General features: G+C 41.4%; 3 protein-coding genes across 5 annotated transcripts; all 3 read right to left on the reverse strand.

Moving 5' to 3' along the window:
* Positions 1 to 5,413: 5,413 nt before the first annotated feature.
* Positions 5,414 to 63,836, reverse strand: crppa (CDP-L-ribitol pyrophosphorylase A). Of its 3 annotated transcripts, none has more exons than XM_047361997.1 (10): positions 63,440 to 63,834; positions 60,469 to 60,760; positions 58,865 to 59,014; positions 54,914 to 55,018; positions 53,027 to 53,072; positions 51,257 to 51,354; positions 43,434 to 43,511; positions 43,223 to 43,315; positions 38,285 to 38,416; positions 5,414 to 5,932 (listed from the first exon to the last, which is right to left on the reverse strand). In XM_047361997.1, the coding sequence occupies exons 1-10, from the start codon at positions 63,688 to 63,690 to the stop codon at positions 5,828 to 5,830; spliced, it is 1,350 nt and encodes a 449-aa protein (XP_047217953.1). In that variant the 5' UTR covers positions 63,691 to 63,834; the 3' UTR covers positions 5,414 to 5,827. The 3 variants fall into 3 exon arrangements, with proteins under 3 accessions (XP_047217953.1, XP_047217954.1, XP_047217955.1); XM_047361999.1 differs by lacking the exon at positions 5,414 to 5,932 and adding an exon at positions 24,535 to 24,948 and having other exon boundaries at positions 63,440 to 63,836; XM_047361998.1 differs by lacking the exon at positions 43,434 to 43,511 and having other exon boundaries at positions 63,440 to 63,835.
* A 2,531-nt stretch (positions 63,837 to 66,367) lies between these two features.
* Positions 66,368 to 69,197, reverse strand: sostdc1a (sclerostin domain containing 1a). Its single transcript, XM_047361612.1, has 2 exons — positions 68,857 to 69,197; positions 66,368 to 67,322 (listed from the first exon to the last, which is right to left on the reverse strand). Exons 1-2 carry the CDS (start codon positions 69,068 to 69,070, stop codon positions 66,877 to 66,879), a joined length of 660 nt encoding a protein of 219 aa, XP_047217568.1. The 5' UTR covers positions 69,071 to 69,197; the 3' UTR covers positions 66,368 to 66,876.
* Positions 69,198 to 82,390: 13,193 nt separating this feature from the next.
* ankmy2a (ankyrin repeat and MYND domain containing 2a) lies at positions 82,391 to 94,579 on the reverse strand. Its single transcript, XM_047361575.1, has 11 exons — positions 94,518 to 94,579; positions 94,161 to 94,242; positions 93,863 to 93,927; positions 90,936 to 91,074; positions 90,305 to 90,403; positions 89,726 to 89,886; positions 86,778 to 86,992; positions 85,599 to 85,734; positions 85,257 to 85,385; positions 84,936 to 85,065; positions 82,391 to 83,217 (listed from the first exon to the last, which is right to left on the reverse strand). The coding sequence occupies exons 2-11, from the start codon at positions 94,225 to 94,227 to the stop codon at positions 83,084 to 83,086; spliced, it is 1,275 nt and encodes a 424-aa protein (XP_047217531.1). The 5' UTR covers positions 94,228 to 94,242; positions 94,518 to 94,579; the 3' UTR covers positions 82,391 to 83,083.
* Between the last annotated feature and the right edge of the window lie 45,561 nt (positions 94,580 to 140,140).

Genomic DNA, 140,140 nt, shown 5'->3' on the forward strand with positions numbered 1-140,140 from the left:
GGTCAAACAATACATTGAATGTTGCAGCAGCAAAAAAGTAGAAAAGTTAAAAATATATGAATGCTTTGGCAAAACCAGTCAGCCCTTTAATCAGGGACCTTTTGCCTCCTAAAGTGATGATCACTTGTTTTTCATATTTTTACAACGTGCTTTGAGACTGTATTCCCACATGCAACCATTTTATGTCCATCTGTGCCAGAGAAATATCTCTGAACTACAATTCATGACAGTTCAATTAATTTCTGACACTGTGCTAGAAGCTGTAGGTCTCTACAAGTGGAGGAGAACCAGAAGTACACAAATCAGCATTTAAAGAGTTACATGTGTGTAAATGTGTCATAATCTGGGAAAGAGTGTGAGCTAAAAGATGAACTGTGGCAAGAAATCAGTCAACAAAATGTTGCAGAGCACTTCCACACCTCTATCAAAAGAGTAATAACAGAGTAATTAACAGGGGCTATTAACAAGCCCTGTAATCTGAAAAAGAGGGATGTAGGATAGTTTTAGGAACATTGCCTTCATGACTTCAAAGCGTTGCTTTGGCCTTTGGTTTAAAGATCTCAGCCTGATCAAGTGTCTTTGGTATGTGGTGGATAAACAGGTCTGAGCCTTGGAGGCCCCATCTCAGAACTTACAGGATTTGCTAAAAATACCTTAATCTGGTGGAGGTCTGCTAAGTCCAAGGCTCGGTGCCTCGCAGGTGTCTTGGCTGCTGATGGTGGTAGGTGGTTTTAATATTTCGGGTGATTACTGCAAACACGCAAGACGTTGGCTTATCCTCATTGGGATTGAATTGGATTTAAACAAGAACAAAATAGAGATGTGCAGAAATGTAGCACAATCCATGAGGACTTCTGGGTCCTCATGGATGTCAAGCTAAAGTCTCCTGTATATATAGAACACCTTAGAGGGCTTCTCTTCAGACAACCATTAGCCTTTTAATAAGTCTAAAACTCCAGCAGAACCAGGTTTAGTTTGGGCGACTATCTGACGCGGCAGGTTGGGGGTGGAGAGGACAGGAAGGAGACAGAGACAAACACAGAAGCTGCTAGCAACAAATACCTGCCAAAAGAAAGCAGAAACACACAGTAACAATAATGGTATGCCTTAACACCAAGAATAAAAGGGAAATGTGATGAAAAGGTGCTCAGTGCATCCGGCCCTACGGCAGTCTACGTCTAGAGCGGCATTTCTAAAGGCATGACTCACACAAGCCGCCTCTAACTGGAAGCTTTATCAATAAGGAAAGATTTAAGGCTGATCTTCAAAGTAGATAGTGTCTACCTCCCTAATTGAAACAGGGACCTGGTTCCAGAGAAGTGAAACCTGATAACTGCAAAACATTTTTTTTTATCTTTTCGGTTTTCTTTGTGTATGGTCTGCTTGATTCAGAGCTGTGTTCAGCAGTGCCTCTTTTCTGGACACAGCCAAAGATGGAGATAATGCTGCCTTTAACTTTATGTTGTTTCTTCTTTTTCAATAGAAAGCCACTCAGGCCCAGTACTTCTGTGTTTTTCTGTGTCTGCCTTCTCATGTGCCAAACCCAAGCCAGTCAGGGCTGCTCATACTGAGCTTGGTTCTGTTGGGAGTTTCTTCCTGTTAGAAGGTAGTGAATTACCTCTACTGTCACCACCTACTTACTCAAGGATGAGGGCTTTTTTAACCCCAGTTGTTTTCAGGGTACAAAACTTAATTTTTGTTCACATTATCTACTTTTTGTACCTGCAGTATATAATTTCCACCAGCAGGAGGTTGCTGATGGTTTTTTCAGTTTGATCAAGGATCATAATCTCTCAAGATTTCACATTATCCCTGCCAGGGATCAGAACCACAATAATTAAATAAGGTGTTATAAGCTTTAAATTGTTAATGCATCTGAATTAATGCTGTATTTAGGCGCAGCTTTATCCACAGGTAAATCAATGGTTCCTGCTGTAATGCAGCAGTGATTTGGACTGTTGAAGGGAGCCTGTCAAGGAGGGCCACTCCAAGCAGGTCCAGAACAAAAAAAAAAATAGAATAAAACAATGCCTCTGTTGCCAAAGCTGGACATATTTATCTGTCAGTACCACACTGTTCTGTTTCTTTCCAGAACTCATTAAAAACACATTAAAGAGCCACGTCACTGCATTGAGTGATAACTAGGGCCTTCATCACAAAGAACACGCTGCAGCTTGTTTTACCCTGGTCCATACACACCATTCTGCTGCAGTCAGTGCTAACACACAAACAGCTGCTGAGAATAATAATATACCCTGCATGAAGAGGCTGCATAATTTTCCTCGAGAGGTGTCACGCTCAAACGATCATGATCCTCAGCGTCTGATTTGCTCCGGGCTCTTAGTCTTTTAGCAACACTGAAGCTTAATTTTGCTGCTTACGTCTGTAACTCTTATTTCAAGGCATCTCAAAAGGTTCAAAATATGTTTTAGAACTCAGTTTAAAACAACTCATTTAATAGCTACAGGTACATCCCAAAAAAATTTGAATACTGCATAAAAGTGCAATATTTTTTGCCAGTCATCTCAGAAAGTGAAACTCATATATTATATAAAACACCTGCAAAGGTTTCCTGAGCCTTTAAGCAGTCTCACAGTTTGGGTCATAGGCTACACAAATCATGGGGAAGACAGCTGACTGGACAGATGTCCAGAAGACACTCATGGACACTCTCAACATGGAGGGTAAACTACAAAAGGTCAGTGCTGAAGAAGCTGGTTGTTCCCAGCATATGAACAAAAAATTGAGTGGAAGGAAGAAGTGTGGTAGCAAATGGTGTACCAGCAACAGGGAGAACTGCAGCCTTGAGAGGATTGTCAATCAATTCATTCAAGAATTTGGGGGAGCTTCACAAGGAGTGGACTGAGGACGGAGTCGGTGCATCAAGAGCCATCATGCACAGACGAATACTAGACTGGATGGGCTTCAAATGTTGTACAGAGACGTCAGAAATGTCTTACTTGGGCTACGGAGAAAAGGAACTGGACTGTTGCTCAATGGTCCAAAGTCCCTTTTTCTTTTGAAAGTAAATTATGTATCTTATTCAGTAGTCAAGGTCCCAGAGTGTGGAGGAAGAATGGAGGGGCACAGAACCTATGTTGCTTGAAGTCCAGTGTCCAGTCAGTGAAGGTTTAGGGTGCCATGTCATCTGCTGTTGTTGGTCTGTGATTTCTGAAGTCCACAGTCAACAGAGCCATCTATCAGGACATTCTAGAGCACTTCGTGCTTCCGTCTGCAGACAGCTTTTTTCCAGCGGGACTTGGTACCGACCCACACTGACAAGGGTACCAAAAGCTGGTTCAATGACCATGGTGTTCCTGTTCTTGATGGGCCAGCAAACTCCCCTGACCTGAGCCCCATTGGTCTAATATGATATTCAAATTTTCTGAGACACTGAATTTTGGGGTTTCATTACCTGTAAGCCATAATCATGAAAATTACAAGACACAAAGGCATGGAATAAATCATTCTCTGTGTCATGATTCTATATGGGTTTCACTTTTATGCAATATTATAATTTTGTGAGATGATTTTTCAAGTATATTTTAAGTGTTTATTTCTATTAATTTTGAGGAATATGGCTTTCAGTGATGAAAACCCAAATGTGGTTCCTCAGACAGTTTGAACAGAAAATAAGACCAAAAAACATTTTAAATGCAGAAATGTCAGCCTACCAAAAAGTCCATGTACATGAATTAGGGTATTAGCGTAGCATGGCATGGAGGGGATCAGCCTGTGGTTCTGTTGAGGTGTTCAGGAAGCCCAGGTTGCTTTAATGGTGGCATTCAGCTCGACTGCATGTTGGATCTGCTTTCTCTCACCTTCCTCTTGACAATACTCCATAGATTCTCTCTGAGGTTTAGGTCCGGTCAGTTTGCTGGCCAGTCAAGCACAATAGTCCTATGGTTGGTAACGCAGGTTTTGGTATTTTTGGCAGTGTAGTCAGGTGTTAATCCTTGCATGAAAATGAAGTTTTGACTTCAGCTGCAGTCCATGGGTTGTGAATGTCCCACTAACTCTCAAATAGGCCTAGCTTCACAACCCAATCCTGGGTTGTGTCTGTTTTCTGAATCACTCCTCAAACAGAGTCCCATTTGAGCTCCTGATTAGCCATACTCAAATCATGCTTTATAATAACTCAGACGGTACTAATTATAGTCTGGGTATTGAAAAACTTTTTTTTCTCCATTTGTGTCACCTTTCTGCAAAAAACCAACGGCAGAAATAAAAAAGAACTTCGACGTTTGACAACAGCAGGACAAATCATTGCCAGAAAGCTGAAAATTCAATGAAATAAACATGTCCTTGTGCAAACAGTTACGCATGACAGAACAAAATAAAAACAGATGTTAGTGTTGGTGGAGAGGATGGTGAGTAATGGGTTTAATGAGCCCCTAAATACAATTTTGCCCAGGCCCCCTCTAAAAACTTGGGCTGGCTTTTCTTTTAGTATTTGGTGTCTAAAAACAATATTTTATAATATATTGACAAGCTAAAGCCTGAAGACACTGAATATTAACACTTTTCTCAGACAGTAGCCTAGGCTATCATTGGCTACACCACAATCAAGTAACCATGCTTAAAAATGCCTTTGAATGTTGTTTTGTGAAGGTATTTTTGAATGTCATGGATTTAAAGCCTACAGTCATGATATTTTTAGGTAGAGCATAAAGATCCCTGTGAAGACCGAATATAACAATAAGTTGTTCTATTTATGATCCAACAACTAACTTCACACTCAAGGGAGCATGAAGGAGTGTTGCAGAAAAGCAAAATTACTTCACAATTTCCACAGTCTGATCTCTAAGAAAGTAGAAGATGAAGTACTGACCAGGTTGTAAAATTGTTTTAATGAATTTCTCCTCAGTCGGTTAATGGAACTAAGGAAGTATTTCAGAATGACAGTAAAATCTTTATGACATTTTTAATGACATTTTCTCCATTTATCATGTTTTGGACTCCTAAAAGTGGGTCCAAATGCATGAAATGACATTTCAGTAAAAACTGCAGTACATCAGAACAGAACATGCAACAGAGAAGGCAGCACCTGATCATCTAAAAACAGCTCTGAGAAGGATTGTGGGAAATGTAGGACTCATTTTATCACAGTTTGCTGTAAAAGACAAGACTTCTTAGCTTCTCTATCGGCTCAACATTAGACATTTTACAACCTTCATTAAACGCGATGCAGGATTAAAGATAAATACAGGTAAGATAAATAATCCAGTTTCAGGGCATGTTCACACAGAGTCGAAGACTGTGTCTGCCTGACAGGTCTGACCGTAAAGATGAAACCTATTGAAGCCGGAGGTACCTTATTAGGCTTTATGCCACACCAGTGATTGGAGCTAACGCAGCAAAAGAGATAAAAAAAAAAACAACGCATTAAGCATCAATTATATCTACTGATGCATTAAGCATCAGTAGATATAATTTTCCAATAAAGAAGCAAAAGATTTTGGTGTAAAACACACAACAGATAGAATAGATCTAATGTAACTGCAATTCAGAAGTCTGCCATTGTTGTTGGTGTCGTTTTGGCTAGTGTGCGCATGCATGTTGAGGGAGCGGGAGGGAAGCCCGCCAGTTTGTAGCCGGTTAAGCGGTTAGGGCTGTCCACACGGAGCCACCATGGGGGGTGGCCTCAAACATTCCCACTCTGGGAGGAGGTTTCAAATGTAGTCGGTCTTGCAGCCACTTCCTGTGGATGAGATTCCCTGTCTGACCAAGAAGTTTTGGGGATACTCTAAAACCCAGCTTCATTTGCACGGCGCCTCGGTCTAGCGGCTTTTAAGAGTGATGATTGTTTTGTTGATGACACCTCACTTCATGCCTGCAGGAGCTGTCCCACAAAGACAGGGTTCCTTTCCCGAATCAAGGCTGATGCGATCTCAGCCACCCGTGACGCCAACCTCTCCCACTGCTCTGAGTCCTGCAAAGACAGAAGGAAAGAAAGGGACAGAAGGGTCAAGACGCAAGCAGCAACCAGCTACCGTAATCCAGGAGTAACAATAAGTCTTCTTATTCAGAGGCTCTTTCCACTAAGTCTGGCCTCCATCCAAGTCTTTGAAGCAATAAGAAAAAGACATGTTACACAGGTAACGTTGAGATCTGAGGACTTTCCTGAACAAAAGTCAGATATTTTTATGTTTTGAGCCCGTATTCACAAAGAATCCTAAGACTAAAAGTAGCTCCTAGTGACGTCATTCTAAGAAAAATCTTAGAATTTGAGATTTTTCTTAGAATGTTCCCTCGGCAAGATAAAAGTTATTCAAAAAGCATCGCAGCCCTTCAGAGAGCTCCTAATGTGAGGAAATGTTAAGAGTAGTGAGGAGGACGTTTAGTGAGTCTAAGAGCGTCTTAAGTTGAGAAGATGGAGGAAAGACCGAGAAAAAGTGAGCTATTCTAATGAACAACAGTGTGTTAATAAAATGCTACCAGCTCGATCGCCCAGCCCCCACCCCCTTAATAGGCGAATAAATGAGCACATAAAGTTCTTTAACAATGATACAAATAATAATATAGAAATAAGGTTAACTTTATCATCTCCCTAGGGGGAAATTAAATAGTTTCAGCAGCAGGACAGGTTAAAGGTCAAGCTCTAGTAGGTAATATTAGGAAGAATAAATAAATAATGAAAAATAACCATGAATAAAAGGGAACAAAATTAAAAACAATACAGTACAGAATAATTTCAATATTTACAGACTGTAAAAAGGCTTTCAAATAATACATTTGGACAAAATTGGACGATACAGTACAATAATCTAAGCACTATATACATAGAAGGAAGATGTAAATGAGGTGAATCAGTATTTGCTGTACTGTACATGATGATGTCAGCAGCCTCAGCCTAAATGGTCATTTACAATCCCCGTCTGTGGAGAAGTTCTCTGGTGTGCTGCTATCTCCTCTCTAGCTTCTGACTGCAGCAGCTACCAGAGCTGCTCACATTCCAGGCTGGTGCTGAAAGCAAAGGGAAAGACGCATTGATCCCTGCTGGGGAATACCTTGATCCCAGGACCAAACCTACCTTTCAACACTCCTTACTTCTCCTCCACCACCAGGTTCTGCTTGTCTGCCCAGTTTGGTTTTCTCCACCTTTAGTTCTCCAGTTTGTTTTGGTAGTTTTACCAAATCAAACCTTTTTATACAAGAGGAAGATTACAGTAAAATGCTGACGGGCGAGATGGGCCTTGATCTTTAAGAATGTTCCCAGAGCTCCGTCATCCTGGAAAACACTCAAAACATAACCAGGCTTCTCCTGGATTGTTGGAAGAAGTTGCTCCTAGACGATGTTTTGATCCCGTATTTATCCGAGCCAGTGTTCGTGGGATTATATCCAGATGCTTCTCAGACTCATGGTAGCTCTCACTTTTTTGTCTCCACACAAATGCGTTTTCAAATGTCTCCAAAAATTAGAAAGAAGAAGAATTGGGCCAAAAACAACTTTGCAGGAGTCTTCGAGCCTCTGTGGTGCCTATTGTTCAAAAGCAGTAAAATAGAAGACTTGTTTGAGCACAACTGACAGATAACTTGATATTTTTTAGGTGCTTGCCCCCTAAGCCATGCCCCTAACCCCTGGGAGGTGAGCCAGATTTGTACATATCCAACCCACCACCGTCCAAAAGTCTCACTGTGGTGCAGATGCACTCTTAAACACTTGCTGCTGATGATGAGCAAGCTCTGCACTGGTGGCAATATAATTTTGCAGCTCACTCTTGGAGGTCCTGAAGCCTTCTTCACTGCAACTAAAACTCTCTTCTTAAAGTTCTTGAATGATCCAGGAAACTGTTCTTTCTGCTGCAACATTCTCAGCTGCAGTTTCCTGTATATGAAGCTAATTTAATGCAAAGTCACTCATGAAGATAAAAACAACATTTCATGGGCATCTGTCCCTCTTTTCTAACAATTTCAGCTGGAATCACATGGCTTCACCTGTGCTGGTGATATGATTATCCTGAAAGGTTACCTGATCATTTCGTGCAAAAACACTTTGGTAATTTGCTTTTGCTATAAAGAAAACGTATTCAGTTAATATAATATAGGTATTTGCAATAAATTAGCAGTCTGACCATTTTACAAAATATTCAGAAAACAGTTTGAATTGTCACTAAAAGAAACCTAAACTTGCAGTTTACAAAAACACATTTGTGTTCAGTAGCAAAAACACGACCAGCAGATCCCATTTTCTACAAGAGGTTCCGAATTTAGCAGTTTAAGAACAGAAATTTTTGTGAAGTTTCTCCTGCCTGCAGTGCCATCTTCCTCAATCAACACAAGGAAGTCATTTTCCATAAAAGAAACAAATGCCACAAAATAAAAAAAATTCAACTTTCCTTTTTTGCCCAAATTCCTCAGTGGCTTCTGAACTGGAACGGCCTACTTTGAAATTTATGGTGCATGATATTGGACAGATCTCCTGCAAATCACACATTAAGACAAACAAGAGCCCACATTTGATGGTCTTAGGGCTCCACTGTTGTGGTTGTTTTGCTTTTGTGATTCCTCTCTTCTGTAACTCTTTTTCTTCTCACTGAAGATTGGCTACATAATGCACTTTTAATAGTTTTCACTCTCCTGACTTCAATTCCTCCATCTGCAGCGACTCTCTGCTTTGATTTAGTGTTTTGATTAGGCCCTGGGGAGACGTGTGTTTTCCTTTTTTTAAGTAACCGCAGAAAAGAGTTTGGCTTCGTCTCCAGTTCTACAGACTTATGCTATATGATAAAACTGTGGACTTTAAAGAAGCTTTTGATGCAGCAAGCGGGAAAAAATGTAAACATGCCCGTGCTTTTCTTGTGCTGTTCTTTCTTTAAGATTGTGACGTCAAACCAGCCACTGAAAGAGAAACAGGCCCACATCATCACAGATACTCCACCAACTCCACCATCCCCCACAAACTCCAAACGGTTACATTTGTGACAGTAGGACAGTAAGGACCTTCTCCTGGTGTGCCTTAACAAAGCACAAATCAGAATGTAGATGGTATCTAAGGGCTGTTTGGGGGTTTGGGGACCCCAAGATGCCACTCTTGGCTGGTGCTCTCTTACAATGAGATTTGGAGAGTTTTTTTTTACCTCTCCTTCCTATCCTTGTCAAAATAAATATGGGTCCTCGATCAGCCTTATTGGTCACAGTTCCAGTTTTAACTGTTTTCATTATTTCTGTGTGTATATAAGCGAATTTTAGGCAAGTAGCTATTTTCATGCAGACATTTCCTGATCTGTCTTACTTGCTCTACTCACAATGCTGTGCAAAGAATTCATACCCCATAAACTGTTTCACATTTTATCACCTTCCAGCCACACTCTGAGCCTATGTGATAGACCACCACAAACTACTAATTAATTGTGAATGAGAAAAGAAAATTATACATGGGTTTCAATTTCTTTCACAAATAAAAATCTGAAAGGTTTGTCTGGCATTTGTATTCAGACCCCTTAACTCTGACACCTCTAAGTAAAGTCAGGTGCAAGTTTCATTTGCATGCAGGAGAAGTTTGAGTGCAGGGAGTAGGATTCAAATAGGAGGAGGGAATATTAACGTGAGCAGCAATATTCTGAGAACAAAAATATAGATCTGCGCACTCTTAAATGTTTGGAAGAAAATGTTCCCCATAAGTGGCAATTTGTATGATTGAGTTTGACAGAAGATGGTTTTCAGGTGTGTTTCCAAATATCAGTGTATTTTCTAGCTTTATGCTAAAAGCCACAAGGGTATGTCAGTGACGTCATGCAGCCTCAACCATCATCAATTTGTTTCTGCTGTGCTTACAATAAAGTTAGTGGACACACACACAGCCACATACACACAAGGTTCTATATATGTGTTTTAACATAATATCTACATTTAATTGTTTTGTATTCACCTACAGATCTTTACAGCAGGTATACCTGGTATACTAAGAAAGAGTATATGCATTGTTTTTTTACTAAAGCTAGACTAGAACTTTTGAGTTTTTGTCTGATAAAACTGGACAAAAACTATCACATATAAAAATGACAAAATATGACTATAACTAACAACCATTTTCATCCAAAAAGACTAAGACTAAAACTAAGATGTCCCCAAAAAACAACATTGCTAATTAATCAGGTTTACAGAGGTCATTTATTCACCATGCATGTTCTTGGATTGTGGGAATATACCAAAGTACCTGCAGGGAAGCTATGCATACATGTGGAGAACATGACATGCCGTAAAGGAACCACATGCTAAGAGAAACGGGCCTCTGTGTCAAACAAAAAGTCAGAGATTGGTAATTAACAGTTGCTAGGAACTCTGGTACATTACAAAAATGTAAGGACCTATCAAAATACTTTGCTTTTACTTTAAAGAAAGAAATAGATGTGATTTGGTTAATAAAAATGATCTCTCTGTGTGGTACATTTCTGCACTGAATCAATGCACATGAGTATAACATCTCTACCAGGGATGTTAATAATTGTGGAGGACACAGTACATTACATGTACATTTTACTCAAAGTTCAAACAAGGTTATGCAAAATTCATGAGCTGAAAGGGTGAAACATGAAGAAACAAAACACACAATAAGAGGCTGAGATTTGTGGGTTTTTTTCCCTTTCAAATATTTCAGTTTAGCAGCTTGGAAGGAAAATATAAAGAAATTGTGAAATGGTAATCTTTATAGTACTTAATAATTTATATTATTTATCCTAGCATGCATAACATAGTACAGTCACAACCTAAAAATAACAGAGAAATTTCTTTCCTGATCCAGAAATAACATTTTCTTTCATCCTTTATTGACATCATTGCTTATCTTAAAGGTTCAGTCTAGTTTGTGGACGGGTTAGATATTAGATAGGAGAGTGAGGAGATGTGAACAGGATCAGACCCAAACCAGGCCTGACTAAAGTTAGTAAAAGCAAAAGAAAACAGATCCTGAACTTCTGCAGCACCTCAGTCTGATCAGCACCAGAATTAATGGAATCAGATGTCATTAAACTTCCACATCAGCAGAGCAAAGGAAAGCTGAGGCATTCAACATCCGATTAGCAACTTCTACTTTGTTGAAAAAAAGAACACACAAGTTACAAAAGTGACTTAAATATAATTATGTATAAGAATGTCCTTTACATTATTTGAATTTATTTATACTGTATTTAATATAAGGATTTTTGAATCTAAGAATCAGCAGAAGTGCACTGAAAAATCTTGTCCTGTTCTTTATCATTTGCCCAGGTTACTGTTCTGTGGTTTAATCACTGCTACGAGAGAGATCTAAATCTGATTGAATCTTTTCATCATTTGTCAGATCAAAGCATTTTTTGAAGTGTTATCTAGAGCTGTCACATCTTCACACAGAATGTATTTAAGATGTCCTGTGTTTGGAGGAGCTATAAGGCTGCAGCGAAGATGAATGGGATGAGCGAGGTCATCAGACAACTACCACCCGGGCGCGCTGAAGACGACCATGGGAAAGCAAGAGGATTGTTCTGCTCTCGTCAGGCATATTGAAAACAGCTACAGCAATCAAACTACAGCTAATGCCTCTATTGCAGAGCTCTGTGTTCAGATATGAGAGGAAAAAACACTTAAAAATAAGCAAATCACAAAGACTGAGGAGGATCAAAGTTTAAGGCCTGTTATGTCTCCAGCATTGAATCATTCCCAGCTTCAGAAATGTGGGTTTTGAAATATGAATCTCGTTTCATAAACAGCGTATTAAATCAAGTAGTTGCTTGCACTCTAACTAAAATATGACTTAGTTCTTCATTGACTCAGGGCATAGCTTAAAGTAGAGACGGTTGCCACTCAGGCTTAAAATGCTGAGTAAAATAAAAAAAACAAATGAATAAAGTTACTTTAAAGCAACAGACTTTAAGTGCTCAAAGATCTATGCTCATCATGTCTTAGGCTGAAATCTATGTAACTTTAAAGTAATTAAGCTAGTTTTCTCATGACCTACTTTACCCTTGTTGTGCCCCCAGCCATCAATAAAAACATGGATGAAACATTGCCTGAACTGTGCAACAAAGATGCTGGTATGAACCTCTCTGCACCTTGAAATTGCACTAACAACTTCTAGATCAGCCAGGAAGGAGGAGTCACAGCTGGAATCCCCGTGATATCATTCAGTCTCAGGAACGAAAACACTTTGTTCCAAGATGTCTGTCTCTTCTATGCGACTCTCAACTGAGGGTCAGATAGGGGAGGCAACGCGCGTAAATGTCTCCTTGTTGGGAAGAAGGCATAACTCTTCAAACTTGGATCCAGATGGACTACAATCTTATGGCCGAATACCTGCCAATCGAAAACAACTACAAAGTTAAGTATGATCTGCTGCTTAAATACTTCAGCGTTCATACAAAACAGGACAATTAAGACAAGCATGGCCTGAACTTTCCTTTCTGAGGCCTACAGAGAGGCAACCAGAGATTTCCCAGCAGAGACCCTGTCTCTAACAACGTTGAGTGAGCTGGTTTTCCCCACGACCTGGAGAAGGTATCGGAACAACAGTTCTGTGCGCTGATGCAGCCCGACCCACTGATACTGAGCATAGCTGCGAGTTCCTTTGTTCTGTGCTCTTAAGACTCCCTGTTTCAGAACGGTTCACATAAGAGGTGGTATTTGAGCAGAGAAAATTAGTTTAGGATGAAATAATCGAAATACTGTTAATTTCATAATGTTTTGCTTTGTTTTTGTTAAGAAAGTTAAGCTATCTTAGTGCTAGCAGGGTACACATTGGCTGAACAGATCTTTCAGCCTTGAGGCCAGTTATTTGTTCTGTATTATGTTTTTAAGTTAAGACAAACTTTATTTAAAGGGTGGTTTTAAACACACATGGGCCACAACACTCTGTCAACACTCATATATCCTGGTATTAATGGTATTTTAAGGTACATGTCTGACTTTAAGTTGGTGAATAAGCCATAGGCTTTCCTTTGTTAGCTACAACTGCTAATGGCTAATGCTAGGCAGGCTGGATGCTAACATCCTACAAGTCGCCATCTTATGAGTCCATAGACGTTCCTCGTCAACATTTTATTAGTCCATTACCCCATGTGATGGCTAGTTTGTACATTAAAAACCAACTGTCCAGAAAGGTTATTAGTTTCCATTCTAGAAAATAATATTTCCTTAAATATTATTGTACTAAATAAAGATAGCTAATTAAACACCATTGGTTTTTATTTCACTATTCTTTTAAATTTTATTTTGTACAAATAATATTTTGTCTACTCTTCTGATCTTAGTAATGTTGCGTCATAATATTTCCTGACTGCATTTCCAACACCCTAAAGGCATGTATTGACTGTATCTGTCATGAACCTACATCTACTTACAATTTATTCCCAGGAATCTTTCAATTTAAATTCATCCCTTCTTGGCCACGTTTCCATTGAGGTTAGTGCTACATAACAACTATTTATTCTGCTGCCGTGAAGTGTACTACAGTCACTATAAATTGTTTGTAACCAAGCTCAGGAGATGGAGAAGCAGCTGCAGAATGGGATAAATAAAAGTGAATTTAACCTAATAAATCATTACCATCAGATTGTTTGAGGCAGATTGAGAAAAACATACTAGTTGCTGCAATGGAAGGACAACCGGAGACAAACACATTTCTCATGTCTCACTCATGCAAGATGTTATGGACACGTATGGGGTAATGTTTCTTTCTAAAAATAGAAGAAAAAAGAAAAAATTAAATCCACAAGCAAAGAGATCAGATGAGGATGTTTCTTTGAACGTTCAAGAGAGGTTCATGCTCCATAAATACACACCTGTTCTATCATTCGTCATGGAAACATTTTCAGATCATGTCACCATTTCTGTTCATGTCTTGTTTTTCGGATCATGCCTCCCTTTGTTCAGATCATGCCATGCTGTCTTGCCTGCCTGTTATTGTTTTGTTCCTGCCTCCTCTTTTGAGTGTGTTTTTGTTTTTTTTCTAAAGATGAACTCTTTTGCACTTACCATCATGCTGCCTCCTCATCTGCATTGTGGGGTCCTACGCTGCACTCAGCCTAACAGAATGTTTTTGCCAACGATGGACCTAGCGGATGAGCATCAGGTTGGCTCCATGGATCTCTTTACGTTCCTGTCTCGGGAGGCGGAAAAGACGTCTCCACAATGGTGCTGCAGCTCAGTCCACGTCAGGTCTCCAGGGAGCTGGTACTGAGCAGCCCACGTCAGGTCTTCAGAGCGCTGCTGCAGTCCAGCCTGCGTCAGGTCTTTAGAGCGTCACCATTGTGCCGCCCAAGTCTGCCTCAACCTCCTCCACACGCCGCAGAGGATGTCGGAAGAGGGACGCCTCGGCTCAAGTCATTGGGGGTCCCGGCGACGCCTCGGCTTCTGCGCACGCTACTGAGGGTCTCAGCGACGCCTCAGCTCCTGCTCACGCCACTGAGGGTCTCAGCGACGCCTCAGCCTCTGCGCACGCTACTGAGGGTCTCAGCGACGCCTCAGCCTCTGCTCACGCCACTGAGGGTCTCAGCGACGCCTCAGCCTCTGCTCACGCCACTGAGGGTCTCAGCGACGCCTCAGCTCCTGCTCACGCCACTGAGGGTCTCAGCGACGCCTCAGCCTCTGCGCACGCTACTGAGGGTCTCAGCGACGCCTCGGCTTCTGCGCACGCTACTGAGGGTCTCAGCAACGCCTCAGCTTCTGCTCACGCCACTGAGGGTCTTAGCAACGCCTCAGCTCCTGCTCACGCCACTGAGGGTCTCAGCGACGCCTCAGCTCCTGCTCACGCCACTGAGGGTCTCAGCGACGCCTCAGCCTCTGCGCACGCTACTGAGGGTCTCAGCAACGCCTCAGCTTCTGCTCACGCCACTGAGGGTCTTAGCAACGCCTCAGCTCCTGCTCACGCCACTGAGGGTCTCAGCCTAACAGTTTCAGCATTATGGTCAGAACTAAAACAGAAGAAAAGTATGTTTATGCGAGCAGGACTGCATCTGAAAGCAGAAGTAGGAGGACTTAAGCATATCTGCAACTAAGAACTACTTTAAGACTGAGAGCAGCACAACAATAAATGAGGAGCCTTGATTGTAAACCAAAAATGTTGGCTTTTAAAAACCCCGTCACGGTATTGGCTAGAACTGGTATGAGATGCCACTTCCAACCAAAAATGTGGAAGTTGAGAAGACATCTGAATGCATAAATTTATCTTGTCGGCACAGGACCAAAAACGTTTGTGTTAGCAGTGTTGCGCCTGAAATCAGAAAGACGAGGTGTAAAGAGCAGATTTTTCAAGCAAGCAGAAGTGTTGATTGTTCAGAGCTAGAAATGTTAGCTTTCTGTATGTAAAAGAAAATATCGCCTCTAAATAAACTACCATAATAGGGATTTCATGTGTCAAACAGCAAGCATTTAAAAGAACACACATACAGAGAGATGGCTTTCTACTGTCTGTCCCACCATAAGAACATGGAGATGCAGCATTGGGATAAAAGTGTACTGGTGAGGGACATTTGGACAAAAGTGAAATGAAAACCTCAAGGAAGCTTTTATGAAACACACAAGCAAATTAATCAGATTGATAGCCCCATTTTAAATAATTGGCTGGATTTAGTTGCTAACAATGTGGATTTAATTTTTACATGTTCCAAAAAAACCTTGTGTCCCAGAACCAAAGAACGATCTGCAGGAGAGAATTTTGTCTTTATTTTATTAGAGCCTGTTTTTACAAGATTCACTTTACCATTATTGGACATGAGGGAACCCCACTTTCCACTTCATAATGATTAACTGCCACAAATCCACACTTTAAAGCATTACCCAGCCAGATGGATCATAACTTATATGCATTAGCGAAAGAACTATCATTAGCAGTGAGGGTTGCATTAAATGGGAGAAAGTGACCAACTTTTTTCCCGAATTTATAGCACAGCAGCTGTTCATTCAATTACTGATTTAGCCAATCTCTTGGTGGCCTAGTGGAGTTTATGCATTTTCTCTTGCAGCAGAAAAGTCCTATCCCATAAATTAACGGATGGCATTGTTAGAACATATAAACAGTGCTGTATATAATCTGACTGAGCAGTAAGTAAAAGCAAAAATCACTCCCATGTGTTGGAATGCACAAACACATGCAAAGACCATGTTATAATGTGCTGTGGCCACAAACGTATGGAGAGGAATTTCAATTATCAACCTCTAGTTTTGCTAGCTGTTGAAAGGGAACGAGACTGACGAGACACGAGGCGACAGCCTTTTGAAACGAAAAACAGAGGGAGAACACAGGAGGAGCCCAACTGGGGGGACCACACAATGAGCAAGGAAAGTCTGTCACTCTCTACTCTTTAATGCCGCAGTTACGATCAACCGTTCCATCTAAGACTAGGGAGCAGCAGATCTTCTACCCCACGGGAAGGGGCCAACTTTGAAGCTGAAAAGTCCTAAATTTAGAATCTTTAAGAGTGACAATTTGCATGTCAACGCTCTTATGGAAAAACCTGGCATGACGTCTGATCCAGGCACACTGGAAAGAGCTGTTAGGCTCACACCAGCTACTATAACTAAAGCAGCCAAGAGCATTAGGAATTTTTACTGTCTCATTTCATCATCGTCATATTTTACTGTCAAAGAACTAATAGTTTTTTCATCCACATGAGGGCAGTATCATTGCCAGGACTGAAGCTGGACAGCGTTCTCCACTCAGGGAGTCTTAAACGAAAGAGAAGCCACATGCCTTGAAACCTACCGAACCATCTGTCCTTTAACAGATAGTCATTTCTCAGAAAAACTCTCCCCGAATGACCTGAGTGTTCCTGAAACCCAGTGATACAAACACCCATGCATTAGTCTGTGCAAAGATAGAGTTTCAGGGATTCTGACAGCTCATCCCTGAGTAGGTTTTGTGGCTGATGTACCCTCCCTCTTCTCTGTGTTTACCGAAGACAGCCAGTAGCTACAGGGCTAAACTGACAACAGAGATCCCAGGTTCAATTACTGGTCAGTATGAAAGTCTGAGAGCCCTGACCTTTACACGGCTGAGGTCCTGTTGAGGCTCAAATTACATATTGTAAACACTGTGTTTGTTAGGAAATATTGAAGGCAATTAAGACAAATTTGTGTGTAATTTAATGAGCAGTGTCCTGATTTATTCAGAACTGCATGATAAACTGATTTCTTGACAGAAAAATACTAAACGTACACTTGTGAGTTCAAATACTCCAACAATACATCCAGAAACCTAGACCACACAAATCATTGGGCTCAAAAAGACTAGATGAGATTTTACCAGTGTTTTAAGAAGAATGCAATTTTTTTGTTTTACAAAGAAAGTTTTTACAAATCACAACCCGTGTTTTAATAAAATCTGCAACCAGAGCAGAAAATCCCAGTCCAGGTTTGACTAGTCCATGTATTAGTGTTTTAAGCTTCTTTAACTTCAAGTTGCCCTAATGTCAAGAAACAATCCAAATGCTTCCTTTCTTTGTTTTCACTTTAGTAATTCATGTTAGGTGTGACCACCTGGTTCTGAATCCAGAGTGAGGAACATCCTTACATTCAAAAATTGGTGACATCAGAGACCAGTACAGATTGGCATATCAATGACCGGCATCAGAAGGAAAGCAGACTGTTACTTCTTCAACTCAGATAGCCAGGGCTGCAGGAACCCACAGACCAGAAACATAAGGTGGTTCTGAGAAGTTAACCAGTTGTGTCTGACTAGTAAGGTACTCTTTGAAGTTCTATCTCTGTTGGTTCTGGTAACTGAAGCAGACTGATTTTGTTTCCTGTAGGTTTTCGAATCCCAAATCTCTGGTTAAAGTACTGACAAAGTCAAGAGTAGAACTGGATGGATGGATGGATGGATGGATGGACGGATGGATGGACGGACGGATGGATGGAGCCTTTGGCTTTTAATGGTTTGTAGAGTAGAATTAGCGTTAACATCCTTTTTCCTTAGATTTGTGTCTTTTTTGTAAATTAAATAAGGAGTAACAACCTGTACTTATTAAAAATTGAATTAATCCTTCACCACCAGTTCCAGATGTTTTCTTATAATCAGTCCATTTTACTAAAAGCCATTACATTTATATAACTTTGATATATTTAGAAATCTCATTGCTTCTTTTAATTTGTGACAAATGGGAAGGAAATAATTCATCCTTTAGACTGATTTTCATACAGTTAAAGATTAGGGTGATGGTAAGGAGGCCTTCCAACCTTGACAACTTGAAGCTCATCATCACATATAAATCATCAAAATACCATTGGAAACATGCAAAAAGCTGGTTAATTACTATAAGAATGGTTTATTTTAATGCCAATAAAGATTCTTCCATTGATAATTAAGAAGGGTGTAAAAACGTTTTAACATGTCAATTTAATGATGTAAATAAATAAAATAGGATTTTTTTCTAAACTGATATTCCTTTTACGTAATTTTATTGTCTTTAGTGAGACGGCTGTCTCATTTTAATCAGAAACAAACTTTTTGGTTGTATGAAAATATTTGCACATTACATTTCTGCTAAGGGGTATGAATTATTTCAGCTTAACTGTATGTTATGAGACTGCATTATTTATGTACATTAATATAGCTAATATAGCTTATCAATACTAAACAGTGTCCGTGGGCATAATGCTGTCTGATCAGTATTGAAGAGCAGTCTGTAACACAATTAAACCTGGATTTCACAAGATACAAAAGGAAGGGGGCTAATAAAACATCATGTTTTGAGGTGTTACCTGTCTTCATCTGCAGATTACATATCAACATGAAGAGAGAAAAGCTCTTAGCACACAGTAAAAACATGTTACTGTTTACTCTATTTCTGGTCTACACAACTATCAGCACAATCAGAGCGCTGAGCTATAAACTCAAACTTGGTCTAAGCCAAGCTGAGAGACAGAGAGCTGAAGCTGACATGAGATGACAGAAACACAACTATGAAGTGTCTCGAAGGAATGTGTTTTACTGAATTTTGCCAAAGTATTTAGATCCGTTCCCTCAGAGTCTGTGCGCTTCATCTGAAGATGACTGTAAAGTAGGAAAATATTGCAGAATCCTTTTTGTGGAGCTTCCTTAGATTTTCCAAAAGGTCTGTGAGAGGCCAGCCGATTTAACGTATGCATTTATACCTGCTTTTTAAAGCCCTGAGAGAACAAATGCTATCGCACACCCCCGTTATGGTACAGTGATATAGCTCTTTCGGTACGGGTTTCCATAATATCCTGTCTGGATCGGACAAACAGTCACGTCTAATGGGTCTTCTCATTCTGTTTACCAGGCAGAGAACGGGACACTGAGGGGTTGTGTATTTCCACTGGATCCCCTCAGTGAGAATTTTTTAAACAAGCTCTGATGAGAGATGACTTTGTTTGAATTCACATCACTGAAAGACAAACCTCAAAACAGTGTGCAGAACAATGAGACCTTAGTTTCAGAGGTATGAAAGCATGAAGGCACGGGTTGTGTACCCAACCACACATAGTCCCTGCAGATGCCTCATTTACTTATCACACTTGTATCCCTTACAGAATCCCAGGGAAGCCAGAAACATGGCACCTCGCAGGGCATCGAGGGTCAGCTGCAGGTGCAGGAATATTTTTACAAAACAAGACATTTCTTGGGAGACGGATTTTTCATCGCCATGCATTCTGGCCAAGGATTAGTGTCCTCAGTTCCACCCCTGATGCAAGCACAAGATTGTCATCGCAGTACGCTGTGAGCTGAACACACAAACAGAGGTGCAACACTGTGTTTTGTACTGTTGTCAAAATACCAGGACGCCACAGACTAAACAACAGAGGGAGAACAGTCAGCCTTTTTTCCAGACATTGTGCACAATGTCAATATTCCAGAGCCTTGAAATCTACAAACTTAAATTAAGGTTTTCCACACATTTTTATTGCAAAACTTAAAACTTTAACAGACTCAAATTTTTTCTTAACTTTGTTTGTATTTTCGATTAAATTCTGAACATCTGAGTACAAAGAAAGTCCAAGCTTTGAGGACCTTAATGAACCAGCTGTATCATGAAGACCGAATGAGGTTTAAATCTGGGTTTGATTTTTCAACATCTCAAAGAGCAATGTTCAATGCGTCATGGCTGAACCCCTAAACTGGTTGGCCAGGCAAGGAGGGCATTACCAAGAGAAGCAGCCAAGAGGCTTATGGTAACTCTAAAGGAGCTGCAATGATCTCCAACTTAGGTAGGTTGACAGGATGATTATCAGCCGTGCACACCACACATTTTTTCAATCAGTCATATACACATTCACAGATTGAAAGTGGTAAGCTGTGGCTACCATGTGGGCTGCCATACAATCGGCGCCACCGGGCCCTCTGATGACCATCAACAGGCAAGGCGGGTGAAGTGTCTCTTCAAAAGAGACAATGACTGAGATAGACAAAACGAGAGTTCGAACCGGCAACCCAACGGTTACAGGATAAACCTTTACCAGCGTCGCCCCCATTATTAATGAACACCATAAACATGTGTAACAATGTGCTGTGGTCAGATGAAACAGAAATTAAACTCTTTTGCCAACATGCAGAATGCTGTGTGTCAGAAAATGCATACCCTGAACAAACAATCCCCACAGTGAAACAGGATGGTGGACGCATCATGCTGTGAGAATGCTCTTCTTCAGCAGGGACAGGAAAGATTGATGGGGCTAAAAACAGGGCAGGAGTTCCTGGGCCTTCATTTGGCTCTTTGTTATTTACTAATTATGCAAACGGGATTTTATTTAGGGAGTATAAAGCATGCTACACTTTCAGATTTCAGATTTTTATTTATAAAATTTATTCTGTACTTGACAATTACACATTACTTTAGGTTTGTCACTAAAAAAATCCCATGAAATACATCAAAGTTTTGTTTGAAACATGACAAAATGTTAAAAAGTCAAATATTAATAAAGTTTTTATTAGCACTGTTTATGATCACTCCAATGATTTCTGTGTCGAATCTCCTCCCAGTGAGAGGACCCTAGACAATCAACAAAGGTAGGAGTCCAGGTGAATCCAGTGGATGACCTCAGTTGACTCCTCCTGATGTGGAGGAGCAGCGGTGAAGCTCCTTATCTTATTTCTAAGGTTAACGCCATCCACCATATGGAGGAGGTTCTTTTCAAATGACTGCATCGGGTCAAGATCCTTATCTTATAATCATAGGTGAGGGACTGACAAGTAGGTGGGGGCAGTGACAATTAAGATGCTATGGATCACAGCATCTTAATCTCTCGATTAGAGCACCTCACCAGTATTCGAGGAACTGACCTTGACTGGTTCAGGTCCTACCTGTCTGAAAGGACTTTCTGTGTTAGCTTAGGAGATTTTAAATCGTCTTCTGCTTCCCTTTCTTGTGGGGTCCCACAAGGCTCAGTTCTTGGGCCTCTACTTTTTTCATTATATCTCCTTCCCCTGGGCTCTGTTTTCAGGAAGCAAAGTTATGCCTTTCATATTTATGCTGATGACTGCCAGGTTTATGTTCCCCTGAAACTTGAGGGAACCTACTCTAGACAATCACTATTTGAGTGCCTTGAGGAAGTAAGATCCTGGATGACTCTTAACTTCCTTAATTTTAATGACAAAAAGATAGAAGTTTTGTTTTTTAGTCCTGGGATTTTCGCTGGTTTGTCAACCGTCTGCCCTCAGCCCTCTGAACCAGTATATAAAACCCATTATCAACTATCTTGGGGTAAAAATTATAGTGTTTTTAATCTTGACTGGCAGATCAGCTAAAGATCATCTAAACGGTCTGGCCCAACCCTATCTCTCTGAGCTTCTGCAAGTGCATTGCTATTTCGGCTCACTCAGGTCAGCGGACCAGCTTCTCCTGGACGTGCCGAGGACGCGGCGAAAGCTCAGAGGGGACAGGGCTTTTTCTGTGGCAGCTCCAAGACTTTGAAACTTGCTACCTTTACACATCAGACAGGCCTCTTCACTGTCTATTTTTAAATCTGCTCTGAAAACCCACCTTTGCTCATCAGCTTTTGATGTAGCATGACAGGGCTCACCTTATTCATTTCATTCAAGTTTCTTATAACATCCTTTACATGTTTTATATTATGCTTTATTCAAGTTGCTTATCATATTTTTTACATTTTTATATTACTCTAGTTGTTTGTAACTTATTTTATGTGTTTATCATGTATGCTGTATATAATTGTTCATAACTCTGGTCAGCTGTGCTGTTTTTTAAAGCGCTTATAAATAAAGTTGGCTTGACTTGGCTAAACCGGGACTTCAGCTATTTCCTGGAGGAACCCCCTTATTACTCCACATGAAGCCTTGAACGTTCTCTGCAGGGAGCAGGAGATAGATGGAAAGTCTTACATGCAATTTAAACTGATAGCTGATTAACAGGCTTCTCCTAAACTTGATGACAGCAGGTGTGTCCACACAAAGAAACACCCAAAAAACACGGAGTTGTGGGTAACAAAATACCAGAACTGAAAAGCACTCTTTTTATCTCCCGTTATCTCCTCCATGAAGCTAAACTGTGCTTAAACTTGTAGCTTCTAAACATTTCTGAGATTTTGAGAGAACTTTGAACTATACAATAACTGTTTGCAAATGCAGAGTTGAAAGGTTAAAGCAAAGAGATTCACTGACCAGGCCTGTGGAGAAAAGCACCAGGCCTGCAGAGCTTTTTGACCTAAAGGAAACTTAAACCAGATCTCCTGTGGGTGGCCAAAAACCACTCAAAAATCAAGTGGAATAACAGATTTACTTGCATGCTCACCCACAGCCTCCATGATTGTCTGTTTACAAACTGATTGTTAAGAGCTGCGAGCATTAATCTTCCAAGAACTCATGCCATCTGGTTGAAATACAAATTCTCTCTTGGGAAGGCATCTCTCGGTTGTCTGGAAGAGCCTGAGTGAAATCTCCTCAGCCCAAACAGGGAGCGCCTCCTGGTCTTTTTAATCTAAGAGAGTAAAGCTGGGTAAACACTGCTTTGGTAGGTCTAATTCCTTGAAGCGAACTTCAGCGGTCAAGTTTCACACATACCAACACACATCTGGAGCCTCCTCTGCATGGAATAAAAAGTTTGATACCAAGCACATGTCATAGCAGTGAAGGCTTCTCCAAATTTCTGACTGTTCTGCAAATGCATCTACATGGAGGAGAAGGATGCCCGGGTTTCAGTCTGTGTGGAGAAGTAACGATTCCACAGCAATAGTCAAGGGTGCTTTTTCCAACTCCAGGGAGACATTTACAGAACCAAGACCAGAAATTCAGCAAACAAGTGGGAAAAACTGTGAAGAGGCAAAGATGAAAAAGATTATGTTGTCAGAGCATGAAGTAGTTTGGGACAAGTCAATAAAATTCCTATTTGTGCTGGGGTTTTTTAATCTTTTCTTTGACTTTTTAATTTTATTTAGGTTCATGCTTGTTGCATAAATGCAGACACAATGCTTGTTGTTTAAAAACTATCCTGTCAAAATTTCATGTTGATATTAACGTGGTTTTAGGAATTAAGATAAGGTCTGAGTACTTTAAAGATGTCAGTACTTATACATCATGGCAAATCTAACAACAGTAAATTGGTCTTCTAAGGGTATTTTTGAGAGAAATGTTGGGGTTGTAAATACATGAAAAAGAAGAGAGAGGCTTTAGGTCGTTGTGTTTTTATAGTCTGCCTTGTTCGATTTAAACAAGTTTAGATCAGATCTGGTGTAAGAGGTGATAAAAACAACCTCTCTAAAAAGGGCTTTCCAAAGGGCAATCCAAACTGAAAGTACTGCATGTGTAATCCTTCATGAGGGTATTACTACTTCAAAGATAAGCAAAAACTTCGAAATAAATCCAGAATATAGACCATGACAGACAAAGGGAAAATGGGTAATGTAGGGAAGGGTGTCCAGGGTTTATTGCAATATGTCCAACACTAAACCGTCGACCAAATATTCACATGATGCAATACAAATAGACAACTATATGACCCTTAAATTTACCCATAATTTGTCACAAATTCCAATGTATTTTATTTGGATTTCATGTGATAGGCTCACACAAAGTAGAGCAATATTGTGAAGTAGAAAGAAAATTATAATGTTAAAATGGCTGTAATCTGCAAAAAGTGATAAGCATGTGCATTTAGCCCTTTTTTGGCCACATTGCAAACAACTTCCTTCAGGAGCCATCTAATTAGTGAAAAGAGTTTACCTGCGTGTCATTTAATCTCAGTATATATCCAGCAGTAAATACAGCTGTTCTATGAAGGCTCAGAGGTTTGTTAGAGAACATTACAGAACCAACAGCAACATGAAGACCAAGGAACACTTCAGGTCAGGGAGAAAGCTGTGGAGAAGTCAGCATCTCATGGAGCACTGTTCAATCCCTTATCTGAAAATGGAGTATGGTAACTTCTAAATCTACCAAGCCATAAGCATCCAGTGGACAGGCCGAGCAAAGAGGACATTAATCAGAGAAGTAGCCATTAGGTCCACTGAAGCTGGAGGAGCTGAGATACAAAGCTCCACCACCACGTTTAAACTGCCTTCACTCTTCACACAAACATAACCTTTTGATCATCTGAGAAACACAATGGATCAATGTTTAGGGGGTTTGATTAAAAACAACAGCGAAAATGGTTGGTTTGGCTAAAAAAGTCTTTATTTCTCACATGAATCAATTAGTAAAATCAGAACTGTTTTTGCCTTTCTTCTGTTATTTATCTTCCTCACTTTTCCCCAGAAATTCAACCTCTGACGTGTTGATATGTGGCTAATTCAGTTAAATACAATTGCTGGATTTAGCTTGAGAAAACTCAGGAGTGTGTTAAAACCACAGAAACGGCAGTCATCCTCATTGAGTGTACATGTCCACAAGTGTCACAGCAGCATCTTCAACAGGACGTGTACGGTTTCACTCGTCTCCTTTCAGATCCAGACAGAGGAGAATAGGCCTTTAGAGCCCTCTCCTTTACCACCTCCCTCCTCTCCTTTCTCTCTCTCTCTTCCTTTCTTCGTAATCTCTTCTCAGGTTCAGAAGTCCCGGTCCAGGCTCTTTGAGGAGGAGGAAATATAGGGTTGGGTAAACATCAGGGCTCTCATTGCAGGGATTACAAGACCCATGTATCACGGTAACAAATGCCTTTTTAGCAGATGACAAGTCACCAAGACCCTGTGGAAGAACAGATCCTATGACACTTACTTCCTAACACAGCCACAGACACTGATAGTTTTTACCATTAGCGTTTTCACAACATCATCTCAGTATTTGAGGATCTGGTGTCTGAGTGTTCTCAGCCAACTTCTTTGGATTTTCAAGCATCTGATGTCTGGCTTGTGGGCATTTTCAGAGAGGTAATAACAAATGGAAAAAGGCTCTAGAGAAGGGCTTTGATCACAGCTGCTTTGAGAGAGAGTGCTGTTCATTGCCCATAACGCAATCATCACTTTCTCTTCTTAAAGACAGAAACTGGCATGCATAACCACTTCCTGCTGGACACTGGTGTTAGTGACTCAGTTCTTTCATAAAAAAAAAAAACAGAAACAAAAAACAACTCTCTTTCTTTATCAAAATGGTAGATACATTCAAAATTGTAATCAGTAGGATATAGAAGTGAATGGAAAGGCAACAAGACATGGACAAATAGGTGGTGTAATGGTGCGTTCACACCGAACGCGGATTCTGCGATAGGAGCGGCTGATTTACATGCTATCCCTATGTAGAGGTGCGTTCAGGAGCGTAGCGGCGCGAGGCGGTGCGGAAGAGACAAAGGACGCGGTGCGAAAGGCGCGCTGAGCGAAGCGAGAGCGTTGGACGAGTTGAAAAATCTGAACTTTTTTAAAAATTCGCATTGCGTCAACCAATCAGGGACTGAATGTGGCTGTGACGTAGGGTGAAGGACTGCAACGGAGAAGAAGCGATTGTCAGTGATGGAGGACAAGATTATAGTGGCGGTGTGCGGCAAGCCAGAGTTGTATGACTCAACTAATTACTTTTACCGAGACAAGTACAGAAAGGACCTGACCTGGTTATGTTTAGGCACAAATATCTTATATTTAGGAGATGTGGACATTAAAAATCGGCTGTTTTTTTATTGAGCTGAGATTTATTTACTCACTGAAAACAGATGGACAGGCGTTCAGCACCGGGTATACAGCGCCGGTAGACCGCAGTGAAGTTAGTTTGAAGTTGGATATTGGATATTCAAGCTCCGCGGAGTTAGCGGCATCTAGCTCACGGTTGATCTGATTCAGGCACACAGATTTTCCATGACTGTTTGGTTTGGAAACTTATTGACGGCCCATAGTGAACCACCGCGCGTCAGAAGAGAGCAACAGAGAGCAGCTAGCCAAAATCTGAGTGCCTGAATCGGATCAACCGTGAGCTAGATGCCGCTAACTCCTAGGAGCTTGAATATCCAATATCCAACTTCAAACTAACTTCACTGCGGTCGCCGGTAGTTGGTGTCCAGGAGGCCGATTCATCTCCCAACGCGGGGTGGCAGATCTTCGAACTGGGTCCTGGATAGACGTAAGTACTGCTGAAATCGACCTTCATCCAGACGCAGCTCCTGGAATAGGTGGTGGTATTCTCCGAACTGTTCCCATCCCTGAAGAATCTCGTGAACCCAGGGACGTCGACGTCGGCGGCGTTTTTCGGCTCTCCACAGGTAAAACACCGTAATTAGGTCCTTGAGATCCATGTCCGCCATGTTCAGTTGACGCGGCGAAGCGTTGCCGTTTGTTGCCATTTGGCAACGCGGCGTTCACGCGGAATGTCCAGCGAGCAACAGCACACATAATATTTGCAGAATCCATGTTCGGTTGAACGCACCATAAGACATAAGAAAGCAGCTGTACCTTCAACATCAGCAGGGGCTCCACAAGGATGTGTGCGCAGTCCACTACTCTACTCTATGTGCACCTACAACTGTGGAGCCACTCATGGCTTCAACACTTTTGTGACGTCAGAGGACATCATGGTTTTATCCCATACAACAATGAAAAAGCTTACATGGATCAGATGGAGAGCCTGGCATCATAAACCCATAAAAACAACGTCCTCTCTCACTGTGCACACATCTGAGCTTTTAAAAAACAAGCCAGGATCGTCTAACCAAAGGAGGCAGGTAGAAGAGCTCTGTGGAGTCAATACAGAGTCTAACTTATGATACAATTGTACATGAATACACTGAAATATGACTCAATTCAGTTTATTTAACTCAAACCCAAAGTTTTTACATGAGTTTGAGCTTTTATGCTTTAAACCCAAGCGATGACACTGAATCACATTTAGCGTCATACAATAACGCCACACATCTCAAAAAATGATGGAAACAAACTCAGTCGGATGTAAACTGTAAATATTTCTTTGTTTTTGTCACGTGTAGATGTCAATGTTTTAACTTTAATTTAACCTAAATCTGGCAGAACATCATTACAACAATATAAAACTTAGCAATATACCAAATGCTCATTGGTCTGTGCACTGAGGAACATGTGAATCATCTAAGGGGCGCTTTCATTCTCACTGAAAAACAAAATGGGGTCGCATCAGCAGATTAATCCCACACAAGTCAGCTGTGATGATTCCTAAGGTGGGCAAGCTGTAAACAATAACATGTCCATAAAAAGCTGCATTAAGTTGAGCGTAATTGTAGAACAATGGCAGGTTCGGCACAGCTGGAGGACATTCCCAACGGAGGAAGTCGGAGAGTGTTTTGTTTTTCAGAGATGCATTTGTGAATAGAAACCATTTTCATTCAATATACAGGGGTTTGACAATGAAACTGAAACACCTGTCATTTTAGTGTGGGAGGTCTCATGGCTAAATTGGACCAGCCTGGTAGCCAGTCTTTATTGATTGCACATTGCACCAGTAAGAGCAGAGTGTGAAGGTCCAATTAGCAGGGTAAGAGCACAGTTTTACTCAAAATATTGAAATGCACACAACGTTATGGGTGACGTACCAGAGTTCAAAAAAGGATAAATTGTTGGTGCACGTCTTGTTGGCGCATCTGTGACCAAGACAGCAAGTCTTTGTGATGTATCAAGAGCCACGGTATCCAGGGTAATGTCAGCATACCACCAAGAAGGACGAACCACATCCAACAGGATTAACTGTGGACGCAAGAGGAAACTGAAAGGGATGTTCAGGTGCTAACCTGGATTGTATCCAAAAAACATAAAACCATGGCTGCCCAAATCACGGCAGAATTAAATGTGCACCTCAACTCTCCTGTTTCCACCAGAACTGTCCGTCGGGAGCTCCACAGGGTCAATATACACGGCCGGGCTGCTATAGCCAAACCTTTGGTCACTCATGCCAATGCCAAACGTCGGTTTCAATGGTGCAAGGAGCGCAAATCTTGGGCTATGGACAATGTGAAACATGTATTGTTCTCTGATGAGTCCACCATTACTGTTTTCCCCACATCCGGAAGAGTTACGGTGTGGAGAAGCCCCAAAAAAGTGTACCACCCAGACTGTTGCATGCCCAGAGTGAAGCATGGGGGTGGATCAGTGATGGTTTGGGCTGCCATATCATGGCATTCCCTTGGCCCAATACTTGTGCTAGATGGGCGCATCACTGCCAAGGACTACCGAATCATTCTTGAGGACCATGTGCATCCAATGGTTCAAACACTGTATCCTGAAGGCGGTGCCGTGTATCAGGATGACAATGCACCAATACACACAGCAAGACTGGTGAAAGATTGATTTGATGAACATGAAAGTGAAGTTGAACATCTCCCATGGCCTGCACAGTCACCAGATCTAAATATTATTGAGCCACTTTGGGGTATTTTGGAGGAGCGAGTCAGGAAATGTTTTCCTCCACCAGTATCACGTAGTGACCTGGCCACTATCCTGCAAGAAGAATGGCTTAAAATCCCTCTGACCACTGTGCAGGACTTGTATATGTCATTCCCAAGATGAATTGACGCTGTATTGGCCACAAAAGGAGGCCCTACACCATACTAATAAATTATTGTGGTCTAAAACCAGGTGTTTCAGTTTCATTGTCCAACCCCTGTATGTGCAACCTATTTGTGATGTGCAAATGTGTCTCACAAATGCAATGGAGAATTGGCCTCCTCAACACATGCTTCCTTTATACTATATACTAATTATTATAGTTGTGTTGGGAACAAACCGCCTGAGTTGGCTTCTAGGTATTTTTGTTTATGTGACGTCCTGAGTCATTTTAAAGCTTTAAAGTACATAGTGTGTGTGATGACAGCCTTCCTAACAGAAATATAGGAGGCATGTTCACATCAAAACAATGATCAGCATTGAGCTCAGAGCAGCAGCTACATGGCGCCGTTTGGATTTGATACACACATTGTAGAACTAGACAGGTTCGAGCCAACAAACCTTTTATTTTCAGTCAGGTTTGAGTCGCTGATGTCATGAGGTAGTTGTTGGTTTGCTGTAATTGACTACAGATATCCCCCATGGTGTGTAGACAAAGTCTCTTTGTGACTGCCACGGCACTGTTGCCATGGTTATTTGGACACTACTGGGTATTTTTGCCAATTTGCATTTATGGGTGGGGACCGGGTGGTATAAGATACACGTGCAGCTGTGCCCAATTCCACGCAAAGTGGATGTGACATGTGTACATGCTAACACATCTGACCTTTTTTTAACCTGAAGTTCCATACTCTTTTATTCATGAGACCCCACATTACTAACACCTAACCTAATGCGACCATATCCAAGCTTAGACAAAGTAGGGAAAACAATACCTTTAGGGCAACATCGGTTTTGGGCTTTCCTTTATCGTGCCGTGAAAAGCATCCTCACATTGTCACATAATGGTTTATAAAACAACTGCATTCAGCACCAAAAAAGCCCTACAGAAGGTGATATGTGCCCAATGCTGCTGCAGGTCAGCTCTCCTTTCCCTGCAGAACATTTAAATCAAGAGATGCTGAATAAGAGCAACCAGAATTATTCTAGATTTCTCCTGTCCCAGCAACAATCAGTTTCAGATGCTGAAATCAGGTAAGAAGTATAGAAGTATCATATCCATGACTGATCAACTCAGGAAGAGTTCTTATCCTCAGGCCAAAAGGAAATCAGACACCACCACACTTTCACTATGAACATCTGAACAGGTAGACAGATGCCGGACACACCGACAGAATAGCCATACGCCTGACACAGAAATGCATCAGCAGATAAGCACAGAAGCAACAGTCTCCAGGACAGAGGCACGAGGAGAGACACAGAGCTCCTAGAACCCTAACCCAACACCAATAGCAGGTCCTCCAGTAAAGGCCGGGCCCAAAACCCAGCTGTGCCCGTGGCCAGGCACCCATTCAAGACCCCAGTAACAAGACTGCCCAGCACAGAGCAGGAAAACCCCTCAGAGCCCCCAACCAGGAATCCGCTATGCCGCGACGTGCCTGAAGCCCCCACAGAAACACCACGCCAACAGTGGTGGCCACACCACCAAGGCCTCCCCTACGATGTCACCAGAACCTCTAAGGCCATCCCCACATCACCAGTCAGTGCTGAACTATATCTCACTCTGATGAGTTCAGGTTGGTTTCATTTCTATATTCTACATTTTTAAAGGTAATATACTCCTGGTACACCTCTTACAATTTCAGGGGTTTTACACCTTTTGTAAGTATGTACAGGTTTTTCTAGGGAGTTATTTAAGTTTTTTTTTTCCATTTTGGAAATGACTAAATAATTCCAGTACTCAACCGGTGGTTTGTGTTTTGGTAGATGTGTGATTAGATGAAAATAGTTTTAGAACCTGGTAAAAAACAGATCATACACTGTGGTGGTCTAATAATAGAGCTTTGCAGACCAGTGCATTAAAGCTCCCAGACCAGAATGTGATGCAGTTTGCCAGAATAATCTCACTGGTGAACCAGAAGACGTTGGTGAAGTATAGGTCAAGCTCTGCGTGGCCACAGAAGTCAGTGCAAAGGGGAGTAGAGATTTAAACAGCTTGCTTCAGGTTTCTGTGGGATCCTTGATCAGAGCAGAAATATGTTACAGTTGTCTGTGAAGATGTAAGGCAGCTCACAGTTTTACAAGGCAATCTAGAAGCTCTCTAGACCAGGAGCTCTTGTATGTTAATTGTTCTTAGATTTTCACACACATCAGTCTAAGACAGTCGAGGTGGTTTTCAAAGCAAGCCCAGATGTTGTCCAGTACTGCTGGAAGACATGATTTCACCTCTTCCAGTCCTGGTGATGAGCCAGTACATTTCTCATAATTGATGTTTAATACACGTTTTGTAGTCAAACTTTAAATGTTGATACATTGCATCTCAGGATTGCAACTTTCATGACCTCAAAAATTATACTCAGCAAAACAAAATTTTGGTGGTACTAAACAATAACTTCAGCTTTAATTTTGTTTTAATTGGAGACGTGCTAAAGGGTCTCGTCATGCAACTGCAGTGACTTTCGTCTGTTTATTTCATGTTTGACAACTAAATAAACAGTAAAAACCAGAACACTGAATTTAAGAACTCACCATTAAAAAGGGTGAATGTTGAGCTGGTTTGTGCAGAATCAAAAATAGTCTTTAATGTCTGCCTTAAACTGCTACACACGTACAGTCATAAGGAAAAGAAAGTACACCCTCTTTTAGTTCTACTTTTATGCATCAGGACATAATAAAATGTTTTGGTTATGAAATAATCTAACCTCAACCATAAACACACAGAACAAATTCCACTGTCAATATTTTTCAAACTTTTTAAACAATGATGAAGTCACAATAGAAAAAGATTGTGTAAATTCACTCAAAAGCTTGTAGAACCATATTTAGCAGCAAAACTCATTTTCTGGTGGTCTCTCAGTTTGCTGTGGAGGGACTGTTGATGACCCCATTCAGTCTGAGCTTCAGAGAGATGGCCTTACATTTCACTCTAGAAGACTTTGGTATTTTGATTTCTATTCTACTCCAATCATAATACCTCCACCATCATGCTTTATAGTTGGCATGAGGTGTTAATGTGTTGTTTGGTTTTACCAAAACATGGTGCTTTCAAACATCACTGCTTCAGTCTCATCTGCCCAGGAAACATTATTTCAGAAGTCTTAGGTTTCATTCAGATGTAACTTTGTAAGTGGTGCTGTCATATTGTTTTTACAGGGAGAAGGCCTTCGTCCTTAACCTTTTGGAAGAAGCCAAACTTGTACAGTCTTTTTATAATTGAAATTATCATGAAAGCTTAGAATAAAACAGAATACATTTTAAACTGTGTCTGGAAGAATCTCTGTTCTGTGTAGAGACAGGGACGGTAATGTTCTCATCAAGGCCTTATTATGGGATATTAAACAGTAAAGTTAGAATATTTTACAGAATTTATGTTCTGAGATACAGATTAAAGAGCTCACATCTGCCCATGATTGTTGATCAATCACCGATTCTAAGTTTTAAAAGAGAAGATACTTCGCAACATCATTGTGTTCTGTTTTTATTTAAGTTTTACACATCGTCCCAACTTACTTGGAACTGGGGTTGTAAAACGTTTCGAGAAGTGAAGTTCTGGGAAAATTATTTAGGAACCCATAGTAGAAATGCTCCTTTAGTTCAGAGCTGCTAGGAAGTTATGGATCAGATGCCAAATTCAGTGTTAGCCAGCTGCAGTCTACAATGTCTTCTTACAGTGCTTACAAATCTTTGGTGTCATGTTTGTCATCCTGTCAGATTATTGTTTTCTTTCTGGGGAACCAAAATATTGTCATACAAACATTTTAAGTGATGGGAGCATCTCTTAAATGCCTATATAACTGATATTTGATAGCCAGTCCTACAAGTGGACACCATCCACACAACAAGGGAACTCAAGAACCTCTTAGATCCCTCACATTAAAATTACAAAATATAGATTCATACAGTTAAGCTTAAAGTACTTCCCTTTACAGTATATCTATGGGTCATAATAATAGACAATACATATTTCTCCAGCAGAAGTAGGGATGGGTACCTCTCACATCTGAATCGATACGGTACCTGGGAATCGATACCAGTACTCAACAGTACCAGTTTTTGGTACTTTTGTGTGTGTTTATGTGGTAATAAATGTTAATTCGTTTAACAAAATCTCAACAATTTTTAATTTAACATTTATTTCTCAATATATAAACTTTAAATAAATCAAACCAACATCTGGCTGTTTGTATTGTAACATCTCAGTTTTTTCAAACATTTCTTCTCCCATGTTACTGGCTGCAGAGGATGAGCCGCTAATGGATGCAGGTGTGGTAACGGTGCCTTGGGAAAAATCTTGTGCTTAACCAGGTACTTCCAGAGATTAGAAGTGTTCCCCCTGCTGGCCTTGGACTTCGCATCACAAATATTGCAGCGAGCATAATGTGCATCGCATTTTGAAATGTTTGCTTTCGAGCTCTTTCTATCAACCATGCTTTGTTGATTGTACCAGCGGCTACTAACGTCATTACGTTCTTGTGCGTGCAATGCTGTGTTCATGTCGGGCATGGAAAATCGCCAACTCTTCCACTCCATCAGTGTCACAATGACGTGTTTAGGTGCCGAAACATCGTACAGTTTGATTTTATGTGAATTGGTACTCGGGTACCTATAAGAGTACAGATTTTGGTACTCGAAGTAAGTCAAATAATAACAGAACTAGATAGTTCTTGAGATGGAGATGTTGTTTAATGATTAAATGAGTACCATACCAACTTTATCAAAATATGCTAATATTTTGAGAAGGACCTGTAAAGCACTTTATACACAGACAGGACCAAAGTGCTGTACACAGTTATAAAAATAATGCAAAATGGAAAAAGATTGAATATAAAATACATATTAATGTACAGACACAATAAAACAAGTAAAAACATCTCAGATTTTGCCAAACGCCAAAGAAAAAAGATGGGTCTTAAGGAGGGACTTAAAAACAGTGAGTGAAGAGGCCTGTCTTATGCCCAAAGGAAGATCATTCCAAAGCTTGGAATGATCTTCATTGTACAAAGTACATTGCTGTGACAAAAAGCACAGTTTGATCTTGGGGTGAATTAGCTGGGGGGTCCTTTCCTGGGAAGAATGGTCACAAAATAAGACAACCCTTCTCAGAATGAGGGGCAGCAACATGCAGCCATTGCTGATATCTTTCCACCCTGGCATTTTGTTAGCACCCATTTTTAAGCTCCAGACCAGCAAACATTAAAAACTCCGATTTAACAGAGGTTAAATCTCTGTTAAATCTTCCCTCTATGCCTGCACTTTATTTCTATACTGTCACCCATGTCACCTCTGACAGAACCTGACTAGTGGTCCTCCTTCTAAGTAGCTTACTGTTAGAGTTTATATTAAGTACATTGTCTTATGTTCATTTTTAAGTAGCTTAGGATAAAAGAGTTTGCCAAATACATAAACATAAAATGTCCTGGTCAGAGATTTTAGATCCACTCACAACACTTTCTCACTCTTCATTGGTGTCTCCATATTATAAATAATGCTGTTTGAAAAATAAAATCTAATCATTTTCTTCTCCTAATGGCTAATCAGTCCCTCATGACGTCTCCTCCCACAGACGTTGAGGCTGCTGAAGAACTGTGCAGAGATTGGACAGAACCAGTAAACCCAGGAAGAAACTCTGAGCAACCAGTCTTAGCCAGAATTGATAGGTCTCTCAAGATTTGGTTGTAATAAAATATTTGGCACAATTAAGACATCCAACAAACTTGGAAAGAAACATCAGCATTTCAGTCTGAATTAAAGACAAGGCAAGTTTTTTTGTGTAGCACATTTCACATTCCAGCAACAAGACATTTCAAAGTGCTTTATATGAGGAAAAAAGTACATTGCTGTGACAAAAAACATATATACATTGGAGTCGTATAATAAAGAAAAGTAAGAAAGCAAAAGTTGGACTACAAACTGAAATTAATGAATGCATTCAATGTTTTTAGGCCGATATTTATTTAACATAAAATCAAATAAACAGCTGTTTGTGCCTAGAACTCCCCTCAAGGGACGGGACAGTAGGAACAGCACTCCTGAAGTGATCCATTTGGGTTCTATAAGTGAGCCCAGATATGACTTTTGACCATGGTAACCAGGCTTTTCTCATTTTATCATTGGGATTCTGATGTTGACTTTGAATTCCTTCTCCTTGCTCTTTCCTTGCCCCTCTTAAATGAATATTAGGTATAATTACTCAAAACGCTAGGCCATAAAACACCTTCTTTCGGCCTCTGAGAGGCTGATGAACTTTTGATGAAAGTTAGATTTTAGTCAATTTAATTAGTATTTACAAAGTTTAATTCCAACACCATAAACCTCTCTTTTTAGCTATTAAATCTTTAATATGGATGTGGATCTTTTGTTTCTTTTTGCCAAATTAAATCTCTAGGAAATGAACATTAGTTTGATTAACAGTAATAACAATGATTGATTATACCTAATACCAGATCCTGTTGATTCTCAGTCTTTAATGTGTCATTAATTTCATTGATTTAAATAAATTCCCTTGCTTCTAATGTAATAGAGATTAGAGAATTTATCCTTCAGACTGATTTTTGACCAATTATGAGACATTATTATGGTTTAACATAGCCCAGTTACTATGTATTAAAAAAAAGTAACGTTCAGAGCATATGTCTGGACAACAGCATCATTAGGTATTTTCAGCTTGCTCTGACATCCCAAAAAAATGTGTTGACAGTTCCAACAGGAAAACTCGATCTGTTCTTGCCAAGAACAGAAAATGTAATCCAGATTTTGTTGTCAAGTGGAACTCACAACATATTAGTCCTCATGAGACCGAACTGAAGAGTAACTTTCTGGATCCCTTCAAGCTCAAACATCTAGGTAATGTCTAACTAATAAAACAACTCTAATACATATCTTGGGTGATTTTAAGAGATTACTGTTAGACATTAAAATCCAGAGAAATAAAACAAGCTTCATGAACAACATTTAACCAGGATGATATAAAGCCACCTGGGAAAAGTAACAAAAGCTTAACAGTGATTTATATCAGTCTTTACTCTGTTGTTCCACTATCTCAGAAGGCTAAAGCATTTTATCATGGTAAAACACACATCTTCTCTCTCCACTCCTTTTTTATCATGCTCTCTGTCCTGTCCGAGAAGTGCAATGGGTTGACAAATTAACAGCATTAGTCTCCGTAATTCTTAGGAAAACCACAAAGTCCAACATCCGACACCAGAATCAAACTCATATGTGGGACAGCAGCGTGTTGCACGCCCAACCACCAGGGAAAAACATCTCCTTTTGATTAAAACAATACACCTCACCTAACCTTCTTGCCAACCACAAACTAATAATTTAAAAGGCATATATTGTCATATTTTACAACCTAAAACCTTGAAAGCATGAAACATGTATTTATATATCAGGATACTCAATGTATGTCCACATTTTAAAACGCACACATCTAATATTCTTTAGTAGATCACAAGGATTTCTGTGGACACCAACTTTAATCAATAACAACAGGGTTAAATAAACATAAATCATACTCTGTCTTTCCATTGGTTTTTAGAGTCTATAAGCAATTTTTAAATGCACTTTTCTGAAACAATAGGAATCTTGCAATTGAGGGAAGGAGCAGTGCCAACCTGGGGGAAGAGGACACAATACTGTTTATGCCGTGAATACCTTTAGCAGGAAGTCAAGAGCCAGACCACTGAGGTGACCGCAGCTGTGTTTCTATGAGCAAAGTTTTCACTTTTTAAGTGTGCTCTGTCAGAAAATAAATGATTTACGTCTGTGGATCGTGTTGCTAAAAGAAAACCAATAACCGCTCTTTGCAAATGTTCCTCCTACCACATTTATCAATAACTAGACATTGAAAACTGCCTTCAGATGGGCTTAAAGGGACTTGGCTGGCGTATCAGACTGTGTCGTCGGAAAAATGTTTTCACAGCTACAACATTATAGTGCAGTAAAATAGTCAGGAAAAACAAGGACTGATTATGTAGAGATATGTGAGACTAGCGAAATCTCATCTACTCTATTATGTAGGGTACCTTGGTGACACGGTTGTTGGGAGAAATTGGAGTGCTATTGCCCATCGAAGTAACATAGCTGGTCAATGAGAAAAAAATAGCATCTATTTGAGTGCTGCCAGAATTTTAGTGTTTTGAATTACAGCTTTTGTCACAAGCGTTCATTCACCGCTTTGCTGAATAACAGACAGACTAAGTTCAACACAAAGTTCTTTTAAATCTCAGGGTAGAGTGCGGGTCTCTTAGGTATTCAAGCTAAAGGACTTCATCCCCCTCAGTGGAAAAAAAACCCAGATATGAACTCATATTTAAACAGAAAACTTTGTTCTCAATTGTTTTGTCTTAGGCTGCCATTGTGTTGTGCACTGATGCTGGTTATGTTTTGTTTTTCAAACATAACATTAACACTGCAGCATATTTCGGATATATTCTCAACTGCCCTGTCTCCCTTTTGTCTTTCATGCTTTTTCACACGTTACTCTATTTCAGACATGGAAATGATTATACGTATTTGAGCTGCAAGCCTAAAAATGAAATGAAAAGGGAAGGTTGTAAAAATGATTATATGTTCTTTAATGTTTTTTTTATTGTAAAGGAGGCCTGAGTAAATCCGACCCGCTAAAACATCTCCTCGCCGGAGGCTACGACGCTTTAACCACTGATTTGTAAAGTCACACAGCTGCCAAGAATGCCTCATTTGTCACAACACCACATTCAGCCTTGAACATAAATCTTGCTCAATGTCAAATGTATGGCCAATTAAGCCATGAATATTCAACATTTGTCTTGGGTTTGCTGCACAAATCTGGCTTTGAAAAGCTAATTTGTATTTGATAGCTTTGGTATCCTGAAACCAAACTCTTCTCCCAGTGCAAGATGAATATTTCAAATGTAGGTATTCCTGTAATTACTAAGCCGTAACTCATGGACTTTAGGTCAACCACATTCACTGTAGTGATCCCAATGCATGTGTGGCTGTCTTAGCAGAGGATTCCCATGACACACGGTTCAACTTCTGTAGCTTGGCCTATGCAAAGCTTCACACCGAAGGCACCTCTCCGCTCGTTTTATCCCTCTGGCTTTCAGTTCAGACATACAGCTTATCAATGTGTCGGAAAGGAAGAACGCTAATATCCTGTTCTTTTACTGACACAGGTTGGGAGATACCTTTTCCCACTTGCACACAAAAGATGGTGCGCACCACTTTGCTAATATGGGCGCTAAAGATAGCAACCTTGCCTGAAGCAAGATTGTCTGACAAGACATTTGAACAAAACACTTGACAGACATTTCCCATCTTGTTTTGTTTGGCCTCTCCCTAAATGTGCATTCTTCAGGAAGTCTGAGCTCTCCTAATGAAACAAAACAAAACAAAATACAAAGGAAGAGCGAAAAAGCAAAGTCCTTACCTGGGGCTGATGAAGCCAGATGCCGTAGAGAAGAATATTTCGGAGTTTGGCCTTTATGGCCAGGCCCGTCAGTGCACCAGACTCTGCTGCCAGCATGCTGGTAAACGGCTCTGCCGTGACGCTCAAATGCATCTTGAAAAAACAAAGTATTTTAAATAAACAGGGTCGGGTTATTGTGCTTTACTTAATTTCCAAAACAATCTCAGAGACAGATGCCTAAAATTAGAATTATTCACAGCAATTATTCTGTCATATCTCCTTAAAAACTGTAACAGTGAACCAATTTAAAGCAGTCAATTTATTTTCTCTAAACATGTAATTATTTCGATCTATTTGAATATAAATCTAGTATTCTAAGATGCGTGACTGAGCAGATGACAGTTATTAAATATGTAAGACAGGTTATGCAGGGCCAGGTCTGCATGCAAATCTGTCACAATATATAAACATTTAACCCGAAATTTATGGCAAACAAAAGATGGTATACCAACTGAAGATTTTGTGAGGACTAAAAAGAAAGGTAGTTTTCAGTAGTTCTCTGGCCATAATAAATGACCTAAGGATGCATCCAGAAATCAGGTAAAACAGATGATTCTCAGGGACCGATCATTCATTTAAATTTAGTTTTTTTTAAATGATTATTTTTTGTGGCACTAGTGGCCTTTGTTTCACAGTATATAGATAAGAAATGGGCAGAGTGAGTAGACTGTTACAGTTAGTTAGCCTAATCGCTATTCGCGGCAGCAGGTTTGTCATCTCTGACGAAATTATTTCCCCTCTGTTCATTTGCGCAGGGCGGCTCTGAGTGCATGATTGCACATGCCAAAGGCATGTTGCCCTGCGAGCAGATGCTTTATGTTTGTGGTCCGGACGGACCCAGCGAGGCAAAGACTACATCCTGCCTTGCCTTTAATCAGAATGATGGATTACAGGCCACTGAGCAGGAGGGCAGAGCTGTCTCCAGAGTGGCGCACGCCCTCCGCCATCGCGCCATCTGTGCGCACACAGGGCAACTGGTCTAGTCTTACAACACCACTGGAGCGCGCGCAACCTGTTAACTGTGTTACTTGACATAACTCGCGGTCGCACCTTAGAAATTGGCCAATCAATATTAACAATATAAAAGACAAACGTGTCAAAGAATTCATTAGAGGTTTGTCTCCAATGAACTTTTAAAATATATCGGAGACTCACTGTTCTCTTTTTTTTGAGAGTATTTGTTTGAGGAGTTCGGAGTTTATCATAAATAGCCACAATATATAAGCCTGAACATCATATTAGCATTATATATAACTTGTGGTAAGAGTTGGCTATCTGTATGATAATTTCAGAAACCTAACATCACATCACTGTCCAGCAATGAATGCAAATTGAACATTTATGTACATAAAAATAAAAGATTGTGCAATAATTTTACTGAATTCTTTTTGTTTGTTTTGCCAATAATTTAACGATGTACATGTTTGACTGTTTCAGTTGTTTTTTTGTGACAGTTTTTACTGTATAAACCCTCACCTGGCACATGTTCAGTTGCAAAAAAAACATTAAACTGATCCAGCTCCAATTGCTCTGCAATGACACAATGCTACTGATCACTAATGCAATGCGTTTTGTTTAGTGACAAGGTTAAAGCATATATACTGTGTTTTTCACCACATGTAATAGACTGCTTTAAAATTGTTATTTTCCGCCTGCTAAAAATTGATTTTAGCATCCAGTTTGCAACTTAAGGATTTAATCTCCCTTATAATGTCTTTTGGTTTCTTTCCTATTAATTATATTAAAAACCTCAAAGTACAGTGGGCCCTTTGTATGATGTGCAATTCCAGTTAGGCTGTGCGCGTTTCTCTGGGGGATGATAAAGTATGTGCACACTTCACCAGGATCAGGTTTGTGCTTCAGCAGCAGATGATCTTATTCACAGAGCTGGTGCGCAAGAAAAAAAGTGTCGCAAGGAGTTTTATCATAGGAGATATAGCATCTGTTTGTGATTGGCTCCGAATCAGATCGTAGATCATCCTACATAGAATTCTCTACTCGTACTCCTACTCATCGTCTTCTGCTTATCCGGGACTGGGTCGTGGGTGCAGCAGACTCAGCAGAGACACCCAGACATCCCTATCCCCAGACACCTCCTCCAGCTCCTCCGGGGGAAGCCCAAGGCGTTCCCAGGTCAGCCGAGAGACATAGTCCCTCCAGCGTGTCCTGGGCCGTCCCCTGGGCCTCCTCCCGGTGGGACATGCCTGGAACAACTCCTGAGGAACGCGTCCAGATGGCATCCAGAATAGATGCCTGAGCCACCTCAACTGGCTCCTCTCGATGTGGAGGAGCAGCGGCTCTACTCCGAGGCTCTCCCGGATGGCTGAGCTCCTCACCCTATATCTAAGGGTGTGCCTGGCAACCCTACGGAGGAAGCTCATTTCAGCAGCTTGTATCCGGGATCTCGTTCTTTCGGTCATGACCCAAAGTTCATGACCATAGGTGAGGGTAGGAACGTAGACAGACCGGTAAATCGAGAGCGTCGCTTTTCGGCTCAGCTCTCTCTTCACCACAACGGACCGGCACAGTGCCCCCATTACTGCGGCAGCCGCACCGATCCTTCTGTCAATCTCCAACTCCATTCTTCCCTCACTCGTGAACAAGACCTAAAGAGGACAAGCCACCCTTTTCCGGTCGAGTACCATGGTCTCTGACTTAGAGGAGCTGATCTTCATCCCAGGCGCTTCACACTCGGCTGCGAACCGCCCCAGCACATGCTGTAGGTCTTGGCTAGAGGGGGCCAGCTGGACTACGTCACCTGCAAAAAAAAGAGACAAAATCCACTGGTCCCCAAACCAGACCCCCTCCGGCCCTTGGCTGTGTCTAGAAATCCTGTCCATAAAAGTTATGAACAGGACAGGTGACAAAGGGCAGCCCTGCCAGAGTCCAACATGCACCGGGAGCCGGCCCGACTCAGTGCCGGCAATGCGGACCAACCTCCTGCTCCGCTTGTACAGGGACCGGATGGCCCCTAATAAAGGGCCCCCGATTCCATACTCTTGGAGCACCCCCCACAGGGCATCATGAGGGACACAGTCGAATGCCTTCTCCAGGTCCACAAAACACATGTGGACCGGTTGGACAAACTCCCATGAACCCTTAAGTACCCAGTAGAGGGTATAGAGCTGGTCCAGTGTTCCACAGCCGGGACCAAAACCATACTGGTCCTCCTGAAGCCGAGGTTCGACTATCGACCGGACTCTCCTCTCCAATACCCTGGCGTAGGCCTTACCAGGGAGGCTGAGGAGTCTGATCCCCCTGTAGTGGGAACACACCCTCCGGTCACCCTTCTTATGAAGGGAGACCACCACCAAAGTCTGCCAGTCCAGAGGCACTGTCCCCGACCGCCACGCAATGTTGAAGAGGCGTGTCAACCATGACAGCCCCACAACATCCAGAGACTTGAGGTACTCAGGGCGGATCTCATCCACCCCCGAAGCCCTGCCACAGAGGCGCTTTTTAACCACCTCTGTGACTTCATCCTGGGTGATGCGGAGAACATGGTCCACTCAGACTATGTCTCCAACATCCCCTAGAATCTGGTCAAAGCTCTCCCGGAGGTGGGAGTTGAATACATCCCTGGCCAAGGGCTCTGCCAGACGTTCCCAGCAGACCCTCACTATGCCCTTGGGCCTGCCAACTCTGTCCGGCTTTGTCCGCCTCCAGCGGATCCAACTCACCACCAGGTGGTGATCAGTGGACAGCTCAGCCCCTCTTTTCACCCGAGTGTTCAAAACATGCGGCCGAAGGTCTGATGATACGACAACAAAGTCGATCATTGACCTCCTGCCTAGGGTGTCCTGGTGCCAAGTGCACTGATGGACACCCTTACGCTTGAACATGGTGTTCATTATGGACATCCCGTAACTAGTACAGAAGTCCAATAACAAAGCACCACTCGGATTCAGATCGGGGAGCCCATTCCCACGTGGGCGTTAAAGTCCCCCAGCAGAATAATGGAGTCCCCGGGAGGGGCACTATCCAGCGCCCCCGACAGAGACACCAAGAAGTCCAGGTACTCCGCACTACTGCTCGGCCCGTAGGCAGAAACGACAGTCAGAGACCTATCCCCGACCCGAAGGCGAAGGGATGCGACCCTCTCATCCACTGGGGTAAACCCCAACACGAGATGGCTGAGCTGGGGGGCAACAAGCAAACCCACACCAGCCCGCTGCCTCTCCCCGTGGGCCACTCCAGAGTAGAAGAGAGTCCAGCCCCTCTCAAGGAGATGGGTTCCAGAGACCACGCTGTGCGTGGAGGTGAGCCCAACTATTTCTAGTCGATATCTATCGACCTCCCGCACAAGCTCAGGCTCCTCCCCCCCCCCCAGCGAGGTGACATTCCACGTCCCTAGAGCCAGCCTAAGCATCCGGGGATCGGGCCGCTGAGGTCTCCACCTTCATCCGCCGCCGAATTCACTATTCTTATGTAATTTTATTATTTTTATTTTGGCAATGCAAACCATCTACAGAAGACTCTCTCTGTCATCTCTAATTCTATCTATTCCTCCTTCTGGTCAAAGTGACAGCAGACATTTTTGTGTCCCCGTTAGATTTTACACATGCAATCTGATTAGCACTTCTTTGTAGATCAGCTTTGCAGAAGCAAACAGGTTTGCATGTTGTTTTGTACACGCAAACCTTTTGAACCTCAGGCCTATAGCTGGCAACAAAAAGCTTCTCTTTGAGCAACAGCAAACATAACTTACATAAACACACAATAACAGACTAAAAGTTCTGGGTAATTAGGTTCTGGGGGATAAAGGTTCAGGGTAGTATAAGGAAAATATGTCTAATTTAAATCGCAAAGATTGCTCACTCGCTTTTAAAACATATAAAAATACTTTAAAGCAGCTGACTGTCTGCCAACATGGATGTAGAGTCCCTGCTGTTAACTCACCCAAATAATGACTGCTGGGTTGAGAAGAACTCGATTTCCTGCCTCTAAAGCCACAAGTAAGGCCTCCACTTCTGAAAGGGAAGAAGGGTCGACCTGGAGATCAAGGAAAGCAATCATTAAATAAGATAATTCTCTGCTAGACGTATTTGTTTCTTGGACATGTTTTCACTAATCACTTCTATATTGTAAAGCTTCTAAAATGGGAACTCACAGAAACCTGGAAGAAGTTCCAGTCTTTTAACAGATACATGGCGTTGTCGCCCATCAGATCTGGTGTGACTTTCAGCTCCTGCAATGCCCAGAGATATTTCAAACTTTCAAATAATGAATGCCTTTTGACTTTGGTGTCATGGTCCTGGTGCATTCCAGGTTAAGTGAAAAAACTCACTCCAATATTTGAAGGTCAGGAACCTTCTGGTGTCTTGCTCTATTTTGGTTGTTTTCTAGTACAACCTCTTGCTTTCCTAACATTTATTATTATGTGATCAAAGAGGTTAAAAACCATAATGCTCCATAGGGCCTGTAAGTGTTCTTTTATTCAAGGGGCCAAGAACAAGAACACAGTTCTCTCTGGCAGGACATTTCATACTTCACAAGAACCCTAGTACAGAACTCTTGGAAGGTCTCATAGGTCCCTCTGCAGCATTTGTATTTAACAGTTTTCAGACATCTCACAAGAACAATGTTCTAGCCAGATGGTGCCTTAAAAACAAGCTGCAAGAACAGATTGATGTAATTTTGTTTTTGCAGCCCTGGAAGAGAGAAAAACTTCTGTTCTTCCATAGCATATATTGGCCTTTAGGAAATACAGGGGTTGGACAATGAAACTGAAACACCTGTCATTTTATTGTGGGAGGTTTCATGGCTAAATTGGACCAGCCTGGTAGCCAGTCTTCATTGATTGCATATTGCACCAGTAAGAGCACAGTTTTGCTCAAAATATTGAAATGCACACAACATTATGGGTGACATACCAGAGTTCAAAAGAGGTCAAATTGTTGGTGCACATCTTGCTGGTGCATCTGTGATCAAGATAGCAAGTCTTTGTGATGTATCAAGAGCCATGGTATCCAGGGTAATGTCAGCATACCACCAAGAAGGACGAACCACATCCAACAGGATTAACTGTGGACGCAAGAGGAAGCTGTCTGAAAGGGATGTTCGGGTGCTAACCCGGATTGTATCCAAAAAACATAAAACCAGGGCTGCCCAAATCACAGCAGAATTAAATGTGCACCTCAACTCTCCTGTTTCCACCAGAACTGTCCGTCGGGAGCTCCACAGGGTCAATATACACAGCCGGGCTGCTATAGCCAAACCATTGGGTCACTCATGCCAATGCCAAATGCCGGTTTCAATGGTACAAGGAGCACAAATCTTGGGCTGTGGACAATGTGAAACATGTATTGTTCTCTGATGAGTCCACCTTTACTGTTCCCCACATCCGGGAGAGTTACGGTGTGGAGAAGCCCCAAAGAAGCGTACCACCCAGACTGTTGCATGCCCAGAGTGAAGCATGGGGGTGGATCAGTGATGGTTTGGGCTGCCATATCAGGGCATTCCCTTGGCCCAATACTTGTGCTAGATGGGCGCATCACTGCCAAGGAGTACCAAACCATTCTTGAGGACCATGTGCATCCAATGGTTCAAACATTGTATCCTGAAGGCGGTGCCGTGTATCAGGATGACAATGCACTAATACACACAGCAAGACTGGTGAAAGATTGGTTTGATGAACATGAAAGTGAAGTTGAACATCTCCCATGGCCTGCACAGTCACCAGATCTAAATATTATTGAGCCACATTGGGGTGTTTTGGAGGAGCGAGTCAGGAAACGTTTTCCTCCACCAGTATCACGTAGTGACCTGGCCACTATCCTGCAAGAAGAATGGCTTAAAATCCCTCTGACCACTGTGCAGGACTTGCATATGTCATTCCCAAGACGAATTGACGCTGTATTGGCCGCAAAAGGAGGCCCTACACCATACTAATAAATTATTGTGGTTTAAAACCAGGTGTTTCAGTTTCATTGTCCAACCCCTGTATGTACAGTAATGGCAAAAAGATTTTGCAGTGAAACAAATGTTGTGTTTTGTAACATTTCACAAAGTTTTTAAATTATTCTGCCCAGTGGTTACACATATTTATTCAGTGCAAAGATAATAATTGACTTATGAAGTTTACTCAATAAAAAAACGGTGGTGCAGTTGGTAGCACTGTTGCCTTGCAGCAAGAAGGTCCTGGGTTCAATTCCCGGCCTGGGGTCTTTCTGCATGGAGTTTGCATGTTCTCCCTGTGCATGCGTGGGTTCTCACCGGGTACTCTGGCTTCCTCCCACAGTCCAAAGACATGCCTGTTAGGTTAATTGGTAACTCATTCATACACCCTTAGATGTATGAATGAGTGTGTGCATGGTTGTTTGTGTGTTGCCCTGCAATGGACTGGTGACCTGTCCAGGGTGTACCCTGCCTCTCGCCCATAGACTGCTGGAGATAGGCACCAGCTCCCCCTGTGACCCACTATGGAAATGACTGAGTGACTGACAAGAAACCTAAGGACTGTTGTATGATCAAACAGATATGCCCTGAGATTTTTTGGAAAACTAACAAAAATGTTGTTTCTTTACTTTCTACATCCCATCATAAAGTAAAATGCTCCAAGACCTTTCCTTGCTTTAACAGGTCAACTGTTAGTTCCCAGTGCAAACACTTCCCAGTGCAAACACCAGCTGGCCATATGAATTCCTGCTTACCTAGAGTATAAATAAAATGTAACACACAGGGCCATTTGTTTTAGCCACTCTTCAAAATTGCAAAGACAAAATGTGGCAAAATGGAATGAACGCCATTTGCCTAGTTCCGGCTAGTGATTTTACCACTTACCTGTGTTCAAGGAACTAAAGGAGGAGGTGCGGCCTAACTTCCTGTATTTGGAGGTTTCAGGGAAGTGATGTCATAGGAGGTACCAGGTGAAGAGGGGAGAAGAAACTGTTAAAGTATTAAGTTCATTTTAGGGTTTTGTTTGTTAGTTTTGATGTGTTAGAGTTAGGATATAATTGTTAAACCGTAAACACAGGGTTGTTGCTAGATAGAAGTAGCTTAAGTGATTTGAGATTATTTCTCATGTTGGAATATACCTGTAAGATGGAAGATTCCATTTGAGTTAATTGTGTTTGAAAGGGCATGAGGGTATTTAAGCAGATCAGGAAAGAAGTTAAGGAGAGAGGACCAGGTCAGTGTAGCTGTGTGCACGTGATGTTAATTTTGGTTGGTTTGAGTATAGTTATGTTTATTTTGTCACTTTCAAGTTTAAGTCATTTTTGTACGTATTTGTGGTTGTCTTTTGTAAATAAACCACCTGCTACACTGGAGAACATCAGTCTGCTGCCCTTCTTCAGCCACTTTGGCCACAATATACCACACAAAAGAACATGCCTTTCAAGCAAGGCCTATATGTGTTGATCCTCATAAGGTAAGAAATAACTACGGTACAAGAAAATAGCCACTAGCCCAACAGTGGCATTTTGGGGTTTAACAAGTCTACATAATAATAGTTAGAAGCCTTGGGCATGGCAACAGATTATTTAGGAGACATGTCAGAACAAATGTGTTTTATTGGAGACGACATGAGAAGCTGTGGGTCTTCAAATGGTGCTTTGAAGATTTCTAGAGCACATGGCAATCTGAACTCTGAAATATCTTGACGTATATTTCTCTTAAACCTAAAAAGAGGCTGTCATTAGGTCTTTCAGCTGATAATGATTGAAAACATATCCAAATCAACCCAGAATAGTTCCCTAGATGCCAAATCAACCACCTTTCAAGCCCGTCTCAGTCCCCAGACCTGATTCCAATAGAAAACCTATAGGGTGAGCTGAACAAAACATATTATAAGAGAGGGCCCAGGAGAGGAATGACCAAGTACAGTAACTCCAACCATTGGGGATGTTATTGAGGAAGAATGTGCTGTCCTATTGGCTAAAAGGGGTTGTACAAAATATTAGCAGCAGGGGTTCCACTATTTGTGGTACTTACAGTAGCATGGAAAAAACACAAAGGTGAGATTTTCTTCCTCACTAAATAAATGTACCTAAATTAAAAGTTTAATTTTACACATCTTTTACAGGTTACCAATATTTGCAGGGGACACTGCTAGTTGAACTTGTTCCTCAAACATCACTCATTCCAGACTTGGCCTTTCACTATAAAACCTTCACTAGAGGATGTTGTTCCACTCTTGAACACCTAAAAATCAACTATGGGCCAAAGAGTCCAAAACACAAATAATTTGTTGGGCCACCTCTTGCTCTGATTTAAACACAAATTCAATGTGGCATTGCTTCAAAATGCTTATGTAACTACGCATTTATTTTCTTTAGTTGTGTTCCCACCAAGATCCTGAGCTGACGATTATTGACTGCTGTGTCAATTCTTCTCCAGCACATTCCAAAGATTCTCAGTGGAGTTAAGGTCTAGACTCAAAATTTCTACATCCTGACAAACTGGTGACAGCCAACCAGACACTGTGACTGAAGATGAAGAAAACAGATATATAATTAATAATCCCAAATTACAGTAAGATCAACATGGATTACAAGAAACTTAAGAAATACCCACGATTGAAAAAGGATAAGAGGTTTAGAAAATTAAGTCCCATATTTTAGATTGATGCTTTCAGTGTTCCTCACACTAGGAAAGAGAATGATGCAGATAATAAAACATATTTGTGATTTTTGTTCCAAGAATCACCATTTTACCAGTGAACAGTTAAGATAGCACGAAGAACCTCTCAGTTTTCTGTTTTTCTAATGATATTATAAGAAATGAAAGAGGAATATCTGTTTCCCCATTTTTTTATTTCCTAATTTCGGCTCAAAATTTGGACATTTGCTACAAAACAAAGCATCACAATCTGTAAAATCAGATGTCACACTATTCTTTGGCCCCCATAATATTACAGTCCTTGATGTAATTTTTTAAAGCTTATTTGCATTTATGAAGCAAATAAACTTCTAAACAAGGTAAATTCATATTTCTCTCCTAAAACCTTTAACAAAAGTTATTCATGCATTTGTCACAAGTATAGACTATGGTAATGATTTGTATCAGGGGATTGGTCAGTCATCCCTCTATCAACTGCAGCCGGTGCAGAATGCTGCCACATGACTTTTAAACAGAATGAAGATGCAGGAGCATTTAACTCCACTGTTGGCTTTCCTCCTCTGGCCTCCTGTCAGTCACAGGATGGATCTTGAGATGTTATTGTTGAATTGTTTCTGAGGCAAAAACTCGAGCGTGGAAGGAGTTCGGTAAGGCCGAGAGAGGCTGTTGACCTCAACTCGGGACATTGTGGGTCGGTGGGCAGAGAACTTCGAAGGTCTCCTCAATCCCACCGGCACATCTTCCACTGAAGAGCCTGCGGACCTTGGGGCGGGCTCTCCAATCTCTGGTGCTGAGGTCACTGAGGTGATTAAAAAGCTCCTCGGTGGCAAGGCCCCAGGGTCAGATGAGATTCGCCCACAGTTCCTTAAGGCTCTGGATGTTGTAGGGTTGTGTTTGCTAACGCAACTCTGCAGCATCGTGTAGACATTGGGGAAAGTTCCACTGGATTGGCAGACCAGGGTGGTTGTCCCCCTATTTAAAAAGGGGGACTGTAGAGTGTGTTCCAACTATGGGGGAGTCACACTCTTAATCCTCTTTGGTAAGGTCTATTCAGGGGTTCTGGAGAACAGGGTCCGTCGGATAGTCGAACCTTGGATTCAGGAAGAGCAGTGTGGTTTTCGTCTTGGCCGTGGAACACTGGACCAGCTCTACACCCGCAGCAGGGTCCTGGAGGGTACATGGGAGTTCGCCCAACCAGTCTACATGTGCTTTGTGGACTTGGAGAAGGAGTTCGACCGTGTCCTTTGGGGAATCCTGTGGGGGGTACTCCGGGAGTATAGGGTTACCTGGCCCTTTGATACGGGCTGTTAGGTCCCTGTATGACCGGTGTAAGAGCTTGGTCCGCATTGCAGGCAGTAAGTCGGACTCGTTTCTGGTGAGAGTTGGACTCCGCCAAGGTTGCCCTTTGCCACTGATTCTGCTCATAACTTTTATGGACAGATATTCTAGGCACAGCCAAGGTGTTGAGGGGATCTGTTTTGGTGGCTTTAGGATTGAGTCTCTGCTTTTTGCGGATAATGTGTCTCTATTGGCTTCATCGGGTTGTGATCTACAGCTCTCGCTGGAGCAGTTTGCAGTCGAGTGTGACGCGGCCAGGATGAGAATCAGTGCCTCCAAGTCCGAGACCATAATCTTGAGCCAGAAAAGGGTAGCGTGCCTTCTCCGGATCGGTGGGGAGGTCCTGCCTCAAGTGGAGGAGTTCAAGTATCTTGGGGTCTTGTTCATGAATGAGGGAAAAATGGAGTGGGAGATAGATAGAGAAATTGGTGGTGCGTCAGCAGTGATGTGGGTGCTGTACCAGTCTGTCGTGTTGAAGAGAGAGTTGAGTTAAAAAGCAAAGCTCTGGATTTACCGGTCGATCTACGTTCCTACCATCATCTCTGGTCGTGAGCTTTGGGTTGTGACCGAAAGAAAGAGATCACGGATACAAGCGGTCGAAATGAGTTTCCTCCACAGGGTGTCTGGGCTCTCCCTTAGAGATAGGTTGAGAAGCTGCGTCATCCGGGAGGGACTCAGAGTAGAGCTGCTGCTTCTGCCAGTTGAGGTGGCTCGGGCATCTGGTTAGGATGCCTCATGGACGTCTCCCTGGTGAAGTGTTCCAAGGACGTCCCACCAGGAGAAGGCCCAGAGAAAGACCCAGGACATGCTGGAGGGACTATGTTTCTCGGCTGGCCTGGGAACGCCTTGGGATTCCCCCGGATGAGCTGGCCCAAGTGGCTGGGGAAGAGGGAAGTCTGGGTCTCTCTGCTTAGGATGCTGCCTAACGCGACCCGACCCCGGATAAGCAGAAGACAATGAATGGATGGATGGATGGATGGATGGACAGACGGACGGAGAGAACATAACTTTGGACCACTCAGCAGCAGCCCAGTCCTTTTTGTCTTTAGCCCAAGCAAGACGCTTTTGATGCCATCTCTTGTTCAAGAGTAGCTTGACACAAGGAATGTGACCCATGTCTTGCACATGTCTGTGCGTGGTGGTTCTTGAAGCACTGACTCCAGCTGCAGTCCACTCTTTGCAAATCTCCCCCACATTTTTTAATGGGTTTTGTTTCACAATCTTTTCCAGGGTGCGGTTATACCTATTGCTTGTAAACTTTTTTCTACCACATCTTTTCCTTCCCTTCGTCTCTGTTAATGTGCTTGGACACAGCTCTGTGAACAGCCAGCCTCTTTAGCTATGACCGTTTGTGTCAGTGGTCATCTTTTGGACAACTGTCAAGTCAGTAGTCTTCCCCATGATTGTGTAGCCAACAGAACTAGACTGAGAGACAATTTAAAGGCCTTTGCAGGTGTTTTGGGTTAAGTAGCTGATTAGAGTATGGCAGCAGGTGTCTTCAATATTGAACCTTATCACAATATTCTAATTTTTTGAGAAACTGAATTTGGGGTTTTCATTAGTGTCAGTTATAATTCAATATAATATAATCAAAATTAAAAAAAATTACTTTTGAAATATATCAGTCTGTGTGTAATGAATGAATATAATATACAAGTTTCACTTATTGAATGGGATTACTGAAATAAATAATTTTTTTCATGATATTCTAATTTTATTGCACCTGTATATGAGATGAGTTAAAGGGAAAAAATGGTTGTGTGTAAAATAAAAAGCACCTGTACTTTTTACAAATTTAGTTAACAGCCGTAGTGAAAGCTCTTAGAATAGCAGCAGATTTAAGACTTTAGGGAGAAACGACGGCACATTATAGTATCCTCCGTGTTCTAATAAAATAATACAACTTATTTTATCATGCGTGATCAATAAAAGTGACTGTTGTGAAATGCAGGGATTTCAAAGCAAATCAGTGAATAAAACATGAAACATAGTAACTGTAATAAGGGCAAATTGGCGTTCGTTAGCAGCACTCACCACATCCAGAGCTCCAAAGGCCTTTTGGAGAACATTGGCAAGAGTCACACCAGCTTCCAACCCCCCTGTTATCAGGCAAGCTGTCTGCGATAGAGTCTCTGAAAACAAACCGACCAAAGCTGTTAGATGCAGTTAGTCTTTTCTAGAGTAGAACAGTCATGTAGGGCTCTGTAATTGCTTCTGACAGCCTTTCTGATATCTACCACCCTGTCCTCTGCTTACTTAAAGTTGTCACAGTCTGGGTTTGGATCAGACCAAAGTGCAGATAAGAGTTTGGCAGCAGCATGTTTGTAAGTCTTCAAGTTTTATTCCAAAAAGGTTTTCAAAGCAAAACGAAGCACTGCAGGTATGAGATAATAAGTCGAGGTTCAAAACTTACACATACTAAACACTGCAGGAACATGGCATGACGAGGGTAGCGAGTGTGAGCGAGTTGTGAGACGAGGAACCAGCAAAGGACAATGAAACAAACCAACTAATAAGCACAGTGAGAACAAAGGCAGGTAATCAAGGAACTAAGGACAGGTGTGACAAGCAGGCAGGGAGGTGAACTTAATAAAACTAAAGCATGAGGACATAAACAGACTGCAAAAACCCGAACTAAATCAAAAGTTGATTTAGTAAAAGTTTTACCTCCATCCTGCATGCTAATGATTCACTGCCACAACTTTGATATTCTGTGTTTTATCTATTTTGTTTTTTATTCGTTTGTTTTATTAATTAATAAATGTTTTATTAATCTGTCAATCGCTCCCAAAGAAACATTATTACAGAATATTTTGTTTTGTGGCATATTATTTGCATTGCAATGAAATAACAACAGATAAAATAAAATGAAAACAGAAGTCTTTTGAAATAATTCCCAAAAAGAACCACACTTCCTAATCTTTTTAGGCCTAAAATTAACTAGTTAGAGCCGAGTAGCAGCTAGGATAATCGCTAATATGTCTCCGAGCTGCAACTCAAACTATCCAAGTTAGAGACTGAGTGCATTACACTGAGTGATCTGGCAGATTTAACAATAATTCACCAGAGCTGGCACACAGTCAAGCTTTAAGACATACCAAAAATACAATTAAATGTCTTCAGACAAAAACACAACAGATATCGAGGACAATCTACTCATCGCAGATTGCTGCTAACATAAAAATTTAGACCTCCTATGCAGATGTCTGGCTTGATAAAAGAACTCATCGGGTATGTCTACCTGAGCACTGCAAACGCATACCAACCGAAGCACTAAGCTTTAAGTAAAACTGACAGACGTGAGAACTTCCTTCCACATCTTTTCTTACAAAAAAAAAACACACACAATGAATTCATTCACTTGGGAGGCTCTGGGAATTATTGCCGTGCACCTTATGTCACCATCAAACAGGTACTTGTTGGTCCAGGTGCTGGCAGGGTGAAATATGGAGCTGTGTTTATTTCCTCTGCTCTGATTGTTAAGGTCTCCCTTGTCCTAACTTGCTCTCCCCAGTATTTACCATCTGCTTACACCCGCCCTCTTCATCTCAGGCCAAACAAAACTTAAATAGAATTTCCCCCGTCAGAGAATGGTGACAGGTCATTTTAGTTTATTGTCACCTATTGACTTCTAACTATAGACCACACAAAAACAGACAAAGCATTCCAGCTCGGCTCATTTTAGAGCATTTAATCTGTCTGAGAAGAGCTCTGGAAACAGTTCAAAAACAGGAAAAAAAAGATCTCTTTACAACACATATAACAGGCTGCGTAAAATGAAAAGTTATGTGGAAGGAAACTCACCTTTGATGATGGACTCTGCAGCAGCTAAATCCCGTTTATAGGTTACCTAGGGGGCAAAGACCACTTCAGATGAAGTAGAAACAAGTGATTCATTTCTGCAGATCCATGCAGACATATTTTTAGTTTATTTACTGAGAGTTGGAGATATTTGTCCAAGAACACTCACCAGGATGCAATGTTGCCTCTAAGCAACAGAAGCCTAAATCTAAACTGATAAAGGTGATAAATTAAAGACTCATAAATCATTAAAATTCCCTGTCACTGTCATGAATGATCCCACACACAGATTAGGATTCAGTGAAAACAAGTCAAGTGAGGTTCAGGTGTGTATAAAAGGAAAGATTTTTATATGATATATGATTTGTTTAAATATACAGTTGAAACCAGATCTTTACATGAACTGTATAAACAGACACATCACTATGTATTTGCTGTCTGGCATAAAATTAGACCAAACCTAACTTAGTCTTACCAAAATAATTTCTATTTCCCAAATGCCAGAATTATAAGAAAGGTCAGGTTACATATATTTCTCTAGTATTTGCAAAAGTTGCCTTTTAAACTGCATGACTTGGATCAAACATTGTAGATTTCCTTCCACATACCTTCTCACTATAGTTTGCTGGAACTTTGGCCCATTACTCCAGACAGAACGGGTGTTTATGTACTTCACCTCATGTTTAAATACCCCCCAGTATAATGACAATAAAGACTATTCTATTCTATTCTAAAAACCTGCAGCACCCCAGGTGGTATTGTTTTGAGTCCAAATACAAATTACGACCTTTTATTGGTTCTGGAAAACTAAGACAATTGTGAAGCTGGTTTTCCACTTGATCTTGTAAGACCTTTAAAAGCCTTCGGAAACTCAAAGAGTTTCTAGTTAGAATACAGCCTTAATGGCTGTTGAACGCTTTATTCTGCTGTTGACACGGCCACCAGCTCACTCCAGCGGTCAAGTTTCTGTTTGGGAGCGAACAGCTGCTGCTGACTGAGAGTTTTAGAACGTTTTAAGTGCTATGAAGAAGAAGGAAGTTGCAAAAGTAAGGATCTAGATGTTACAAGCACATTTATGTGTACGGTAGGTATTCTCTTTGGGAGGACTCGCCTTCCCGTCTTTAGTTTATGTTAAGTTGTACCTGCTTTTCCGGAATAAAGTTTTTGCTGCCTGATAATGAAAATGGAGGATATATCTTCTGTTTAACAAACAAAATCATCTGCAAAGATGTAGCTGAGTTTTTGGAATACTATATCTTTTCTGCCTCTATAAACTCAAATTAAAACAAAATTAGTTTGTGTGCCCTGAAAGATGACAGATATACTTAAAGTTTGTGTTGACATTGTTAACACAAATACAAAAAAAAAGTACTTTACATAGTTTAAAAATAATCCTGCATACTAATATGCTGACTCATTACGTTCCAACATGACTGTGCACCAATGTACAGAGCATTGTTGATAAGGAACATGACCTGTTTGCACGGAGTCCTCACCTCAACCTGATGGAAACCCTTTTGGGAAGTAAGAGAGTAGAGAATGTAAACCAGGCATCTCGCCCAACATCAGTGTCTGACCTAATAAATGCTCTGATGAATGATCAAATGCTCCAAAAAAACACACTTCAAAACCTTATAGACAGCCTTCCCAGAAGAGCTGAAGGTGTTGTAGCTGCAAAGGGTGGGCAAATGGGACGTCATTACAAGTTCATGTGTTGAATTATAAATAGAATAATCATAAGTCTTAAAGGTAAGCAATCATTAGTAAAATTAGTTTTAAAAAAAAGTTAATTTTTTTTTAAATTCATAAACTCTTTTCTGTCCATTAAACAGGCCAAAATCTCACTTACTGCACCAATACCAACCCAAAGCAAACCCTTCTTCTGCTTACCTTCCACAGGGTTGGCGGACCATCAATGAGTTTGGCATTGATGCCGCTGTACTGCAGAGCCAGATGGAGACACTCGGTACCAAACTCCAAGTCTGACTCGGTGCACTGCAGAAGGGGCACAAAAGAGCGAGGCAGCTGTGGCTGGTTGTAGACAACTGTGTAGTTCAGGACACTCAGAGAAATTCTTCATCAACAATAACTAACAAAAAGGTACTGGTATTACTTCTTTAAAAGTACCGGTTTATGGGGGTAATGGTTCAAAACCTCTGTATCATTCTGAATTTTAGCAGAGCATCTTTCCCATGAAGGCCTTTGATTTATTGGTCTGCAAAGTGATCAATGGCAGAGCTTAGAAAGAAAATGCTCAGAACATGACGCTGCTGTCACCTCATTTTTCACTACCCTTCAGAGAGCTCTATTTTCTTTGGCTGATTAAATGTTCTTGGCCATATAACAGTGCTCTTATCTTCCAGATTTAACATCGAATGTGTCTAAGACTGTATTAATCAAGGCGCAGGTTTAATTACCAGCATTTTCAACTCCTGCTCTGACAAATTCAGAGCTACAGAGGTTATTTATAAAAGGACATGCCTATTTGGATGCTTTAATACATGTTTAGGTTTCTAATATTGAAAGGTTTTAAGAAACCACTGATGGGACATAAAAATTACATAAGTTTTAACTAAACAGGATCCAGGACATATGAAGCAGCATTAGTCCACCAGTGTTTGTATCACTGCTCTTGACATTTATTAACAACATAAAAGGGACAGCAGCATTTAAGTATTTTCATGTACATAGTTTTACAGCAACATTGCAATAACAAAGGACTGCAATATTTAGTACAATATTATACTCCAAGCTCAACGCATGCAAATCCAGCATGCCAATATGACATCTCGTCTGTTGGATGGTCTTTCACTGCCCTTGATTCCCACACATAATGACATGTTTGTAGTGACTGTGATCCTAAAGCTAATAAAAGTGGTAGAGACATTGTGATGAAGGACAAGAAAGAAAAAGTCACAATAATCAGAAATTCCATGTTTTCCTGAAATGTGCAGCTCTGATAGTTTGCACCTTTCAAATTAGCTTCTCTGTAGATCTCCCAGATTTTTCATAAACTTCCCAGAACTCTTCGTTTGCACCCTTGATCATGGAATAATCTTCAGAGATACACTAAGTCTTAATGTCTGGTCTCTCTGGGAGATGTTAGGCTTGATTAAAGAGTCGTGTAACCAAAGAGTTAAACTGCTAATCTTACACTAGACATGTGCCAGTGAACCTACAGGTTAACTACACAGTAAATAAAAATAAATCAATAAAAAAGCCTTGAATCCAACTGAGAATCTGTGGCAAGACTAGAAAATGACTATTCAGCTTCTAGATGTGTAAATCTGGTAGAAACATACCCCAAAAGGGACACATTGTTTTGGTCTATCCCAGAAAAAAACACTAAAATACACCAAGGCTTGAAGTTTTAAAGTGAAATAATATGAAAACATTTAATGGGTATTAATACTTTTGCAAGCAACTGTATGTATGTATGAGTTATGCATTGTTTGCTTTTTACAGTTTTCTCATAAGGAGTGGGTGGGTTGGTAATTTGTTTAGTATAAATTGAATAATATTTGAGAAATTAAACAGAAAAGACGTTTTGCTTTAGTGTCCATGTAACTATAGCGAGAGAAAAAAACATGGCCTCTGTGTGGTGAGGTAATTTAACCTTTAGCATTTTCTCTAAACACAAAAGCCCTCCCTGAAGAGTGGATAAAGTGTCTCCCTTTTTGTCTTTTTACCCCTTAGTTCTTCATCTCTGAATGGATGTCAAGCTACAACTCTGATGCTCCCAGAGATTTTTCATGAGTATGTCCTACAGTCTTAACCTGACAGACACCTTAGACGTTCAAATCTTTTTAAGGTCGAAAAGGAGGAGAGGGGTACACAGTCTGAGCCGACCCAACCAGTGTGTCTCTCTGCAACGTGACTATCTGTGACACTGCAGCACAAGAGTGAGCTCATTTTCTTTGAAAAGTTGAAGCCAATGCAGCTTTCAAAGCAATCTGCAGATCTGTACGTGCCAGGAGTAAAAATAACTTCAGACAAAATGAGCTCCAATTAACGGCATACTTCAGCTCTGAGCTAAAATTTTGTTGCCTCTTTCAAAGAAGAAATCAAGGCTGAAATAGCAAACTCCAAGTGTCTGAAAAATAAATAAGGACGACTTCTGTGTCTTGAGTTTCAGTTCGTTTGCCACGTTTAAGGACAAAAAGCCCTGCACAGTAATGGATCACATCAATCTAAATTATTTCCTCTATGCAGGTACATATATTAAAATGCACTCAGCTGCTCAGAGGGTTCATCTGAGCCAACCTGAAAGTGAAGGGCAATTTAAGGGTTTATTATCTGTCAAAAAGGGATTTATGTTCAATTGTTATTCTGTTTATGTCCCATTTTTGTCCCGTAGACAAACCTACAGGTGTGCAGAATTTTCAACATGTCATTCTTTCCAAGATGCAGCGGAGACGAATTGGTCAGTGACACCAATCACACCACAAGCTCTTTTGGCCCCCTTTATACCGGACTAACACCGCACTGCGACATTCAAACTGAGCCAGAACGCGAATGATATCCGCAAGGTCTTGGAGAGGCCTTCTGAGGTGCATCAAGAGCGCACTGTGCTCCCCCCCGTTATGTATGATGGAGCATGAGAGCTCCCCTACCACTTTGAGTGTGCACAAAGCCTCTGTGATGAGATCATGGAGGATCGGTATTATGGTGGTGGTGGCGGCCCTGGGTACTGCGTTGAGAAAGAGCCTATAGCAGCAGTGGTAGCTCACAAATGACGTGTGACCTGCACCCAAGTGCATGGATTGGTCATCAAAGAATTTGAAGGACTGGCCGTCTGGCCCCATGCTAACCTACCCACACCCACACCTGGCTGGCAACGCTCTAATTTATTCTCAGGTTTCTGTAACCGCAGCTGCTATGCTCACAACCTCCTGCCACTGATCTGGATGCAACAAAAATGACCTTACCAGGCATCTGAAAGGATCAGTCTATGCTCTCCAAAAAACATTTGCTAAACTCAGGCCCATTGGTGTGCACTGGACTCCTCTCTGAAGCAGCTGTAGAGAAGTAGACACCTCCAAATTATTTATATGGGCAAGTTTCTGGGAGACTACAAGAACTTATTTACTTGGCCAGCAGTGCAAGTGTTAAATCTACTTTTCACACTATCAAAGAAAGGCCTTGGTATTGTATATAGTAACAAGGATGGAGCAGGGCGAGAGGGTGGAGGAGGAAAGGCCATGAGAAGTGGCTCATGGGGTTTATAATGGGGTTTATAATGACTCATAAAGAATGTCATGCTTCAGAACCAATACATCATGAAAGTATTGCACAAAATCGTAAGATTGGCACCTTGTGGCATTTAGCACAGAAAACCACCTGAAGAGCATTGCCAACTGCAGTCAATAAGCTGATGGAAGTCCTAATGGCAATCCTCCACTACAGTACGACTAAAACTGAAGGTGGAGGTGCAGAAACCTCAAATATTTATATGGAAACTGTTGGTGGGGATGGTCACCAAAGCAGCAATGAAAAACCACTGTGCTGAGCACTAAGAACAGTACAGTCTCGCTAACGTTCACACTTAAATTGGGGTTTTCAGATTTGCTGCAATCCAGCAATGTTTGAAATGTCGTCGAGGTCCTGGCGACCATGTGAAGGTTTTATTCCCTGGTAAAATTCGCCTTACACTGAAAGCATGCAGCTTTCAGCACACTGGATTGTGAATGAAAGATCTGTAGCGATGCGTGGAAATCAGAGAGACAGTCACTACGCAATTTTTAGTGCAGGTAAAACACCAGAGAGAACCAAACCCCTGATTACTTAAAATCCTTCCTGTAAAACTTGTGTGGTGCTGGTAACTTCAACAGCAGCCCTTACCCTCTGGTAGGCCTGATAGATGACATCGTATCTGAATCCCTGAGGCATTTCGCTGGCCCTGTACTTGGCTCGCTCTAAAGAATGATCCAGGTATCCCTCTGATGTTGTGGCGATCACTGTGGAAACAAGCGGTCGGATAGACCCAGCTGCCTGTGTGGAAAAAGTCAGGAGGATCTGGGATTTATTATAAAACATTAGGTCAAGAATGCATTTAGAGAGAAATAATGTTCCACAACATATTTGTAAGGGGCAACATAAGACTCATGCAAGTTTTCCCCCAACCTACAGCGCACAAAAAAGCTGTACTGTGTACATTTGGTTCGCTGACATTACTCACATATTTATCTGGGTAAATAACAATTTATAAGAAAAAAGCTAAATTGATTAAAAAACTGATGGTGGCATATTGTTTTACAGGGAACAATTCTCAGCAATCACATCTGTATTACTTGTTGCATGGCCTGCTAATATTAAAAACCTTATCCACATTTCTGATAAAGTATTTTCATCTCAAATACAGCATTGCAGGAGAAGGCAGTCGATGAGGATGTTTGGTGCAGGAGTTAAATGAACCTGCTGCTTTCCCCGAAGAAGGGCACATGAGGTAAGGTACTGCTGACATAAACCGTCCTGGTTCTTCTGCTGTGAGAGGTCAGACAAGCTATAAATGCTGGTCTCTGTGAATGCTCTTTTAATAACCTGCATGACCTCCATTCAACAGGATCGAGCTTTAACTCTAAATCATCTGAGTCCAAATATCTAAATGTTTTCTGTCTAACACTGATCGAGAGTGATGAAGCTGCCATCGTCATAAACACATGAAATGATGCATTAATGTAGTTAAAATGAGCCTCAATCATTTTTGTCTCCCTTGAAAACCCTGCTTGTGGTGTGTTTTTGGGATTGGTTTGTTTAGGTTAACAGAACCAGGTACAAGACAAAAGCTCAGGTCGCATAAATACCCCAGGCTTTTTGTGATCTGCTCTCCTACCGAGTATAATATTTGAATCTGGGATGGCTAATCATGGCGGATTTGTTTACACTTTGTTCTGTAATTGACCTTCTCTGGTTTTCAGCTCAAGGCTCAGGAGAAGATCAAGTCTGAGCCCCAGTCAAGATTTAATTTAGCTTACACTCCTCTCTCCAAGCATGAGGACAGAGTGGCTTCCATGGTTATTTCTTTATTTGAAGGGGGATTACAATCATTCGCTGCACAGCTTGTCCCTTGGAAAAAAGACAAGTCCTGACTTCACCAGTAAGTTTTTCCAGAAGATGACATTTGCTGAGCCTTAAACACAGAACAATCGTTTGACTAATAGTAATAAGTGCACGCTTCTGATGAACGCAGGTCCCTTTGCTCTTCATTGAAGTGAAATGTTTGGGTTTGTTTCCCAATCACAAGCTACAGAGTTGCTTAGTGTTTTGCATGACAAAATTCATACTGTTCTTGACTCAAATCAAGTGTATTTTGACCATTTTAAAGGAAAATGGATGGATGGATGGATGGATGCCCATTTTTCCATTTCTTAAAGATTTCTTAAAGATAAAAACTATGTTTGTTCCTAATTTAATCTGAATTTACTAAGTAAACTTATTGCACTCACTCCTTGCTTTTTGGCAGCCACTGCTATCTTGTGCAGAAAGTCCTCGTCCACAAAAGGGCGCACAGCATCGTGTATAATGACCACCTTTGGTCTGCTGCTGGCTGCTGGCTTCTCCTGCTCCCTGACCCCCTCCTCCCCCAGAGCCATGACTCCATTGCAGATAGACCTGTGGCGGGTTGATCCGCCGGGTACCACTCGGACCTTATTGTGCTGGAACTGCTGGACGATGTCCATCATGAAGCCAATGTTTTCCTTAGCAACAACAACCATGATGGTTTGGATCCATGACACCCTGCAAGATCGAAGCGAATAAAAAATGATACAACTATGCCAAGTCAGAACAAACCTATAGATGTATTTTTCAGCTAAACAGCAGCAGGCTCTGAATAACCTTTAATTACTGTGACAATGAGACACAAGTTCCACCACTAAAAAAATGTAATCACCAAAATCTTCCACAGCAGGCCATCCACTGAAGGCAGAATACAGTAACATGCATTTAAACCTCAGGTAATGTGACATGTATCAATAGATAGTAACCACCTGTTTATATACAATTTATGAGACCTATGTATATGTTTTATTGAGGGGTGCACCGATTGCAATTTTCTGGCCTATCACCAATCTTTAAAAAGCCTGACATGCCGATTCCGATTTTGGCCAATGCCGATTTTTTTGCATAACTGACAATGTCAGGTGTTATAAGGTCACACTACACCTTCGATGTCGCATTCTTATTTTATTGAAAAACAGTGAACACTACCAACGTTGAACATTGATCACCCAAAATTAAGGAAATCGGGGCTGATCGATTGGGCCACTAATCGGTGCACCCCCAGTTTTATTATCTAAGTGTCCAAACTTCATTTCACCACGACCCTGACTTTCCTCCTCAGGAACCCTCCCTGTGATCACTGAGCCAGTTTCCATCAGCTTTTTCCTCTAATCCACGTCCTGACGAGGAAACAACAACGACAAGCTAATAAGATTCATCTCTTCACCGCAGTCGTTTTAAAAACTTTTATCATCAACCAGGGATCGAGATTTAATGTAAACATCCTCTTTTTCATCTCCCAATCATGGAGCCCAAAATCTGTAGAAAACATGGCCGTCTGTCTCCCAAAGACAAAAACTCAAATATTCCAACAACAAACTGTGATTTAAAAATTGCAGTTGCAACACACAGGACCAGAACAGTTTTTAATGTTTTTTTTTCCAATGTGAGCCACCTTGGTTGTTTAATTCATGCTGTGGATGCCTCTTAAATTACTTTCAATTGAACTGCTTCAGTGGAATTTCCTTTAAACAACAAACATTTGCTTTTGTTTCATTTATATCACTATATTGTTCTGCTTTAGTCAAGTTTTTCCACCACAGCAGTTATGTGATTAAGAAGAGCCATCCTAAACAGGACACTTGAAAGCATCCTAAAATAGACAAAACAAACCACTTCACTTTCTTGTAAGAGATAATCCTTCAATAAAACACACTCCTTCCATGCAAGCACACACCCTGAGTACATCCTGGCATGCTTAACAATGCCAAGGTTAACCATGCCAGGATGTACGGAGGGCAAAAAACTTCAAAGTTCAGTCAGAAATAGTGGGAATTTTTCATAGTTTTAAACACAGTGTAGCCATGTTGGGATATTTAATGGTCAGGAAGTAACATCTGCAAATTTTGAAGTTGGGAGTAAAAAGTCAAATAAGGAAAAAAAAAAAGATTTATATTTATTTTAATATGTTGTTAATATGTTTTAAAATATAACAATATACCTCCAAAAAAGATTTTGTGGGTTTTTTTTATGTTTAGGCAGCATTTAAAAATGATTGACTCCAATTCTGTTTCTATAGGTTTGATCCAACTCATGGATTCAGCCAAATAAATGTAAATCTTCATTGTATTCTGATGTAACTGTAATCATTTTGTCCTGAAAACATGGAATATGTGAGCTGGTCAGCAACACATGCCTTTATTTTTAAACATATTTTTTTATTTTCAAGCCTTTTGAATAAATATCACTGCCATATGTAAATATGTAGTATTGGTATTGCTCATTTGAGAACGTTTCTCAGGACAGTTTGCTTTATACTTCGACAAAAAAATATGGAAGTTATAATTCCCAAAACATTGTGACAATTCATTAAAGAATTTCATATTTTTGAAAGGCCATTTTCAATGGTTTAACACAATCCACTGATCACAATTCTGTGGTTGATTTCAGTTTTTTTCCAGCCAATACTGATTATAGTCATTTTCAATTTCTCTTCAAGGACTATAATAGCATTAAAAAATATTTTTCTAGCCTTCCTACGTATTTATTCATAAGTTGTATCATGAATGAGGTTACGTCCTATATAATAATTATAATTAGAGAGTTGACCTTTATCGTAAACACCCCAATGATACTTAAAATAGCTAGGCTGGAACATTCTTCCCCTCTAACACACTAAAGATAGAGAGAGTTGATGTTAGCGGAACCGGGTAGCACATTTGGGGCATTTATAAATTGGAAAAAGATTGGAATTTTAAATTTCTAACACTGATCAGCAGCTGATGTCTCGGTGCACTAGTTTTCAGCTTTTATTTGTGCTCTTTAGACAAGGAAGGTAGAATGAAATAACCTATATTGGTCACAGGCATTTTTCCCCATGTCACTAGTAATTGTTTGGAAGAAAAAAAAAGTATTTTAATTTTGACATTGTCTTCAGAAACATAACAGAATTGTGTATGTGTTTTAAATAATTCTTGTAATTCCTTATGGATTATGTATAATTTTTGGATGATTGGGAGAAAATAATGAATTCTGGTGAAACTATCGGCAGGGTGGGGAAAGGGGGCAACACTTTATTTTGCCCCAGGGCTCTACATCCAGCAAAATCTTCCCTGTTAAAGACGGAACCATATTTCCATAATCTGTTTTCAAATTTTTTATAACTAAAGGGGGTTTATCATAGTTTTATTTTCCTACCTCTCAAAGGACTCTATAGTGTAGCTTATAAGCGGTCTACCCAGAAACGGACAGAACTGTTTTGGTGTCTGCAGACCGGTTCTCTCTCCGGTTCCCCCGGCAGGAAGTACCACCGACACCGGGAAGTCCACGCAGGGTCCCGCCCTAAGGTGGTCGCTCTTTTGGGCTTCGCCTGTTAGGAAAACCTGGGGATGAGCGGGCCTGTCCTGTTGACTGTCATCACTCTGCCTATAAACGGGACTGACTTCCATCTGGTCACGGTTAGAGGTGTCAAAGGAGGTTTTTCCAAAAAACTGTTCATTCCAGCCTGATACGCTGGACGTCTGTCTGAGGGAGCGTGGATGCAGAACCGGGGAATATCAGAGCGCTGTGAAGCTAACACTGCAACGGTAGTGCTTCCGCTCAAACGTTTCAAAATAAGACACCTTTCTTTTCAGCTTGAGGGACACCATGACGAAGCTAACATTAGCATAGAGGGTACCTCTTTCTTTCTTTCTTTCTTTCTTTCTTTCTTTATTCGTTAATGCATCATTTATAGTACATCATGTGACATGCTTTAGCAAAGGCAAATGCAAAAAAGCTATTGAAATAATAAAAAAGAATATTAGAAAACTGATGACAATTTATAATTTCTGAACTGTCTACCCATAATTAATTCAGAAAAGTTAAGACTAGGAAAAATCGTGCTCGTCTTTATTATTATTTTGGTCTTCAATAATTAAATAAATAAAGTCATTTGCGATTAAAGAGTATGATTAAATGACTATGATTGGAATATTTTGTTACCACAAGTTGCAAACTTGTATTTTTGAGGGAGAGAAATAAAACTTTTCTAAAGGCCACTCAAATGTAGTCTTAACAATATATTAAAATAAATACGAAAGTGTAAAGACGTCAGAACAAGTATCTATTGTCCACCTCAATGTTTCTTAGATTTTCTTATTTTTTTTTTGCTCAATAATTCCTTTTTATTTTTTTTACTTTACTTTACAGAGTGTTTGCAAGTATTTCGGAATTTATGTAATGCACCTTAAGAAATTCTAATGAATTGATTATAAAGTGTTGTTTGTATCAACATCCGATGATAGTATATTTCTATTGTCTTTGGGGAAAAAGTACATCTAGTACACTAGAAATAAAAAAGTGGAGCACATCACCCCGGTTCTAAAGTCCCTACACTGGCTCCCTGTAGCTCAGAGAATAGACTTTAAAATACTTCTGTTAGTCTATCAATCACTGAATAACTTAGCAACAAAATACATACATACATACAGACTTGTTGTCAGTGTATCAACCATCCAGACCTCTCAGGTCTTCTTGCTCAAATCTACTCTGCATACCCAGAACCAGAACCAAACATGGAGAAGCAGCTTTTAGTTCTTATGCTCCACTAATATGGAATAAACTCCCAGAAAACTGTAAAAGCGCCGAAACCCTAAGGTGCTTCAAATCAAGATTAAAAACCTATTTGTTTAGAGTGGCCTTTGAATGTGCCATCTACACATTATTAGTTACGTTTTCAGTCCAATTTTCCTTTCATTTTCTTATCCAACATTCTATTCTTTTTTTTTTTTTTTTTTACCTCTGTTGTTTAATTTTCTGTATCATTGTAATGTTTTTCCTTATGTACAGCGCCTTGAATACCTTGTTGCTGAAAAGCGCTGTATAAATAAACTTGACTTGACTTGACATCCTGCTTCAGCTTTTGGATTTCATATATCAGCACATATTAAAAATGATCAATCTCTACCAGATTCTAAAATTACCTAAATCTAATCTTAAGTGTTTCCACAAATACATGATTTAAATAAACAAAGACAAACCATGAAAAACTAAGTACACCCCATGGTTAAACAGCTCATAGAACCACCTTTGGTAGCAACAACTTCAAGTTGTCTCTTCTGTTTGACCAATCCTCTTCTGTGTGCCCCCACCACAGCTTTTCAGTCAGGTTAAATCAGGCCCATTACAACTCCCTGATTATCCTGATTCATTGTTGTTCAGTCATTTTGCTTCTTTGTGTGAAAACATCTTCTTGGTGACCCAGTATAGACCAAGCTTTGGCTGTGGGCCATATGGCTTCACATTTGACTCTGGAATATTTTGTTAAACAGAGGAGGGCATGGTTGACTCAATGACTGCAAGGCGTAAATTTCTTGTTGGCTGAACAAGAAGCCCATATCATCACCACTCTGTGTCGGGTCTAACAGTTGGTATCAGGTGTTTGTGTCGATATACTGTCTTTGATTTTCATTAAACATGTTGCTGTGCACTATGTCCAAATATCTTTGTCTCCAATGTTCCAGATATTTTGTGGTTCATTCAGATGCCACTGTGCTGTCATTTTCTTTCTCTAAGCATTCCTGTTCAGTCTTTTTGTAATTATACTGTCACAAACTTTAATATTTTACATGCTGAGGCAGTTCTGACATGAAGCATTTGGGGTTTCTTTGCCTTTTCAAGGAGTGAACAACCACTCCTGGAAAGATTGGCAACTGTCCTAAATATTTTCCACTTATGAATAATTATAGGAGGATAGATTTCTAGTTGTTTGGACATTATAACCCTTTTCAGACAGACAGGCAACGCCAGTTGCTCGGGCCATTGCAGATGTTTTTCCACCTTGGCATTGTGTCAACACACACTGTATGCTCAAGACCATTAAGCTTTCCAATCGGCTTTGTTCCTGTGTTATAAATAATGACAATGTGAGATTTCTTTGTGTATTTGGTCAACCAATTAAAGACAAGATCATTTTGTATTAAGGGTAAAACCTGGGAACTGAAAGAGGGGCTGCCTTTTTTCATCTGTAATTGTACAATCCCTTTCAAATGGATTTCCAGTTTATACAGCTGTGCTGATGTATTCTAGGCTGTAAGACCTCCTGTCAATATAATGCTTGAAATCTATTAACAATATGAAACAACATGTGATAAAATAGTTGGCTTTATTTAACGAAGTTATAACCAGAGTGACGTTTCTCCAGATGCTAAACAAATGAATTCATCGGGTATGTTACATAACATATATTACATCAAACATCGTATTTCTTACATAGTAAAATCTTATAAACACAGCCATATATCAAAATGTAAGTAGGAATTTTGCATTTGTACAACTATTTACAGTTGACGTTTTAAAGACGTTTAGGTGTTTTCCGCAAGTTAGCTGCAGATCTCCATAAGCACTCAGAATATGCGCAGCCCTTATAGGACAATGTGTTCTAGTAGCTCTCCAGACTGTACAATCCACTTCTGTTCACATTTTTAAAACACAAATCTTTGACAATCCTTTCTGGAGTCTCCATCTTAGTTAGGAAGCAGCTTTGCTTGAGTCAAGTAAAAGTCACTGAAAGATAATCCACAACCACAACTTCCAAATGTCAAAACAGGAAACCTCCCAAGGCTTTTACAGTCAATCTAAACATCTTGCCGATTTTAGGATTCAGTTTCGTGCCAGTTCTCCCTCAGCCGTGTCTTGCCCAGCCTCTTCTTGCTCTTGGATTTGTGTCTGTGGAGGGGTGATGGCTGCAGCTTGGCTGGATCTTCGAACTTGCCGCCGGACTCGTTGTGCTGCCTTGAGAACCTCTTGCACTTGCAGGAGGTGACCACGGTGATCTTGTACGTTCTTGTGCTGCCATCCTGGCACTGCAGCTGGATGCGCTGAGTGCGGGTTTTGTCATTGACACAGCGCCAGTCATGGGTGATGCTCCGGCGGGCCCAGAATTTCCTGCCACGGGTCCCACCGATCCAGTTCTCCAGCATCTGGGCTGGGAGGCACTCACCTGCGCACACAAGCTCCTTGATGGGGTTGACGCTGGTGCAGTGGCCGTCAGAGATGTATTTTGTGGACCTCAGCTCTCTGCAGCCAATCTGACTCCGATCTGTGGGCGAACAGAGAGGGGTGTGATCATTTTTAAAGTACCCAAACAGTCCTTCTCTAGGATTTCTGTCTCACATTTGCCTAAAACCTGAATGGAAAAAGAGATGTCTCCCTTTACATTGGTTGTGAGTCCATTTGAAGCTTCTGGCAAAGAACATGAAGACAAGCATGCAGAACAATAGCACCTGGAATTTTCTTCCTTCAAAAGTAATTACAGCATTGTGACAAAAAAAATAAATAAAATCAAGGATTAGCAAGAGGAATGCTTCTTTGTAGGCAGCTTTTAGTCCTGCAGGCTACGCACACCACCACCCCTCCTCTCCCCTCTGACTGTAACCCAAGACCTGCTCGATTCACACAGCTCCATACACCTCTGTGACAGCACTGGATGAATGGAGAGGCTCTGTCTTCCTATCTCTTGCTTACACCCCTCTCCCCCAACCCCATACATGTCCCCATCCATCAGGGTCTCATACTGGGAGAGCTGCAGGGCAACTACTGGGAAAAAAACTTCATCTGTCTGGACTGCAGCCAGTCAGGTGGGTGCAATGCGCTGCACAAAGGGGACATCTCTGTTTATTAATATGCTAATATACTTATTTTTGTTTGTCTTTTACTACCTTCTTATGAATGCATTTAAAGAATATTAAGTAGAAAAAGAAATATTAATACAATTTTTTGTCAATTTCTAGTTACTGTTCATGTTTGCAATGCATAATTTTATTTTACATTTACTTTAATTTTACCACTCATGTCTGATCTACATTTACATATTTAAACATCTGTTGGGACATTTTAACATCTTTTGCCATATGTTTGAACTATTTGGCATGTTTGTTTGCTTGTCTTTTTTTGTGCTGCACAAAATGACATGAGAGCTAGTCCAAAAATAAAGTTTGATTGATTGACTGTCATCGTATGATATCGGGGAGAGATTTATTTTAGTTTGCAATACTTTAGTTTTAGGCATACTTTTGACCTTTTAGTCTAACAAGACCATGTTTCTTCCATAGGAATGAAATACCACCAAATAGTTGGTTAGCTCAGAAATACAGCAAGTTTTTATTTTTAACATTGATATTACATCTAAATGCCACTGGTTGTTTTAAAGCTTCTGCAAATGTGATTATTTATCTTGAAATACTGTTTTTGAAACGTTTCCAGCATGCCTACATATAAAGCTTATTATATATATAGTGCAGTTCTATGACTGATTTTTGTTGCTTATATTTAAAGGTGTGAAAGTGACGCTAACTCCATGACTAAATTCAAATAAAAAAAAATATTTTTTAAGTAAACGTTTGTATTAAAACATGTAGCTGTTTGTAAAACCAGAGACTAGGAACTAATCATTGCTTTTTCAGATGCATAAGGTGGAAAAAACACTGATAGAGCTGTCATGTAGAGAGATGGACATTGTTCAGATTAACTAACATTATTACAGAAAGTATGATAAAGTTTTGCAGTAAAGCAGTCAAGCAGCAGAGCATCCTTCCTGCGGCTGCTCTGCTGCACGACGCATCCTTTCCACTCACCGACTCGCTCATGCGCCGTCGCGCCGCCGCCCTGTCCTCGACCTCCGCTGCGCGCGCGGTTCAGGGACGCGTTGCTCTGCAGCTCCGCAACCGGCGCGGGACTCACGTGTGAGAACATCCGCTCCGTGGCGTCATTTTTCACGGCCTGGCAGCTCCTCAGGAGGATGCAGAGCAGCAAGAGGGAGCGACACGACGCGTGTGCGCGGAGGTGCATGGCTGTGTTTTCGAAACGTTGATAAGCTTGAGCAAAGCAGACATGTGTCCTGATGCTGGATGAGCTGCTGGGTGTGAGGAGACGGGTTTTAAATGCGACCCGTCCCGCCCCTTGCTTTGGTAGCTGCTCAGGTATGTCTTAATGGGGAGGGTCTGATTGGCCGCTAATCGCTTTGCATCATCGCTGGATGCAAACCTCGTCCACTTGTTTTATTTTATTTTAAAAAGCATTCACCCTGTAGGCTATGTTGAAGAAGATGCCTCTGTCTTCCACCCTGAACAATAACATCCTTAGCTGCCTTGGTTGTCCACACCTTTGTTAAAATACCACTTTTTCATAACACTAATGTTTTCCAGAAATAATGTGGCAGTTAACAGAAAAAGAAGGAAAAAAAAAGCTATTAAATAGATAGAAAGTACCATAACCTGGGTGCATAATTGTAAATACTTAAAAGTTATACTTTTTTGAACCAAGGGTTGAGTCAATTTAAGCTTTCAGTCTTCTTTGGTAGTAGTCTATCAGCATCCCACATCATCACTTGCTAAAGTTCTCCAAATCTGTCAGCCTGTGAGGACATCTCACGTCAATAGCCCTTTTCAGGTGACCCCACAGATTTTGTTCTGGACTCTGGCACGGCCATTTCACAACTTTAAGAATCCCTTCTCATCTTTAGCTTTCACACACCTGAGGGTTTTGAACTAAAACTAACTGGTGTTTATAGCTGTACATAATTTAATCCACCTTCACAGATGACTTACTACCAGTTGAATAAAAGTAACCCCAGATCATGATGCTGCCTCCACCGCATTGCTGTTTATGTTGCTAATTTAACTCTTGGAATTGAGTTTTTAAGGGACTTTTAGGTAACTTTTACCCTAAAAAATATCAACTTCAGACTAGAAAATCTAAAAAAAATAAAATAAAAAAAGCAGACACTAATATTGTGATTTTATCATGATTAAATTATTTAAGTTAAGCTTTTATAATTTAAAGGTTTCTATGAGTACCAGGAACAGTAGACTACATAATGTTTGGAGATCCGCCCATTCATTTTCTATATCCGCTTAAAGCACATCTATGCATTGAGATCCGTGAACAAAGCAAAAAGGATTCTAGCTGATCAAAAGCGTCCATTTTTACTCCCTTTGAACTGTTACCCTCAGGTAGAATGTATCGCCACCCATCCCTTTTCAAAAAATAGGACAAAACAGTCTTTCAAAGGAAAAGCAATTGGTTTGTTAAACAAACATTTGCAAGAAGACAGGTTTTAAACTTCACTTTATTGTTTAACAGGCAGGGTTAACATTAAAAAACCTTTCATGTGTCTCTTATGATGTGTCTTTTTGAGCTTAATTTGTATTTATTGTTCTATTTTCTTGAAGAAATAATAAATGACTCCATTACTGGGTACTATACACAGAATTTTACAGGATCTTACTATTGATGCTTTCATACTGCCTACTGTTTTAGTTAACCACATAGCTTATGCTGTGTTTTTACTGGGTTTGTTCGGATATCATGGGTTTTATTTTGGCTCTGAGTTCATTTGCCACTTCTTCTTTTTGCGCCTTCATTTTTATACCAACGTGTGACTGTTTGGTACCTTCCTACTTTTATTTTGAGCCCGTAAGCCAACCATGTACATAACATAACTATTCAAATGAATGCAGAGAGATCTCAGAGGTTGTTTCAGTTTGGGGGTCATGGCCCCAAGTTCTCTGATGACCAGTGAAGCCAGTGTGGTCTTAGCTTTGTCTCCATTTCCTCATTGAGCCCCTAGCATCCCTGGTACAGTATAATTTCACAAATCTGAAATTGTTGTTTAACAATTTTTTTGCATGGTAGTCGGATCCAGTTCAGGTCTGATCAGTTCAAATATTTTAGGTTTAGGTCCATTCATTTTGCAATGAAAAGTAATATGTGCATGTCAGCATTATTAACCAGGGGGATTCCCACTTCTCACTGACTAGATAGGCAAATAAGCAATAGAATAATAACACTAATAGTATTAATGTGGCAAATAGAGAAGACGCGCCTGTCTTCTCCTTATGGGCAATGTTCCATGTTGTCCATGTAAAAACCATCACTTCTCTTCCTCTTTATATGTTGTTTTTTCTAGTTTTTCCTTTCTGTTGGAATTAACATAGTTGATGTCTCATACAACACAGCATCTGGTTGGTTAGTCATCATATACTTATTTCTCTCTTTTTCTTGTTTAGACAGTCCTATAACTCTATGTCATACAACAGGCAAAATACAGTGAGCTGGTGGATTGCAAGTTGACTTCACTTCCCTCTGAGCCACAGAGGTTTTAGCAAGCATAATGATCTGGATTAGATTAGGTCCACTGTGTTTTGATGCTGTATTTAGAGGAGTTAAATGCAGTAATTGTAACATTTCTGATGTGCAACAAGTCATTAAGATCAAACTGTTTTGCTCACAGGACAGCACTTTAAGTAAAGATTTATCTAATCTGGCTAATAAAAGCAAACAAATAAACCCTTTTATTAAAAAACAACAAGCAAAGATTTTGATATAGATCAAAACACATTTAAAAACTGTCCTAAATTAGATTTTTTTTGGCAGCTGCTATAACATTAATGTATTTCTTGGAAGAGATTTTTGTTGTCCTATTTAAAGTGATTTTCTTAAAGTCCGCAGCTGAGGTACTGATGTCATAAAAAACAACAACCAAAGAACCTATAAATACTTTAAATTTATTATTTGTCCTTAGTGGGTTCAAGTTGAATGATATTTTAATAGCTTGTTATGTGAATGTTATTCCAAGAAGCTCAATTCCACAACTTTTCTGGTCGTAAAAAAGACACTGTAAAATGCAGTTTAACTAAAAGTACTGTTGTTTTCCTGGAAAAGTTGTTTATTATTTAGAGTATAAACGAAACACAGTAATTACAGCACGACTCTTTCAGTCCATGAGAGTAACCAAATATTTAGGTTATTTGACATCCTGTGGTGGTTTCATGTTGTTGGTTAACCTAAAAGAGCAGTTTATAGAATCTAGAGCCACCTAGTGGTCATGTTTGGATCAACTGAAGTTTAAAGTTAGCAGAGAAATCAACAGATGTTCCTGAAAGACTTTTAATGGAAATTCAGAAGGGTTGAATTTAGAAAAAAGAACTTGTAGAGCCAAACACTGTTCAGTCTCAGGCTTTAATTTCTCGTTTGCCAGGACAATCCGATTATTACAAACACTGATTGACGTCAAAGGCTCATCTTTGATGGTGTCAGATAGTAAGATACTTTAACCAGTGTTTTACCTGCTCGGTTGTTCAAACACTGAATATTCCCCTCGCAGTAGCCTGCTTTTTTGTCTTTAAATTGAAAGTGAAGAGTCTTTTCTGGTGATCCCATAATCTCTCTTCCAAACCCTTAGTCGCTGTCAATTACATGTCTCAGTATGCAAAGGATCAGACTAACTATCTTTGTTTGTACAAACGAAGATGAAATATCATTACTTTTGTGAGAAACACTCAAAGTTGGCTTGTCTAACTGATAAGAAAAGTGCAGAGACTCAAATTGTTTCTTATTCTGATGAAAGGTCATATGTGAGATCCCCTGCTTATTTGCTTTTATTGTCATAGTGTGGTTTGCAGAAACCAAATGATTCAAAAGACAGATTTTTCTGTGACTGAAATACTAACATATAGCACACAGTGAGTAAGAAAGTTTAAATTTACATCCAAGCTTTAGTTTGCCAAAAGAAAAGTTGTATTGCACCCAGAGCCCTGCTGAAGGGAAAGAGGAAAGTTGGAATCATCTGAGGACTGTTGCACAAAAAAGGATAAAGGACAGAAGAGTAAAGGGGTTACAGGAAGGATGGAAAATGATGCCAAAATACAGAAAGAAGCTGACAGACTGGTAAAACATTAAAGGACAAAAGCAGTTCCAGTGAAGTATGTGAGGAAATGAAGAAGAAAAAAAGACAGGAAGAAAATAATTTAATAAAAGTGATCAAAGGAAGGTACCAGTTACAAAATAAAAGTAGTAATAATAAAATGTGGGAAAATGAAAAGGAGAATAACCAGAAGGTATAAAAATAAAGAGAACAATAAAGACCGTTGAGCTGTAATTGGCCACTTCCTAAGTCTTAGTTCCAATGACAATATTACTTCAGAATAGTTTTACTTAATATAGATCAAAAGGTCTTTCTCAACTTTGACCTGAAGCACAGACTGTGTGCCTGAAAAGAAGCTGTTTTACTGGGGAAAAGAACAAATTCTACCTGCAGGGTAGGTTCTGTCGATGGATGAACGGATGCATACATACATGCTAATTTCAGCACTATTCATCAGTCTACATATTGTCCGGTCTGCACAGTAGTGCAGTTGGTCTCACCGTTGCCTTGTAGTATTTCTGCATGCGTGGGCTCTTCCCGGATGCAAAAACATGACTGTTAGGTTAATACGTTTCTCTGCATAGTTCGCTATCCTGTGTGTGTTTGTGTTGCCCTGGCAACCTGTTAAGGCTGTTCCTCATCCAATGACCGCCGGAGATATGCACCAGACCCAGCATGGACAAGTGGGTATAGAAAATAGATGGCTACATATTGTCCCTCTCATCCTTATGTCATTCTTAGGTTCGTTCGTTCGTCGTCTTCCGCTTATCCAGGACCGGGTCACGGGGGCAGCAGACTCAGCAGAGACGCCCAGACGTCCCTCTCTCCAGACACCTCCTCCAGTTCCTCCAGGGGGAGCCCAATGCGTTCCCAGGCCAGCCGAGAGACATAGTCCCTCCAGCGTGTCCTGGGCCGTCCCCTGGGCCTCCTCCCGGTGGGACGTGCCTGGAACACCTCCCGAGGAAGGCGTCCAGGAGGCATCCGGTATAGATGCCCGAGCCACCTCAACTAGCTCCTCTCGATGTGGAGGAGCAGCGGCTCTACTCCGAGCTCCTCCCGGATGGCCGAGCTCCTCACCCTATCTCTAAGGGAGTGCCCGGCCACCCTACGGAGGAAGCTCATTTCAGCCGCTTGTATCCGGGATCTCGTTCTTTCGGTCATGACCCAAAGTTCATGGTCATAGGTGAGGGTAGGAACGTAGACCGACCAGTAAATTGAGAGCTTTGCTTTTCGGCTCAGCTCTCTCTTCACCACAATGGACCGGCACATCGCCCCCATTACTGTGGCAGCCGCACCAATCCGTCTGTCGATCTCCCGCTCCATTCTTCCCTCACTCGTGAACAAGACCCCGAGATACTTAAACTCCTCCACTTGAGGCAGGAACTCCCCTCCAACCTGAAGAGGACAAGCCACCCTTTTCCGGTCGAGTACCATGGCCTCGGACTTGGAGGAGCTGATCCTCATCCCAGCCGCTTCACACTCGGCTGCGAACCGCCACAGCGCATGCTGTAGGCCTTGGCTAGAGGGGGCCAGCAGGACCACGTCAACCGCAAAAAGAAGAGACGAAATCCACTGGTCCCCAAACCAGACCCCCTCCGGCCCTTGGCTGCGTCTAGAAATCCTGTCCATAAAAGAGAAGAGTTCGGTGAGGCCATGGAGAAGGACTACCGGTTGGCCTCGAAGCGATTCTGGCAAACCGTCCGGTGCCTCAGGAGGGGGAAGCAGTGCTTTGCCAACACTGTTTATAGTGGGGGCGGGAGACTGCTGACCTCGACTGAGGACATTATCGGGCGGTGGAAGGAGTACTTCGAGGATCTCCTCAATCCTGCCATCACGCATTCCGTGGTGGAAACAGAGGCTGGGGACTCGGGGTTGGACTCTTTCATCACCCAGGCTGAAGTCACCGAGGTGGTTAAAAAGCTCCGCGGTGGCAAGGCTTCGGGGGTGGATGAGATCCGCCCTGAGTACCTCAAGTCTCTGGATGTTGTAGGGCTGTCATGGTTGACACGCCTCTTCAACATTGCGTGGTGGACGGGGACAGTGCCTCTGGACTGGTAGACTGGGGTGGTGGTCCCCCTTCATAAGAAGGGGGACCGGAGGGTGTGTTCCAACTACATGGGGATCACACTCCTCAGCCTCCCTGGTAAGGCCTACGCCAGGGTATTGGAGAGGAGAGTCCGACCGATAGTCGAACCTCGGCTTCAGGAGGAACAGTGTGGTTTTCGTCCCAGCCGTGGAACACTGGACCAGCTCTATACCCTCTACTGGGTGCTCGAGAGTTCATGGGAGTTTGCCCAACCGGTTCACATGTGTTTTGTGGACCTGGAGAAGGCATTCGACTGTGTCCCTCGTGATGCCCTGTGGGGGGTGCTCCAGGAGTATGGAATCGGGGGCCCTTTACTAGGGGCCATCCGGTCCCTGTACGAGCGGAGCAGGAGTTTGGTCCGCATTGCCGGCACTAAGTCGGACCTGTTCCCAGTGCATGTTGGACTCCGGCAGGGCTGCCCTTTCATTCTTAGGTGAGTTAGTTTAAACATATTTATTATATAATAAAAAAATTTTTTTTTCAAATTTTGTGGCACAAGTTGCCTTTATTTTGTTAGTTAACTGACAGGAAATGGGGTGGAGAGAGAGGGGAAGACAAAGGTCAATGGACCAGGACTTGAACCATTGACTGTAGCCTCTTAAGTGTCGTGCATGTTATTCCTGCGCCACCGCCGTGCCTGAGGTTTAAGTATATTTACAGTAACACATTTATTTATTCCTTGTGGTGCCCCATCCTCAGGCCGCCCTGAGTAGAAAGCAAAACCACCGCTGTCTGTTCATGTTTTCTGAAATCTGAATTTATAATTTATTATATACATAACGCACCCACACTTGGAAATACGTCTGTGGTTCAATACTTACTTCATTTTGAAACCCCTCAGCCTGTTGTTAAACTTCACACCAGCCTCTCTTATTGTCTCCCATCTCTTTTATGCCTTCCCAAACAGAGGCACCACAGGCCCATTCAGTCCACTTCCGAGAGAAAATAAAGGGCGGCACGGCCACCGCTTCCCAGAGGAATATTTACTCTTCAACGCCCCATTGAGTTTCTTACGGGACGGGGTTACATGAATGCTGAAAGGTGAACATGATCAGCAGCAGCTTTTGTGCTTCTGACTGAGTAAAGAAAGAGAAGAGTGAGAGGTACCTCCCTGAGAGGGCTGAAACTCAGCTGCAGGAACCATATAGACCCAGACCCTCATAGGAAGTGGAAGGTGGCTGGGTTAACTGCACATTGACAAGCAGCATGGCAGCAGTGGGTTCATGATCAGGAAATACCCGCATGCTGTAATTAGAGGTGTGACAGACAGAGTGGAGGGGGACAAAAGGTATGCTCAACACCTTGAAAAGAGCCGAGAGGGAAGGGCCACCATGGGAACATGGTTTGGAAATGTTCCTAAAAGAAGACAGAATGGATGACAGGATGTGTCTAAATCACTTCTGTTATTTCCTGAGCTGATTCTTTGTCTTCTGTGGGATATTCATGCAGTTCATACTGTCACAAATCAATAAGCAGTTTTTTTTTCTTAACTTTCTGAACCTTTCAGGTGAACTGGGGGATTTTATTTTACAACCCCAATTTCATTGAAGTTGGAATGTTGATTAACTTTGTTGTTTTTTGCAAATATTTACTCATTTTGAATTTGATGCTTGCAACATGTTTCAGAAAAGCTGGGACAGGGGCCTGTTTATCACTATGTTACATCACCTTTCCTTTGAGCAACACTTATTAAGCGTTTGGGAACTCAGGTCACCAATTGTTGAAGCTTTGTAGGTGGAATTATTTCCCATTCTTGCTTGATGTACAACTTCAGTTGCTCAGCAGTCTGGGGTCTCTGTTGTCATGTCACATTTTCACTGGGAGACGCAGTCCAGTCTAGTACCTGCTCTCTTTTACTACGAAGCTACGCTGTTGGACCATGTGCAGAGTGTAGCTTGGCTTTGTCTTGCCGAAATAAGCAGGGACATCTCTGAAACAGTCATTGCTCTGATGGCAGCAGATGTTGCTCCAAAGCCTGCTTGTACATTTCAGCATTAATGGTGCCTTCATAGATGTGCAAGTTACCAATGTCATGGCCACTAACACACCCCCATACCGTCACAGATGCTGGCTTTTGAACTTTGTGCTGATAACAATCTGGATAGACCTTTTTTTTTTGGACATGAAGTTCTTTCTTTGTAGGACATGATGTCATGATTTCCAAAAACAATTTGAAATGTGGACTCATCAGACCACAGCACACTTTCCCACTTTGCATTAGTCCATGTCATCTTTGGGGGATGAATAATCTTGGCTCATTCATTCTGCAACATTGTAGAGATTCAAAAGACCAAGAGAGAAATTCAGCCTCAAGATTAACCAGGAAACCTAACAGAGATTATTAGGTTCATTTAGAACCCTTATTGAAACATTTTTGCGCAACAGCTACGGCAGACCTTTCAAGGGCATAAATCATAAATTTTAAGACAAAACAGATTTCACTTGTGTTTGAGCTCCTAGTTAATGACAAATATATTCATTTTCAGGTTTAAAGTCAAGAAATATATATATATATATAAATATATATGCCGAGTATTTAGCCATTGTTATTTTGATACATGGGGCGTGCGTTAGCAGGTCTGTCCCAACAACTCTATCATCAGGATCAATAATATAAGCAAGTGGTGCACTTTCAGTGTCAAAAACAGTCCTACTTTTCTATACATAATTATTCCATTTTCTACTCTTGATAGTATAACTCTACTAGATTAATAATTCAGTTCAGGTTGTTTATATAGAAATTATTTTGCCCAGTCTCTTTCTTATGGTTGCATCATGAATACTGACCTTGGAAAATGCAAGTGAACTTTGTGGTGCTTTAGATGTTGATCTGGGTTCTTTTTCGACCTCCTGAGTGAGTCATTGATGCGCTTTTGGAGTAATTTTGGAAGCTTGCCGTTTCTGGGAAGTCATCACTGTTCCATGCTTTCTCACTTTGTGTCTAGTTCTCGCTATGGTTCAGTGGAGTCCTAAAGTCTCAATAACATACTTTGTAACTCTTTCCAGACTGATAGATATCAATGTCTATTTTCATCTGTTGTTCATTTGTTTCTTTTTGAAATCTTTTCACCTAGTAATGTGTTGTCAGACAGGTTCTATATAAGTGATTTGATTCAATGGATGAAGCCGTAATCAGGCCTGGAAAGAATAATCCTGAAAAAGGTGGTCATTCACAGTTTGGTCAAGAGTTTTTGGGTTTTCAATTCTGGTGAAACACTGCCCCCCTGTGGTAATCCTCCTAACCCACAGATATAACGATAATATTAAGATTCCTGACAACTGACTTCATTATGAAAAAAACATCAAATCTGTGAAACGTTTGCCATCTTTTTGTACTCTCAATGTAAATATGAGGAAATTCCTTGGTTAGTATAAACTTTTGTCTTTAAAATTTTTTTTTATAATTTCCTTCAGATGTATTTTTATGAAACAATAATTTATTTTAATTTATAAGATATAAATTGTACTCGAATGCCTTCTGTTGAGATACTGAAAGAGGTATAACCCTGTTTGCTTTTGACATGAATATGCATCAACATGCTTAACTGCTGAGAAATAACACTTTTTAAGTAAAAGTACAAAGAGTTGAACAAGGTCAGATTTATATCTGAGGAACTGTTAATTGATTAATCAAGTAGGAAATGCAAAATCTACTAGGGCCTGTTAACACGTTTACTGCTTTTTAATCTACATAATGATAAAGGTGTATTGAAGCACAGCTTCAAAGAAATAGTCACAAAGAAGGAACACAAGTTTTGTTCCAATAAAGAAGTCCTCAGAAACATTTTTAAAAAACAGCGTTTTCTCTTAATTCAGTTTCAACTGATGAAATGTAACTTCTTCCAGTTCTGAGCTGTATTAAACTGTGTTCAGTGAAAGATTTAATGCAGAAAACAGCTACTTTCTGATGTAACTGACCAAAAGCTTTCAGAAGGAAATGTCTGATTTAGATGCAAGTACACATGCAGACCACAGATGGCAGTTTGTAACGAGGTGACATGACTAGAATGAACACCAGAGGGCAGCACGGGCAGAGGGATCTGATACAGGCAGAGATCCGAGTCATTTCAGTCATTCAAAGACCAACAGATGCGGAGAACCGAGTCATTTCAGTCATTCAAAGACCAACAGATGCAGAGAACCGAGTCATTTCAGTCATTCAAAGACCAACAGATGCGGAGAACCGAGTCATTTCAGTCATTCAAAGACCAACAGATGCAGAGAACCGAGTCATTTCAGTCATTCAAAGACCAACAGATGCAGAGAACCGAGTCATTTCAGTCATTCAAAGACCAACAGATGCAGAGAACCGAGTCATTTCAGTCATTCAAAGACCAACAGATGCAGAGAACCGAGTCATTTCAGTCATTCAAAGACCAACAGATGCAGAGAACCGAGTCATTTCAGTCATTCAAAGACAAACAGATGCAGAGAACCGAGTCATTTCAGTCATTCAAAGACCAACAGATGCAGAGATCCGAGTCATTTCAGTCATTCAAAGACCAACAGATGCAGAGATCCGAGTCATTTCAGTCATTCAAAGACCAACAGATGCAGAGAACCGAGTCATTTCAGTCATTCAAAGACCAACAGATGCAGAGAACCGAGTCATTTCAGTCATTCAAAGACCAACAGATGCAGAGAACCGAGTCATTTCTGTCATTCAAAGACCAACAGATGCAGAGAACCGAGTCATTTCAGTCATTCAAAGACCAACAGATGCAGAGAACCGAGTCATTTCAGTCATTCAAAGACCAACAGATGCAGAGAACCGAGTCATTTCAGTCATTCAAAGACAAACAGATGCAGAGAACCGAGTCATTTCAGTCATTCAAAGACCAACAGATGCAGAGATCTGAGTCATTTCAGTCATTCAAAGACCAACAGATGCAGAGAACCGAGTCATTTCAGTCATTCAAAGACCAACAGATGCAGAGAACCGAGTCATTTCAGTCATTCAAAGACCAACAGATGCAGAGAACCGAGTCATTTCAGTCATTCAAAGACCAACAGATGCAGAGAACCGAGTCATTTCAGTCATTCAAAGACCAACAGATGCAGAGAACCGAGTCATTTCAGTCATTCAAAGACCAACAGATGCAGAGATCCGAGTCATTTCAGTCATTCAAAGACAAACAGATGCAGAGAACCGAGTCATTTCAGTCATTCAAAGACCAACAGATGCAGAGAACCGAGTCATTTCAGTCATTCAAAGACCAACAGATGCAGAGAACCGAGTCATTTCAGTCATTCAAAGACCAACAGATGCAGAGATCCGAGTCATTTCAGTCATTCAAAGACCAACAGATGCAGAGATCCGAGTCATTTCAGTCATTCAAAGACCAACAGATGCAGAGAACCGAGTCATTTCAGTCATTCAAAGACCAACAGATGCAGAGAACCGAGTCATTTCAGTCATTCAAAGACCAACAGATGCAGAGAACCGAGTCATTTCAGTCATTCAAAGACCAACAGATGCAGAGAACCGAGTCATTTCAGTCATTCAAAGACCAACAGATGCAGAGATCCGAGTCATTTCAGTCATTCAAAGACAAACAGATGCAGAGAACCGAGTCATTTCAGTCATTCAAAGACCAACAGATGCAGAGAACCGAGTCATTTCAGTCATTCAAAGACCAACAGATGCAGAGATCCGAGTCATTTCAGTCATTCAAAGACCAACAGATGCAGAGAACCGAGTCATTTCAGTCATTCAAAGACCAACAGATGCAGAGAACCGAGTCATTTCAGTCATTCAAAGACAAACAGATGCAGAGAACCGAGTCATTTCAGTCATTCAAAGACCAACAGATGCAGAGATCCGAGTCATTTCAGTCATTCAAAGACCAACAGATGCAGAGAACCGAGTCATTTCAGTCATTCAAAGACCAACAGATGCAGAGAATCGAGTCATTTCAGTCATTCAAAGACCAACAGATGCAGAGATCCGAGTCATTTCAGTCATTCAAAGACCAACAGATGCAGAGAACCGAGTCATTTCAGTCATTCAAAGACCAACAGATGCAGAGATCCGAGTCATTTCAGTCATTCAAAGACCAACAGATGCAGAGATCCGAGTCATTTCAGTCATTCAAAGACAAACAGATGCAGAGAACCGAGTCATTTCAGTCATTCAAAGACAAACAGATGCAGAGAACCGAGTCATTTCAGTCATTCAAAGACCAACAGATGCAGAGATCCGAGTCATTTCAGTCATTCAAAGACCAACAGATGCAGAGAACCGAGTCATTTCAGTCATTCAAAGACCAACAGATGCAGAGAACCGAGTCATTTCAGTCATTCAAAGACCAACAGATGCAGAGAACCGAGTCATTTCAGTCATTCAAAGACCAACAGATGCAGAGATCCGAGTCATTTCAGTCATTCAAAGACCAACAGATGCAGAGAACCGAGTCATTTCAGTCATTCAAAGACCAACAGATGCAGAGAACCGAGTCATTTCAGTCATTCAAAGACCAACAGATGCAGAGAACCGAGTCATTTCAGTCATTCAAAGACCAACAGATGCAGAGAACCGAGTCATTTCAGTCATTCAAAACCAACAGATGCAGAGAACGCCTCAGGTTGGTACGGATTCTATTTCAGTGAAAAACAAACTACATCTTAAATGTTATAGTGGTTCAAGTTATCCTGAGCTACCCCTGTAGCTATGCTGTAATAATCTTAGGCTGCTGGAGGCCATGCTGACCACTTTGTCTTACTCTGCTTTTTCTCTCCACTTAAGGATTATCTGCAGTTATTGCTGCTATTAACTGTGTTGTATTTCTACAGACTTGGCCATGTCTCTCCCCGAAACATAGGAGCTATTGCTGCGCCTGTATTTCACCCCAGTTTTCACTACTAGCTTGGAGTTTATATGTTAAGGTGTTTCTCTCCTAGATGAATCTACTAAACAGACTTACTGGCGCCATAAACCCTTTACTTGTTCTTTACCACAGAAATAAGAAGCATACTCCTGGACCATTGCTTGTGTTTCTTGTTTCGGACTAGTCTGTCGCAGCACATGGCCGCTCACACTGGGCCAGATTCTGATGAAGGCTTCTTCCTGTTAAAAGGGAGTCTTTCCTTTCCACTGTCGCCACATGCATGCTCAGTACGGGGGTTTGCTGCAAAGTCATTTGATGTATTCAGCTTGGTGTCCCTGAAGATCAAACCTTTTTACCACTTGCTACATTATTTTACGCCAAGGATTTAATTAAACGTATGTAACTGACTTTTAAATCTGTCTATAAAATAGCACTGAACTGTCTATTTATTGCTGCGTATAAATTACAACTATTTGTTTCGTAAAGTTGTTTGAGAGATTTTAATTTTAGGTTCTTTGTCTCATCAGGAAGGGAAATAATTACCAGCGAGAAAATGAAGTACATTTTTAATGGACACATTTTTTTTGCAGTGTCCAACAATGCCTAAACATTTTATTTAATAGTTCACTAAAACATAGATTTTTGGTCAACTCTAAGCATCTTTGCCTCTCTCACACACACACACACAACGTAGTGACTTCCTATCCTTATAGGGACTTTGCATTGACTTCCATTCATTGCTATAGCCTAACATAAACTCAATTCATACTTTAAGCCTAAACCCAACCATTAACCCACATAACCCATGTTTCCTTGTGTGGACCAGGCAAACTGTCCACAAGATGTTGGTGTTCCAAGGTTAGGCAGACACAAACAAAGTAGGACTTTTAGTGCAAAAATAAATCAGACACAGTCACGTCTTTCTCACAGTTTGCTACAGATTCTTAAGGCAGATTAACGTTGCATCATCACTGTGAACCTGAACTCCATGTGTCCGTCCACATTTCTACAAACACACCAGAAAGTGTAGGATTTACATTCACAAATGACACAAAGGTGATGGGTGCGGTACTGTCTCTGGTGTCAGTCTATTAGATGTTGATAGATGTATTTTTGTATTTCTTCTCTTCCTGGACCAGTCGCTATCTGGTTTCCAGTCGATGTGCCTCTTTTCCTTGCTGTCTGCGCTGGGTGGATGTGCCCTGGGGAAGATGGTGCCTGGAATCAGGCTGTTAGGATGTTCCTCAGTTGTCAGTAGCTCTGATGGAAGTGGAGTCTGATGTTTCTGTAGCAAAGTCTGAGGGCATCTCCTCACTCTTGGTTTCTACTGAGAGCTCCTGCATGATGTCTGCAGCCTCCTGAGCAGCTTTACTCTCCTCTGAAAAAAAACAGTTCAGGTTACACCCGGCCATCACCATGTTCTGTCATGCTTAAATCTAGCTAGTTTAGTTAACATACACTACTCGCAAAAAGTTAGGGATACTACGCTTTCTGGTGAAATTTCAGGAGGAACCAAAGACGCTCCATAACCTTAGCTTTACAGGTGAACTTAATGTGACCTTCTCCAAACTGTCGACTGTACATGTCCAACTGCTCATTGTTTCAGTACTTTTTGCACAACTTGCTGTTCTCCAACAAGGAGCTTAACAGCAAAATTCACAACAGGTGTGCAATAAATCGACAATACATTTCCTGGTTGAGTCAGAATTGGAACTTAGACAGTCCTCCTCATTATGCTGTTCACATGTTGACATCATGAGACCAAGACGACACCTAACAATTGATCAACAGTACCTCGCCATAAACAGGATGTTCTCAGACGGAAGTGCTCGATGAGCTTAGAGGGTCAGAGTGTCATCAGCATGTTGCAGCAGAGATGCAGAGAAACTGGAAGAGTCACAGAAAGGCATTGAAGTGGACGTCCTTCAGACACATCCTTCACTGATGACCACTTCATTGTGAACAGTGCCCTTCAGAACCGGATGTAGTCAACTAAGGGAGGTGAGAAGCTCCCGAATGTCACGTCAGACCATTTGAAACCGTTCATATCAGCGCAGCGTGGTCTGTGTGCTAGATGACCTGCAAGGGTACCTGACCACACCACCAGGCACAGGCATCATGGTCCTGCATAGGTCGGGGAGCATTAATGCCGGACGAGGGACCATTTCTGATGAAAGTCTGTTTAGCAGAAATGAGAAGAGTGCTATGCATCATCCACTGCTGTCACCTGATGAGCCCTTTGGTGGTGTTAGTGTGGGCAGGTGTGTCTAGTCAATACAGAACTGCCCAACACACCCATACTACCTGAATAACGTCATTAATCCAGTCATTGTGCCCCTGCATGAACAACACAGGTCTAATTTCATCTTCATGGAGGACAACGCTCCAGGTCATCAAGGTGGCATCATTAGGGAATGGCTACTGGGGACTGGGGTACCTCAAATAGAGTGACCAGCTCTTTCTCCAGACCTGAATCCCTTAGAAAACCTCCGGGATCCGTTGAGTCGCCATCTAGAGGCTCGTAGCTCTCTACCCCAGAATCTCAATGACCTGAGGGTCACCCTTCAAGAAGAGTGGGATGCCATGCTTCAGCAGACATCAAGTTGACTTGTGAACATCATGAGACGTCACGCTGGAACTGATTTACAAGGGCACATGAGACAATACTGAGACAGTGAAATGTTTTGTTGTGGTAAAGCCACCACTGTTATTGGCGTTTGTTTCAATGAATTGTTTGAGACGAGGAAATCACCATAGCACACTTCTACTTTCATGACATATCACTCTAGCGTGAATTTTACACGTTTTCCATGAATTTCACCTGAAGGCCAAATATCCCTAACCTTTTGTGAGTGGTGTGTAACAGTAGTGTGGAATCCGCTCTGTGTTTTGGGACACTTCAGTAGAGATTTAAATAATTCCAAAACCTTCAAGGCCAGATAGTTTTCACTATGTCCTGATATGTTAGATCCCTGGAATTGACTTTTTCTCACCAAACTATAAAACCTATATACTAATAATGAACTTTGCTCCTACTGTATGAAACCCGCTGCTCTAGTGTGGTGTTTTTAGGTTTCTGGGTGTTACGTGAATGACCTTTGCTCTGCTTCATCCTCAGTTTGGTAGTTTCTGCCTCCTGCTTTTCTCGCTGCTCTTGGAGTTTCTTGCAAACTTTCTTGTGGGTGAACCAGTGCATTTTCTGGCACACTTGGCCACAGTAGATAACCTGTATAGTGGAAAAAAGGGACAACAGTCTTTGAACTGTAATTAACTTTAGGATAAGCTGTGAAACCAAAGTAGGCTATTTATGTTTGAGTTTAGCTTTCCTGATTGGTTCAGGGTGATCAGTTTTCACAATGGTCCAAAATCCTGCTCTTAAATGCCTCAGATAATGAATTCTGTGGTCTCGAAGCTCACCATTTTACAGATGGAGCATCTTTTCTCAGCTCCCTTTTCTCCACAGGCGGTGCAGAACTCGGTGTCCATGAAGCCAACCTGACCCGTGATGGCCTGAGTCAGCACTGACAGGGCTGTGGGGTCGTTGCCCTGGATTATCATCAAGAGGACAAGAAAACTGATCAGAAATCTCTAAAATCCAGCCATCAAAACACAGATGTGATTTCTGAATCCATTTTCTTAAGTCACTGAATTTGGGTGATTTTGTTCAAGCCAAAAAATGCTCCTCTTCAGCGACGAATCCCGTGTCCTGTAAGCAGTGAAATGTTTTGAATGGATGTGTAGTTTTGTTAGAAAACCTACAATGTCCACAGGAGCAATACTCCGCACCAGCTGCTGCAGCAGCGTGGCGTCGCAGTACGGGAACTTGCGGATGCACTCTCGGATGAACTTTTCCTGAAAGACTGGGAAACCGTCGCTGTCCCGACCCTTCAGCAAACTGGAGCACACAGGAAAGAAAACACCCAAAATCTAGTAAATAACAGGACATGTTTCAGATTTACGAAGTTCTGAGCGAAAGAAAATAAGCCTGAAATGTATTGTTCAGCAGAAAGAAACAGCCAGTCGACACTTTCAAGTTTTTGTTAGAAAATTAGGAAGAGACATTGATGAAAGCAATAACAAAGCTGAAACATGTTTACAAATAACCATTTATATTGATATAAAACACAAAACCCAGCCTGGTAAACACTGGAAAATATAGAAAACTTTAATTGGAAAAAATTAATAAAACTAGGAGAAAAAGAAATAATCAATGCTGATTGGCATCATTTTATCTAATATAAATTTAACTGAAGCATTTTTTACTTATACGTTTTAGAATTGATCAGAGAACCAACATACTTTTATTCAGAAATTCAGTTATTAAGTCACAACACAGCCTGAGCTGGATGTTAAGGAAGGTAAAATAATCTCCAGAGGTGACTGGTAGAGACCTGCAGGAAAGAGTGACATTTTGGGGTCACTAGGTCTCTGTAAAAACCATTAGATGGTATCTGCATGCCAACCAGGAAGAGCCTTTTCTGTCCTACCATCACAAACATGAACGGAAGCTTGTGAAGTTTGCTAGATTCTACTGGATCTTTAACTGGAACCGTTAGATGATGCTAAGATTGGACTTTTCTGCAAACAGAACTCCAGGTGGGTATAGCCTGAAACAAAGGAGGAAAACACCTGATACCTACTATTAGGTGAGGAGGACCTGTGATGCTGTGGGCCTGTTTCTTTACCAAAGGCCCGTTGCAGCCTTCTTGGGGTCCCTGGCATCAGCAAGTCTTAGGGTTATATAGAGTCTAACCCCTATAGGTCAGAAATATTTGGACACCAGTTTATTGTTTTTTATTTTATGTGCTGAATGAGTGAACAAAGTTAGATTTTCGAAATTGTATTTACTACATTAACAGATTGATTCATTTTAAGCCTTTTTCCACTTAATGTGGAGGTCGCTGTAAGTGAAAAAACATTTCCCTCACAATTTCCCACCTCTTTATGAGACCATCCAGCTTGTCCTCGCGGTCCTTCAGGAAGGAGGCACACTTTCCCAGCACACAGCTGATGTAGTGCATCTTCATCGCCAGAACCTCGTTCATGTCCTGCTGCTTGATGCACTTTTCACAGATGAGCTCCATCACTCTTCTACATTTGTCCAGAGCCTCCACCTCTGCAAGCAACGGGTTTTCCTTCACAAGCATCACCACCTGGAAAACACAAGAAACACCAGAGCAGATTATTTGCCAACTAATGCTTTTCTTTCACATAATGTGATGCCGTTTTATGAGGAATATTATTAAAATAGCAGAGCATAAACACAACATGAGGCCTCCCAATCATTTCTAATTATCTTGCTGGTTAAGATTGTTCACAAGTAAAACAGGTATAAAGAGGAAACATGGACTGCAAACTGACCTGAAAGCCGTCAAATCAACATTTTTGTTGTATGCTATTTATTCCATAATGAAATAAAAAATAAAACCATCTGTTTAAAATGTTTCTGATAAGGGAACGCATTGGGGTTTTTTGCTATAAGAACGTCCAAAAAAATTATTGAATAACAAATTCTACAAGCAAATCTTTTGATGTGCTGATCAGGATTTCTTCTGTCCAAAGAAGTAAAACTGAGTTGTTTAAGCAGCTCTCTGTGCATCTCTCTCACCTGACAAAAAGCTTCGGTTCTGAGCTGAAAATCCAAATCAGATCAACAAATAATCTGGAGGTTTACCAAGCAGTGCACATGGAAATAGGCCATGATCTTTAAAAGTTGGCTGTGAAAATTAAACCATTTTGTGGTTTCTTGCAGGCGGTGCAGCGGACATAATCAGATCTGGACCTAGGACAGGTATCAGGGGCCGGGTTGCTTCAGAGACGTCCCGATTATAAAAAAAAAAAAAAAAAAGAAGCCATGATCTGAAAGCGCGCAGGGAAGCACAGCGAGGACATACTAACTTCACACAGAAACACAGCGCTCCCTTGCTCTGAGGTCCCAGATGAAACTCCACTGTTTCAGCCCTAATACCTGACAAAATAAGTTAGATTTTCTGATTACTACAAATTTAAAGACAAAAATAAGAACTTACAATGACTCAAATTAGACAAATACAGAGTTTGTCTGGTGAGTAAATGTTTCACTGCATATGTTGCCTGGGTATTTCTGCTGCTGGCTGCGGTTTGACTGCTCAGTTTTTCCACACAGAAACTGTGACATCAGAACTGCTGGACAAAGATGTAAATTACCTGAGAAACAATGTGCTCTTCTTCGACTGTTTTAGTTTTGATATTTACTTGTATTAGCTAAACTGGTTGAGCTGCATTTCTCTTCCTGTCACGTATTATTATGAGGTTGCATTTTGAAGACACTAAAAATAATTATAATAGGGATTAAATCAAAAAAGGTTAAAAATAGTAAAAAGGCAGCTCGTATACGGGTATATATCAGAAAATTAGAATATCGTGATAAAATTTAATATTTTATGAAACTCATCTCAGTGAAACTCATTTATTATATAAATTCATTACACAGAGTGAAATGTTTCAAGGCTTTCTTGTAATTTTCATGATTCTGGTTAATAGAAAATGAAAACTCAAAATAAAATTCAGGGTCTCAGAACAGGAGAATATTGTAAAATATTAAAATATTAGAAACTCATGGTGTCATGGCAGAGGAGAAACAGAACTGGGCTGTTACTCAGTGGTCCAGACTCCTCCTTTCAGATAAAAGTAAAACTTCATTTGGAAATCAAGGTCCCGTAGTTTGGAAAGACACAAAATCCACGTTAGTTGAAGTCCAGTGAGAAGTTTCCATTGTCAGTGATGATTTGGGTCGCCATGTCATCTGCTGGTGTTGGTCCACTTGGTTTTCAATGCAGGCATCTACCAGGAACTTTTTTAATCTTTATGGTGATGCTGATTTCATTTTTCAGCAGGACTTGGTGCTGGCCCACACTGCCAAAAGTACCAAAAGCTGGTTCAATGACCATGGTGCTACTGTGCAAACTGACCTGAACCCCATAGAGAATCTGACACACCAGAACCAACAATGCAGATGACCTGAAAGCTGCTATTAAAGCAGCCTGAGCAGAACCACAGGCTGATCACCTCTATGCTACGGTGCACTGATGCAGTAATTCAGGAAAAAGGAGTCCCAACCAAGCATCAGGTGCATAGAAATGCCCTCTTTAAGAAGCCTGGCATTTCTGTTTAAAATATCCTTTTAATTGATCATATGTAATATTCAAATTTTCTGAGAACTTGAATTTTGGGTTTTCACTATCTGTAAGCCATAATCATTGAGAAATAAAAGGTTTGATATATTTCACCATGTGTAATGAATCTAAATATGAATTTTACTTTCTGAAATAAAAAGTTTTTTTTTTTTTTTTTACTTTCTGAAATATGGGCTGCACGGTGGCGCAGTTGGTAGCACTGTTGCCTTGCAGCAAGAAGGTCCTGGGTTCAATTCCCAACCAGGGGTCTTTCTGCATGGAGTTTGCATGTTCTCCCCGTGCATGCATGGGTTCTCACCGGGTACTCCGGCTTCCTCCCACAGTCCAAAGATATGCCTGTTAGGTTAATTGGTCACTATAAATTGCCCTTAGGTGTATGAATGAGTGTGTGCGTGGTTGTATGTGTGTTGCCCTGCGATGGACTGGCGACCTGTCCTGGGTGTACCCTGCCTCTTGCCCATAGACTGCTGGAGATAGGCACCAGCTCCCCTGCGACCCACTATGGAATAAGTGGTAGAAAATGACTGACTGACTGACTTTCTGAAATAAGTGACAAATAAAATTGAAAAATATTTTCCTAAAACTACCATGTTTCAGAAGCATGACCCAAAAAGAGAGAACATACTAAGGATATCTGAGGCTGCCTGAGTAAAGTTACTAAAAGATGTATTGTGTCTTTGAAGCCCACATGCTCCCTCAGTGAAGTCTTACTTTAACAGGGTTCAGGTTGGTGCTCATGATGATCTTGTGGAGGGGTCCAGCCAGTTTGGCTGGCAGCTTTGGTTCCTTCTCCAAACCCTGCAGCTTAGTGTAGTAATCCAGTCTGGCTCGAGAAAAGTAGTTGTTGATTACAGTGACGCAGTCATGCTGACCTAAGGATGAAAGTGGAGGGGTGGCATTGATACTGCAAATTTTAAGGCAAAAGATAGAAACCTATTTTAGCACAAGACTTAATTAAAAAACAAATCTTAAAAAAAAAAAAAAAGAACTACACATTTGCAAGTGTTTTATAATTTGTATAAAGAAACCATATTTAATGATAGAAACACACATTTTAGTTATGTTTTAAATGAATCAAATAACAGTCAATATGATGCATTAATTAGCATCAGTTATGCTAACACTTCATTCTATTGTGTTATTGTAAATCCTGGCTTTTATGTTATTAGTCAAAAAGGTTAAACCTTTATTTTTACCAGGCAAAAAGAAACTACTACCATTCCCAAATCTTTTTATAGGTTTTATAGATTTTAGAAAACTGGAATAAGAACAAATAATGTGGCAACATACCAACAAAAGCTGCCATCTGAGCGGCGGTCCGTCCAACAGAATTGGTCACATCAGTTTCTGCCCCAGCATCCAACATCATCCAGGTGATGTCAGTCTTTCCTACAATCATAATGGAAAAAAACTTCTGATATATTGTTTTATATTACTTTAATTATCAGAATCAGCTTTATTTGCCAAGTTTGTGTACACAAACAAGGAATCTGACCGCTTTGCTCTCATTGAAGACATTTTAAATATAAATATATAAGAAAAATAAAACTAAAAATGTTTATATACAGTGTTTTTACAAAAGAGAAAGACATGGTTGAAATAGTGCAAATATGTATGGGATTGATCTTGACACTCTGAGAGGCAGCCTGGGGAAACTGTCTCGGTGGCAGCTGGTTTTTGGAAACAGCGCCTGAGGCGGCGACCTGAGGGTAAAAGTCTAAACAGTTTGTGTCCACGATGTGTGGGGTCTTCAAAGATGTCAGCTGCCTTTTTCCTGACCCTAGAGCTGCACAAGTCCTGAATGGAGGGAAGATGAGCCCCGACGTTCTTCTCTGCAGACCTAATTGTTCTTTGTAGTTTTGACCCGTCCTGTTCTGTAGTGAGTCAAACCGCCCAGTGATGTACGAACACTGAAACTCACCTGACAAGCCAGCAAACATGAGCGCCGTGTATCCATGTTCATGTTGGTTACAGTTTACGTCTGCTCCGTGTTGGAGGAGCAACTTGCACATGTCTGCTTTCCCTTTGTAGGCAGCGTGCATGAGAGGTGTCATCCCGTACTGCAGATGAGACCAAAACAAATCTGTGATTAACGATCAAACTAATGATTACAAAATATTCTATTTCATTACGATCTCTACCTAAAACTACCTTTAATGCTCTATAGAGCGGGTAAATTAAAGCTGATAGAGTAAACTGGAAAAACTGGTATTGAGTTGAAAGAACTTCCATTAAGGGCAAACGGCAAATTATTTACATGATTATTTTCACTATTTTCTTGTTTAAAAGAGACATATTTAGATAATATGATCAGCCAATCTGAGGGAGTGGACAAATCCAGCAAAAAGCTTTTCCTAAAGCAAAAAATTCACTCAAAACTCCGTTATTGAGAAGGAAGACAACTTTCAAATTCTTATATTTATAGAACTATGAGAGAATGTCTTGCTAAAAAAAGCATGTTATTAAAAAAAAATTAATACGGACCTTAAATGCATCAAAGCTGATATACAAAAAAAGACAGAGTTAATGCTTTATACTGCATATTATTAGTGTAACCGAACATGTACTTGTTTTTGTTTTCCTTTTTGTTTATCTGATAACCTGTTCTATGATTGCTTGCTTTAAATTATTTTTTTTTTAAACCATTATGCATTTATCCAACTCAAAACTATAATCTGACAAGCATTCAAAGTGTGGAGCGGCAAATCTAAGATGAAGAGGATCATCTATACATACACTGCTCAAAAAAATAAAGGGAAACTTAAACAACACAATATAACTCCAAGTAAATCAAACTTCTGTGAAAACAAACTGTCCATTTAGTAAGCAACACTGATTGACAATTAATTTCACAGCTGTTGTGCAAATGGAATAGACAACAGGAGGTAATATTTGGCAATTATCAAAACACACTCAATAAAGGAGTGGTTCTGCAGGTGAGGACCACAGACCACTTCTCAGTACCTATGCTTTCTGGCTGATGTTTTGGTCACTTTTGAATTTTGGTGCTTTCACACTCGTGGTAGCATGAGACGGACTCTACAACCCACACAGATAGTGCAGCTCATCCAGGATGGCACATCAATGTGAGCTGTGGCAAGAAGGTTTGCTGTCTGTCAGCGTAGTGTCCAGAACCTGGAGGCGCTACCAGGAGACAGGCCAGTACACCAGGAGACATGGAGGAGGCCGTAGGAGGGCAACAACCCAGCAGCAGGACCGCTACCTCCACCTTTGTGCAAGGAGGAACAGGAGGAGCACTGCCAGAGCCCTGCAGAATGACTTCCAGCAGGCCACAAATGTGCATGTGTCTGCACAAACGGTTAGAAACCAACTCCATGAGGATGGTATGAGGGCCCGACGTCCACAAATGGGGGTTGTGCTCACAGCCCAATACCGTGCAGGACGCTTGGCATTTGCCAGAGAACACCAGGATTGGCAAATTCACCACTGGCGCCCTGTGCTCTTCACAGATGAAAGCAGGTTCACACTGAGCACATGTGACAGACGTGACAGAGTCTGGAGACACCGTGGAGAGCGATCTGCTGCCCACAACATCCTTCAGCATGACTGGTTTGGCAGTGGGTCAGTAATGGTGTGGGGTGGCATTTCTTTGGAGGGCCACACGTCCCTCCATGTGCTCGCCAGAGATAGCCTGACTGCCATTAGGTACCGAGATGAGATCCTCAGACCCCTTGTGAGACCATATGCTGGTGCGGTTGGCCCTGGGTTCCTCCTAATGCAGGACAGTGCTAGACCTCATGTGGCTGGAGTGTGTCAGCAGTTTCTGCAAGATGAAGACATTGAAGCTATGGACTGGCCCGCCCGTTCCCCAGACCTGAATCCGATTGAGCACATCTGGGACATCATGTCTCGCTCCATCCACCAACGTCACGTTGCACCACAGACTGTCCAGGAGTTGGGGGACGCTTTAGTCCACACACAATACTGAGCCTCATTTTGACTTGTTTTAAAGACATTACATCAAAGTTGGATCAGCCTGTAGTGTGTTTTTCCACTTTAATTTTGTGTGTGACTCCAAATCCAGGCCTCCATTGGTTAATACATTTGATTTCCATTGATGATTTTTGTCTGATTTTGTTGTCAGCACATTCAACTTTGTACAGAACAAAGTATTCAATGAGAATATTTCATTCATTCAGATCTAGGATGTGTTATTTTTTTGAGCAGTGTATATTCATGTAAAATGCTCTTTAATAATTTACATTAGAAATTAAGTTTTTTTTTTTTCAGATAATAGGCTAAGGAATACAGTAAAGAAACTCAAGCATTTATAAACTCAGTTGTTTTCTCCATTCCTTTCCATAGCTAGAACTTAAATGACGCAAATGAATTACAAAACATTTTTACAATTCATTCGATGGCTACTTGGAGGTAGAGCATTATGTTTAGCATAACCAATAGAATTGGGTCTCTTGGGGTGAGAAAAAACAGACAAAACTTTTAGCAAATGATAAAGTGGACCATTTCATGGCAATTAGGTATGAGTTCTGAAGACATTGTTTTATATCATCTTCTGTATTTTTATTGTATTTTGTAATACAATTGTATTGTATGGTATAAATTTTACTTTCCATTTAATTCAATTTAATTGTTAAAGGCCTTTCTAGGGACAGGTGTTGCTATTGAATATATATATATATATATATATATATATATATATATATATATATTAGATGCAACCTAAAAACAGGCATTTTCTTTAAGTAAAATTGCTGTCTAAATGCTACCACAAACACAATTTTTACTAAACTGGCTAGGGGAAAATAAAATAAATTATGAACATCGGGTTTAGTGAAAATCAGCTTGTGTTTTCTTCAGCTGAACTACCTCATCCAGACAGTTAACTCGAACATCCTTACAGCCCAGCAGCCTGGAAGCTTCCTGAACGTTCCCTAGACAGATGAAAAGTTATTTCTATTATTACTTTTGTACATCTTCACATCCAGGTTTTACATGAATACACCAAGCAAATTCACATACCCATCTAACACTTACACATAGTTACAAATGGAGCATTCTCAAATAGATGTTTACAATGGTTAAAATGGGTAGACGTGGAGCAGCAAACATTGTCTGTATCCTAGAAGCTAACCAGCTGGGATTAGTGTTAGCCGAGGAGGCTTACCTGCAGAAATAACCTGAAACAACTCCTTTTCGCTCGGAGACAAGTCTCCCTTCGTTGGAGCAGACATAATGATGGTTTACAGCTTCAAATACAACAGAAGCGACATAAATATTGAAACAAGTTTTCACACAAACAGCGTAGTTCTTATCTCTGACAGTGTGATGCTCGGGTATCGGCGCTAACTCTGGGCTAGCTGTCACACGGAATGTACCACTGGTAGCCAAAATACGGGGTATGCAGCGCAGCGACAAAACACTAAAAAAGTCAGTTTATTTAGGAATAATGACCTTATTTTCATAAATATATGATTTATTAACGATAATAAAAATAAAAATAAAATCTTAATTTAGTAGCTACCTTTATAACCCATTAAAACTACGACCTTCTTCTTGTGTTGTTTATTGGCGGTTGGCAAACAACTCAATGGTGCATTACCGCCACCTACTGGTAAAGAGACTGGATCGGGATGTTAATAAAAAAAAAATACAACAAAAAACTAAATAAATTAATAATTGAATAAGTTAAACCCTCTCACTTGAGCCAGTATTCCGAAGAAACAGTAATATTAATGGGTATCATTTCTTGTTTCCTTATTAGTTTGTATCTTGTTTTAATCTTTTCATGGTTTCAGATTAGAATTCATCCTTCTTAACCATATTTTCTACAATATTGCACAATATGTTCTACAGTCTCCTCTTGATCACAAAAGTCACAATTTCCTGTTTGATGTTTCCCTATTCTAACGAGTGAGCTTTTCAGTTCAGTGAGACCAAATCTGAGTCTTGATATTGTATTCTCTCTTAGGCTCCCCCCCACCTCTAATCTTCCTTACTTTCCTCTGTATCTTATAAAACCATAGTCATTTTCACTCTTCTTCCCATTTTTTCTGCCATATTCTTTTCAATTTCTGTTTGATGATGGTTTTAATTTCTACTCTACTTATATTAATTTCTATATCAATATTACAATGCTTTATAGCTTCCTTTGCTGTTTTGTCTTTCATCTTATTTCCATGTATGCCAATATGTGCTGGTATCCATAAAAACATTACAAAATTTTTTTGTATTCAATATAATGTCTGCTGTGTTTGCCAGCATTTCCCCTCTGTACACTGATAGTCCATCACTAATCCTTTAACCATTTGAAATATTGAATTCAGGTATAATAAATGCTACTCCCATCTTGCCATCTGTATCTTTTTATGCATATGTGTCAATCTGAATATAACTATGATAACTATCAATATTAAATTGTATACTTAGAGCCTCTAAAATAAATTCTTTATGTTTCTTCCTTTTAAGGACTGAAAAATCAATTTTAGTAACAGGGAGGATCCATCGATGTATTGCTGGTAATGGAACGGTTGATCCACTTCTAGTTCTGCAGCTCTCTGTTCCACTAAGCATCCAAAGCTTTTTACTGTCTTCTTCTCCTTCTCTCAGCAGCGTTTTAGAGTGTTTCGTGTTGGATGACATTTATTATGGCCCTGTAAAGTTGCCCAGTAGGATATTATCAATTGTACAATTCTCACTCCCAGTGGCATTTCACCCATTTCTACTTGTAAAGCTGCCACAGATGTTGTTCTGAAAGCTCCTGAACTAAGTCGTAATGCCTGACACTGAATGTGATCTAGTTTTTTAGGAATTGTGTCTGCTGCTGGACCAAACACCACACACCCATAGTCTAGAACTGACCTTATCAATCCAATATAAAAAGCACCCCATGCACTCCCTGTTAAGCACCTCTATATATTTAGAATTTTTTTACATTTATCTGGAACTTTATGGACGTTGATTTTTTCATCCAACCACATTCCCAAAAATGTTAAACATTTTACTGATTCCTGATTATCTAGTTTGAGGTTAAACTCACATTCACGTATTTTCCTTGTAAAAAACTCACCTTTGTTTTACCAACAGAAAATTTAACACCCCGTTTATACGACCATTCATCTACTTTTGTAATAGACTTCTGAAGTTTATCTACTAAAAAGTTCTTTCCTCTTTTCCAAATTGCCCCATCATCCACAAAAAGAGAAAGCCCCATCCCACTTTCTACTTCACAAAATATATCATTTATCATTATAGAAACTAATAATGGACTTACTATACTTCCTTGAGGTGTACCATACTCAACAAAGTAATTGTGAGAATAATGGTCTGAACATAAAGATGGATCCAATGTATTTCTTCCGTCCTCCTGACATTAGTTGGTAATGTTTTATACACTGTTAGATTCTAAAAGTAATGATTTATTTTTTTTAAAAGCTTTGTCTTGAGATTTAATAACTTTGTCACATTCTTGCGTCCACCGTGGCACAACCTTTTTCCTATTTCCACTGTGTGATTTTGGAATAGCCTCCTTTGCTGCTTTCATCATTGCTTCACAAATACAACTATTTATATTATCGACATCATGATTAATATTTAGTTTCCTCATTTCTTGGTCACTAATATGTGTAAACATATCCCAGTTTGCCTTATTAAATAACCATCTATGTATTCCTTCTCTTTTGTAACTTCCCAATGTTAAATTCATTGTAGTAGTTATCCGATAATGATCACTTCCTACTGTTGCATCTGAAATAATCTCCCTCATGCATTTGGCTGCTAATGTGTCAGATACCAAAGTTAGATCAATAGAAATGCCATATTATAATAGTTTGATGTATAGTCGGATATTATATGCTGAATATACATAATTAGTAATATGCAATGAAAAAATATCTCTTTTACTGTCATATAGATTTTTATTATATAGAAATATTTATTTATATATTAACTTTATAATACAACAAGCAACAAGGCTTGTTGTGCCCCAGCTCAGCCGTCTTGTGTTGGGGTTTACCCCAGTGGATGAGAGGGTCGTATCCCTGCACCTTCGGGTTGGGGACAGGTCTCTGACTGTCGTTTCGGCCTACGGGGCGGGCAGTAGTGCAGAGTACCCGGTCTTCTTGGCGTCCCTGTCGGGGGTGCTGGATAGTGCCCCTCCCGGGGTCTCCATTATTCTGCTGGGGGACTTCAATGCCCACGTGGGAAATGACAGTGACACCTGGAGAGGTGTGATTGGGAGGAATGGCCTCCCCGATCTGAATCCGAGTGGTGTTTCGTTATTGGACCTCTGTGCTAGTCACGGATTGTCCATAATGAACACCATGTTCAAGCGTAAGGGTGTCCATCAGTACACCTGGCACCAGGACACCCTAGACAGGAGGTCAATGATCGACTTTGTTGTTGTATCATCAGACCTTCGACCGCATAATTTGGACACTCGGGTGAAGAGAGGGGCTGAGTTCTCCACTGATCACCACCTTGTGGTGAGTTGGATCCCCTGGAGGAGGAGAAAGCCGGACAGACTTGGCAGGCCCAAGCGTATAGTGAGGGTCTGGACCAGCTCTATACCCTCTACAGGGTACTCGAGGGTTCATGGGAGTTTGCCCAACCGGTCCACATGTGTTTTGTGGACCTGGAGAAGGCATTCGTCTGTGTCCATCGTGGTGCCCTGTCTGGGGTGCTCCAGGAGTATGGAATCTCGGGCCCTTTACTAGGGGCCATCCGGTCTCTGTATAAGCAGAGCAGGAGTTTGGTCCGCATTGCCGGCACTAAGTCGGGCCTGTTCCCGGTGCATGTTGGACTCCGGCAGGGTTGCCCTTTATCACCGGTCCTATTTATAACTTTTATGGACAGGATTTCTAGGTATAGCCAAGGGCCAGAGGGCGTCTGGTTTGGTGACCAGTGGATTTTGTCTTTTTTTTTTGCAGGTGACGTGGTCCTGCTGGCCCCCTCTAGCCAAAACTTACAGCATGCGCTCCTCCATGTCCGAAGCCATGGTTCTCGACCGGAAAAGGGTGGCTCGTCCTCTTCATGTTGGTGGGGAGTTCCTGCCTCAAGTGGAGGAGTTCAAGTATCTCGGGGTCTTGTTCACGAGTGAGGAAAGAATGGAGCAGGAGATCGACAGACGGTGCGGCTGCCGCAGTAATGGGGGACCTGTGCCGGTCCGTTGTGGTGAAGAGAAAGCTGAGCCGAAAAGTGAAGCTCTCGATTTACCGGTCGGTCTACGTTCCTGCCTTCACCTATGGGCATGAACTTTGGGTCATGACTGAAAGAACGAGATCCCGGATACAAGCTGCTGAAATGAGCTTCCTCCATAGGGTTGCCAGGCACTCCCTTAGATATAGGGTGAGGAGCTCAGCCATCCGGGAGGGCCTTAGAGTAGAGCCGCTGCTCCTCCACATCGAGAGGAGCCAGTTGAGGTGGCTCAGGCATCTATATCGGATACCTCCTGGACCTTCTTCCTCAGGAGGTGAACGTCCCACCGGGAGGAGGCCCAGGGGACGGCCCAGGGGATGCTGGAGGGACTTTGTCTCTTGGCTGGCCTGGGAACGCCTTGGGCTCCCCCGGGAAGAGCTGGAGGAAGTGAAGTCCTCTACCACTAAAGAAGCACTGTGTCCGCATATCCAAGTGTCTATTTGCCTTGTGTGTTTTCAGTGTGCATTAGTCAGGGCTCCTCAGTTTGTGTCCACACGGTCATTGGTTACCTCTGAAGTTTCCTCCCGGCGAGGCTGATTGGTCAAGTTTTGAGGGGCTTTCCTCTTCTCTGTGCTGATAGAGGAGCACGTAGGCTCTGGTAGCATTACCCCAAATTCATTTACATCTACGTATATGGTGACGAACGGATGCTACGGCTATGTCCCTCTCATCCGCGGGAAACAAAGGAGGTTGGTAACCCATGGATACCTCAAAGGGTGAGAGACCAGTAGCTGATGAGACTTGGGAATTGATAGCGTATTCAACCCAGGGGAGATAAATACACCAGTCCAGAGGTTCAGTAACGGTCATGCATCTGATTATGGACTCCATCTGTTGGTTCATGCGTTTGGTCTGACCATTAGATTGGGGAGGGTAACCAGACGTCAAAGAGACTTTGGCTCCAAGAGCCAAACAAAACTGTTTCCAAACACAAGATTTGAATTGGGGACCACGATTTGACAAAATGTCCAGAGGTATGCCATGGAGGCGAAAAACACGCTGAACTAACAACTGGGCCGTTTGGAAGGCAGATGGAAGTTTCTTTAATGGGACGAGGTGGCAGGACTTAGAAAAACAATCTACAATCGTGAGAATGACCGTATTTCCCTTTGATATGGGTAACCCAGTTACAAAATCTAAAGCAATGTGAGACCACGGGCGTTTGGGAGTGCTGAGAGGCTGGAGTAACCCATAAGAAGGCTGATTGCTCGATTTTTGCCTGGCACAGATTGAGCAAGCCTGTACATACTCCTTAACATCCCTGTGAAGGGATGGCCACCAAAATCGCCTGGAGATGAGTGAGATGGTTCTGCTAACTCCTGGGTGACCTGAGAATTTTGCTGTATGAAACCAACGGATTAACCTAAACCTAACAGATGTGGGAACATAAATCCTGTTGGTAGGGCCAGTGCCGGGGTCTGGTTCGTTACGTTGGGCTTGGTTTACCAGTTCCTCCACCTCCCAAACTACAGCTCCAAAAGTCCAGTGGGATGGTACGATGGGTTCTGCTTCTTTCTCGGTGGTGTCTGGTGAGTAAAGAGCGTCTGGTTTGAGGTTCTTTGAGCCAGGCCTGTAGGAGATGGTGAGATCAAAACAAGAGAAAAACTGTGACCAACGTGATTGGCGTGAGTTAAGTCTTTTGGCTAATTGCAAGTAAGCCAGATTCTTATGATCGGTCCATACTAAGATGGGGTGTTTAGCACCCTCTAGCCAATGTCTCCATTCTTCGAGAGCTAACTTGATTGCAAGTAGCTCTCCATCTCCCACATCGAAATTCTGTTCAGTGTTTGTTAGGCGACGAGAAAAGAAGGCACATGGGTGGAGTTTTTCATCAGAGGAAGAGTGCCTAGAAAGTACAGCTCCAACCCCTCTATCTGAGGCGTCAACCTCCAAAATAAACTGTCTGGAGGAGTCGGGGTGAACCAGTATGGGAGCCTGAGAAAACCTCTCTTTTAAGGTCCGAAAAGCCTTATCTGTCTCTGGTGTCCAGGAAAATCCTATTTTAGTGGAGGTCAGTGCAGTGAGAGGGGCAGTTATTAAGCTGAAGTTCTTGATGAACCTTCTATAAAAGTTCGCAAATCCATGGAACAGTTGTAACTGTTTGCGGGAGTCCGGGACAGGCCACACCAGTACTGCCTTGATCTTCTCGGGGTCCGAGCGAACCTGTCCACCCTCCAGGATGTAGCCTAAAAATGTGACAGATGTCTTATGAAATTCACACTTTTCAGCTTTCACAAACAGTCTATTTTCCAAAAGTCTCTGGAGGACTAGACGGACGTGACGAATGTGTTCTTTAATGTCCTTAGAATAAATCAGGATGTTGTCAAGGTAGACGAAAACAAAAACATTCAAAATGTCTCTAAGGACATCATTAATTAGTGATTGAAACACTGCTGATGCATTACACACTCCAAAAGGCATAACCAAGAATTCAAAATTTCCCAACGGGGTCTTGAAGGCGATCTTCCATTCGTCCCCCTGGCGGATTCTAACTAAGTGATAGGCATTACGGAGATCTAACTTAGAAAAGATGGTTGAGCCATGAACTGGTTCAAAAGCCGAGGAAAGGAGTGGGAAAGGGTACTTATTTATTACAGTGATTTGATTTAATCCCCTATAGTCGATACATGGGCGGAGTGAACCATCCTTCTTTTCTACAAAGAAAAACCCTGCTCCGAGTGGAGATGAGGAGGGGCGAATTAACCCAGTTACCAGTGACTCATTAATATAATCCTCCATAACCTTTCTCTCAGGTCCTGAGATATTATAAAACCTACTGGAAGGCAGGGGGGCTCTGGAAAGCAAGTCTATGGCACAGTCATATGGTCTATGTGGAGGCAATGATAAAGCCTTGGATTTGCTAAACACTAACCTCAGATCATGGTACTCAGGAGGGACGTTTGAGAGATCGGAAATCTCATTTTCTGCAGGAGCTGAATCAGAGGGGAGTGAGGCGACTGCTGTCTGTAGGCAAGAGTAATGACAGTTAGTGGACCAGGATTCAATTCGGTTCTCTGCCCAGTTAATGTGAGGATTGGGTTTTTTTTAGCCAAGGAAAACCTAAAACAATGGAATTTAAAGCAATGGGAAACACAAAAAAATAAATCTCCTCCCTATGATTTCCAAAAAGGATTAATATCAAAGGTTTGGTACGATGAGTGATTCGTGGTAAATTTTGTCCGTCTAATGAGGACACTAACTGGGGTGCAGAAAGTGGCTCAGTCTCGATCTGTGCTTTATTAACTAACCTCTGATCAATAAGGTTCTGATCACTACCCGAGTCAATAAGGGTAGATATGTTCTGAAAAGGGCGGTGTGAAATTATTGTGGCCGATATACAGAGACTAGGGGTAAGTGGTCTTTTGGTCCCGTGGGACGAATAGAGCAGTCAGCCAGGAGATGCTCAGATGAGCCACAGTAGAAACACTGATTAGTCTGGCGGCGTCTCAATCTTTCCTCTGGGGAAAGTCAAGTCTGCCCTATCTGCATGGGTTCTATTTCTGTAATGTGTGAAACTGAGGTGGGGCGAGATGTTTCAGTGATTTGACTAGGAGGACAGATCTTGATGGTGCTCTGTTCAAGTCGGGATCTTTTTCTCTCTCTCATTCGATTATCGAGTCTGACAGCTAACTTGATTAGTCCATTCAAAGTCTTGGGCTCGTCGATTAATGCAAACTCATCCTTTAACGGATCGTTTAAAGACTGGAAGAAGGCTACTCTGAGTGCACAGTCATTCCAACCAGAGGCTGCTGTGAGGGTGCAAAAATCAATGGAGAACTCTGCCACTGACTGGTTTCTCTGTTTAATTGACCATAATTTACATGCAGTGGCAGTTAGATCAATCTCACAGGAAAAGACCTGTCGAAACTCCTCCTCAAAGTCAGAGAATGTACAACCAAAATCTAAACAGAAAAACGCGCCTCCGCCCATCTCAGGGCTTTACCGGTGGGAAACCCCAGAACATAAGAAATCTTTACTGAGTCAAATGGAAAAGTCTGTGGGGAGCGATTAAACACAAGAATACATTGGAGGAGGAAACCCTTACAATCACCTTTCTCCCCGGAGAATTTTTCAGGGTTTGGGAAAGTGACATCACGTGAGTGCGGAAGTTGCTGGGAGACCGGAGAGGCTGCAGCGCCCTCTGAAGCCGGGGCGGTGAGATTGCTCAGAGTGTGCTGAATCAGGGAGGTTAGTTGTTTGATCTGCTGGTTAGTTTGTTTCTGCTGTTCAAAAAGAGAACGGAGGGAAGTCATGAGTTGTGATTTGATGATGTTGTTCTGACAGAGTTCTCCTGAATGCTTCTGCTGGGTTGGGTTGGCCAGAGTGTTCTGTCATAGTGTTTCGAACAGATTTGACCCACATGCAGAAAGCAATTCAGGAGACAGAGTTTAACAGTAAGGAGTTTATTAACAGTATGTTGAAATGTGCATGAGACTGGAACCAGGATACCAACTGTAAAATAAACAGAACCGTAAGTAAGAAGAAACTCTGGACCTATATTCTCAAATGATAATTTTGCCTTACAGATTTGAAGGAGAGATCCGCCAGAGGGGGGTGGAGAGACCAGGAGGTTGTTTACCCGTGGGACTGGAGACAGTGAACACTGGTGTGCCAGGATGACAGATGGTCCTAGAGTTTCTGTAGTTGGTGCAATGGAAGAAGGAGGGTGGACAGGGTTCGCAGAGGGAGATCCACGGAACGAAGGAATCAGGAGGCTGCCAGCCGGTATGATCCAATGAGGTAACTGGAGGCTTGAGTCTTGGTTCATGGAGCTGGATAGTTTCTTTCCAGAAGACGGTAATCCAGGCAGTGTTCGATGCTGAAGGCAAGGTCAGGTTTAGGTAACCTGCAAGGCAACAAACCCAAAATTACAAAAAGCAAAGTAAGATCAAGGCAAAGGAAAAGGCAACGGTAATGTGGCTTGAGTTGTACCACAAAGGGCAACACTCTGGCAGTGAGTTCTTCTTCTTCTTCTTCTGTGTTATTTTTTGGCAGTTGGCAAATAACTTGAAGATGTGCATTACCGCCACCGACTGGTATGGAGTGTGGTTCTTCATGGTTTTAAATCTTATTTACTATTACAACAATCAAATTCTATTTATTAATTTAGTGCTTTTGAAAAATCTAATTATAATTTGAATATGTTTGCTACCTAAACTTCTTTGCAAAGTATCTCTCAATATAAAATTTTCTTTAATACCTACAAATTCTCTCCTTAAAATTGTTCTTTCTTGTTCATATTTCTGACACTTCAATATTACATGTTCTATTGTTTCCTCCTCTCCACAATAATCACATTTTCCTGTATTATGTTTCTTTATCTTGAACAATGTAGAATTAAGTCCTGTATGTCCTAGTCTTAATCTTGTAATTAATCTTTCCTCTTTTCTACTCCTTCTTCCTGTTCTTACTTCTCCTACTATCTTGTTGATTCTGTAAAACCATCTTCCTTTCTTTTCTTCATCCCACCTTTTTTGCCACTCTTTCCTGATTCTCTGTTTAATTATATTTCTTGCCTCTGACCTACTAATATTTATTATAAAGCTAATGTTTTGTGTTGCCTTCTTTGCCATCCTGTCCGCCTTCTCATTCCCTCCAACTCCTACATGTGCTGGTACCCATAAAAACACTAATATTAATCCCATTCTTTGTATTCTAAATAAAGTATGTTTTATTTCCAACAAAATGTCTGGTCTACCCTCTGAATGATTATGTTTTAAACTTAATAATGCTGAACTTGAATCTGAACAAACGATTGTTTTTAATGGTTTTATATCCTCCACCCACTGCACTGCTAACAATATGGCTAATAATTCTCCTGAATATACTGATAATCCATCTGTAATTCTTTTTCCTACTTTTATTTTAAATTCTGGTATTACAAATGCTACTTCTATTTTTTCATCTGTTTTTGATGCATCTGTGTAAATCTGGACATAATGATAGTAATTGTTTATATATTCCTGTATTATACTTGAATCTAATCTACATTTTGGATCCTTTTTCTTTTCCATCAACGCCATATCCACCACTGCTTCTGGTAACAGCCACGGTGGCACTACTGGCAAAGGCAACATTAAACTTATTTCTTTTTCATATATTTGAAATTTTTCTGCTATATTATTGATAATCCAACCAAAACTCTTAGCTTGTTTTTTTTCTTTTTCCCAGCATGGTTTTAAAATATCACATGTAGGATGATCCGGATTATTGCCTTGTAAATTTATCCAGTAATTTAATGCTAACTGTTTCCTTCTTAAATGTAATGGCATCTCTCCCATCTCTACCTGAAGTGCTGCTATTGGACTGGTTCTGATTGCTCCTGTACAAATTCTTAAAGCTTGATGTTGTATATTGTCTAATTTTATAAGATGAGTGTTTGCTGCTGATCCATAAATTATACTTCCATAATCAATATTTGATCTAATTAATCCTGTATAAATTCTTTTTAATGATGTTCGACCTGCTCCCCAATCAATACCAGCCATACATCTCATAATGTTTAATATTGTTTTGCATTTATCTATGATTTTTTCTATATGTACTTTCCATATAATGTTTTCATCAAACCATATACCTAAAAATTTTATATTTTTTACTTGTTCTAAAACTTGATTGTATAATTTTAGTTTTATATTTTCTCTTTTCCTTTTCTGTGTAAACACCATTACTTTTGTTTTTTCCACTGAGAATTTAAATCCCCATTGATTTGCCCATTGTTCTATTCTAATAATCTCATCCTGTATTTTCTTTTCAATAAATTTGATATTACGACCCCTTTTCCATATAGCTCCATCATCTGCAAATAGTGAACAACCGACGTCCTTACCAATATTTTTAAATACATCATTTATCATTATAGAAAACAATAACGGACTTATAATACTTCCTTGAGGAGTACCATTATCTATTATATATTTATCTGACAATTCTTGACCAATTCTTACTTGTATTGTTCTATTTGATAAAAAATCTTTAATCCAGTTAAACATTTTTCCAGTAATACCCATTTTATGTAATTTAATTAATAATCCTTCAACCCACATCATGTCATATGCTTTTTCTATATCAAAAAATACAGCTACTACATTTTCTTTGTTTATTTGTGCTCTCCTAATTTCATATTCTAAACATAATGCAGAGTCATTTGTGCTTCTCCCTTTTCTAAACCCATTTTGATTTCTAGATATATATCCATTAATATTTAAATAATATGTTAATCTATTATTAATCATTTTTTCCATTATTTTACAAATATTTGATGTTAATGCGATCGGTCTATAATTTCCTGGTTTTGTGTTATCTTTTCCTGGTTTAGCTATTGGAATAATTATTGCTTCCTTCCAGCTCTGTGGCAGCTCTCCCTCCTCCCAGACTTTATTGTATAATTCTAATATTTTGTCTTTTGCTTTGTCATTAAGATGTTCTATCATCGTATAGTACATTTGATCTTTTCCAGGTGATGTATTTTTTGTTTTCCTGGTTACAAAGTTCAATTCTCCTTGTGTAAATGGTTCATTTATTAATTTATTTGTATCTACATTATTTTGCATTAATTCTTTATATTTCATCTTTGTGATTTCCCTACCTTTCTTTCCCTCTTCACTAATATTATTTGAACTATGAATTTTACTAAATGTTTTAGCTAATATTTCTGCTTTTTCTTTATCTTCCGTTATAGTTGTATTATCTATTTTTAATATAGGATATCCATATTCTTTTCTAATACCCTTCATTCTTTTAATCGTTTTCCAAATTTGATCAATTTTTGTTTCTCTCCCTACGGTATTACAAAAGTTTCTCCAATATTCTCTTTTTGCATGTTTAATGATCTTTCTTACCTTTGCCTGCTTTCTTTTGTACTCAATTAGATTCTGATAAATTGGGTTACTTTTTAACATTTTAAATGCTTTATTTCTTAATTTTATTACTTCACTACAATCTTTTGTCCACCATGGCACAATTTGTTTATCGTTCTTTCTTCCTCCTTTTTTTATTGATTCTTCTGCAGCCTGTAAAATGTTTTTACAGATATTTATATTTAAACTATTTATATCAATTGACTCATCTATTTCTTCCAATTTCTTTTGACTTAAATATTTAAATTTTTCCCAATCAGCCTTATTAAAGTTCCATCTTTTATATAATCCTGTATTCCTGTTATTTATTAATATTCCTGTTATGATTTTAATGGGGTAATGATCACTGCCTACTGTTGTATCTTTGTCAATGTCCCACTCACAGTTATTAGCTAAACAATTTGATACTATTGTTAAATCAATCACAGACTCTGTACCTGTTTTTACATTAATTCTTGTTCCTTTTCCATCATTTATACATACCAAATTTTTTATTTCCATTATTTCTTCAATAACTTGTCCATTTTTATCATTACATTTTCCCCATAATGTGCTGTTAGCATTAAATCTCCACACCAGATTACTTTTCCTTCTAAGTATCCCATTAATTCATCCATCAACTCAAATGATAATATTTTACATGGATTATAAAAATGTATTATTTTACATTTTTCTTTTTTATTGTAAATTTCAACTACTATATATTCTAACTCTTTGCCTTTTCCTAATATCTGATATTGTATCCCTTCTTTTATAAATATTCCACATCCTCCTCCACTTCCTTCTATTCTATCCCTTCTGATACTATTATACCCTTTAAACACAAAATCTAGGTTTGGTTTTAACCACGTCTCCTGTATACATATAATTTCTGGTTTTTCTTCAATTCCATCTATATACCCTTTAAATTCCTGTCCATTAGCTATTAAACTTCTTGCATTCCATTGTAATATTATCATATATTTCTATCAGCTGGGGTTCCTCCTTGCCTTCCATCTGTTTCCAACTTTTTATTAATGTTTTCCCAAGATCCTTCTTTAAACCCTAAGAACTTTTCTGCTCCTCTGACTATTATTTTAATCTTTTCTGTTTTGTGTTTAGCCTGTTCAATGCAGTTAATGACATAAGCTATGAATAATATCAGTTTTTCCACAGACATTGTAACATTTTCCTCTGATTCTACTTTTCTTTGTTGATAATCTTGAATCCTAATTTGACCTTCATCCCTTGATCTTTCTTTCTGTACATTTTTGACTGCTTTGGCATAGCTTATGTTTTTAGTCATTTTAATTTGTTGGATTTCTTTTGCTTTCTTCCTTACCTCACATCCCCCGAATGTGACTCTATGTTGCCCTCCACAATTGCAACATTTTTCCTGCACTTCTTCCCCACAATCTTCAATTCTGTGATCTTCTCCACACTTTGGACATCTTTGTTTTCCTTTACAGACAGCTGCTATATGACCATATCTCTGACATTTAAAACATCTTAGTGGTGGAGGAATGAAAGGCCTCACAGAAAAACTCAGATATCCTATTTTAACATTTTGTGGCAACACCTTTTCTTCAAAGTCTATTAAAATTGATAGGCTTCCTACTCTTTCTCCATTTACATTTTTTGTCAGTCTTTTGAGATTTTTTACCTTTGCACCAACAATGCTTTTTTTTAACTTGTCTATATCTTCCTCCAGAGGAATGCCATAAATTACCACCCGAATGATTTTATCTTCTCCTATAATCTTCCTCTCTGTCACCGTTTTCTTGCAAATGTTTTCAACTTGTAAAGCCTTTCTTCTTTGTTCTTCGGTTTTACACAACACCAGTATATTTCCATCTCTCAAGACCTTCACCATTTCAACATCTCCTATCTTTTTTTTTATTTCTCTAGATAGTGAAATAGGACTCAGGTTCTCTTTTTCTTCTTCATTTTTTATCTTTAATATTATTTTACATTCTTCCCTTCCGATTTTCCTCCTAACTACTCTCTCTTCTTCAGAACTGTTTTCTTCCAGCTCTCTTTTACTCCTTTGGCTGTCTAACAATTTCCCTTCTTCTGCTTTACCTCTTCCGCGTCCTCTCCCTCTACTTACTGGCGTCCATTCATCAAAGTCCATATTGTCCTCCTGTGTATCCATTCTGAACCATTCACATACCAGTTTATGCCTTTTACCGCCACTTCCAAAAGTAAATAATTTCTACCACTGTGGGGTTCTAAGTAGACCAGCTTTTTCAGATCGAAGTTTTGCGCTCCGCCAACCGGTTCCCCAGCCGGTTAGCAGTGTCAGTGCTAGCTTCTGATAAACTGGATCAGGATCGACCTTGACCCTGGCAGTGAGTTGCTGGCAGCCTCCTCCTTAAATACTCCTCAGCAGATCATCAAGGAGATAGAGAACACCTGTCATCTCTCCTCCGGTTCCAACGCCATCTAGAGGCTAAGAGCAGAAACAGCACCAAACAGACAGACATGGCACAGATCCTGACAATTCTTCAGTTTGCTTTTACTTTCTTGATTCCTGTGTTAGATGAGTTAGTTTGTATTTCTTTAGAGATCTTATAAGGTTCATGTTATTTTGGTGGCCACATTGTTTACTTGTTTCTGTTCACTTATATGTTTTCTGTTACCTCTCTGCAGTTCTTGCTCATTTGTGAAATTAGCCAGTCTCCCTCAGTTTTCTTCAGTCTCCCTTCCACCAGCTGCTTCTGATTCATGTCTGATTAGCTCCCTTGGTTCATTGGTACATTCTCCACTCTCCCTCAGTACTTATTCTCTATAGTTGTCATTAATCTTCACTGGCTCCTCTATCACTACCCTGTTGGCTGCCTGCTCCATGGCCATTGTCCCATGAGCCTGTCTAAGGGTTTGTAAGCCTTATTATCATTATAATTAACCACTATGTCACTTACCTTGTGGCTCCCTCATAGTTGTTTGCAGTTTGGTCCAACAACTGCTGTCTGATATTTGTAGCTAATTGTGTGTGTAAACATTTTAAGGTTTGTGTTAGGAAACCGATCGAATACCTTTTTTGTGATATTTTTGACATACAGTTGAAACCTGACATTTACATATGTAAAAATATACAGCCATTTTTTTTTTTATGTTGCCATAATTTTGACTCACTCCTCCTAGCATAAATGGTAAATCAGGTTTGTAGGCCAGTTTACACACCTTTCTAACTTTGCCCACATGTTTTGAGATCGGGGCATTATAACTCAGAAACATTTACCATATTTTCCTTAAGCCACTTTGAAATAAATGTGGTGGTATGTTCAGGGTCATTGTCCATTTGGAATACCTATTTGAGCCAAAGCTTCAGCTTCCTGATGTTTTGAGAAACTGCTTTAACATTCTCTGTAGATTTTATGACTCTTACTAGCTTCACAGGGAATCTTCGCCATGTGTTTTCCTTCTGTTATGGGGTTTATACTAGGTTTTTACAACTAAACATGCTCATTTGTGTTGTCTCTTTCCTGAAGGGAATGATAGCTGGACATTCCCACAATGTTTATTCTTCTACTTTAATTTAATTGTCTTGTTTGGTTGTATTTATTCATTCCTATTGATTTCACCTGATGTGTTTTACGGTCTCTAGAGATTGTTTTTCCCTTTCTCTGTTTGCTTTAGTTTCCTTTGCGCAGTTCTATGGTTTGTCGGAGTTGTCCTTCTAAACTCCTGCGTGTTCGTTTATTTGGTCAAAACATCTTAATTCTGCTCGAGAAAAAACTAAACTTAAATGTCTAAGAAAGCAAAATACGGGCTAGAGGTTGAAGCTGATTCACCCGGCCAGGGAGAGTGCTGTCTCTCCCCTGCACCATTCATTTATTGAACACACACATACCAGGGTCACATTTGTTGTGCAGCGCCTTATCAGTTTCTCATACATTATTTTGCTGAAGGTCATTTCTGAGGCATCTTCTATTGATGAAACTGGCACATGCAGTCCCTAATACACTGCCAGCTTCTCACGATACAGACAGAAAACACATGCAAGCTTTAACCTTGAATAATAAACACTCATTGTGTGACCACACTAGAAGCTACTGTTTAAGGATTTTTCTAACTCTCAAAAGCATAACTAAAAACTCCTAATAATAATCAATCTATAAGCAGCAAATCCCAAATATATCTTAGCTTTAGCTACTAATGAATGATAAGGCATTTATACTTTCACAATTCCCCCTTTTGAAGTCTGTTAAGACTTCACTAAAAGAATACAAAAAGTAAATGTCTATACCAGAAGCCTAAGCACAGCGGACTCGAATTAAATTCTCAACACCCCTTCAGGCTCCTCGTCGTCATCAGGGATAGCCAACAAAGGCATCATATGAGGGGGTGTGGTTGCCTTGCCTTCAATAGTTGCAGTAATAAAGCGCACAATCAAAGATCTAATACATGGTACACAACAACATCCACACGTCACCATAATAGCAACAAATACTGCTATGGAAATAAACAAAGACATGATTAAACCTGACCACTGTCCAAACACCAATCATCCAATCCTCAAATGGGTTATCAATACCTGAATGTTCATGCATGGTGACGGATAGCGTTTTGAGGCCTGCTAAGGCTTTTGACACTGATCTGTCTGGTGCTGTATTGTTTGGAATAAATGTGCAACACATATCACCAAACATTGCACATACGCCCCCCTTTTCTGCTAGAAGCATATCCAGCACCATTCTATTTTGTACTGACATAAGGGAAGTAGGTCCTGTTTGATCAGCAAGTCCCTCAACTGCATCTCGAGTTAAGTTCGCGAGGCGTAGGATATTGTAATGAATATAATTGTTACGGTTGACATTCTTGTTAGGGGTCACAGGGAAAAGGGCAACAATAATTGGTATATTCTCAAATCCTGCAGAAATTTGGTCAGCCAATTTATATTCATTTGGTACTCCCCTAGGGACACCTACAGCATCTATATAGGTGGAGGAGCCCTGACTTAAATCAAATCCAGCAGTGCTTCGTTTCATAATATGCCGTCGCCTTCTGCGGGTGAGAGCTGTTTGTTGGGCATGTTTAGTGGGTAGACGTTTAAGGTCCTAACCTAAAAGAATAAGGGGAGCCTGGAATCTCACCATTGCACACACCCCTATGGTATTCTTAGGAATGTTGGTAAGTAATCTATGTCCACCACAGTAATAATAGAGTCCAGATCTGGCCCAAGGACCAATAACACTACCTGGTGTAGTAATATTACACCAATCTGACGGGATCTGTCCTACATTAATTTTGGGCGAGATTGATGTAAAGTTAAAACATGTATACGTGCCCTTACCTTTATTGGGTGAGAATGGTCCTGTTTTGGTATTGTTAGGGATAGGAGGGAAGATGCTGGCTAAGGTGGTGCAGTTAGCTGGAGATGCCTCGGTGGTCAGCTTAAGCATGCAATTATAACCCCAAGTGTCCTCTGGGTACAGAGCAGCAAGGTCGGTAGTTAAATGTGGTCTTGCTGCTGCGCATGCCACACAATCTGATTTACTTTGTTCTTTGGCAGTCTGAGCGATCCATTGGAAACAGAGGTTATCTTCAGCATATCTTGTCGCCATTTGAATGATTTCAAAGACTTTTAAAGTGGAATAATCTATTTTAACTACTCTCGGGTCGGTTGGAGGTTCCACAGTGGGTTTACTTCCAGCAGAGGACTGTGTGGAAGAGCTGCCCGGGGTGGATTGCATGGTTTGCGTTTTCCAATTGATTTTGATCATTCCTTGTGCATCTGGCCCTGATTGCCAAACCCCTAGTGTCAGATAGTCATTGCTTGGGGTCCCGTATCGGCGATTAATACCTTTTAGAGAGAGAAGGAGAGGATTTACTCCCTTCCCTCCTTTCGTGGATCCTAATGCGTTCTGTTGGATACCAACCTTTCCTTGGATGTCAAAAGGGACATATTCTTCAGTGGGGTTCCATCCTGGCCCAGACCAGCCGGCCACATAACCCCTACTGCTGCATAGAGTTCCCGTCCCGTCGGGGTTACTCATTTTGCACTGGTTCGACGCCTGTTGGTTCATGCATACATAAACCTCATACCCTCTCCAGGCTATTTGGTTGCCCCCGCATTTAATGACGTCGCACAGGTCAAATTGAAACGTGGTGGTATCCCCATACGTGTAGTTTAATTCCAACCCCCATAATATTTGAGACACGCGTCTGGATGCGGAGAGGGGCTGCGTTTCGACACCTTATTTTCAGGATGACTGGAGCATGTCTGGAAAGGAAGTTCACACAACAATCCAAAAATCAATGTAACAATCGAAAAGGAAATAATGCATGAACCTTCCAAAATTCAACCCATTTGGGGTAGGGTTTTTGCCTTTTGGCTCATACTTTCATCAAAGTACTTAATACAAATCCTGGAATATACAATGAACAAACAAACCTTGTAAATAGAAAGATGGAAAGTTTTTTTTTTTTTAGTTCAGTTCTGTTCTGGGTGGGAGAGCAGCTACAACCACCCTGTGAGAGGGAAGCTCAATCACTTCTGCCTCTTCTGCTGTATGCTGTCCTGGTCTTCAACTCACAGGTGTAGACTGACCTGGAGCCTGAGATTCATACCAGGGGATTATTCTGCCCCTATGTGGGTATGAATACTTTTGCAGATTGTTGAACCCAAGGTGTAGACTAACCTATGGGTATGATGACTTCTCCTCACCCCTAGGGGATTATTCTGCCCCTTCTGTAGGGTGAGGAGGTGGCTCTTCTGTTGTTGTGTTCTCTCTCAAGTTTTCCTGGACGTCCGTGAGAGACCTCTGTGGATTCTCGGCTGCGGTGCACTGACTCCAATGGTACCAGGTGTCTCCTTTACCTTTGAGCCTCACCGCGTGTGAAGTCCTCTCGGTGACCTGGAATGGACCGGTCCACCTTGTTTCAGACCACTTCCGTTTGATGACCTTCAGAAGGACCTACTCTGCTTCCGACGTGGAGTTCTGGTCCCCAGACGGTTGGGATGGGACCTGTTTGGAGAATGCTGCAACAAGACTGTGGATCTATAATAATCACGGTGAGACATGGACAGTTCACATTTATTTAGGAAAGGTAGTCTGGTTTGGGGACCTGGAAATGGTCTCCATGTCTGTAGTTCATGTGGAGTTAGACCATGCCTCTGATTTACAGAGCTTCTTACTGACATTAAGGCCAATGGTAAGGCTGTGACCCAATTCATTTTGGTCTGTGCACAGATTTTAGCCAATTTGTTTTGAGTGTTTGATTCATCCTCTCCACCTTACCCTGGGACTGTGGATGGTACACTGTCCCAAAAGAATGTTTGAGCCCCAAAAACCTTTCCACCTCTTTCAGCTCTTCATTTTTAAAGTGTGTGCCATTGTCTGATCTGATTTTGGCTGGGAAACCGTGTCTGGGGATGTAATGGTTGATCAGACACTTTACCACTGTTTTGCTGTCCTCCTTTTTTGTAGGCCATGCTTCTGGCCATCCTGTGAATGCATCCACACATACCAACAGATATCTGAACCCATTCACTCTCTCAATCATATCTGTATAGTCGATGATGATTTCTTTTCCTGCAATAGGATCCACTGGGAATTTCCCTGGTGCTGGCTCCAATGTAGTTTTGACATTGAACTGTCTGCAAATTTCACATGAGTTTATCCAATGCACTGCCATTGGTTTTAAATAAGGATGCCACCAATGTTCGAGATTTTTCAGCATCCGTGTGGTTCCTACATGCCCCATACCATGGGCTTCCTCCAGGGCTGCTGTAGTGAGCCCTGGTGGCAGGATTGGACGTCCGTCTGGACTCCTCCAAAGTCCATTTTGGTCTTCACTGCCTCCTCTCGCCTTCCACATCGACTTTTCTTCTGGTGAGGCCCCCTTTTGTAGTTTCACTACTTCCTCCAGAGTGGGCTCTGGTGTCCACCCTACCTCTGAACACAACAATATATTTTTTGGTTGATACCCAGCACACTGCTTCGCTGCTTAATCTGCTGCCTGGTTACCCTGTGCTACTCTGGTATTTCTGCTGTCATGTCCTTTGCACTTGATAACTGCCACCTCCTGTGGTAATAGCAATGCTTCAGCCAACCTTCTCATTTCCTGTTCATGCTTGATGGGTTTCTGTCCTGCTGTCCTAAACCCTGTTCTCAACCATTGCTTTAGTTCAACATGCACTGCACCTGTGGCATATGCTGAGTCTGTGTAAATGTTTATTTTTTGTCCTTCTCCTAATTCTAGGGCCGCGATCACTACCAAACCTTCTGCTCTTTGTGCTGATTGTGTGTCTGTCAGCCTTTCCGCTTTCATTGTTACAAAGTCTGTCCCTGTGTCCTCCACAACTGCATACGCTGCTTTCAGTCCTCCTGTGTCATGTCTGAAACAGCAACCAGCTGTATACAGGTTTCTTGCCTCTGTTAAGGATGTGCTTTGTAAATCTGGTCTGATTTTTTCATTAAACTCCACTTTTTCTGCACAGACATGTGGTTCTCCTGATGTCATTCTGTCTGCCATGTTTATGCCTTCATGTGTGTATGTGATGTTGGGAGCTTCCAGCACCTTGCTCAGTTTCTGTTGTCTCAGTGGTGATAGTGTGAATGTCTTTGAGTTCACAAAAGCCACTACTCCATGTGATGTGAGAATGTGGAGGGAGTGTCCCATAACTACATGGGCTGTTTTCTGGATTATTTTAGCCATCCCTGCTGCATGTCTGGTGCATTCATGATGTCTTTGTTCCATGTTGTCCAACATGACACTTATGTACATAAGGACAGTTCTAGTACCCCCTTTTTTCTGAAACAGCACGCTATTGGCTGTGTGTGCTGTTACATAAACATCTAAATAGAACAGCAATGTGTAGTCGGGGTGTGCCAAGTGTGCAGCTTGGGATAGGCTGGTTTTCAAAGCTATAAAAGCTTCCTCAGCTTCTCGAGTCCATTCCAGTGGGGCAGTGAGATTTCTCATGCCCTGTTCTTTGACCAGGTCCCTAAGTGGAGCAGTGAGATCAGTGTATCCTGGAACAAAAGATCTACTGTATCCAGTGAGACCCAAGAAGGAAAGCATGTCTTTCACAAAAACGGGTTTGGGATGGGAAAGAACAGCTGACTGATGAGTAGGGGACATCCCAGTGCCCGGTTGGGAGATAACTCTACCTAAAAAGTCAACCTGTTTTCCGCAAGTTTGCAGTTTGGCTTTGCTGACCTTGTACCCGGCTTTAGCAAGGTGTGAGAGGACCACAGCCGTGGCCTCCAAGCATTCTGAAACAGTTGGCGTTGCCAAAAGGATGTCATCCACATATTGAATCAATGTGGTGCGTGGTGGAAGGGGGCAGTCCTGTAGACAGTCTTTAAGAACTTGGTTAAAGATTCCTGGAGACAGAGCAAAACCCTGTGGCAAACAAGTGTATCGATACCTATGTGATCTATAGGTAAAAGCAAAAGCGTCCCTGCATTCCTCAGCACAATGATCACCTGCACTGTTGTATTGCTCTTGCATCTTATACTGCTCTATATTTACTCTCATTCACTTAAAACTGTGCACATATATTTATATTATTTTGTAGATATGTTTATACTGTTTAATTTGTATTGTATTGCACTGACTACGCCAAAACAAATTCCTTGTATGTCCAAAAACGTACTTGGCAATAAAGGTTTTCTGATTCTGATTCTGATTCTAAAGGCAGGCAAAAGAAAGCATTGGCCAGGTCAATGCATGTGAATCATGCATGTTCCGGATTAAGGTTAGTGAGAGCAACATAAGGATTTGGAACTGGGACAGTGGGAGTGGACAGCGCTGCATTAATAGCTCTTAAATCATGTGCCATCCTCCATTTTCCTGTCCCTTTTTTCTCTACTGGCAAGATAGGTGTATTCCACGAGGAGTCAGCCGACTCCAACACACCTGCATTCCACAGCCCCTCTATTGTGCTCTCAATGCCCAGTTCAGCAGCGGGTTTATGAGGGTATTGAGATCTCCAGATTGGTTGATCAGAAGTAAGCTGAAAGGTAATAGGAGTACAGTGTATGAGACCTACGTCTGTAGGACCTTCAGCCCAAAGTGTGGAGGGCATGCTCTGTACAACAGCAGCTGCCAGTGGGTGATCTGATTTTTCTCTGCCATGATGTCTGTCTAACTGTACATGTTCCAGGGTGCCTACATCTGTGGAATGATTAAGAATGCGATAAGTGTTCCCTGAAGGTGAATAGGAGAGGTTAGGAGTGGAAGAGAGATGCCAATCCTGTAGGGAGAGGGAGCGTTTTAACACACCCCCTAACTCACATGCTTCATGTCCTGGATAGAGGCTAAAGAAACGTGGGGAACGCCATCAGACCACATTTTAAACCACTCTTCCTGTTCTTTTGATAACTGTACAGAGGCGACAACGCCCTCTGGAATTACATAAATATCAGTGGTGACAATGTCCCATGTCGTACCCTCCAGCTCTTCAGCAAAGCTTTCCTGGTAGCATTCACAGTTATTTCTGTCATAAAACAGTGTGACATGTGGTGGGTCAGGGTGTTGTAAATATGAATCTGAAAATATTATTTAATATTTAATATTAATATTTTAATATTTTATCAAATAATATTTCTGTCTGTTAAGGGTTGTCCTGTGAATACCAGCCCAATAAGGTGATGGTATTAGGACAGAATATGTGAGACGAGCTCTGGCATTATTGAACAGCATAAACTCTGCACATACATGGAATGAATTCACACAATTTCTTAAAATACAAGAATTTATTAACAAAAATAAGTCAACTGAAAGTCAAACATATTTCAATCAACAAACTCTTTACTATGCTAAAACAATTCAACTAAACTACCAAGCAGAATGAAAGAATAATGAAGACTAATGGGCTATGTACAATATAAACAAGTTGATTAAAGATGATTGGAAATCATGACCAAAAGAGTGATGCAACATTACCATGCAATGTTATTTATGTTTGAGAACCAAGGGTTATCTTGAAGAATCTGGAAGTTAAGTTAAGTTAGTCTTGGAACCAACTTAGGCAATAATCAGCAAACGTTTAGACAACCCTTCACAATGCAAGATCAGATAAAATATTATTTTAATAAAATAATGTTTTAAATAATGATCTACTGAATAAAACCAACCTTCTGGATGACCATTTCACAACGGTGTCTAATTAGCTGCCTTTAGTTATTGAAATAATATTCGAAGAAAGATTATAAAAGGGCCCCTCCTTGAACCGTCACCTTAACGTGGTGGAGGGGTTTGAGTGCTCAAATGATCCTAGAGGCTATGTTGTCTGGGGCCTAAATGCCCCTGGTAGGGTCTCCCATGGCAAACAGGTTCTAGGTGATGGGTCAGACAAAGAATGGTTCAAGAACCCCTCATGAAGAACACAATATCGAGGCACGTGACGTCGCCCGGTACGGCAGAGCCGGGGTCCCACCCTGGAGCCAGGCCTGGGGTCGGGACTCGTCGGAGAGCGCCTGGTGGCCGGGTTGCTCCTCGCGGGACCCGGCCGGGCCAAGCCCGAACGAGAGATGCGAGGCCATCCCCCAGTGGGCCCACCACCTGCAGGGGGAACCGTGAGGGACCGGTGCAAAGAGGATTGGGTGGCGGACGAAGGTGGAGACCTCAACGGCCCGATCCCCGGATGCTTAGGCTGGCTCTAGGGACGTGGAATGTCACCTCGCTGGGGGGGAAGGAGCCTGAGCTTGTGTGGGAGGTCGAGAGATATCGACTAGAAATAGTCGGGCTCGCCTCCACGCACAGCGTGGGCTCTGGAACCCATCTCCTTGAGAGGGGTTGGACTCTCTTCTACTCTGGAGTGGCCCACGGGGAGAGGCGGCGGGCTGGTGTGGGTTTGCTTGTTGCCCCCCAGCTCAGCCGTCTCGTGTTGGGGTTTACCCCAGTGGATGAGAGGGTTGTATCCCTGCGCCTTCGGGTTGGGGAGAGGTCTCTGACTATCATTTCAGCCTACGGGCCGAGTGGTAGTGCAGAGTACCCTGCCTTCTTGGCGTCCCTGTCGGGGGTGCTGGATAGTGCCCCTCCCGGGGACTCCATTATTCTGCTGGGGACTTCAACGCCCACGTGGGGAACGACAGTGACACCTGGAGAGGCGTGATCGGGAGGAATGGCCTCCCCGATCTGAATCCGAGTGGTGTTTTGTTATTGGACTTCTGTGCTAGTCACGGATTGTCCATAACGAACACCATGTTCAAACATAAGGGTGTCCATCAGTGCACTTGGCACCAGGACACCCTAGGCAGGAGGTCGATAATCGACTTTGTTGTCGTATCATCAGACCTTCGGCCGCATGTTTTGGACACTCGGGTGAAGAGAGGGGCTGAGCTGTCCACTGATCATCACCTGGTGGTGAGTTGGATCCGCTGGAGGAGGAGAAAGCCGGACAGACTCGGCAGGCCAAAGCGCATAGTGAGGGTCTGCTGGGAACGCCTGGCGGAGCCCTCGGCCAGGGATGTATTCAACTCCCACCTCCGGGAGAGCTTCGACCAGATCCCGGGGGATGTTGGAGACATAGAGTCCGAGTGGACCATGTTCTCTGCATCTATTGTCGATGCTGCTGCCCATAGCTGCGGCCGTAAGGTCTGCGGTGCCTGTCGCGGCGGCAATCCCAGAACCCGGTGGTGGACACCGGCAGTAAGGGATGCTGTTAAGCTGAAGAAGGAGTCCTATCGGCTGTGGTTGGCTTGTGGGACTCCTGAGGCGGCTGACGGGTACCGTGAAGCCAAGCGTGCTGCGGCCTGGGCTGTGGCAGAGGCAAAAACTCGGGCCTGGGAAGAGTTCGGTGAGGCCATGGAGAAGGACTACCGGTTGGCCTCGAAGCGATTCTGGCAAACCGTCCGGCGCCTCAGGAGGGGGAAGCAGTGCTTTGCCAACACTGTTTATAGTGGGGGCGGGAGACTGCTGACCTCGACTGAGGACATTATCGGGCGGTGGAAGGAGTACTTCGAGGATCTCCTCAATCCTGCCATCACGCATTCCGTGGTGGAAACAGAGGCTGGGGACTCGGGGTTGGACTCTTTCATCACCCAGGCTGAAGTCACCGAGGTGGTTAAAAAGCTCCGCGGTGGCAAGGCTTCGGGGGTGGATGAGATCCGCCCTGAGTACCTCAAGTCTCTGGATGTTGTAGGGCTGTCATGGTTGACACGCCTCTTCAACATTGCGTGGCGGTCGGGGACAGTGCCTCTGGACTGGCAGACTGGGGTGGTGGTCCCCCTTTAGAAGAAGGGGGACCGGAGGGTGTGTTCCAACTACAGGGGGATCACACTCCTCAGCCTCCCTGGTAAGGCCTACGCCAGGGTATTGGAGAGGAGAGTCCGACCGATAGTCGAACCTCGGCTTCAGGAGGAACAGTGTGGTTTTCGTCCCAGCCGTGGAACACTGGACCAGCTCTATACCCTCTACAGGGTGCTCAAGGGTTCATGGGAGTTTGCCCAACCGGTTCACATGTGTTTTGTGGACCTGGAGAAGGCATTCGACTGTGTCCCTCGTGATGCCCTGTGGGGGGTGCTCCAGGAGTATGGAATCAGGGGCCCTTTATTAGGGGCCATCCAGTCCCTGTACGAGCGGAGCAGGAGTTTGGTCCGCATTGCCGGCACTAAGTCGGACCTGTTCCCAGTGCATGTTGGACTCCGGCAGGGCTGCCCTTTATCACCGGTCCTATTTATAACTTTTATGGACAGGATTTCTAGGTATAGCCAAGGGCCAGAGGGCGTCTGGTTTGGTGACCAGTGGATTTTGTCTTTTTTTTTTGCAGGTGACGTGGTCCTGCTGGCCCCCTCTAGCCAAGACCTACAGCATGCGCCGTGGCAGTTCGCAGCCGAGTGTGAAGCGGCTGGGATGGGGATCAGCTCCTCCAAGTCCGAGGCCATGGTACTCGACCGGAAAAGGGTGGCTTGTCCTCTTCAGGTTGGAGGGGAGTTCCTGCCTCAAGTGGAGGAGTTTAAGTATCTCGGGGTCTTGTTCACGAGTGAGGGAAGAATGGAGCGGGAGATCGACAGACGGATCGGTGCAGCTGCCACAGTAATGGGGACGCTGTGCCGGTCCATTGTGGTGAAGAGAGAGCTGAGCCGAAAAGCAAAGCTCTCAATTTACTGGTCGGTCTACGTTCCTACCCTCACCTATGGCCATGAACTTTGGGTCATGACCGAAAGAACAAGATCACGGATACAAGCGGCTGAAATGAGCTTCCTCCGTACGGTGGCCGGGCACTCCCTTAGAGATAGGGTGAGGAGCTCGGCCATCCGGGAGGAGCTCGGAGTAGAGCCGCTGCTCCTCCACATCGAGAGGAGCTAGTTGAGGTGGCTCGGGCATCTATACCGGATGCCTCCTGGACGCCTTCCTCGGGAGGTGTTCCAGGCACGTCCCACCGGGAGGAGGCCCAGGGGACGGCCCAGGACACGCTGGAGGGACTATGTCTCTCGGCTGGCCTGGGAACGCCTTGGGCTCCCCCTGGAGGAGCTGGAGGAGGTGTCTGGAGAGAGGGACGTCTGGGCGTCTCTGCTGAGTCTGCTGCCCCCGCGACCCGGTCCTGGATAAGACGACGAACGAACGAACGAACGAACGAACGATTATAAAAGGGGTATTTTGGAAAAGAGCCAAATCTTTCTGGAGAAATGGGGCTTAATGGTGCTTACTTAGTTATCACATCTAGTAAATGATGTTCAGGGATGACTATTCACTAGCTTGAAAACCAACCACCTTTCTGTTTAATAGTCTTAGTGCTACCACGTGTCCATACCGGCTAGCCGTTGAGCTAACAAAGAAGCGGAGAGCTTAGCACCAGAATTAACACATACCTTTAAAATACCAGGGTTAATAAAAGGGTTAAAATGCATAAGCGCGGACGGCGCGTTATGAGCAATGTTCTGGTTAAAGCCACCCTTTAAATAAAGTTTATCTTAACTTTAAAACATACAAAGAACACAGAACCCGCGTGTGCCGTAGCTAGCCTACTAGCACTAAAGATAGCCAGGTTCCACAAAACAAAACTTCATAACATGAAAACGTTTAGATCATTTCATCCTAAACCTATCTGTTAATCTGCCCAAACCTAACCTCTGACCATGTTGAGGGTATGTTGTCCAAAGGCGAAGTTTGAAGAATGTATCCAGTCAACAAGCGGTTGGCTCGGTAGCTAACCTCTGCGTTCGCTCTGTGAACAAAGAGTTAGCTCCGGAGGGCTGGCGGCTCGGCCTGTCCGCTGTGGTTTCTGCCGTCTTCCTTCAGGCTGAGAGACTGCGTCCTTGCCGGGGTCTCTCTCGAACACCGTTTGTGTCTGCGGGGCCTCGGAGAGACAGTCAGCAATGCTTGTACCTTAATTATCCCCGTTCATGAATGAAAATACCGGATACACAGACAGTATTTCATTCTACTTAACTTTGCATATGATCGATGATCGTATGGCTTTGGATCCAGTTGAATTTTATGTCTTTTTGCCAGCAAAAGACATCAGCGCGCTTTCCTCTCCTATCCGGTCCCTCTGGAAGGCCGCGTGGAAGAGAGCGATATGTGGGAATGGTGAGGGTCTTATACGGGCAGTGGCATCACTGGGAAGTCCTCTGCTACCCCCCTTCCCCCTTCGGAGTTGTGCTTTATTTTGGGTGATGGCGCCACAGGAAGTCTGCAGTTATCCCCTTTCCTGGCTGTGCTGGAAGAAGGTTAATGCACTTTATTTTGAAAAGTTCCAGAAAAGTATGTACCGGAGTTTTAATGTGGAAATCCATGGCTGTAGGTCCCTACAAGGGGGAGGAACATAGGGTGCCAGAGTGGAGATCCAGGATTTCCACCGAAGGAAGGAAGAGAGAACACCTCTGAATGCCGTGGTTTCTGGGTGTAGCAAGATCCAGTAAATGTCAGCCATAGGATCGGGCAAGGGCTGGATTAAATATTGTCCATGTGAAAAGTGCATGTTGCTGCCACATGAAAGTTGGGTGCCATTAGGAAGATGCACCTGTAGTCCGTGTGACCCACACAGAATGGTTGCGCCCATTTTGATCAACATGTCTCTGCCCAGTAAATTTACTGGTGTGTCTGCGGACACTAAGTAGCTGTGGTTCAAAATTTGCCCTCCTATTTCAGTTCTTAGGGTCTTGGTGTAAGGTAGGACCCGTTTAGCCCCAGAAAACCCCATGACAGTGGTAGTCCCCTTTGTGGGCGTCTCGCAGGCCCTCCCATAGGTCCATGCCATCCATATTCCACATGTGGACCGCGTTTGTAGGGACAATTCCTGCTCCAATGACGAGGCTCTTCACAGTAATAGCACACATCAGCATTCTCCCACCTCCGTGGAGGTCCTTGCTGGAATCCCCTTCCCCCGGGCCCACGCCGCCCCCTGAAACAACCAGCCTGCGCCTTATAAGGACCAGGGGCCATGGGCTCCTGTGCAAACGTGTCCTGGTGGCCAGGAAAGGGAGGAGCTTGTGGTGGGTGAGACACAGCACCTTCATACATTATTTTAGTGGTTTTATTCTCTTTTTTCTTGTCTGCCGCTTTTTGTTTTGCTTCGGCTAACTGCATTTTTAGTAACTGAGTTTGCAAAGCTTTAAGTTCTTCCTCATCCTTCTTGTTTTCCTCTCTTATTTTAGATAAATGGTGAATTAAATGGCGGTCCCATATTCCAGTATCAGCCCCTGCCAAATCAGGATTGTCCTCCATGTTGGTTTTAACCTGTATGGGTAAACCTCTTAACACAGATCTCTGAACCAATCCCTCCGTGGGCCCTCATTGGCTGGATTAGTACCGGTTTGTGTTTGCCACATGGATTTACACTGGTCCAAATATTCTCTTGGATTGGTATTTGGATTCCATTCAAATTTAGGGATAGTGCGCCCCCTGGTTACAGGGTATAACTCCCTCAACGTGTCCCCTATGTCTTGGGCATGGAGAGAGAAATGAGCTGTGTCTGGGAAGAGAAGGGAGCGAGCATTCACTTCAACCTCTCTACAGCTGTGTGGTTTCATGCAACGTGCTGCAATTGCACGGTAGTCCCCTAGAGCTAGAGTGGTGCCTGCGGTAAGAGAATCTAATGTTTGTAACCAAATAGAAGCCCCCTCAGTTACGGGTGGGAGCTTGTTGCAGAGTGTGGTAAGATCCCCCAGGGAAAAAGGCTTATATTTGCGCTGACCCCCGGACCCAGGTTGATGATGGAGGGGCAACTGTTTTCTATAGAACCCCGACTCCCCACTTGATGCCACCTGGCGGAGGACGCGTGGTTGCATGGTTTGAATTTCTGGTTGGGGGGCACTGCGCTCAGGTGTGTCTTCTAGTGGTTCATGCAGGGTTGAGACGACTTCATCATTTTCCTTGGCCTCACCTTCCACACTAGGAGTGTGTGAAGCCCAAGGAGTAGATGTCCTTGGTGGAAATAATCTATGAGGAAGTGTGACATCAGGCCACAAGTCACCATACACAGCAACAGTCACTGAGCCTACTTGCTTAGATGGGGCAGGTGTTGCCATGGTCATGCTTTGGGGTGAGAGATGGTGCTGAGATGGAGTTAAAGTTGGGATGGGAATTGTTGCACCATCCAAGATTTCTCGCATTTGTCTTAGCTTAAACCCATCTGGGCTTACTTGAGTATATGAGCCAACAGAGAGTGCTTCAGAACAAGCTGGATCAGGTACAGACAGAGAGTCTTGTGATTCAGATGAGAAAGAAATTAAGTCCTGTTGTTCGTTTTGTGGAGCAGTAGGGGCGGTACAGTAAGTGAGAGCAGTCTGTGGGCTGGGCAAGCCACGAACAGTTACATGCCCTTCTTTGACGTCAAGTACAGGGTACAGCCCTGTGGGAGGAGATGTAGGAGAGGAAGGAGACTGGGCAGAGCTAGAGGGAGGTGCATATGGTGGTGGCTTGTATGTTACTTCCTTATTCCTGTCAGTGTGTGGTTCTGTATGTGTGGTGTCAGATTTATCAAACATTGCATATTTACCGCCCTGCCATATTAACACCATCTGAGACCAGAATGTCTCATCTTTTGCTGCCTTGTCCTTTGTCTCTTTAAACTTGCCTTTAAACCATCCACTGTCTTTGCATTTTTCCTCAGCCAACTCTCTTTCTTTCTTAGCCTTCTTCATATTCAGCCAAAACCATCTTCCAACACTTTTTCTGCTCTTTTCATCAGTTCCATCCTTTTCAACTTCATTCTGTATTTTCTGATCCATTTTTTAATCAACCTTTCAGCCTGTTTTACATCCTGAGTCTGCTGTACCAGTTGTCTCACAACATACACCTGTTCCTTAAATGTTTTCCACACCGGTGCCTCTGCACTTGACTCTGAGTCATCCGTTTCCCTATCAAATTCTCCGTCCATGTTTAGTAGAAAAGTTTTTGCACCCTTCTGTAAAACGTTTTCGCACCCTAGAAAAGTATTAGCACCCTGAAAAGTATTCCCACCTTTCTTCACTCCACTCTGTTCATTCACTGGTCAACTGAGGCCGTCCAGAAAATATGGCACGCTATGTCCCTGGTATCTGGACTATTTTGAGAGTGACATACACACGTCTCAAGACACCTCAATTTTACCCCTACCAAGCAGCTTATCAGCACTCTGTCATTGTTGACACCAGTTAGGTTTCCATACAAGAATGCTGCATTCATTCACCTGCAATGAGAGTCTGGCGAACCGCTGCGCCTCTCTCCAGTCACACCGTATTTTTCACACACAGTCCCCTAACAAGTCTATCTCACAGATTATCCCTTCTGTGAACAGCTCATCGATTTTATGTGTTTGTGTATTATGTACTTCTCTCTGGAGTCCACTAGATGTCCTCCAAGTCTAACTATTCTTGCTGAATTATTCTATTCCAGCTCATAGTTTTCTCATGCTGGTCTTGTTACAAATGTCATTTATAACTCACAGTCATGCACTCACTTTTACTGGTCTTACTCGTTCATACAAACTGTTCACAGTAACTTATAGCTTTACGGGACTTCAGACTATGTGCTTTATGAATTACCACATCTGTAATCTGGTTTTATTGAGACAGAACTCGAATAAAACACAGCATTCAAACCTTTGTGTTTTTGCCCGGTCTTAGCTTTCTGACTCCAGAATACAATGGACAACCTAGGGACTTTAACCCTTATCCAGAGGGACTCTAACCCTCAAATTCCAGGGGACTCGAACCCCGTTTTTTGAGGGACTCTAACCCTTAATTCCAGGTGACTCGAACCCCGTTTTTGAAGGACTCAAATCTTAAGAAAACTGTTTACACTTCGGAGGTTCCCACCCTCCGGGACTTCAACCCAGCAAAATCATGAATTCTCGTCAGAAACCATGTAGAGTTGCCAACTCAGGAAACACACAGGCCTCAAACCCTATTTCTCACTTTACTTTACTTGACCTCTTTTATATTATATTATCTTAACACACCGGTCTACACATTTTAAATTTAGCAGAACATTTAACTTACTCAGACATCTGACACCAAGAATTTAGGCCTATCGACAATGCCAAAAGAGCAGAGTTCGTTTAAACAGGTTCTGCCTTACCTTTGTTAGAAGTGAGGAGGGTACCCTGGTGTCAAGATGTCTTTTGGTGAAGTTTTTGATTTAGCCGAAAGTCCTCGCTTTTCCCAAATGGGAAACGTCGGGGTCACCAAGTTGTCGGAGTTGTCCTTCTAAACTCCTGCGTGTTCGTTTATTTGGTCAAAGCATCTTAATTCTGCTCGAGAAAAAACTAAACTTAAATGTCTAAGAAAGCAAAATACGGACTAGAGGTTGAAGCTGATTCACCCGGCCGGGGAGAGTGCTGTCTCTGTATAGTCAGGAACACATCTGCTCTTCTCTCCCCTGCACCGTTCTTTTATTGAACACACACATACCAGGGTCACATTTGTTGTGCAGCGCCTTATCAGTTTCTCACACATTCTTTTGCTGCAGACAGTTTCTCATACATTCTTTTGCTGAAGGTCATTTCTGAGGCATCTTCTATTGATGAAACTGACACATGCACTCCCTAATACACTGCCAGCTTCTCACGATACAGACAGAAAACAAATGCAAGCTTTAACCTTGAATAATAAACACTCATTGTGTGACCACACTAGAAGCTACTGTTTAAGGATTTTTCTAACTCTCAAAAGCATAACTAAAAACTCCTAATAATAATCAATCTATAAGCAGCAAATCCCAAATATATCTTAGCTTTAGCTACTAATGATAAGGCATTTATATTTTCACAGGTTCAGTGGATGTTTTAAATTTGACTTTCGCAATGCCTCTTTGCATTAATGGAGGAACACTGAGGAAGTGTTGCAGGCAAGCCGATATCAAGGTGCCCTTTTAAGATGTTGCAAAATCTTCTAAATACTATTTACCTCGTATATGGTTTTAGTGACTTAATCAATTTTGGATAAATCGTGTACAGTTCAAATGAACTACGTGAAGAGGTGGAAATTTAAATTTCCAACATTATAATGAATTAGGACATGATGAGCAGTTCTTTGACAGTGGACCTCCTGGTCTTTCTGTGCTGTGGAGCATTCAGGTTTGTACTAAAACACCAAGGAAGAGGAAGAGTGTTTCCATCATTTTTCAGTCAGAAAGATCACTCACAGGCAGAGATGTTGGAAGGATCCTGAAACACTGGGGGCTTCACCCAGTCCCAAAATAGTTTAATTGAATAAGACAGCACCACAGTTTGGAGTAATTTAAAATTAAAATATGACATGTTGTACCGGTTCTGTCTTGGCTGGGTTTTGATTGAATGTAAATGATTGTAAATCAAACAAAAAAGGTTTACAATAATTTTACTTGGTTTTCATTATTTGTTAGCAGTAGAAAAAAGTTTTAGGAAAATATTTTCTTGAAGCAGATAAGAAACTTTTTGTGATATTTAAAAAAAAAAAACATTCTTAAACGTCTGTCAGAAAATGTTTTCTATGGGTCGGATAAATGGACTTTATGTACTATGATAATAACCTTTTTTAAATTTTACATTCATTAAAGTATTCTACTCCTGAGGCTCTGTGGTCATAACTTCATACATTTCGGAAAAGGAAACTGGTGGATGTTACAGCCCCCAGTCAGATGGGGCCTCTTGCAGTGCCAGCTCTAGTAATGGTAGCAACCACTCAAGGACCTGCAATGAAGCTAATGGGCTGTACAATGGTGAAGAGGAGGCCGTTGCCTTGTGATGTAAATGTCCTTAAACGTAACCCACATTCTACTGTAGCGATCGACTTGGACATGGAGTCAAAGAAACTGTTCTGTGATGAGCAGGAAGCAGAGGCATATGAGAGCATGCTGCAACCTCAAAAAACAAAACTGTGGCTGTGAAGAAATGCATCGAGCTTTTTACTACAATGGAGACTCTGGGAGAGCACAACCCTTGGTACTGTCCAACATGTAAAAAAAACATCAACAGGCAACAAAAAAGTTCGACTTCTGGCCGTCCACCTGAAGCGTTTCTCCTACAACCGATGCTGGAGGGACAAGCTTGAAACACTGGACTTTCCCCTCAGGGATCTAAACATTTCAGAGTTTGTTTGTGACCCGAAAGCTAGCCCTTACGTCTACGACCTCATTGCTGTTTCAAACCACAAAGGAGGAATGGCAGGTGGTCACTACACGGCTTATGGCAAGGATAAAATCGATGGAAAGTGGCATTACTTTTATGACAGCAGTGTCTCGTCTGCCTCAGAAGATCAGATTGTGACTGAAGCAGCCTACGTGCTCTTCTATCAGCACAGAGAAGAGGAAAGTCCCTCAAAACCTGACCAATCACCCTCGCCGGGAGGAAACTTCAGAGGCAGCCGATGACCGCATGGACACAAACTGAGTAGCCCTGACTAATGCACACTGAAAACATACAAGGCAAATAGACACTTGGATATGCAGACACAGTGCTTCTTTAGTGGTAGAGGACTTCACAGACATGTTGACCCCTCCTTCCTCGTGTTTATTTGATGTCCGTCTCAACTATTTTCGTCTTCAACCAACGATCCTGTCAGAAGAGTGAACTGAGAGACTTCCTTCCTGCAGCAAGTGATTGTAGCATACAGTTTTGGGACGTAAGAGGAACACACAAATACAGAGCTCTCACCGGGTGAGCAGAATGTTAGTGCCCGCAAATCCTTCTGTCGCCCACATAAACATTCAGAATTATTTAAAAGAAAGGAGAGCCAAATGCTCATTGTTTCAACCAAAGTGATTTTAGGTATTTATGAAGAGATGATGCTTAGCACAGTACTGGCTTTGTTCCTAAATTCATTGTTGAAATTCTCGCCGTGTTGACGTAAATGCAAGTTTTATGGTGTGATGTGCGCACCGAATAATACATGCCACCTTTGCTGCGTCCTGATTGGTGGATTCATGGATGCACGGCAGCTATGGCAAAGCTAGAGCAGCTCTGTGATGCATCAAGGTTTTTGACATTGGACTTGACAAGTTGGATCTAGTTGGCTTTGCTTTTTATTTTATTTTATTTTCTTGTTTGTTTTTTTTTTTCAGCTTTAACAGGAAACAACGGTGTAATTTTTATTTCTTCCTAAATCTTTGTCAGATGGTAGGATCCAAAACAAAAAACACTTTATTTTAATTATGCGGAGAGCTTCCCAAACATTTGATTACAAATGATTCTGTAAATATGTATTTCTGCTATCCAATCAGCCAAGCTTCTTCTGCACCGCATGTTGTTCAGATTATCCACTTCTATGTAAAAGTTTTAAATCATATTGTTGTCAATATCTCAAGGAGTCAGTCTATTGTAATATTTTTAATTAAAAGTGTGATTTGTGTTATTCATCCTTTCATTCACTTATTGTATTTTGATATTTTTGTCAGTTCAGCCACATTGTTTAAAGACATTGATTAAAAATAAATGCAGCCAAAGTCTAGAGAAAAACTTGGCAAATGTTGCAAAAAAAAATCTGACTCTTCAGAAGAAAAACGTAGTCAGACGTGTTGGAAATTTACACATTTTATTTATCAAAGCAGGACCTGATTAAATCACTGGTCACCTGTGTCCTGGTACATACTGGAAACTTTCTTCTGGATTGCCCACTACCCAGATGCTTACTAACAGCTACCAATAGGGTTGTTCTGACACCTGCGTATTAACATTATACCTTTTCATATCCATAGGAAGAAGTGTCTAAACACACCCTCTGCATGTTCTTTCTTTTGCGAACCTGTTCTGATTTACTGCCATCTTTCCAGACCTTCATACTACTTACGAAGAAACTATTTCCATTTGGACTGCCAAAACAAAAACATTTTACAGCACGGTCTGGTTTCCACTGAGCATGTGAGCCATTAGTTCAGTTTTTATTATTTGATTTGCATACATGGTGTTTGCATGTGTGCAAATCACAATTTTTTTCCCTTTCTTTTAACTCATTGTCAGGGTAGGAGCCAGCAGTGAATACATGGAATACAAAACAAATCTGAGTGTTTTTAAATAAAAATGTGAAATCTAATATGATTTGGGGGCTAAATGCATCTTTTTAACAGAAATGTACTTCTAAATGTTGTCTTTTGTGAGATTAGGGGCTTTAAAGAAAACATTTGGGGCCTCAGGCCCAGAGGCCCAGGTTTAACTACACCTACAGGTAATAAAAATCAAGACCTCAATTTCAGATTCAAAAGATTAGTTGGCATATATACACTCACTGGCCACTTTATTAGATACTCCTGTCCAACTGCTCGTTAACGCAAATTTCCAATCAGCCAATCACATGGCAGCAACTCAATGCATTTAGGCATGTAGACATGGTCAAGACGATCTGCTGCAGTTCAAACTGAGCATCAGAATGGGGAAGAAAGGTGATTTAAGTGACTTTGAATGCGTGATGACCCAGCATAAGCTAGCTACTGATAGCAGCCCCCTCTGCTCCTTTGATTGTCGCCCACCACATGGCCAGACCGGGCCACTTCACCACATAACCCAACGTCTGGACAATTTCAGTGCTAGCTGGCTTTTTGCTGAGCTAATGTGAACAGATCTCTAAGCTTTGAGGCTAGTTTATTTGTTCTAAGTTGTGTTTTGAGGTTATGACAAACTTTATTTCAATTGGTGGTTTAAAACACAGATCGGCCATAATGCTCTTTTAAATCCTCATATTTGCACTAATAGTATTTCAAACACATGTAAAACTAAAAGGGTTGCTACATAAGCTAGTTTCATTTGTTCGCCAAAACCGCTAACTGCTAATACTAGCACCAGGCAGATCAAATATTTACCTTTTGACTCGTTGCTGTCTTGTGTGAGTCCACAGATTTTCCTCTCCATCATTTTAATAGTCCATTAATCCATGTGATGGCTACTTAAAATGATAAGATCAACTGTAAAAAAGATTATTTATTTCTGATCCAGCAAATAATATTTCCTTAAATACTATATTACTAAAGGATGGCAAATTAAACAACATTAAGAATCAATTATTCGACAGAGTGATTTCTACTTTGGCAAATCATTCTTTAAAATATTATTTTATTAAAATAATGTTTTACTTACCTTCTGATTTTGCGTTGTGATTGGTTGTTTGAAGACATACCAACTGTAACCCTTAATTAGTTTTAAGACTAATTTGACAATTTCAAAATTTCTCCAGATAAATTTTGGTTCTTAAATGTAAATAACCACATTGAACTTATCATATCATTGCATATCATTGCATCATTTTATTAGATCCCTGGTTCCTTTATTTGTATATACACTCACCGGCCACTTTATTAGGTACACATGTCCAACTGCATGTTAACGCAAATTTCTAATCAGCCAATCACATGGCAGGAACTCAATGCATTTAGGCATGTAGACATGTTCAAGACGATCTGCTGCAGTTCAAACCGAGCATCAGAATGGGGAAGAAAGGTGATTTAAGTGACTTTGAACGTGGCATGGTTGTTGGTGCCAGACGGGCTGGTCTGAGTATTTCAGAAACTGCTGATCTACTGGAATTTTCATGCACTACCATCTCTAGAGTTTACAGAGAATGGTACGAAAAAGAGAAAATATCCAGTGAGCGGTAGTTCTGTTGGCGCAAACGCCTTGTTTATGCCAGAGGTCAGAGGAGAATGGCCAGACTGGTCCGAGCTGATAGAAAGGCAACAATAACTTAAATAACCACTTGTTACAACCAAGGCATGCAGAAGAGCACTGAACGCACAACACGTTGAACTTTGAGGCAGATGGGCTACAGCAGCAGAAGACCACATCGAGTGCCACTCCTGTCAGCTAAGAACAGGAAACTGAGGCCACAATTTGCACAGGCTCACCAAAATTGGACAATAGAAGACTGGAAAAACGTTGCCTGGTCTGCTGAGTCTCGATTTCTGCTCCAACATTCGGATGGTAGGGTCAGAATTTGGTGTCAACAACATGAAAGCATGTATCCATCCTGCCTTGTATCAATGGTTCAGGCTGATGGTGGTGGTGTAATGGTGTGGGGGATATTTTCTTGGCACACTTTGGGCCCCTTAGTACCAATTGAGCATCGTGTCAACGCCACAGCCTACCTGAGTATTGTTGCTGACCATGTCCATCTCTTTATGACCACAGTGTACCCGTCTTCTGATGGTTACTTCTAGTAGGATAACGCACCATGTCATAAAGCACGAATCATCTCAGACTGGTTTCTTGAACGTGACAATGAGTTCACTGTACTCAAATGGCCTCCACAGTCACCAGATCTCAATCCAATAGAGCACCTTTGGGATGTTGTGGAACGGGAGATTCGCATCATGGATGTGCAGCCGACAAATCTGCAGCATCTGTGTGATGCTATCATGTCAATATGGACCAAACTCTTTGAGGAATGTTTCCAATACCTTGTTAAATCTATGCCACAAAGGATTAAGGCAGTTCTGAAGGCAAAAGGGGGTCCAACCCAGTACTAGCAAGTTGTACCTAATGAAGTGGCCAGTGAGTGTATTCTTAAAAAGATTACAAAAAAGGCTAAAACAAGGTATTGTTTTAATCAGCTTAATTACCTCTATATAAACTACAAGACTTCTTTAGCAATGTCCAATAACCCTGGTGACCCTTGCTGCGAGGCAAACTGGGCCATTCTGCTTCAGTCCAATTCAATGTATTTGTGGAGTGCCAATTCATAACAGACCTCATCACTGGACACAGGTCAATTTAATCTGATTTACACAATATATCTGTACAATTTCATCAGATTTATACAATATGTCAGTACAAATTTAGCCACTTCAGTCCAAGCCACACATCTTTTACATTGTGTCTGTAGCTCCATCCGTTCAGCTGCACTTGAAAATCTGTTGCAGTTAGCATTAAAGTTCACTGCATTTGCTAAATAAATTAGAACAATTTTTATTTGTGACATGGTTAAAAATGCACGACTGACACTAATATTGATTAAAAGGTGACAAAAAAAATCAAAAATTGTTATGATCCTGGTGTTGGTCTGTGTTTTTGCGTACGTGTGAGTCTCTTTTTCTCTTAGAGGATCTCTGCTGGAGAGACCATGCCATGGTTGCCCACTGCAGCTCGTACCCTGGATGTCTCTCTGCCTGTCTGCTCTCCAACCCTCAGCCCAGCCCATCAGGTCTCATTTTGGCCTGGCCTAACTGCTCATCTCCCTTTGCAAACACAGCCCTGTTCCAGTCCCTGCGCCCCCACTCTTTTAGTGAATTAAGATCCCAGTTCTCTTGAAAATAAACTCATTTTCCTTTAATCCTCTGTGACTGGTGCTTGATTCTGCATGTGGATCAGGATGTTACTGGTTTAACCAAATTAATTGAATAAATTACTTGTTCAATGAGGGGAAAATGACACTCCGGTGACTCAAGTTGTTAGGATTAAGAATCTGTCTTTGCTCTTCCTGCCAATAGATTTCTATAATTTGCATCTTATGGAAAGGTTTTCATCTACTTTACATACAAAGGAGAAGAAATGTGACACAACATACCTGAAACAACCCTCTCTAAATCACCTGTTTGCTCCAAGATATCAGTCCTTAAAGCCCACACACACCTGTGCATTTAACTAAATTATGAGCTGAGAATCATCAAGATTAAGACAAACTGATGCATAGAAACATATTATCCATGACTGAATAAAAAAATTAAGACAAAAGATCTACAATGCTGAATTAGCAAAAACGCACCAGACATTTGGTAAGGCTATTCTATTGACTGTGCAACAACAAACAACCTAAAATATATATTTTTATATATATTTAAATAGTGGTGTAGTGGTGTACTGACATTATTCCTTCAGAAAAACATTGTGCCTCATTAATTATTAAATTGTAAACTGTTGCTAAAGTTCTCTTTAACTATTTTGAGAATCCTGACTTAGTGTACATATTAAAATACAAAAACCTTCTGTTTGTTCTATTACTGCTGCCATGGAAGGATCATGTCGTTAGCTGTACTTATAGGTCAGCACATGCTAAACTTATTTGTCAATTTTTTCTCAGTGCATGTTTCTGTAAAGTTTTGTCTTTTACTTTTGATGATTCTGGGTTATATTTAATGAAAATCAAAATTCAGCTTCTCATAAAATGAAATCAATAGCAATCTGAAAAGTCCACCTGCAAGTTAGGTGTTTGCACCCAGTACTTGGTGGGAGCAGGGCTTTTATGCATGAAATACTGTAGCAGGGAGGCAATAAGCCTGTGGCTCAGCAGGATGTTCAGTAAACTCAGGTCGCCTTAGTAGCATCCGTCACTTTGTCTGCATTGTTTGCTCTGGTTTCCTTTGTCATCCTTTTGGTAATACTTAATACTTACTTACTTACATAAATACTCTATTACCCCTTTGCCACCAACGCAGTAGAGAGCCTGTTCTGGTTCCCGAAACTATGGTTCAACTCGGGCGCCAGAGTTTTGTTGAAAATAAACAAATTTTCCTTTAATCCCCTGTGACTGGTGCTTGATTCTGCATGTGGATCAGAAGGTTACTGGTTTAACTAAATTAATTTAATAAATCATTACTTGTTCAACAAGGGGAAAAACAGTTGAGGTGGGCACCACAGAGTACTTCAACTCGGGCACAACAGAGTACTTGGAACATAGCCAGAAGACTGGCTGCAGTCTCAATGAGATGAATATAAATGCAAATAATACACATAAACATCTTGTTTTAACTGTATACTCCATATCACAGTGTAGACAGTCATCATGAATCTGCATCTGAAGATTTGATTAAAAACATAAAGCACAAGACAGAAACGTGTCAGGCTCTGTAGAGGCTAACAGCAGCTGCAATAATTTCTGTGAAACATTGTGCTCTACATACCACCACAATCTCCTATGCTTTCCACATGTCTGGATTAAGGATCATAGTTATAAAACAGAATACCCTTTATTCCAAAGACAACATTCAAAATGCCTCACTTTGCTACAGTTCTTCAGCAGTGAGCATTGGAGATTATTTTAGCTCCTCTAACAACTAGTTTACTGTGTTTATTGGCTGGTTCCTCCTGCAGCCTAGTGGCCAGTGGCGTAAAGAAATGGAACTGTGTGTCACGCCATATTTATACCCCAGGTAAACATGAAGACATGGATTACTAATAAGAAGTTCCTAAAAAAAAAAAACAACCTTCAACCTTAATAAGTGACAATAATAAAATATGACAAGACCAGGACCAAGCTGCTCCATCCTCTGATGGAGGAAGCAGTCTGATGGAAGAGTTTTTCACAAGAAAACTCTCTAAATATCAGGCTTGGAGTTGTAGGTGAGAAATTGTAAGTGGATAATATTCAATAATGCCCAATTCATGAGATATGATAAAATAATGTTAAGCTGACTAGGTAATTTATAATATAAGTGTGTAAAGTGAGTCCTAGTAAAGTTCCATGAATGTGACATTTATAAATACGGTTTGCAAGCAAGGTTTTTTTGTAATATTCATTATGTTTTTACATTAAGATGTTTACCCTCATCAAAGGAATACATACCTTACTTACATTTTTATGGTGTGTAAAGCATTATTTAACAGGGTCTTGCTTTACAATATTTCTTACTATATAATACATTTAAAGAAAAAATAAATGCTACAACTGTCTGGACTCAAAAGTTAGTCACCTGTTAAAATCTACAATAAAAAAGAACCAGACATCAGTAATCCCCACATGCCAGGCAATGGGACTGGGTGGGCGTGTCGTGCCATTACCTGGCATGTGGAGCATATAGATTTCTGGTCCCATCACTGGTCACGGTGACATCTGTATGCCCCAATGAGCCAGGTTAATGGATCTGTACAAGCTGCTCCATTCAAACCTGCAATACAACCCCATCTAACTCCATCATCTGCTGGTGGAGCTGTCTGATGAGTCTATGAGTCATTCTCTATGACTGCTGACCTTCGCTCACTGTTCTGACTTTCAGACACACCGATGACTACCTGTGACAACATCGCTTCACTCATGTTGTCATCACTTATGCCCTCTGGTGACAGATCTTGACATGGCGGCTTCTTGCATATGATTCATTTCAACACCCATCAATGGTCTGCTTATGGAGCAAATAAAAACCAAACTGGATCATTTCTACTGGGTGCTGACTTGGTGAATCAGTTTTTTGGTCAGTGGGTGTAGTTGTGATTGATATAAACAGACATTGCTGGTAACTTCCATGTGCCCATGTGTTTCAGGGGCTCCTTGAAGATTTGTAGTGGTCAGAGATAGTTTTCAGCTCGGCAGAACTTTTCACGTATATTGTACCCGTGGCTGCAGAAGAGAGACTTACTAGAATTTAAATGGGCCATGAATCCTAATATCCCAGAGACTTGTCACAGGTCCTAGGAAAAGCATGATCCTTTCAATCATTATCTAATATTTGACCAGTTTAAAACTTTTTTGGGATCACCAGGAGCTAAAACCCAACACTCTATTCACTTGTATAAACTTTGCATGTTTCCACCAGCTAAACTAAACTAAACTAAACTAAATGCCAGCATTCTACACACCAAGGCGTGGGTTGGACCCATCTTTATTTATTTTTATTTTATATCTCTGAGGTACTTTAATAAAAGCTGATTACCTCTGTAATGTAGTCGCGACCTATCCAGGGTGTACCCCATCTCTCTCCCTGGCAGTGACTGCTTGATATTGCCTCCAACGCCCTGTTAAACTCGAAGGATAAGCAGGTGAAACATGCTTATAATAACCTGTCTGTATGAGGTTCAACAAAAAAGCTGATTACTTCAGTGATGGACTGGCGACCTCTCCTGGATGTACCCCACCTCTTACCCAATGACTGCTTGATATTGCCTCCAGCTCCACCTTAACCTCTAAGGATAAGTGAACGTAAACTACGGATGGATGGATGATTACCCCTCTTTCTGAGATTACTAAACAACAAGATGAGCAAGAAAATAAAAGCTTTTGTGATTGGCTGCTGAGGCCATTAAAAACAGAGGGAGAAGCCAAGTTCCACCTCCTCCTTCCTATGACCCCCAGCATGCCACACTCCAAGCCAAGATTTAAACCCATTTTCTTTTATTTTTTTTTTAACGTTTGTTGATTTTGTTTTCCCCCTCCTTGAACCGCCACCTTAACATGGTGGAGGGATTTGAGTGCTCGAATGATCCTAGAGGCTATGTTGTCCGGGGCCTAAATGCCCCTGGTAGGGTCTCCCATGGCAAACAGGCTCTGGGTGACGGGTCAGACAAAGAGCGGTTCAGAAGCCTTCATTAGGACTACCACAATGAGGCACGTGACGTCGCCTGGTATGGTGGAGCCGGGGTCCCACCCTGGAGCCAGGCCTGGCATCGGGACTCGTCGGACCGGTGCCATGAAGATTGAGCGGCAGTTGTACGCGGAGACATCAATGACTTGACCTCTGGAGATGCTTAAACTGGCTCGAGGGATGTGGAATGTCACTTTGCTGGGGTGGAAGGAGCCTGAATTTGTGCGAGAGGTCGAAAGAAATCCGTTAGAAATAGTCAGGCTCACCTCCACACACAGCATGGACTCTGAAACCCTGCTCCTTGAGAGAGGTTGGACTCTCTTCTACTTTGGAGTGGCCCGCAGGGAGAGAAAATGGGCTGGGGTGGGTTTGCTTGTCGCCCCCCAGCTCAGTTGTCTCGCGTTGGGGCTTATCCCGGTGGATGAGAGGGTCACATCCCTGCACCTTCGGGTCCTGGAGAGTCCTCTAACTGTTGTTTTGGCCTATGGGCTGAGCAGTGGTAATGAGTACCTGGCCTTATTGGCGTCCCGATCAGGGGTGCTGGACAGTGTCCCTCTCGGTTGCTCCGTCATTCTGCCAGGGGACTTCAACGCCAACATGGGAAAGAATAGTGACACCTGGAGGAGTGTAGTGGGAGGAACGGCCTCCCCAATCTGAACACGAGAGGTGTTTTATTGTTGGACTTCTGTACCAGTCACGGATTATTCATTAAAAACACTATGTTCAAGCATGAGGCTATTCATCAGTGCACTGGGCACTAGGACACCTTAGGCAGGAGGTCGAAGATCAACTCTGTAATCGTGTCTTCGGACCTTCGGCCGCATGTCTTGGGCACTTAGGTGAAGAGAGGGGCTGAGCTGTCCTCCGATCACATTTTGTGGTGAGTTGGATCCACTGAAAGAGGAGAAGGCCTAACAGAACTTCACCCCACCTCTCACCCAATGAGTGCTTTATACTGGCTCCAGCCCAGGTTAACTTCAAGGATAAGCGGTGTAGACAATGGATGGATGGATGGATGATTACCCATCTTTATGAAATTACTAAAGGAAAATATTAGCAACAAAAAGCTTGTGATTGGCTGCTGAGGGCATAAAAAACAAAGGGAAAAGCTAAGTCCCTCTCCTTCCATCCAAATGGCCCCAGCATGCCACACACCAAGTCGTGCTATGGACCTATCTTTTTTTATTTTTGTTTGTTTTGTGATAGTTATTTTCATTAATCTTCAGTTCCACCATTGCAACATTGCAGTTCAGACCATGGAGTTTAGCAGATGGTGACACCAAATCCTTGTTAAAGGAGCTGCTGTTGAACCCAGTAGAGGACTGTTCCGCCTTTGTTCTGTACAAAATCCGCAAAAGACGCATCAGACTTGGAGATGTGGAAGCCGTTGTGGGCGATGCACCGCTAAAAGCATTTGCAGATGCCATTCAGATTAAGGGAAAGTCTAACAACAAGAGCTTTGACTCTTTCAACAAGTTATTTGTTAATCATATTAAAGAAAAGGCGAGATCTTCTATCTGCACTATGCATGATCCAGCAGCTTCTTTTGTCCTGCAAATTTGTGAGATGAACACAGTGGATTCAATGCTTCCACATGCACTCAAAATGATAAAGGAACTGTTAGACTAGAGGTGTAAAGAACATCGGCAGAGGGAGCGACAAGATGCTGAAGGCAAGCAAAATGTCTTCAACAAGCAGCAGACAGGAGAACTTCAGGCCGTCAGTTCTGATGCTGGCAATTTCCAGACTGTGGAGTAAAAAGCCATCCAAAATCCATAGAAGGAAGGAGGAAAGCCTAGATTTAGGAAGTCCTTTCATATGTACCACCATAGAGGGTTCAAGCTGTTACCGATCATCCCAGAAGAACCGGAACTTGAGGAGGCAGCAGCAGAGGTCACAGATGAGAGGAATTTTATTCCTGAGAATCAGGAATCAGAGATTAAGATGGTGGACAAATTGATCTCTGAGGAGTTTTCAGAGATGACCAAGGTAAATGATTTTATCTATAAGGAAAATGAGTCAGAGTTGAAGATGGTGGATGCATTTATTTCTGAGGAACTGTCAGAGGTCCCAGTGAAAGAGATCTTCTCTGAACAGCAAAGTTTAGAGATCCCAGGCATTTCAGTGGATACGATTCAGCCCATTGAAAATGGTGGGTTGAGGGATGGAGATGCTCCACTACCCACTGCAAAACCAAAGGGAGTGGGAGTCAGAATTAGGAAGTTCCTTCAAAAATACAGCCCCCCCGATATGAATTTCAGAAATGACACAAAAACGTCCTTTTCCAGATTCTGATTCTAAATGTCCTTGAGATGTCAGATTTTTATCATTTTGCCATACATGGTTAAAAAAGCCACATGTAACTGAGGTCATTTAAATGAAACAGATTTATTTCTTTGGTTTTGTTGCCTCATATTATGATGAAATCAGAACAGGAGATAATATATCTTATACTAAATTATCCTCAGTCATGATACTTTACAGAACTACACATCCAGCAGTACCTTTACATGGATTGCCCAACTACACTGGTAACAAACCAAGATAATTTGGTTTCTTACTTACAAGAACATTGATATCTGAAGCTTAACTATTAATAAAATCACAGCTGACTGCAGAAATGTTAGTTTTATTATTTAAAGCTAGTAAAGTAACCTACTTTCCTTTAAGAAGCTGTTTTAGCCCACGTTTGAAGTCCACACTCCATAAATTACAAATGAATTAGAAACACTGGTCATGGCTTAAAACCTAAAGTAAAACATATGTCTTCAAATGACAATTGTTTCCTTTTCTAAGCATAAATCTACAAAACCTAAACAAATACCTGATTACAACTCCAATTCCAAATGAAGATGGGACATTGTGTAAAACATAAATAAAAACAGAATACAATGATTTGCAAAATCCGTTCAACCCAAAATCAATCAAATACACTACAAGAAAATGATATTTAATATTCAAACTGATAAACTTGCTTCTTTTTTTGTTTTCATTTTGAATTGGATGCTTGTGGCACGTTCCAAAAAAGATGAAACAGGGGCAACAAAAGAGTGGGAAAGTTGAGAAATGCTCAGAAAACACCAGTTTGTATGATTCCACAGGTGAACAGGTTCAATGAAAACCACGGAGTGTCATGATTAGGTTTAAAAGCATCTCCAAAAGTCTCAATTATTACAAGGAACAGGCGAGGTTCACCACTTTATCAACCTCATCAGCAAACAGTCCAACAGGTCATGAACGTTTCTTAACGTACAATTTCAAAGAATTTAAGGATTTCATCATTTACAGTCCATAATATTATTAACAGGATTTAGAGAATCTGGAGAAATCTCTGCAAATAAGCAGCAAGGCTGAAAACCAACATTGAATGTTCATGACCTTTGATGCCTCAGGAGGCACTGCATTAAAAAAAACATCATTATGTAACAGATGTTACCATTTGGGCTCAGGAACACTTCGTTGGAGCAAATCCCTCGCTGATTTCCTAATTATACCCTGTTTAGTGCACTGAACTTTGATAAGAACGCTTGAAAAA

The sequence above is a fragment of the Girardinichthys multiradiatus genome, chromosome 3 (assembly GCF_021462225.1).
Source record: "Girardinichthys multiradiatus isolate DD_20200921_A chromosome 3, DD_fGirMul_XY1, whole genome shotgun sequence".
In the NCBI taxonomy this organism is placed as follows: Eukaryota; Metazoa; Chordata; class Actinopteri; order Cyprinodontiformes; family Goodeidae; genus Girardinichthys; species Girardinichthys multiradiatus.

What these genes read in the sequence shown, in the direction of transcription:
- crppa (XM_047361997.1), bottom strand. Translation starts at nt 63,690, where the DNA reads ATGGAAGTCAGTCCCGTTTATAGGCAGAGTGATGACAGTCAACAGGAC. An exon ending in GTCCGCCAACCCTGTGGAAG is followed by an intron (nt 53,073 to 54,913) that starts GTAAGCAGAAGA and finishes TTTGCCCCCTAG; the next exon opens with GTAACCTATAAACGGGATTT. An exon ending in GGAACTTCTTCCAGGTTTCT is followed by an intron (nt 43,316 to 43,433) that starts GTGAGTTCCCAT and finishes CTTGATCTCCAG; the next exon opens with GTCGACCCTTCTTCCCTTTC.
- sostdc1a (XM_047361612.1), bottom strand. Translation starts at nt 69,070, where the DNA reads ATGCACCTCCGCGCACACGCGTCGTGTCGCTCCCTCTTGCTGCTCTGC. An exon ending in GACGGCGCATGAGCGAGTCG is followed by an intron (nt 67,323 to 68,856) that starts GTGAGTGGAAAG and finishes GTTCGCCCACAG; the next exon opens with ATCGGAGTCAGATTGGCTGC.
- ankmy2a (XM_047361575.1), bottom strand. Translation starts at nt 94,227, where the DNA reads ATGTCTGCTCCAACGAAGGGAGACTTGTCTCCGAGCGAAAAGGAGTTG. An exon ending in TCAGATGGCAGCTTTTGTTG is followed by an intron (nt 89,887 to 90,304) that starts GTATGTTGCCAC and finishes TTTCATCCTTAG; the next exon opens with GTCAGCATGACTGCGTCACT. An exon ending in GTATTGCTCCTGTGGACATT is followed by an intron (nt 85,386 to 85,598) that starts GTAGGTTTTCTA and finishes ATGATAATCCAG; the next exon opens with GGCAACGACCCCACAGCCCT.